This window comes from Atractosteus spatula, chromosome 3 (assembly GCF_055471065.1).
Source record: "Atractosteus spatula isolate fAtrSpa1 chromosome 3, fAtrSpa1.hap1, whole genome shotgun sequence".
In the NCBI taxonomy this organism is placed as follows: domain Eukaryota; kingdom Metazoa; phylum Chordata; class Actinopteri; order Semionotiformes; family Lepisosteidae; genus Atractosteus; species Atractosteus spatula.
In genome coordinates this window covers 66,704,079-66,846,400 of record NC_142708.1, presented here as the reverse complement: position 1 = coordinate 66,846,400, position 142,322 = coordinate 66,704,079, and the positions used below count along the sequence as shown (strand labels likewise).

The window sequence follows — 142,322 nt, the reverse complement described above, 5'->3', positions numbered from 1 at the left end:
TGTGGCCTAAGTACACACAGTCAGCTCCACTTCTGCTGCACCATACGCAGCCAGTTCACTGGGCCCTGCCTCTGCTGTAACTAGGGGGAGCCCCAACATAGAAACCCCACAGCCCTTTACTGGAGCACCTCCTGTGCCGGCAGTCCCACTAGGGAGCACTTGTACAAATCAAGTTCCTGGCCTAGAGGAATGTAGCACAGAGGGTAAAGGAACCGAGTATCTTCAGTCTTGAACAGAAGAAACCACAGGGGGACTTGATGTACTTGATGTAAGTGTTCGGGTTCTGAAAGGTTACAGAGAAATCCAACCCAGGTGGTTTCACGTCAGGGTCTCTTGTGAAACAACCTTGCTGGGACACAAGCAAAGACTGTACAAAGCACATTAGGCTGAGAGCAGTAGGCGTTTTACACAAAGGGTGGCGGGTGTCTGGAACGAGCTGCCCAGCTGCGTTAAAGAAGGAGCTTCTCTGGGCTCTTTCAAGAATCGGCTGAATGAAGAAATCCTCGTCAGTCGGAGAGGCAGCTGGGCTGACTGGAGCTCCTCTTGCCTGTGAGCGTTCCGAGACTCTGGTCCTGCTTCCGGCTCTATCCATTGTCGGACGATAAATCACAACGGTCAAAACTCCGGACCTCCCTTGTTCCGCCCTTCCTTCCCTGTGTTGGTTCTCTTCTTCCGGAGGGCTGTATCCGAAGTGTAGCGAGAGCTGCTGCCAACGCAGGCGGAGAGTGCCTATTGCACTTCTCTCCCTCTCTCTCCCTCTCTGATGTAACTGTTCTCACTGTTATTTAGAATTAAAGTGCGTTATTTAAAGATCCTGCTAATGAAGTGAGGGATCGGGAGTATAAATAGACGGCTCGCGCTGCCAGTTAGGGGGCCTGGTGAAGTGATCTGGGAAGTTTTTCTGCTGCGATGGGGTGCAGTGGGGGCGGAACCGGGCTGCACTGTGTAGAACTGGGCTGGACAGGACTGAGGTCGGCTGCTCTGACGGCCTGGGGGCCGGTGGTCCGGACTGGACAGGGCTGGCCTGCGATATTAAAATGCCGCGGCTCTGGGCTGGGCACTGGCGAGCCGCAGCACAGCCTCGCTGCGCAGCGGGGGCTGGAGTCGCAGAGTCAATGCGACAGCACCAGCGCCAACGGCAGGACAACCTCCAGCCAACACGTCAGCCACGCTGCGCTCCTCTACCGTACTCCATCTGCGGGGAGACGGAGGGAGGGGTGATGCCTAGCTCCTGGATGAGCGGGGCCCTAACGGACTGGGGGTCTCACGCGAGCGGCAGTGATGCGCTGCTGACGGAGGAGCCCTCTCAGGCTCTGCTATTTGGTGGCAACAAAGTTCCTGAAATGTGGCTGAAATATATAGAGTAACTGCAATTCAGAAACGAGTCAGGCTGCTGAGCCACAGATCAGACGGCATGAACACTTCAGCAAATAAAGGATGAGTCTCTCTCCTCCCTCACTCTGCTCCCTTCCCCTGTTCCTCAGTTTCCTCTCCTCTCTCCTCCCTCACTCTGCTCCCTTTCCCTGTTCCTCAGTTTCCTCTCCTCTCTCCTCCCTCACTCTGCTCCCTTTCCCTGTCTCCTCTCCTCTCTCCTCCCTCACTGCTCCCTTTCCCTGTCTCCTCTCCTCCCTCACTCTACTCCCTTTCCCTGTCTCCTCTCCTCCCTCACTCTGCTCCCTTTCCCTGTCTCCTCTCCTCTCTCCTCCCTCACTCTGCTCTCTTTCCATGTCTCCTCTCCTCTCTCCTCCCTCACTGCTCCCTTTCCCTGTCTCTGCTCCCTTTCCCTGTCTCCTCTCCTCACTCACTCTGCTGCCTTTCCCTGTCCCCTCTCCTCTCTCCTCCCTTACTCTGCTCCCTTTCCCTGTCTCCTCTCCTCTCTCCTCCCTCACTGCTCCCTTTCCCTGTCTCCTCTCCTCCCTCACTCTGCTCCCTTTCCCTGTCTCCTCTCCTCTCTCCTCCCTCACTCTGCTCCCTTTCCCTGTCTCCTCTCCTCTCTCCTCCCAAACTCTACTCCCTTTCCCTGTCTCCTCTCCTCTCTCCTCCCTCACTGCTCCCTTTCCCTGTCTCCTCTCCTCTCTCCTCCCTCACTGCTCCCTTTCCCTGTCTCCTCTCCTCTCTCCTCCCTCACTCTGCTCCCTTCCCCTGTCTTCTCTCCTCACTCACTCTGCTCCCTTTCCCTGTCTCTTCTCCTCTCTCCTCCCTCACTCTGCTCCCTTTCCCTGTCTCCTCTCCTCTCTCCTCCCAAACTCTACTCCCTTTCCCTGTCTCCTCTCCTCTCTCCTCCCTCACTCTACTCCCTTTCCCTGTCTCCTCTCCTCTCTCCTCCCTCACTGCTCCCTTTCCCTGTCTCCTCTCCTCTCTCCTCCCTCACTGCTCTCTTTCCATGTCTCCTCTCCTCTCTCCTCCCTCACTCTGCTCCCTTTCCCTGTCTCCTCTCCTCTCTCCTCCCTCACTCTGCTCCCTTTCCCTGTTCCTCTGTCTCCCTCTCCTGTTTACCTTGTTCCTTGTCTTTCCATCTCCCTGTTTCCTGTCTACCCCCCCCCCCATTCCCCTTGCCCTCTGTGTCCCCCCACCCCTCTCGTTTTCCAGGATTGCTACCTCCAGTATTCTCTCCACGATGCCCCTGTCACATCGTCATGGCAACAATCGGGACCTGATAGCTCAGTTGCTAGGCAACTGACATCATCGGTGAGAAGTATGGGAAGATAAAAAAAATGTCTGAACTGAAAAAACCTGCGGAGTTGGGAGGGGTGTGTGTTATGAATATGTGTGCATGCACATCTGCATGACAAGCTCACGTGTTTGTGTGTCACTCCATCGCGGGCATGCCTCTGTCTGTGGGGCCAGTGCACACCTCAACATGTGTGTCAGTGTGTACGCAGCTGCAGACTCAAGTGTTGTCCCCTGTGTCTGAAACAATATGTTTACACTGATTTACAGCATGTAATTAATATTGTTCCCTTAGCTGCAGTACCTCATTACTGAACACTCATTCATCCCAGCCAGAGGCTGTTAAGTTGCTGAATGAACTACTAAAGTTCAGGGGTTCTGATTTATCACAGACGCTTTGTAGACTTTTGCATTTTGTCTTAAGTAAGTCACTATACACTGCACAGACACAGTGGAGTTTAAATACTCTAGACAGAGTATCAGATATCCCACTATAGCACTGCAAGTACACCTGAGTGAGCACCTGCAACCAGTAAAACCTGGAGTGGAAGAGACTGCTGTGTAATGGGAGTCTGATTTACTGCACTCTTAAACCTGGAGCGGATCAAAGCCCAAGTGGAGACACTGCTGCTGAACCTGTGAAGTCCTTTAGATCCTCAAGGCTAGTGTGTGAGTCAGCTCACAAGTCAGTGTGCCAGTCTGCCATCATCTTTTCTGACCATCACAGATCGCCCCCGTGTAAGATTCACAATGTGACGAACAGACACGGAGTTCCGGACCCAGAGCTGATGTCCCTAAACCACCCCACCACCTTCCTCTGTTCCTGCTGTGCAGCCCTAGCAAGAAACGCAGCTGCCACAGTGCTGCTCTGTCTGTAGCTCTGAAGTGAAGGAGTCATGGAGAGACCCAGGGGGACAGGCTGACAGGAAGGACAGAGCAGAGCAGTCAGCCTGTGTGCTGTCCCAGGTGCTGAAGTGAAGGAGTCATGGAGAGACCCACTCTCACTCGCATCATCTCCCAGTCAGTACAGAGCACTCACTCTCACTCGCATCATCTCCCAGTCAGCACAGAGCACTCACTCTCACCATCTCCCAGTCAGCACAGAGCACTCACTCTCACTCGCATCATCTCCCAGTCAGCACAGAGCACACACTCTCACTCGCATCATCTCCCAGTCAGCACAGAGCACACACTCTCACTCGCATCATCTCCCAGTCAGCACAGAGCACTCACTCTCACCCGCATCATCTCCCAGTCAGCACAGAGCACTCACTCTCACCCGCATCATCTCCCAGTCAGCACAGAGCACACACTCTCACTCGCATCATCTCCCAGTCAGCACAGAGCACACACTCTCACTCGCATCATCTCCCAGTCAGCACAGAGCACACACTCTCACTCGCATCATCTCCCAGTCAGCACAGAGCACACACTCTCACTCGCATCATCTCCCAGTCAGCACAGAGCATACACTCTCACTCATATCATCTCCCAGTCAGCACAGAGCACTCACTCTCACTCGCATTATCTCCCAGTCAGCACAGAGCACACACTCTCACTCGCATCATCTTCCAGTCAGCACAGAGCACTCACTCTCACTCGCATCATCTTCCAGTCAGCACAGAGCACACAGTCTCACCAGCTCCTGTGCGGGAATGTGTGGGTGGGGAGACTTTACTACAGGGAGGTTATAGTTTTCTCCCATATTTACAACCAAGACCTCCAGGCTCCAGCAGAGTCACAAGCCAATACCCTCTTCCAGTCATCCTGTATAAGGAGCAGCAGGAGGTCACTCCCAAGCTGATTATGGACATGCAGATGACCGTAGGCCTGCCCATTACCAAAAAAAAGGAAATTTTGCAGAGCTGGACAGTCCCACAACAAACCAATGCAGAAACACAGTAATCATGTACTGCCAGCAGAAACACCATCCCATCTTTCTAAAACTAATTGTTAATGCGAAAAATGCATAAAATCTAGCGATTGTGTTGACAGCTTATCAACACAATCGCTAGTGCAAAAACAACAAAACCGCACAGCCAAGCAGGATTCTCCAGTTCCTCTGCAAAGCCAGCGAAACGCTTCTTTCACACTTTCACAGAGATCATGAAACCAGCCCAAACTTCAGCACTGAGCAGCAGTTACTTGTTTCACATCCCCTGACCCTTAGCAGCTCGAGGTCTCTGAAAAGAAATCAGACCCGTGCAACATACGCCCACTGCACCCAGGCCACTCTAGACCCTGGCTCCAGAGCAACAGCCCTCACCCAGGAGACCTCCTGAGCTGAAATTCACCTTCTAACATATTCACAAACCCTGGTTCTGAAGAACCCCAGGAGCGTTTATCGGTCACCATTCACTTTAATCGCCTGGTAAAATTAAGCAAGAGATTTGTTCATTTAACTCGTTTAAGGATCACTGGGTACACAGATCTGAATACCTTTCACCCCTTTAACTGACCTAACAGCCTATAAATAAACAGGTGACTCAGAATGACTGGACTGGGGCTCTCTAATACTAGCTATCAATATCTGGACACTGTTTGCAAATTGCATATTTTGTGTGTTTATCTGAGGATTCTTATTCAGGCCGTTTCCATGAAAAGTGGGGCCTAGGAGCCAGGAACAAGATGGTGAACCCCAAGTCAACAGCAGTCACGTATCAGCTACTGCTAACACAGAGCGCTGTTCTGATGAGCTCCTCTGCTCAGGACACGCCGTGCATAACACACACACTCAGATGGAAATGGAGATTACATCCGGTGCTCCAAGATGCCACTAGGTGTCAGTATGAGAGTTAGTTCTCCAGCTGCAGGTGGAGCAGAGACTGACGCTGCTGTGTGACGAAGAGAAGATCACCAGCGATCCGTCTGTTGTCAGGAAGGGCTTCCTGGTAAGGGTGTTAGTAACTCGGACCCATCCTGAAATCCCAGCGAAGCAGGGCACAAGGCCAGTGCACACCAGCATGCACACGCCTGACTACTCAGAGGGCGATTAACCAGGCAAGCGCGTCTGTGGAAGGTGGGTGGAGACCAGAGCACACACGTGGAGACAAAAAACATGTAGACTCCGCACAGAATGTTCCCCAGTCAAGAATCGAAGCCAGATCTCTTTGAAGCAGCAGTTCATTTCTTAGTGCCACTTGAAAATAATCAAGTACAACAAATATCAGTAATAATGTTCATTCAGACATATAATTACTCTTGTAAAAATTACCATTCAGAATGAACTATGCTGAGCAGATTAAAACTGCCTTTTTAAATTTAACACCTCTGACAAATGTCCTGCAACATTAACATCTGCTCAATGTACACAAGAGCAACCTGTCAGTCCACAGTAGGTATCCAAAATGCATATAGGGCATAAAAAAAGCACTGATGATGAAATGCGACTGATTACTCAGAGCAACAATACCTGTAGCCCTGGTCAAATTATCATTCTTACAGTAAAAAGCCAATAAAAACAAAAGGCAACAGACTGCAGAGCTGAAAACCAGATACCCAGGATCCCTACCACGTGCAGAGACACCCTGAAAATCCAACATTCTAATCAACTGGACCGGAATCCCACTGTCTAATCCACTCCAGGTTTTAGTGCTGTCACTCAGACTCCCATTGCACGGCAGTGATCCACTCCAGCTGCAGAAAACTCTAGGACAAACTGTACTGAAGCAGAAAGGCTGGGGGAGGGCTGGATCTTATTTTAACTCCACGTGTCTGCCTGTGCAAATTTATTCAACACAAGATAACATGCTTGAAATCTCTAGCATCTGGTGTTGCTTCTATACGAGATCTTCCTGCAGCAAGGAAAACCAGGAGCGGATACAGTAAGACTGCTGGGCTAGGATTCTGATTGGCCAGACTAACACCTGGAGTGAATCAGACTGCTAGGCAGGGGGAGTCTGACTGACCACACTAAAACCTGGACTGGATCAGACCGAGGGGGAGAGGGAGTAAGCTACTGAACCAAGATGGTGCCAGCAGTGCAAACTGGTACCAAAACTGAGGCATAAAAAGCTATAAAAGTTTTCTATAAGCTAAAACAACACAGCATCTCCATCAGCTACAATCCAACGGACTGAACTGAAGCCACCCTGGTGGGACAGAGCGGCCTCCACTATCCCAGCCTGTGGCGGGGGAAGACGCTGGCTCATCACGCATGCAAGTCAAAGTGTCTTTGCACAGTCACAACAGAATTCCCACTCGGATGATCACTTTCCCACCAGCACACGTCCCGAAGCTCGCAGTGCATGACGGCGCCGTCTCGAGTAACAGCTGCCTGGTGTCGCTCGGTCACGGAGCACGTGACCCTCCCGTCTCCTGTCTCCCGTCTGCCGTCTCCCATCTCCTGTCTGCCGTCTGCCATCTCCCATCTGCAGTCTCCTGTCTCCCATCTCCTGTCTGCAGTCTCCTGTCTCCTGTTTCCTATCTCCCATTTCCTGACTCCCATCTCCCACTCTGTTCCCCTTCAGCTGATTTCCTGGCTTCAAACGCAGCAACTTTTAGAAAAAAAATCCAACATTATATAAACGAACGCATGAATAAATTATATTTTCAAATCAATATGTAATTAATAGGCTCTGAAAAAAAGCACAAGCCACAACTGAGCAGATTACAGGGGGCTCACGACCCCCCGCTGTCCCCCAGGTCTGGGGCTCCACTCACGGCCCCCCGCTGTCCCCCAGGACTGGGGCTCCGCTCATGGCCCCCTGCTGTCCCCCAGGACTGGGGCTCCACTCACGGCCCCCCGCTGTCCCCCAGGACTGGGGCTCCACTCACAGCCCCCCCCCATCCCCCAGTACTGGGGCTCCGCTCACGGCCCCCCCCCATCCCCCAGGACTGGGGCTCCGCTCACGGCCCCCCCCCATCCCCCAGGACTGGGGCTCCGCTCACGGCCCCCCCCCATCCCCCAGGACTGGGGCTCCACTCACGGCCCCCCGCTGTCCCCCAGGACTGGGGCTCCGCTCACGGCCCCCCGCTGTCCCCCAGGACTGGGGCTCCGCTCACAGCCCTGAGACACTGGGGTCTGTCAGCTGTCCAGCAGAGGGGGCTCAGATCACCACCAGTCACACTGCAGATGGCCTCTCTGTCCCGACAGAGAGGAGAGTAAGGACAAGCCACAGGGAAAAGGGGCTCTAGGAGGCACGGCTCCTCTTCAGATAAGACATGGCACACTTCTTCACAGAGGATTGCTAAGCTCTTTCCACACATAGGTAGGGAGCCAACTGGTGACCCACAGCCGCCCCACTGCACACAGACCAGGGGCAGGAGGGAGGCACTGCTGCACCAGTGAATTAAGGGGGGACTTAAGGGAGCCCAAGCTATAGAGCCCAGCGCAGGGTTCAGCCAGGACACTGGGGTTAATAAAGTCCCCTGGGATCTTTACTGACCAAGTAGTCACTTCAGAAATGCGGCATCTCTTACAGCACAGTGACCCCTGTGCCCATACTGGGGTACTGAATTGGAAGATCGCCACCTACTGGTCCACCAACACCACTTACGGCGGCAGTGGTTTTTCTTTGTGGACTCCCATCCTGGTCCTGACCGGGCCCGGTCCCGCTGAGCTCGAGCCCGGATGAGATCAGGCCACAAGGGGGATGTCAGGATGCAGATCACTCGTGTCACTAGCAGAGGGTGCTTTGGCCAAGACTGAATCAAACCTCATGTGCCAAGATCATGTAGCATCCCCCAGCGGCACCCCAGTTTCTCTGCATTGAAGAGTACCCGATCGGAGTATCTGTGCCCGTCCCTGAGTAACAGAATGGAGTCCCTTTCTATGTTGAATGTTTTCTATTTGCTGTTTTCAAGCCCTTCTCTGTTTTTAACTCTTTCAGTACTGTAATCCAGACAGCGGGTGGGTACTGGCCAACACTGTCAAGCCCAGGCAGCAGATCCAGGTCTTTGTACCAGGAGGTTCCCAGACTGAACCTCCTCATGTGACTCGCCCCCTCCTTACTCCACACCAAGCCTGTTTCCACCCCCTCTCTGCGCCCCGTCGCTTCGGAACAGGGCGGCAGTGCGAGAGGCCTCTGGCGTCCCACGTCTGTGCGGGGGGCTCTGGATGCAGACAGAGGAGACCGCGACTGAGCCCCACACTCCTCCCGGTCTCAAACGCAGATCGATCTCATTCAGCCTGGTCTGCTTTGTGAGACAGTGGTTGATGATTGGTGGGGGGAGGGGCAGCAAAATTCTGCATCGCAGATCAATTTATAGCAATTAAGACTGAGCAATAACCTCTCTCTCTAATCAGAGTCAAACAGAAGACCACGCTGAGGGTAAAGACACTTGCCTGTAACTAATAAGATGGTCATTAAGAAATAAGGGATAATTAAAGCAAAGTTGTAAATGATACATTATGTAACAGAAAAAATATATACCACGATTACCAAGGATTTTCTGATACTCTGCAAAAAAAAACTGATATATTCTGCTTGTGAGCTGAAGAGCTCGAGAATTATTATTGTGAATTTGCATTGCATTGTGTTGTGGGCGGACCTGTTATCTGATCGCTTTTTTAGATGGGCAATCTAACCCAAGTCTGACAGTGGACCCTGTTCCTCCAAGGCACAGAACCAGTATCAGTCTTCTCCAGGGGCCCACCCAGGCTACCAGCACCAGTGTTACTGATATCATATCCTACTGTCCACTATGTCCTACTGCAGCTCACTCACTGATCTGTACTGTAACACACTCACTGTACTGCAGCTCACACACTGATCTATACTGTAACACGCTCACAGTACTGCAGCTCACACACTGATCTGTACTGTAACACACTCACTGTACTGCAACTCACACACTGATCTGTACTGTAACACACTCACTGTACTGCAACTCACACACTGACCTGTACTGTAACACACTCACTGTACTGCAGCTCACACACTGATCTGTACTGTAACACACTCACTGTACTGCAACTCACACACTGACCTGTACTGTAACACACTCACTGTACTGCAGCTCACACACTGATCTGTACTGTAACACACTCACAGTACTGCAGCTCACACACTGACCTGTACTGTAACGCTCACTACTGCAGCTCACTCACTGATCTGTACTGTAACACACTCACTGTACTGCAGCTCACACACTGACCTGTACTGTAACACACTCACTGTACTGCAGCTCACACACTGATCTGTACTGTAACACACTCACTGTACTGCAGCTCACTCACTGATCTGTACTGTAACACACTCACTGTACTGCAGCTCACACACTGACCTGTACTGTAACACACTCACTGTACTGCAGCTCACACACTGATCTGTACTGTAACACACTCACTGTACTGCAGCTCACACACTGACCTGTACTGTAACACACTCACTGTACTGCAGCTCACACACTGATCTGTACTGTAACACACTCACTGTACTGCAGCTCACACACTGATCTGTACTGTAACACACTCACAGTACTGCAGCTCACACACTGACCTGTACTGTAAAGCTCACTACTGCAGCTCACACACTGACCTGTACTGTAACGCTCACTACTGCAGCTCACACACTGATCTGTACTGTAACACACTCACTGTACTGCAGCTCACACACTGACCTGTACTGTAACGCTCACTACTGCAGCTCACTCACTGATCTGTACTGTAACACACTCACTGTACTGCAGCTCACACACTGATCTGTACTGTAACGCTCACTGTACTACAGCTTACACACAGATCTGCAAAGTAACACACTCACAGTACTGTATCTCACACACTGATCTGTACAACAGCACACTCACTGCACCACACATACCGTATTACAGCACACGCACTGTCCTGCACCGCCCATAGCAGTCCCTGAGTGCTGGACGGGAGGCTTATAGACTGTTACTGAGTCCCAGGAGGGAGGAAAAGATAGACAGGGAGAACAAGAGTACATGCTCCACAAAGGGTCTCTGCGGAGCTAAACCTGATCTCTCTCTACCTCTCCATGTCTCTCTGACTCTTGCATTCAAATTCCATCTCAAATTGGCTTTATCGGCAAGACAAGACCACTGCAGCATGACCAAAGCACACAGTCGCACTGAGCAACAGCACATAGACACAGCTCGCTTTCTCTTTGACCACTGGGTGGCATTGCAGAAGATAGCAAGCAATATTAAATAATTTATCTCCTTTACACTAAACAGACCCCCTCCTCTCTCCGTACTAAACACCCTCTTGTCTCTCAACTATGAATGGTGAGACAGCAGTGGCTCTAGCAGTGTCTACAGTACAGTCAGGTGTGACAGTGTGTGTGTGCTGGTGAATTCAGGGGGAGTGTGAGAGGAGAAGGACAGCAGTGGCTCTAGCAGTGTCTACAGTACAGTCAGGTGTGACAGTGTGTGTGTGTGCTAGTGAATTCAGGGTGAGTGTGAGAGGAGAGGGACAGCAGTGGCTCTAGCAGTGTCTACAGTACAGTCAGGTGTGACAGTGTGTGTGTGTGCTGGTGAATTCAGGGGGAGTGTGAGAGGAGAGGGACAGCAGTGGCTCTAGCAGTGTCTACAGTACAGTCAGGTGTGACAGTGTGTGTGTGTGCTGGTGAATTCAGGGGGAGTGTGAGAGGAGAGGGACAGCAGTGGCTCTAGCAGTGTCTGCAGTACAGTCAGGTGTGACAGTGTGTGTGTGCTGGTGAATTCAGGGGGAGTGTGAGAGGAGAGGGACAGCAGTGGCTCTAGCAGTGTCTACAGTACAGTCAGGTGTGACAGTGTGTGTGTGTGCTGGTGAATTCAGGGGGAGTGTGAGAGGAGAGGGACAGCAGTGGCTCTAGCAGTGTCTACAGTACAGTCAGGTGCGACAGTGTGTGTGCTGGTGAATTCAGGGTGAGTGAGAGAGGAGAGGGACATCTGCACCTATTAGATTGAGCACACAGTGAAGGATGGAGAGTGTGAGCTCTACGGTTTAGGCGTGGTTAAGAGAGCACTGAAGGAAAAGCAGAGGAGAGAGAGTGAGGGGGTAAAGTAGGGAAAGGAGGGTATATGATTCCAGGATGTATTTCCATGTCTGTGTTTGTCCTTTCCAATCCCTCCACATTTCCATTTTGATTTCCTTGTCTTGGAAAACCTTGGAAATGCTCTCTCCCATTCATCTGTGCAAGGACAATTAATAAGCGTTTGTACATTTACTGCATACGCTCTTCACCTCACTTCATGTCGTTTCAGCTCTCTACACTTCTGTTGCTCTCTCATTCCTACAGTGGGAAGTTTCCCTCAGTAATCTCTCCCTTCCTCTTCTCTTCTTTTCCTTCCCATCTCTCTCTACTGATATTCTCTCTGCAGCTCTCTCCCTCTTTCCTCCTCTCTCCTGCTCTATCCATCTTTCCTCCTCCCTCTTTCTATCTCTCTGTTAAACAATAAGAGCTGGGAATCTGCAGTGGAGGCTCTTACACATTATTATGACTCTGATTTCTTTTGTGTCTGTGTTAAATTCTACAGTGACTGTCAAATGTCCTTCCTGTCCTTTCAGAGAAACAGTTTTCTGAATGTCACCAGTTAACGTCACTGTGCTGAAAGGCATATGTGAAGATTTTAACTTGTTTTTTAATGCAACAGTGATTGTCTTTGTTTTTCTTGCTTGGAGAAACAAGTTAGTAAGAGAGTAAACCTTCTGGGAAAGACAAGGGCAGGGATTTCTGTCAGCAGGAGGAACAGAACAGAGCCAGGAAAGCCCAAGACACATAATGTGTTCAGATCCCTGATGAGAGTCAAGTACTCTGCTCTCTCCACTCTCTTTCTCCTCTCTCTCCCTTTTTTCCTTTTTTGTCTCTCCTACTCCTCCTCTCTCTTCCCCCTGATAACCCCCTGCTTCACCTATCTCCCTTCTCCCCTCTTTCTCCTCCTGCTCCTCTCAATTCAATTCAATTCAAGCTGCTTTATTAGCATGACCGATGGGTACAATTAGTGTTGCCAAAGCAAATAAAAATAAAATTAACGTGGAACAAAACATAAAATAAAAGTAAAATAAAATTTTCAGACATTTACAACAATACATATACTGTAAACATATTGAGCATTATTGGGAGACAGACTCACTGTTCCTCAGGCTGTGACAGGAGATCACATACTGGGCTCTCTCTCTCTCCTGTCACCCCCTGGTCTGTCTCCTTCACCCTTCTTCACCTGTCTCTCCTTCTGCTCCTCTCTCTCTCTCCTGTCACCCCCGGCTCTGTCTCCTTCACCCTTCTTCACCTGTCTCTCCTTCTGCTCCTCTCTCTCTCTCCTGTCACCTCCTGCTCTATCTCCTTCACCCTTCTCCCCTGTCTCTCCTCCTGCTCCTCTCTCTCTCCTGTCACCCCCCTTCCCCCCGCTCTCTCCCTTTTCTGTGAATCACCTGGCACTTCGTCACCACCAACTTTTCCACTGAACTTGTTCTCTAGGAGAGCAGTGCCACTTCAGCACACAAAGGCCCTTTGTCTCCAACTCTCTCTCCCTTTGTCTTTTCCTTTCCATAGGGAAGTGAAGAGGCAATGCGATCCTCCACAACTTTAGGCCCCACGCAGGGATGATGTCGAGGAGGAGAGGAGGCAAGGGAGGAGGGACCGACAAAGGGGGAGCACAGAGATGTCAGAGAGACATGTTAAAGACAAAGCCTGGTTCATGTTATACGAGTTGTTATAATAATTATTCAGTTAGACCAGCCTGTAGATCTGAACAGCCAAGACACAAACCAGACCAGCCTACATATGGATCACACTACAGACCAGCTTGTAGATCCTCATACAGACCACAGTATAGACCAGCTTGTAGATCCACATACAGACCACAGTATAGACCAGCTTGTAGATTCACATACAGACGACAGTAAAGACCAGCTTAGAAGAAGATCACTTTATTGGCCATATATAATTTCTTGCATTAGGAATTTGTCTTTTCGCATACCCCAACTTGCTCTCCATGAGACACACATACTGGGAGAGAAGCTTGGAGTCAGAGAGCAGGGTCAGCCATTTACACAGCACCCCTGGAGCAGCTGGGGTTAAGGGCCTTGCTCAGGGGCCCAATGCAGTAGGATTCCTCTGCCGGGCCGCAGCATATGAACCAGCAACCTTCCAGCCACAGGCACAGACCCTTAGCCACAGAGCCACTGCACCACCCCTATAGATCCACATACAGACCACAATATAGACCAGCTTGTAGATCCTCATACAGACCACAGTATAGACCAGCTTGTAGATCCACATACAGACCAAAGTACAGACCAGCTTGTAGATCCTCATACAGACCACAGTATAGACCAGCTTGTAGATCCACATACAGACCACAGTATAGACCAGCTTGTAGATCCACATACAGACCACAATATAGACCAGCTTGTAGATCCTCATACAGACCACAGTAAAGACCAGCTTGTAGATCCACATACAGAACACAGTATAGACCAGCTTGTAGATCCACATACAGACCACAGTATGGACCAGCTTGTAGATCCACATACAGACCACAATATAGACCAGCTTGTAGATCCACAGACCACAGTATAGACCAGCTTGTAGATCCACATACATACCACAGTATAGACCAGCTTCTAGATCCACAGAACACAGTATAGACCAGCTTGTAGATCCACATACAGACCACAGTATAGACCAGCTTGTAGATCCACATACAGACCACAGTATAGACCAGCTTGTAGATCCACAGACCACAGTATAGACCAGCTATACAGTAGGTCCACATTCAGACCACAGTATAGACCTGTAGTGACCTAGAGCCTGTAGATCCCTCCACTTCTTCCCATCTCACTCTGTTCCGTCCTTTCCCATGTGCCTCTCCATCTCTCCCTCTCTATTGGCTCCAGTGTCCACCAGTGGACAGGTGCAGGACACTGACCCAGTGCAAGGGAGGGGTAGTCCTGTTGCTCCATATTAGCAGTTACTCCATATAGACACACAATGGAGACACATGCAATGTCTGACTGCCTGTGCTTGTGCCAGACTGTCCCTGTCAATCAATCCGTCAGTGTGCATGTCAGTCCCTCCACGAGTCTGTCTGTCTCTCCTGCTGGAACCAGACGGGAGCCCTCAGCCAAAACCAGACTGTGTCAAGCTGGAGTGAGACAGTGGGACCATCTGCCACCCTGCCTGTCTGCACTGAGACAGAGAGAGAGGCACAGAGAAGGAGAAAGGGAGGGAGCAGAAAAGAGAGGGACAGACAGGAATGGAGAGAACGGGAGGGAGGGAGATTGGCAGTGAGAGAAGGATGGAGAAAGGGAGTGAGGAATGGAGAGATGGAGTAAGGAAAGAAGAGTGGATAGGATAGGAAGGGAGGGAGGCAGTGGAAGGCAGAGAATCCCATCAGGGTGCTATGTGGGTTCAGCGATCATGAGCCTCCTGAATTAATTAGTCTGTTACCTACAGAGTCACTCTGTGTGTCAGTCTGTGTGCACCAGTGTGCGTGTGTGTGTGAGTGAACCAGTATTAGTGTGTGTTTGCCCATGTCAGTGTGTGTGCTTCAGCAACTAAATCAGTGTGAGTGTGTAACTTGCATTACTGTGAGTGGATATACAATTCAATTCACTCCAATTCAAAACAGCAGTCTTGCCAAAACTGGGCTCTGGGCTGAAGGTCATTGTGTCAGTGTGGGGCTTGATAGTGTCTGCAGGATCTCATTAACACAGAGAGTGAAGAGAGAGGAAAGGAGAGAGAAAGGTGGAGAAGAGAAGAGCACAGTACTGTATTGGAACATTTTATACACACTGCAAAAGCTCTGTAATACAGGTCTATCTTTTGGAAATACTGTGGCAAAGCCTGTGGAACATGTCATGCCAATAAAGCTGTTTTTTAGTACAAGGGGGGAGAGGGAGAGAGGGCGGCTTCCTGTCTGAAAACTTTGCAGGTGTGTATTGTTATACAGTAACACCCGCCTCTACAGCCAGCCCTACTGAGAGGCTCCACTGGGGTGGCCCTGTTTCGGGGCACAGGCTGAGCCCCTATAGGCTGGGAACACTGAGTTAGTCCCACTGTGACCAGAGTGTCACCAGGCAGCCAGGCAAGAGCTGGCGCTTCTGGGTTTCGACTGTTGACAGTGATGAACATGGGCGCACAAGGAACAAGTATACTGTATGGTCCCATCACACTCCACACATTTGTGTGCTCCTGTCTGTTACTGACCCTTTACACTCCAATGGAACTCCTCACCAGAGGGACAGTATTTTCAGGAGCTCAGATTTAAAAGAAGATGCCGTCTGGTTTGTAAGAAAGTAACTTCCGCTGTAAAGACGCCCCAGCATCGTCTGTGTGCCAGGAGCTGCTGTCTCTGTGGCTCTCTGGGGATGCTTTCTCACATTTTGACAACACAAAGATAATTATACATGCCCATACACACACAACTTGCACACACACAGCACAGATACACCCCATACACACAGTACAAACACACATAGTACACTGAGCACAGAGACACACGTAGTACACACAGCCAAAACACTCTCTATTTAGATGGCAGAGACATACGTAGAGCAAACACACTCCAAACACACAGCACAAACACACATAGTAGACGCAGTGCAGACATACTCCAAACACACAGCACAAACACACTCCAAACACACAGCAAAAACACACATAGTAGACGCAGTGCAGACATACTCCAAACACACAGCACAAACACACTCCAAACACACAGCAAAAACACACATAGTAGATGCAGTGCAGACATACTCCAAACACACAGCACAAACACACACAGTACACATAGCACAGACACACTCCATATATACAGTACTGACACGTATAGCACACACACCACAGACACACTCCACACACACAGCACAAACAAACATAGTACACACAGCACAAGCACACATAGTAACACAGCACAGATACACCCCATGCACACAGCACAGACACTCAATACACACAGCACAAGCACACATAGTAACACAGAACAGACACACATAGTAACACAGCATAAACACACCCCATGCACACAGCACAGACACAGTACAGACACACAACACAGACACACTCCATATATACAGCACAAACACACCCCATGCACACAGTACAGACACAGTAAAGACACATCACAGACACACTCCATATATACATCACAAACACACATAATAACACAGCACAAACACACCCCGTGCACAAAGCACAGACACGGTTCAGACACACAACACAGACACACTCCATATATACATCACAAACACAAATAATAACACAGCACAAACACACCCCGTGCACAAAGCACAGACACGGTTCAGACACACAACACAGACACACTCCTTATATATAGCACAAACACACATAATAACACAGCACAAACACACCCCATGCACACAGCACAGACATGGTACAGACACACAACACAGACACACTCCATATATACAGCACAAACACACCCCATGCACACAGTACAGACACGGTAAAGACACACAACACAGACACACTCCATATATACACCACAAACACACATAATAACACAGCACAAACGCACCCCGTGCACAAAGCACAGACATGGTTCAGACACACAACACAGACACACTCCATATATACAACACAAACACACATAATAACACAGCAAAAACACACGCCATGCACACAGCACGGACACGGCACAGACACACCTTGTGCACACAGCACAAACACAGTACAGACACACAGCACAGACACACCTTGTGCACACAGCACAGACACGGTACAGACACACAACACAGACACACCTCGTGCACATAGCACAGACACGGTACAGACACACAGCACAGACACAGCTCGTGCACACAGCACACACAGTATAGACACACAGCACAGACACACCTCGTGCACACAGCACAGACACACTTGCACACGCAGGTCTGGTTAGCAGCCAGCCTGCGATCAGTGAGCTGCAGGGCAGAGCATCTCCAGCACTGAGCCCCTTACTGCTGTAACTGCTCTTCTACTGTGTATTAAATTAAAGATAATTATCTCTTTCTGAGAGGATGCTAAACTCGTTTCAACAGCAGCAGATAATTAACAAACGCCCAAACCCATAATAATCCAATCCTCCTGCTTACACTTTTTCACAGAACAGAGTGGAACATATATACAGTATATATGTGTGATTTTTTAAACCAAGTTTCAATTTTTCAGTTTACTTGAAGCTTCTACAGTATATTGAACCGGCTTTACTGCAAAACAGCTGTGCAGTGTGGAACGATGTGACAGGGTCCACCAGGAAGTGGGACCACAGTGATGAATACGGTCTTCAGAAACCTGTTCAGACTGCATTAACACCACAAATTATGATAAGAAAAAATAATTTCATTTCTATAGCTCTTTTCATCTTACAGGATTCCAAAGAGTTTTCCACATACAGGAGGGGCCCACTTCAGCCCCCACTGAAGCTCCGGCCTACCTGTGTGACACACAGTGTAGAGGAGCTGGATGCAGCGCGGTGACGTCACCGCCCTCCCCGCACACAACAGGGAGCTCAGCTGCCCAGGCTGGCGGAGGTCTCCTTTAGCGCAGCCGGCTGGGTCCCAGGTTCCCGCCCAGGTAGTGAGGGGCGAACCGGCAGGGCGAAGCGGCGAGAGCACGAGCCCGCGCAGAATCACGACGCTCACAACATCACCCATTCCACACCTGCAGATCAGGGGGAGGAGTGAGCAACCGGAGCAACTGCTGCACCAGTGAATTAAGGGAGGCCAGACTGTTCAAGCCCAGAGCTCGGTTTAGCCAGGACACGGGGGATAACAGTCCTACTCTTGTCAACAGCCCTGGGATCTTTAAGGGCGTCGGCTTAAAATCTCATCTGAAGGACTACACAGGGCCAATGGATTAAACGTTTTGGTCCTAGAGAAGAGCACCACCTACTGGTCCATTAAGTCAACCCAGATAGTGGCTACGGATCTGTTAAAGCATAAAGATGCTATTGATCTGTGAAACACAAAATTGCTCATTCAATGAAGTTTTTTTAAAAAAAACTTAAACGTTTTTTCCTGCAACTGTAGAGACTTAGTGATGTGATGGTCTGTGTAAGTCTGCCTGTAATTGTGAGAGTGTAGCCTTACAGTGTCATACGAACTGAGTGGCTGTTTGCAACATCAGGACAAAGTCTGGGTCCCTTGATCGATGCAATGTTCTGTATGGCAGAAAGAGGCATTGCTGTTCTGCATCACTGGAACTGGTCAGTTAGAGCTCAAGCTCTCCAGGAAGACATCATCTGGAATGAGGCTTGTCCGGGAAGAGCAAGAAGAGTCACGTTTTATTTTTGTGAAGGGGAGATGGAATGAGACCGGAGCTTACGTTTCTATTTATAATATCCCGGCTGTGGTTGTGCGGCTCGGTGCCCTTGAGCAGAAATCAATATGGACTGGGATACCATATCAGCCCTGGGACAGGACTGCAAACAGCTAAGTACTACCAGTGTACTGTACACAGTACTAATCTCCAACGCATGCATCACACTATACTTCTCTCTCTATAGACCACACTCCCTCCCTCTCCACCCCTCTGTTTCTTCATCTCTCTCCCTCCTCTTTGTTCCTCTTACTCAATTCAATTCAATTCAAGGTGCTTTATTAGCATTTATTAGCATGACCGATGGGTACAATCAATGTTGCCAAAGCAAATAAAAATAATAAAATTAACATGGAACAAAACAACAAATAAAAGTAAAATAAAATCTACAGACATATTACAGACATTTACAACAGAGACATATCATAAAATATTTACATATACTGTAAACATATTGAGCGTTATTGGGAGACAGACTCACTGTTCCTCAGGCTGTGACAGGAGATCACATACTGGGCTGCCAGTTCAACTGAGTTCCCTCCTCCCTCTCCCAGTAGGATTGGGACCCGTTGTGATTCTGGCAGGTGTGGGAACTCTGGGACTAGATTTCTGAATTTAGGGAAGACTGTTTCTCTAATCCCAGAGTATCTGTCACAGTGCAGTAGGAAGTGCACCTCTGTCTCTAGTTCTCCCCGCTGGCAGTGGGAGCACAGCCTGTCCTCTCTGGGCAGCCAGGTCTGCCTGTGTCACCCAGTTTCTATGGCCAGTCACTGTACTTTGTCAGGATCTGTTTCTTTTTGCTATTTCTTACCCTGGTCAGATATTCGGCTAGTGTGTATTGTCTGTTTAGGATTCTGTAGCATTCCAGTTTATGTTGTGTTTGTGTGTGTGTGTCCCAGTCTCACTGTCTCTTTGCTCCTCTCCCTCACTCACTCTCTTTTCTCCTCTCCCTCACTCACTCTCTTTTCTCCTCTACCTCGTTCTCTCTCTGCCCCTCTCCTTTTCTCTCTGCTCCGCTCCGTTGCCCTCTCTTTGGTCATCTCCCCCTTTCTGTCTCTCTGCTCCTCTCCCTCCCTCCCTGCCCCTCTTCCTCACTTTCTTTTATCCTCTCCCTCTCTCTTTGCTCCTCTCCCTTGCTGTCTACTCCTCTCCCTCCCTCTCTGCTCCTCTCACTTGCTCTCTGTCCCTCTCCTTCCCTCTCTCTCTGCCCCTCTCCCTCACTCTCTCTGATCCTCTCCCTTGCTTTCTTTTATCCTCTCCCTGTCTCTCTTTGCTCCTCTCCCTTCCTCTCTCTCTCTGCTCCTCTCTCTCTCCAGCTCCTCTTCCCTACTGCTATCCATAATTAATTAGAGAGGAAATTAACAAGAGAGAAGGCGGGAGCGTCTGGAACTTCCGGCATTAATTTCTGCTCTCTCCGAGGAGGGAGGGAGAAAGAAAGCCATGCCAAAGGAGAAAGAGAGCTCTTCCATCCGGATCAGGCTGATGACGGCCAGGAGCAGGCTGCGGTAGCAGTCAGCACTGATGATACTTGGGATCTGTGCTTCCGGCCAACCCATGGTGATATTTAGAGGCCAAAGAATCGTGGTTTTAAGAAGCTACAGCTGGCGAATCAAGAGCTGTAGAGTGCAGAGTGAGAAATGATGAGGTGTGTGTGAGCTGCACTGAAACAGCTCGAATGTGAGAGCGGTCGAGGAGCCAGAGCAGCACCTCTCCTTCATACTCGGTGGCCACACTAAGAGGGAGGAGAAGATAGAGGGAGACAGAAGAAGGAGAAGGGGAGAGGGGGGGAGGGAAAGGGATAGAGCGAGAGAGAAAAGGGGAAAGAGAGAGGGAAAGAGTGCAAAAAGGGGATGAAGCTGCTGATGTCAGACTGCATTCACTACACCTCTCTCCCTCTCTAAGTCTTGTGCTCTTTCTCTGAAATTCAAATTCAAAGCATTCAGAGGGGACCAGTGCAATATATAATTAACCCAAAATGTGAGCTTAAAAAACAAACCTTCATATCCATCATCATAGAGCAGACTCTCTCGCTCTCTCCCCCTTTATCTTTCCTCTCTCTTTCTCACTGGTCCACACGTGCTCTTAGCATGACTACATGACCACACTGTCAAGAAACACATGGACAATGTAGGCCCTGCACTTAATAAAGACTCTTTCCTTCCTGTTCAGCCCGAGCTCTTCCACTCCCTCCCTCTCCTTCCACACTCCCCCCTTCTGCTCCATTCCCTCCATCGTTCGCTTTCCTATCCCTCCTCCCTCTATTTGTCTCTCCCTCTCAAGTTGCCACTAATGGCCTGGGAACCGAGCTTCTCTCAGGATGTCAAGAGCACGCAGGTCCTGACATACAGTATGTAACTGCATGACCCAATGTGTGTGCAGTGTGTGAGTATCAGTGCCCAGGGTGTATCAGTGCTCAGGGTGTATCAGAGCACAGTGTGTGATAATCAGTGCCCAGTCTGTATCAGTACTTAGTGTGTATCAGTGCGCAGTGTGAATCAGTGCTCAGTGTGTGAGTAGCAGAGCCCATTGTGTATAAGAGCGCAATGTGTGAATCAGCTCCGTGTGAGTATTAGTGCACAGTGTATATCACTGCCCAGGGTGTGTGTATCAGTGCCCATTGTGAATTGGTACGCAGTGTGTATCGGTGCTCAGTATGTGAGTATCAGTGTGCACTGGACTGATATACTGCTGTTTGGATTTTCTACAAGCCAAAGAGAAGAAGGAAGGTAAAATACAAGAATGAAAAAAAGGGAAGATATGATCTCTAAATTCCAAGGCTGTATCCAGTCACCAGACAGCAGGTTACCAGTTCAGAATCAGTCTGTCACTCTCGCTCTCCAGCACCACCCCACAACTCCGTCTCTCTGTTTTTATCCGTCCACCTTTATAAGTGTCTTTTCAACTTTAACGACTGAAGGTGTGATAGACAAGTGTCAGCTTACTGATCACTCACCCTACTTGTGGGAGATGTGATGTTCTAGCAAATGAGCTCGTTAAGGATACTGGGAGACCCAGTATTTAACTCTCTAAGCTAGCTGGAGTGTCAGAGGTCCACATTCACTGTTGCCAGGTTTTGTATCACTTTGTCTGGCAGCAGAACATCCTTATGCTGCAGGTGAGAGCCCTTCAGAAGCTTTGTTTCCCCTTGCTTGGCCATGCCTTGGCCTTACCCCTCACCACTCTTTCACAAGGACGTCCCAGCACTCTGCTGCACCTTACTCCACTCCATCACTGTGCAACAGGAGTCTAACTGGCAACACAGTAAAACCTGGAGTGGCTCAAACTGCTGTGCAACAGGAGTCTAATTGAAAACACAGTAAAACCTGGAGTGGATCAAACTGCTGTGCAACAGGAGTCTAACTGGCAACACAGTAAAACCAGGAGTGGATCAAACTGCTGTACAACAGGAGTCTAACGGGCAACACAGTAAAACCTGGAGTGGCTCAAACTGCTGTACAACAGGAGTCTAATTGAAAACACAGTAAAACCTGGAGTGGATCAAACTGCTGTGCAACAGGAGTCTAACTGGCAACACAGTAAAACCAGGAGTGGATCAAACTGCTGTACAACAGGAGTCTAATTGAAAACACAGTAAAACCTGGAGTGGCTAAAACTGCTGTGCAACAGGAGTCTAACTGGCAATACAGTAAAACCAGGAGTGGATCAAACTGCTGTACAATAGGAGTCTAATTGAAAACACAGTAAAACCTGGAATGGATCAAACTGCTGTGCAACAGGAGTCTAACTGGCAACACAGTAAAACCTGGAGTGGATCAAACTGCTGTGCAACAGGAGCCTAACTGGCAACACAGTAAAACCTGGAGTGGCTAAAACTGCTGTGCAACAGGAGTCTAACTGGCAACACAGTAAAACCTGAATTGGCTCAAACTGCTATACAACAGGAGTCTAACTGGCAACACAGTAAAACCTGGAGTGGATCAAACTGCTGTACAACAGGAGTCTAATTGAAAACACAGTAAAACCTGGAGTGGATCAAGCTGCTGTGCAACATGGGTCTAACTGGGAACACAGTAAAACCAGGAGTGGATCAAAATGCTGTACAAAAGGAGTCTAATTGAAAACACAGTAAAACCTGGAATGGATCAAACTGCTGTGCAACAGGAGTCTAACTGGCAACACAGTAAAACCAGGAGTGGATCAAACTGCTGTGCAACAGGAGTCTAATTGAAAACACAGTAAAACCTGGAGTGGATCAAACTGCTGTACAACAGGAGTCTAATCAATAACAGTGTTAAACCACGAGTGGATCAAACTGCTGTGCAACAGGAGCTTAATTGACAACACAGTAAAACCTGGAGCAAGTCAGAATCTTGCGCAACAGGAAAGGGAGAGTGAAAGAGGAAAAAGACAAAGAAAGTAACAGAGGAAGGAGAGGGAGGAGAGTGACAGAGGAAAGAAATCCTGGTGGGTCAAGTTTTTTCTGGTTCAGAGACACAGATGTCAAGGGGCATATTAACACACCTACAGTAGAAACATACACAGAAAACCAGGCAAAGCCTATAACCAGACAGGCAGCCAAAAACCAACAAATGACAACAGGTAATAAAACACCAGACACCTGAGCAAAGAGCCCAAGCTAAGCCACTGCGCCAGAGCTCTTGAAAGGGCCGGAAGTGAAGACAGGGAGTGATCCACATCTGGGCGCGCACACTGAGTCGTCACGCCTCCAGTGAATCACATTAAAGCGACTACAGACCGACAACTCACGCCTCAGCGCGTCTTACATGTCTAGGAATATCACAGAGTTCCGGGGAGAAAGCAAAGAAGCTGCTAATGAAGTCAGCCGAACAAGAGAAGGGCTTTCAGCCCATCTGGCCCATTTGGTAGTTGGTAGCTAATTGAACCAAACATCTCTTCCAGACGTTTCATGAAAGAAGCCAGGGTACCGGCTTCAAGAAGCCAGCTGGGTCACCTGTTCCACTCTCCACCACCCTATGTGTAAAGAAGTGTTTCCTGTCCCTGTTTTAATTGCACTCCATTGCAGACTCCAGGTCCTCCCTGGTCCATGTTTCACTGTTGATTCTGAGGAAGCCCGCTGGGTTTAAAGTGACAGTGTGCGGAAAGACACGATGCACAGCTACACAAAGATGCTAAGTGCCCACACTGGCCCACTGTCCAGGGAGCGAGTTCCCTAAGGGGACATTTACAGCTGCACTCAATCTCAGAACTCCACTGCACACAGATTTTACCACACGGCCGTGTGAATAGACCTGCTGACTTTATACTGTAAGTAACAATCGTGGTCAGCGCTGAGTTACACGGCCACAACCCCGCTGTCCCAGGGCAAGAGTCACTCCTCTCCATCAGGAGAGAGCCTTGCAGGCATCACCCTGTCACCCAGGTCAGAGCTCACACAGGATATTTAAAGAACATGTATTTACAGTATGAAGACGAAGTATAAGAATAAAACTTTACTGAGTGCTCCTGCCCAAATCAGAGTGGGGGAGAGCCTGTTGATTTGGAGGAAAGGTCACACTGGGTGACATCAGAGTCACAGGAGAATAACTTCATTTTCCTCTACTCTTCCCCATAGCTTCTCCCTCTCCTGTACATCCACATACAATAACTGGGTCCAGGTTCTGGTTCCGAACCTCAATATAATCCCCAGTCAGCCACTTTCTCCGAGCACTCCTCCTCCTGGGCTAAAACCATATTCCATGGTTAAGTGCAGCCACAAGACATTCTACTCTGACGCTACTGGTCACACACCGGTCACAGGCTCCACTAACACTTGTGATCAAAGGCTGCACTAATGGTCCTGGTCACACACTCCACTAACACTCCTGGTCTCAGGCTCCTTTAATGCTCCCAATGACAGGATCCTATAACACTCATGGTTACAGGCTCCTCTAACGCTCCTGATCACAGGATCCTATAATGCTCTCGGTTACAGGCTCCTCTAACACTACTCGTCACAGGCTCCACTAGCACTTCTGGTCAAAGGCTCCTCTAATGCTACATGGTTACAGGCTCCTGGTTACACGTTTTTCTCATGATCCCTGCTCACAGGCTCCTCCAACATTCCTGGTCACAGGCTCCTCTAATGCTCCTGGTCACACATTCCTCTAACACTCCTGGTAAAAGATTCTTCTAACATTCCTGGTCTCAAGCTCCTCTTATGCTCTTAGTCACATGTTCCTCTAATGTTCCTGTTCACGCATTCCTCTAACGCTCTTCATGGGCTCCTCTAGTGTTCCTGTTCACATGCTCCTCATGGGCTCCTCTACTGCTCCTGTTCACATGCTCCTCTAACGCTCCTCATGGGCTCCTCTACTGCTCCTGTTCACATGCTCCTCTAACGCTCGTCATGGGCTCCTCTACTGCTCCTGTTCACATGCTCCTCTAACGCTCCTCATGGGCTCCTCTACTGCTCCTGTTCACATGCTCGTCATGGGCTCCTCTACTGCTCCTGTTCACATGCTCCTCTAACGCTCCTCATGGGCTCCTCTAGTGCTCCTGTTCACATGCTCCTCTAACGCTCCTCATGGGCTCCTCTACTGCTCCTGTTCACATGCTCCTCTAACGCTCCTCATGGGCTTCTTCAATGCTCCTGTTCACATGCTTCTCTAATGCTATTCATGGGCTCCTCTAATGCTCCTCTAACGCTCATGGACACATTTTCCCCTAATGCTCCCTGTCACAGGCTCTTCTAACGCTCCAGGTCACTCATTCCTCCAACGCTCCTGGTCACAGGCTCCTTTACTACTTGTGGTCAGAGGATCTTCAATCTCTCCTGTTCACAGGCTCCTGTTCATGTGCTCTTCCAGTACTCCTAGTCACATGTTCCTGCACCGCTCTTGTTCACACACTCCTCGAACACACCTGGTCACAGGCTCTAGGAGCAATTAAGGAGTTTTATGAGCTCCTTTATTGCTCCTGGTTACACATGCCTCACGTGCTCCTCTAACGCTTCTGTTCAGATCTCTTGTCACATGCTCTAAAGCACCTACAGTATGACACTTCTGTGGCTCCTCTAACGCTCCTGGTCACAGGCTCCTCTAATGCTCCTGGTCACAGACTCCTCTAACGCTCCTGGTCACAGGCTGTTCTAACGCTCCTGGTCACAGACTCCTCTAACACTCATGGTCACAGACTCCTCTAACGCTCCTGGTCACAGGCTCCTCTAATGCTCCTGGTCACAGACTCCTCTAACGCTCATGGTCACAGACTCCTCTAACGCTCCTGGTCACAGGCTCCTCTAACGCTCCTGGTCACAGGCTGTTCTAACGCTCCTGGTCACAGACTCCTCTAACGCTCCTGGTCACAGGCTCCTCTAACGCTCCTGGTCACAGACTCCTCTAACGCTCCTGGTCACAGACTCCTCTAACGCTCCTGGTCACAGGCTCCTCTAGCGCTCCTGGTCACAGACTCCTCTAACGCTCCTGGTCACAGGCTCCTCTAACGCTCCTGGTCACAGGCTCCTCTAGCGCTCCTGGTCACAGGCTCCTCTAACGCTCCTGGTCACAGACTCCTCTAACGCTCCTGGTCACAGGCTGTTCTAACGCTCCTGGTCACAGACTCCTCTAGCGCTCCTGGTCACAGACTCCTCTAACACTCATGGTCACAGACTCCTCTAACGCTCCTGGTCACAAGCTGTTCCAACGCTCCTGGTCACAAGCTGTTCCAACGCTCCTGGTCACAAGCTGTTCCAACGCTCCTGGTCACAAGCTGTTCCAACGCTCCTGGTCACAGGCTCCTCTAACGCTCCTGGTCACAGGCTCCTCTAACGCTCCTGGTCACAGGCTCCTCTAGCGCTCCTGGTCATAGACTCCTCTAACGCTCATGGTCACAGGCTCCTCTAATGCTCCTGGTCACAGGCTCCTCTAACGCTCATGGTCACAGGCTCCTCTAACGCTCCTGGTCACAGGCTCCTCTAACGCTCCTGGTCACAGGCTCCTCCAACGCTCCTGGTCACAGACTCCTCTAATGCTCCTGGTCACAAGCTGTTCCAACGCTCCTGGTCACAGACTCCTCTAACGCTCCTGGTCACAGACTCCTCTAACGCTCCTGGTCACAGGCTCCTCTAACGCTCCTGGTCACAGACTCCTCTAACGCTCCTGGTCACAGACTCCTCTAACGCTCCTGGTCACAGGCTGTTCCAACGCTCCTGGTCACAGACTCCTCTAACGCTCATGGTCACAGGCTCCTCTAACGCTCCTGGTCACAGGCTCCTCTAGCGCTCCTGGTCACAGGCTCCTCTAACGCTCCTGGTCACAGGCTCCTCTAATGCTCCTGGTCACAGACTCCTCTAACGCTCCTGGTCACAGGCTCCTCTAGCGCTCCTGGTCACAGGCTCCTCTAACGCTCCTGGTCACAGGCTCCTCTAACGCTCCTGGTCACAGACTCCTCTAACGCTCCTGGTCACAGGCTGTTCTAACGCTCCTGGTCACAGACTCCTCTAACGCTGCTGGTCACAGACTCCTCTAACGCTCCTGGTCACAGACTCCTCTAACGCTCCTGGTCACAGGCTCCTCTAACGCTCCTGGTCACAGACTCCTCTAACGCTCCTGGTCACAGACTCCTCTAACGCTCCTGGTCACAGGCTGTTCCAACGCTCCTGGTCACAGACTCCTCTAACGCTCATGGTCACAGGCTCCTCTAACGCTCCTGGTCACAGGCTCCTCTAGCGCTCCTGGTCACAGGCTCCTCTAACGCTCCTGGTCACAGGCTCCTCTAACGCTCCTGGTCACAGACTCCTCTAACGCTCCTGGTCACAGGCTCCTCTAACGCTCCTGGTCACAGGCTCCTCTAACGCTCCTGGTCACAGACTCCTCTAACGCTCCTGGTCACAGACTCCTCTAACGCTCCTGGTCACAGACTCCTCTAACGCTCATGGTCACAGGCTGTTCTAACGCTCCTGGTCACAGACTCCTCTAACGCTCATGGTCACAGGCTCCTCTAACGCTCCTGGTCACAGGCTCCTCTAACGCTCCTGGTCACAGGCTCCTCTAGCGCTCCTGGTCACAGGCTCCTCTAGCGCTCCTGGTCACAGGCTCCTCTAGCGCTCCTGGTCACAGGCTCCTCTAGCGCTCCTGGTCACAGGCTCCTCTAACGCTCCTGGTCACAGGCTCCTCTAGCGCTCCTGGTCACAGACTCCTCTAACGTTCCTGCATACACTTTCCAGAACATTGACCAAGGGCAGGAACTTTTTTCAATTTTGTCCTTGGGTGCAAAGGAGCAGAGAACTGACACTTTCAAAATTGGAATAAAAGTCAAAGACAAGAAAGCCGCGAGTGAATGAGAGACACAGAGACAGGGCATCTGTGCACTTACTGTGCCCATACCCCATTTCCCCTTTCTCCACCACCCCTACTCCCCGTCCCGGGAAGACAGATGATCGCACACACGTGTGGAGGACAAGGCTGCAAGGAAGAGAAGCAGGAAGGCTTCCAAAAAACCAAACAAAAGACAGGAGGTGGAGCAGAACGCGGCGAGAGAAACGAGAGGGAGCAGCGAGAGACGGAGCGTGACGGTGCGCTCCAAGAGGGGAAAGACACCGAGCACGAGAGGGACGCAGGAGCGGAGAAGGAGGGGAGCAGGAGGGGATCCCCTCTCCCGAAAGAAAAAAACAAACGTTAAACACGCTGCTGTCTCTCTCGCTCCCCCCAGTCCTGCTCCCTCCGTTTCTCTCACAGACCCACGGAGGCGCGCGGCTCCCTCCCTCTCTCTCTGTACCACCACGGCGGCAGACGGGATACCCAGAGAGCCGAGCTGCCTTACCTTGGTGGTGACGATACACAGGCAGTCCATTGTTTCCGAAAGAAACAGGTGGTTCTCACAGCCGACCCCCGAACATGCCCGGCCAGCCGCGCCGGCACTCCGTCTCCGTCGGCGCTATCCCTGTCTTTCCGATTCTTGTGGTCTTTTTTGGATTGAACCGGGAAGAAAGGAGAAGAGGGAGAGAGGGAGAGGAGGGAGAGGACTGGGGGGGTGGGGGGGTACGTGGAAGTAGGAGAGAGAGAGGAAGTGCAGAGGAGGTGCTGGGGTAGGTGTGTGGGGGGGTAAAGGGAGAGAGAGGGGGCTGGGGTTCAGCGTTAGTATGTATGACAGAGCGTGAGAGAGGAGAGGGGGAGAGCGCGTGCTGCTCTGTTTGTGTGTATGACAGAGACGGAGAGGGAATGAAGGGAGGACAGGGAGGTTGCGAGAGAGAGGGATGGAGGGAGGGAAGGAAAGAAGGAAGGAAGGAAGGAGGGAGAGGGAAAAAGGGAAGAGGGGGGGGAGACAGGTCCGAGCCGGGGAGAATGGAAGGGTCAGTGCTGCTGGGGGGAGGGGGAAAGAGGAGAAAAGAGAGGAAGAGAGGGGGAGGAGAGAATGAACCGAGGAGAGAGGAGAGGAGGAGAGAGAGAGAGAGGGAATGTGCGGGCGACGGCAGACGAAGAAATGGAAGCAGGGGAAGAATGAAGAGAACCACAGGGAGGGGAGGAAGGGCTTGAGAGCAAGAGAGAAAGAGAGAGAACAGGGAGGGAGGGGGGAGGCAGACGGAGCGCGTGTGTGCGTGTGTGAGAGAGAGAGAGGGAAGCCAAACGCAGAGCGTGTTCAGCGTGCGAGCAGCGCAGTCATCCTTGATCCAGGAACTGATTAACATCATAAAAGAGAAGATGAAAGAGAATGAGGGATACGGGAAGAGTGGGGTCGCAGTTTGGGGGTTGGCCTTGCGAGACGTTTGTTTTCCTTGGTAGCGTGACGGTGGTGGTGGTGGGGGGGTCCTGCTGCTGTTGCCGTGGCAATGTTATAGTTGTTGCTGTGGCGATGGGGCAGCTGCTGTTGCCGTGGCGCCGAGCGGGTGTTGTTGCTCTCGTTGCCTTGGTTATCGCCCGCTCAGCCGTGACTCAGCCGGACTTCGCCACGACTCAGCCATGCCTCGGCACCACGCACCGGGCCCCACGCATGTACTAGCACACTCACGCACTCCTACCCCCTCTCTCTCCTTCACGATTCCACCCGAGATCCTGAACTGTCCGCCCCGGCGCCAGCCACCAGCTGTTCCAATGCACAGGCGCCCAGGGTCAAAGGGCATGGCCTCACTGACAAGGGGGTCAGAGGTCAGTCTCACCCGTCCTGAAGACAGACTGGGTGCAGAGGGAGGGACAGAGGGTGACAGTGGGAAAGGAAAGCGAGGGAGAGGGAGCAGTGGGAGAAATAAGGGACAAAGCAAGAGGAAAGGGGCTGGGAGGGAGCGGAAGATGGAAGAACAACAGGAGGAGAAAAAGGGAGAGGATAAGAGCGAACAGCTGCGCCCCCTGACGATGGTGAAGAATGGAGCAAGCCCACAGCACCACTCTCCCTTCCACACCCCACTCTCCCCATTCCCAGCTCGGGCCCTCACTTTGTCCACCCGGGCTCCTCCATCACCACTCCAGCTCCTGGTCCAGGCTGGGACTTTTTATTCCATTCATTCAGAATCACAGGACATCGTTCCCTAGAAATCCAGTAAAATACCTCCTCTGACTTGTCTTGAAGAATTCTTGAAGTTTCCTCTCTGTGCTCTGGCCTGCCTTTTATAATTACTACGGTACCTTAAAACGCTTACTATATGCCCGCAACTACACCAAGTCAAGACACCGGTGAGCAGAAATAGGGGTTCAGCTTTCACAGACTTGTCAGTTCGACTCCTCCTGTATAACAATGTGACTGTACAGCTGCAGGTTTTATAGCGGGGGGGGCCATCTCCAGTCCTGGAGAGCCAGAACACTCCTGGTCGTCATTCCACCTAAGTCCCTAATAAACTAAACCCATTACTGGCAACACGAAGCCTGTCTGAGTCTGAGATGGGCGTCTGATTGTAGACACTGTAAAACGGGAGCCCACTGCATTGCAGTTGAATGCACTTTAGGTTTCACGGTGTTGAATAAATCATTCAAACTTGCCCCTACAGCTGCATAGAGGCTGCTTAGGAAGTTAGTTGGCATGTTCATAACACATACAGTATGGTTTGTTGGTGATTTTAGACCCCGAATATGCCAAGCGCCCTCTGGTGGACACTGGTGATGTCGCACTGTGTCTATGAGAGTCCCGTGGTCCCATCTGAATTTGAACTCAATCGCAGTGATTCACCGTTTGGCGTTTTAAACACCTTATAAGCATCCTGTATAACTTCTGCTTCATCAGTGCAGTCTGATAGTCCAAGCAGTTTATTAGTTTCTGCAGGAGATAAAACCTAGAATGGACTAGTTGCTGCTCAGTGGTAAGTGTCATGTGTGTCCCACTGGACGCAGGTCAGTGACAGAGAGCAATGAGTGCGGTGTACCTTTAAGGCACAGGGCTGTACCAAGGCATGGAGATCCGCAGGGGAGCCTGCATGTATGTGCGTTCCCAGAGGAGCAGGCTCTGCTCAGGAGACTGAACATCACTCCCCCCCCCCCCCCCCAGAGGCTGGGCAGTGGTGCAGCACTAAAGCAGTTGAGAATGATAAAGACACCTGTCCTTTGGGGTGAGACAGTCAGTGAGCCGACCGCACTCAGTACAGAGCAAAATGACACACAGGCTCTTCACATACAGACCCACAATCACACTACAGACACACAGGCTCTTCACATAGGCCTACAATCACACTACAGACACACAGCCTCTTCACATACAGACCCACAGTCACACTACAGACACATAGCCTCATCACATACAGACCCACAATCACACTACAGCGTGCAACTGCTAAGCCAAACTGCACAGCCAATATAAATTAGAGGAAAACGCTAGACACAGAGCAGCTGTTGATCCTTCTTAACAGCAACCTACCCAGGACAAAGGAGAGGGAGGTCAGAGGCACGCTAACTTGTACCAATTAGGCTACCAGGCAATTAGAGGGCTAGCAAATTAATTTTCACTTGCATCAAGGGAGGTAATCACACCACTTTCTGGCAAGACCTTTTCAGCGTGGTCTTGTTCCAGTCTCCTCACTGCAGTATATTGGTGGTCCAGGGGTACAGTTCACATATCAGAGCAGCTGAAATGAGTCCTGGTCTCAGTGGAGACCTGCCAGGTTAAAGTGGTCCCAGGGTCAGAGATGAGGGTAGGGGGTGGGGAGAGTAACAGCTTTCAGTGGAAACTGAGTGGAAGTCTATAAAGAAACGAGAACAGGAGGCACATCTTTACACAAAGGGTGGTGGGAGTCTGGAACAAGCTCCTTGTTGGACCCGATACCCAGTCGTTTTACTACCAGAGGTCAGGGTGAGATCCTTAGAATAATTACAAACTGCCAGAGGGGATGGGGAGGCTGCAAGGCCTCCTCTCGTTTTGTGACCCTTGTGAAACATTTTCTCCAAAAAAAAACTATATACGGTCTACCTGAAGTTGTTGTCGTTTTTGTTTTTAAAAACCCAGCACTGCAGGTCTGGACACTCTTGAAAATCCTCACGCATGAGCCAGTGTGGCCTGCCTGCAGGGGGCAGGGAGCAGGAGAATGTCAGTGTGTTAAGAGACCTGGGGAACGCGCTCCTTTCTGCTCATTAAAGAAACTGCTCAGCTGGTTAATTAAGCCAATGAAAGCTCAGCGGGACCCCTGCGCGCCACCCTCCGGGAAGGGGAACAGACCGGGGAGAGAGAGAGAGAAAAGGAGATGTCTCAGTCTGAAGAGTGGGAGAGCGTGACTGAGACAGAGAGGCAGCAGCAGGAACAGAGGGAAAGGAGGCGGCAATCTCTGGGGTGCTCAGTGCGGCTCTGGCTCCAGGTATTCCCCTGCCAGGGCTGGACCCCACAGGTCTGAAGCACTGGCAGACATGGAGGGAGGGTACACGTACAGATCTGCTGTCATGGAGGGGGAGACAGCTCCTCTGGTAGTGCTGGGTCTGTTCCAGATTAGAGGAGCTCCATTCAGTCCATCAGACGCGTTCGGTAGCTCATTAGGTAGCTGAGTTCAGTAGCTCATTAGTAGCTCACCGGGACCCCATTACCTAACCACTTCTCGAAGGATACCACAGAGTCGGCTTCAACAGCACAGCTGGGCCCCTTGCTTCACAGTTCACCCTACGTCTACAGAGCTGAGTTTGTCTTGAACCCTTCGGTATCTTGTCTCATGCCCCCACCTACCGCCCTCTGCGTGGAGCTAAAGAGACTTACTGTATTTCCTTTACCCTGCACACGGAGGACACTTTCTATTTATACTTTACATCGTGTGCACTTCTGATACACTGTCACTCCCACGTGTGTCTGCTCATCATCAGATGACCAACCGGTAACCATGGCAAGTAGAGGCTGTGTGAAGATCTCAGTGCAGGATGGGCTGAAAACCTGAAGTTGTCTATTTTTCACAATCGGGACTGGCTGAAGAAACCGGTAAAATAAAGTCTAAACTGATCAAGCAGATCAAATAGCGCTGGAGGTGTAGAGCACAGACAGAGTGAAGACCAGCAGACACAGTGCTCCTGCAGGGGTGGGGCTGGGAACCAGTGCCCGAGACACTGTGCCAGCTGTGGACATCTCCTGCCCTCTAGTGGAAGAGGTGTGAAACTGCAGGGCAGAAAGGCACTTCAGGATGAAAGAACCATTGGGCAGTCTGGGATAGTGTTTTCCCCAGCGCACACACACACACATCCCTGTGGGGCTGTAAAACCCAAGTCCTACCAGCACGGGAGTCCGAGGTCGACCCACCAGCCGACTCTCACACACAGTCAGCTCATAGAACTCCTGGATATCTGGGGAGAGAGAACCAGAGAGAGGGGAGTGAGCGAGAGAAGGGAGGGAGATTGGGAGAGTGTGAGGGGCAGGAGGAGAGACAGAGGGAGCCACCAAGGAACAGAGACCCCCGCCGCACCGCTGCCGAATCCACCCCAGGTTTTGCAGAGCGGGCAGTCTGTCAGTCGGGGATCAGCCAGCCTGCCTGACCTGCTGGCTGTCTGAGTACTGTATGTCTGTGGTTCATCCCACAGCCCAAGCACCCCATCCCATCCACACAGTGGGTGCAGAGCAGAAAACAGCAGCTCTCAGCCCCTTTCCTCCCTCTTCCTCTCTTCCTCCTCTCTTTCTCGGCCTGCCTGCTGTGCCTCCGTGACGAGCTTCCTGGATGATCTGCTCTTAATCGGGCAGTGCTGCAAGAGCCTCTCAGCTCTAATCCCTCCGCCTCAGCTAAACCAGCAGATTACGTCCCCACTAAATATAGACAGAGAGGCAGAGGGAGAGAGAGAGGCTGGGAGAGACAGAGTGTGAAATCTAAAAGAGGGGGTGGAAAGCGAGAGACGGGCGACAGGGGAAGACACAGAGGTAGAGGGGACCCCCCCCCCCCCATCCCCGTACGGTTTTACAGACCCCAGACAGTTAAGACCCCTGTGTCTCATCCTCGCCCCCTGTGTTCATACTGCTCCTCTGGTCAGGCTGCAGGGGGCAGAGTGGAGTTGCTACTAGGGCTGTACAACGAAGAGGCCCCCTGTCTGTGCTCCCCAGGAGGCCCACGTCTAGAAGGTTTCCAAAATCTCTCAGAAACGACTAAGCCTGGGGGCTCCCTGATGGGGCTCAGCCAGTGATGGCGCTCGATCGGGGAGCAGGCTGAGCCCCTACAGTCCAGACAGTGCGGGTTCTGCTCTGTGCCCTCATTCGCCCCACTGTGACTGCTGTTCCCACAAACGTGGGTACAGTTGGCCTGGGGCCTTCAGAGTTGGGTGGCCTTAAACAGGCCTGGGCGTCCTTTTGGCCGTGCAACAGCCTGGGGTGTTGATTCGTAGGTCAGTGGGGCCAACTGGACGGTTACCTCGGGCACAACAGGTGCTGGACAGGATATCCACAGCTTGCCCACAGAAGCTCCTTCAGGGAGACCGGGGCACAGCTCTGTGAGGGGCGGGAGGAGGAGGTGGGGTTCGAAACGGGAACCTCCTAATGAAACATGGCCTGTAGCCTAACCCAACCTGCAGCCTCACCCAGCAGGGCCTGGAAGAGGTCGCTCTGGAAGATGTTCAGGAGCTTCTCCGCCCGAGCCCGGAACCCCTCGTCGCCGGCCTCCGACTGACACTCCTCCATCAAGCGCAGGGCTTTCTCCGTGTCTGGGCCGGGGGGACAGAGACGGACAGGCAGGCGGTTACAGAAGCGAGAGATGCTGGGAGAGGGGGGGAGACCTGGAGAGGACATCGCCGCGTGCTGTAAGAGAGCCGCTCGCCCCTCTCTGGGCAGGCAAGGACTGCCTTCTTACAGTATACAGAAATAACAGTGTCTCGGGGTCTTCTTTGCCCACCTGAAACCAGTTAGCAATCTACTTTGAAACGGCTAAAAAGATCAGGACTTCCACTCTCTGCTCCACTACCGTCTGTTAAAGTAAAACAGTTTAGTTGAACGGGTCATTTCTTTTTTATTTTGAAATATGCCCACCCTGCCATGAAAATAATAATTGGGACAGTTTCTGAATTTCTCTTCCTTCTGGTGACTTTTTTTTCTGTCTGGTAGATAGTAGCTAACCAGTCCCAGGATCTCATCACCCAGCCACTTCTTGAACTAACTCAACAACAACACTTGTTCAACACTCCCACCACTCTTTGGGTAAAGATGTAACTCCCCCCCCCCCCACAAATTCTGAGTTTCAAATGCAATTCTTGGAAAGAAGGCAGGGTATCAGCCTCAGTGTGCTTGAGCAGCTTATCCCACACTCCCACCACTCTTTGTGTAAAGAAGTGCCTCCTGTTTGCAGTTTTAAATGCTGTACTTTGAAAGAAGCCTGGTTATCGGCTTCAACTTGTCTGGACTGCTTGTTCCATGCCCCCACAACCCTTTCTGTAAAGAAGTGCTGCCTGTTCGCGGTTTTAAATGTCACTCCTCGAAAGGCAGTGACGGGTTTTCAGCGGACAGCCGGCGTACAGGTGACTCCGGTCTCCGGCCGCTCTCCTTCACACGACTTCTGTCGGTTAAACACACAAAATACACCTCCACACAAAAGTCTCCTGTCTCGCCACGGAAAGTTCTGGGTCTGTGTCCCACGGAGCCGTGGGACCCCGAAGCGCCGACTCGCAGACAGCGCGCGCTCCAGACACGCACGCAGACCCGTGTTTCTCGCTCGAGACGGGCGTTTGGGCGGGAACTCTGGGTACCGAACCCCCTACCCGACCCGTAACGGAGACGAACCGGGACTGAGGCCGAGACCGGCTCCGACACTCACCCTGTTTCCTCAGCGGCATTCTCCCTCTCTCTCGACTTTCTCCTGTCCCTTAATCCCCCCGTCCCTCCAGAGCAACTGCTTCTAACCCTCTTTAGAAATCCTCGGAGGGGGGGACCGCGGGGGGCCTCTGGGAAATGCAGTTCTGACTCCTGCTCTCGACCACGATATTGTTTTATTAAGTTCAGGTGGGTAGCTGCGTCAGCATGCGTAGGCTGCAAAGGAACAAGTAATAGGTGTATTCCATGCTGAAAAAAAGAAGAAAGAAAACAACGTCTTTTTGTGTTTTCTTTCTTATTTTTTTCCAGCATGGAATAAACCTATTTGTTCAACCTAATTGTTTTATTAAGACAGTATTTAGTCGAAAGGGGACTTGCGTTAAAGGATGCTACTTGAGCTATAAAATAACCTCATGTTTAAACTTCTCGCATGCCGTATTACAGAATGAAAGCATGCTATACAAGACAAGATTTACGGTGCCGCTTAATACTGACGTGGACGAGAGTGGACGTTCTGTGCTGTAGTTCACTTGGATAATATTCTCCGGACCGTGTATTTATAAACGACTGCATAAATAAATGTATTTATTGAAAAACAGTGTGTCTCGATACAAATAATAATTATAGCTTTCGATTTAACCCTTTAAACGGCTCTTAAACTAATATTTTAAGTTTCCAAAACATAATGTTGAGTTTAATTGCTTTAAACGCCACTTGAAATAAAACGCGTTTTATTTTGTTTTCAGGTGCTTTCACTGGGCTGGCGCTGAGTATACTGAGTGATGAAAGCAGGGGGAAACCGCGCTCTTTGCTGGGGCCCGACAGACTATTTTGTTAAACAGGAATATGATGTCATCCACGCGTCATAACCACAATCTGTGACGTAGAAGATGACTAGGGGGGGTGCCCGCCTTTCCCCGGAGGCTTTAAAAAGGGCACAGCGCCGCCTTCCGGACAGACCGCAGACATGGCCAAGAGGCGAAGACGAGCGTCCCGTCCAGTGCGCAGGAGGAGGCGAGTCAGGAGGTCCAGTGTGAAGCGCCACAGGAGGAGGAGGAGGACCAGGAAGCACCATTAATACAGCTGGAGCACTTCTGGCAGGAGCTGCCAGCTCAGCTGCACTGCCCCCTGCTGGCCGCTGGCCTAGCTGCCCTCAATAAAACTGCGTTATAGAACTGAAACATTGCCTTGACTGAATTATTGACTTGACTGTGCTGTAAGATAGCGTCATGTGTGTCCATGGCGACTTGCCGTAGTTAGTTTTGAAGGTACTCGGGAAAATTCGGATAACATCCGAGCTGAGATGTGCGTGCCCATATATATATGGATATATATATATAGCCTGCACGGAGTCTGTATGTTCTCCCTGTGTTCACATGGGTTTTTTTCTCTGGGTGCTCCAGTTTCTTCTCATAGTCCAAGACAGACTGGAAGCTTAACTGGCTTCAGGGGAAACTGGCCCTGGCGGAAGTGTGTCTGTGTGTGCCCTGCGATGGATCGGCGTCCCATCCAGGGTGTACCCTGCCTTGAGCCCACTGCTTGCCAGGATAGACTCCTGCTCCCCCGAGACCCTGAACTGGAAGAAGTGGCTGGGAAAAGAAATTTGGATGGGGATATACCGTCTTCACCCTGTAACTGTAATACAGCGGATCGGCCACTAGATGTCACAATAAACACAATAATGGCAACAATTCCGTTCTTAGTGAGCGTCTGCATCAGACCAATAAGGGCACCCGACATCAGATCCTGTGCAATAATGCTGATGTCTTGTTGTTCTCCCATGTGAAATGACAACCCTCTAGCTAGTGTGTGTTAAATATTGCTGGAACATCACGCAGGAACATTTCAGTCATACCAGACAGCACTTTTAATTTAAATATTTTATTTAAAATATATATTGACAAAATACATTAAATTAAATTTCTTGTGAATAAAACTACAACAGACAAGAGACAATAAGCCTGTTGCTGTCTGTCTTTCTCACCTGCTAAATCACTACTGATGAATTAGCTTTGAGCTGAGCAAGCAGGTGCTGTGTAGGACCAGGATGTGTTTTTTACACAGAGAGTGGTGGGGGTCTGGAACAAGCTGCCAGCCATGCTGTAGAAGCTCAACTTTTGAAGTGTGTCAGCGAGTGTCAGTGTATCTCAGTCCCTCAGTGTGCCAGTGTGTCTCGGTGTGTCAGTGAGGGTCTCTCATTTCCTCAGTGTGTCTCAGTCTCTGAGTGTCTCACTGTGTCTCAGTCCCTCAGTATGTCAACATGTCTCAGTGTGTCTCAGTCCCTCAGTGTGTAAGCATGTCTCAGTGTGTGTGAGGGTCTCTCAGTCTCTCAGTGTGTCAGTGTGTCTCAGTCCCTCAGTGTGTCTCAGTCATCTCTCGGTGTGTCAGCATGTCTCAGTATGTCGGTGAGGGTCCCTTAGTCATCCCTAAGCGTGTCTCATGCCCTGACTGTGTCAGTGTGCATTTCCAGTTCTCAGTGGGTCCAGTCAGATCCGATATAGCCCCAGATAGGTGTAGTAGGGCTCCAGTTTGAGTCTGGCATCCTTGCGCAGCACAGAGAGCTCCACGACCGACCCCGACTCCAGGTAGAAAACACCTGACAGAGCGAGACACAGACAGGCACGGTCAGAGAGCTCCACGACCGACCCCGACTCCAGGTAGAAAACACCTGACAGAGCGAGACACAGACAGGCACGGTCAGAGAGCTCCACGACCGACCCCGACTCCAGGCACTGAATACCTCAAAAATTGAGACACAGACAGACACAGACAGACACAGACAAGCACAGACAGGCACAGACAGGCACAGACAGGCACGGTCAGAGAGCTTCAGGACCGACCCCGACTCCAGGCACTGAATACCTCAAAAACTGAGACACAGACAGACACAGTCAGACACAGACAAGCACAGACAGGCACAGACAGGCACAGACAGGCACGGTCAGAGAGCTTCAGGACCGACCCCAACTCCAGGCACTGAATACCTCAAAAACTGAGACACAGACAGACACAGACAGACACAGACACAGACAGGCACGGTCAGAGAGCTTCAGGACCGACCCCAACTCCAGGCACTGAATACCTCAAAATCTGAGACACAGACAGACACAGTCAGAGAGCTTCAGGACTCCACACACTGAATACCTCACACACTAAGACACACTGAATCACAGTCAGACACACTGAGACGCAGACACTGACTGACACAGGCAGAGAGCTTCAGGACTGACTGGAGTCCAGAAACTGAATAAATCACACACTGAGACACAATGTCCTTTCTTTAACACAGCTCCCAAAACCATCTCCTGAATGTGGTCTAGCTGGTTTCTCTACAGTCCAACGTTATACTCTCATGTTTATACTGTCCATCCTTCTGCAGGAACAGTGATCTGATGCGAGACACAGACAGGCACGGTCAGAGAGCTCCACGACCGACCCCGACTCCAGGCACTGAATACCTCAAAAACTGAGACACAGACAGGCACAGACAGGCACAGACAGGCACAGACAGGCACGGTCAGAGAGCTTCAGGACCGACCCCAACTCCAGGCACTGAATACCTCAAAAACTGAGACACAGACAGGCACGGTCAGAGAGCTTCAGGACCGACCCCAACTCCAGGCACTGAATACCTCAAAAACTGAGACACAGACAGACACAGACAGACACAGACACAGACACAGACAGGCACGGTCAGAGAGCTTCAGGACCAACCCCAACTCCAGGCACTGAATACCTCAAAATCTGAGACACAGACAGACACAGTCAGAGAGCTTCAGGACTCCACACACTGAATACCTCACACACTAAGACACACTGAATCACAGTCAGACACACTGAGACGCAGACACTGACTGACACAGGCTTCAGGACTGACTGGAGTCCAGAAACTGAATAAATCACACACTGAGACACAATGTCCTTTCTTTAACACAGCTCCCAAAAACCATCTCCTGAATGTGGTCTAGCTGGTTTCTCTACAGTCCAACGTTATACTCTCATGTTTATACTGTCCATCCTTCCGCAGGAACAATGATCTGATGGCATCATTCTGCCCTTTTCTTCTAACCTGCATGCAATCGAATCTACACACATTTCCCCCACTCACTCGCATACACAGGTTTCACAAAGACACACACAGGATTTCACACACACATTCACAGGTTTCACAAACATACACACAGGATTTCACACACTCACTCGCATACACAGATTTCACAAAGATGCACACAGGGTTTTACAAGCACACACAGATGTCATACACACACAGGTGTCACACACACCTGCGCTGTAGCAGCTGCTGAAGGCCTTGTCCTCACTGTCCGGCATGTTCTTGGAGCATTTCATCAAGATCGTCTCATTGCCGTGGAGATTCTTCTTGATCACATGACCCATGGCAAAGGTGTGGTCCCCATACAGGACCTGTCAAGCACGCACACCGGCTGGTAAGAATCGGCACGGTGCTAGTGAACCCAGGCACGAGCTTTCACACCCTCCACAGAACAGAGCACTTGTTGAGTCTGCAGTCAGAAACTCGAGCAAATACACACCTAGAACTTCCATTGAACTTCCAGCAAAAAACTTTATATTTAGATTATTATATTTGTTTCATTTCTAATCGAATGACAGTGTGGCATAGAGGCAGCAGCAGAGAGTTGTGGTCAGAGCCCTGAACCCCAGGCTGGGGGGCTGTGGGTTCAAACCCAGGTGTGGCACAGCAGCCAGTTCCCCTCCTTCAGACAGCTCCAGTCAGTGCCCACCTGTACACATGGGGTTCCAGGCTGCTGTGGGAACTGAGATTCTCTTGTTCCACACACCCACCTCTTTTAGAGTAAAGACACCCTAGTCCCAGGTCTCAAGATACGCAAGCACAACATCCGAGTTGGTTTGCCCTGCCCATTTCATGGTTGGGACTGAAGCAATCCCTCAGTGCTTGCCTTCATCAATAATGTCTGAGGAACTGCCTCCAAATCGCCACTGTTCAAGACCCAAGACATTCAGCTCCTGCAGGCTGCCTGAGCAAGACACGACTTCACACGGCTTTCACTGCAGCTACCTGGCTGTAGATGTGGTAGAGGCCTCCGGTTTTCACTGTCACTGTCTCCCCCGACACCTGCAACCCCCTCCCCTGCCGATACCCCTCCCCCCAGGAGATAGAGGTGCTGTCATCTTCATCTGAAACATGAGAGAGGGGTTAATACAGACACACTGGACACTACAGTACATTAACACTGCACTGAGAGAGGGGAGTTAATACAGACAGACTGGACACTACAGTACATTAACACTGCACCGAGAGAGAGGGGTTAATACAGACACACTGGACACTACAGTACATTAACACTGCACTGAGAGAGAGGGGTTAATACAGACACACTGGACACTACAGTCCATTAACACTGCACTGAGAGAGAGGGGTTAATACAGACACACTGGACACTACAGTACATTAACACTGCACTGAGAGAGGGGAGTTAATACAGACAGACTGGACACTACAGTACATTAACACTGCACTGAGAGAGAGGGGTTAATACAGACACACTGGACACTACAGTACATTAACACTGCACCGAGAGAGAGGGGTTAATACAGACACACTGGACACTACAGTACATTAACACTGCACTGAGAGAGGGGAGTTAATACAGACAGACTGGACACTACAGTACATTAACACTGCACCGAGAGAGAGGGGTTAATACAGACACACTGGACACTACAGTACATTAACACTGCACTGAGAGAGAGGGGTTAATACAGACACACTGGACACTACAGTACATTAACACTGCACTGAGAGAGAGGGGTTAATACAGACACACTGGACACTACAGTACATTAACACTGCACTGAGAGAGAGGGGTTAATACAGACACACTGGACACTACAGTCCATTAACACTGCACTGAGAGAGAGAGGGGTTAATACAGACACACTGGACACTACAGTCCATTAACACTGCACTGAGAGAGAGGGGTTAATACAGACACACTGGACACTACAGTCCATTAACACTGCACTGAGAGAGAGAGGGGGGTTCATATAGACACACTGGACACTACAGTACATTAACACTGCACTAAGAGAGAGGGGTTAATACAGACACACTGGCCACTACAGTCCATTAACACTGCACTGAGAGAGAGAGAGAGAGAGAGGGGGGTTAATACAGACACACTGGCCACTACAGTCCATTAACACTGCACTGAGAGAGAGGGGTTAATACAGACACACTGGACACTACAGTACATTAACACTGCACTGAGAGAGAGGGGTTAATACAGACACACTGGACACTACAGTCCATTAACACTGCACTGAGAGAGGGGTTAATACAGACACACTGGACACTACAGTCCATTAGCACAGAAGAATGAAAAATACATCATTATGTAAAACCAGTAAAGTTATATTTTCTGACTTTTAGTTTGCAAATTCGGTTGGGATATAGAGGTACTAATGGGCAAAGGACTGCACTGGGATAAATACAAGCAACAGGGTGAGAGAGGGATGCAGAGGAGACAACGGGAGGGAAAGAGACTAAGGGAGAGACTATTCAAAAAGAAAGAGAAAGCAAATGAGAAGCGTACATAAAGAGACAAAATAATTATAATACCAATAATCCTCCAGAACGTTACGCACCGTAGGAGTGTGTGGAGAGGGGCAGCAAGTGAAGAAAAGAGCGCCGCCCTGTGGGATGACAAAAGAACAACCACCTGAGGAAGGCTGAACCTCAGAGTCCTGCTCCTCTCTGTACAAATGTGATGGACCTGCATCTGGTGTTGATCCTGACATTTCAATGGTATTTCAACACAGAACCTAGTTCTAAACTAAAAGACGTCAATGAGTCAGTTAAACAGTGCAGCTTTGCAATCTTAGTCTACAGTCAGGTGCGACAGTGTGTGTGTGTGCTGGTGAATTCAGGGTGAGTGTGAGAGGAGAGGGACAGCAGTGGCTCTAGCAGTGTCTACAGTACAGTCAGGTGTGACAGTGCATGTGTGTGCTGGTGAATTCAGGGTGAGTGTGAGAGGAGAGGGACTGTAATGGCTCTAGCACTGTCTGCAGTACAGTCAGGTGTGACAGTGTGTGTGTGCTGGTGAATTCAGGGTGAGTGTGAGAGGAGAGGGACAGCAGTTGCTCTAGCAGTGTCTACAGTACAGTCAGGTGTGACAGTGCGTGTGTGCTGGTGAATTCAGGGGGAGTGTGAGAGGAGAGGGACAGCAGTGGCTCTAGCAGTGTCTACAGTACAGTCAGGTGTGACAGTGCGTGTGTGTGCTGGTGAATTCAGGGTGAGTGTGAGAGGAGAGGGACAGCAGTGGCTCTAGCAGTGTCTCCAGTACAGTCAGGTGTGACAGTGTGTGTGTGTGCTGGTGAATTCAGGGTGAGTGTGAGAGGAGAGGGACAGCAGTGGCTCTAGCAGTGTCTACAGTACAGTCAGGTGCGACAGTGTGTGTGTGCTGGTGAATTCAGGGTGAGTGTGAGAGGAGAGGGACAGCAGTGGCTCTAGCACTGTCTACAGTACAGTCAGGTGTGACAGTGCATGTGTGTGCTGGTGAATTCAGGGTGAGTGTGAGAGGAGAGGGACTGTAATGGCTCTAGCACTGTCTGCAGTACAGTCAGGTGTGACAGTGTGTGTGTGCTGGTGAATTCAGGGTGAGTGTGAGAGGAGAGGGACAGCAGTTGCTCTAGCAGTGTCTACAGTACAGTCAGGTGTGACAGTGCGTGTGTGCTGGTGAATTCAGGGGGAGTGTGAGAGGAGAGGGACAGCAGTGGCTCTAGCAGTGTCTACAGTACAGTCAGGTGTGACAGTGCGTGTGTGTGCTGGTGAATTCAGGGTGAGTGTGAGAGGAGAGGGACAGCAGTGGCTCTAGCAGTGTCTACAGTACAGTCAGGTGCGACAGTGTGTGTGTGCTGGTGAATTCAGGGTGAGTGTGAGAGGAGAGGGACAGCAGTGGCTCTAGCAGTGTCTACAGTATAGCCAGTGTGACAAATTCTATGCAGCAGGTGAAGAGAGAGTGGATAGAAGCAGAGAGATGAGAAAGAGCGAAGGAGGAAGAAGTGAGAGCATGCAGGACAGAGAACGCCCTTTAAGACTGGCATAGGAAAAGTACAGGAGAGAGAGAGAGAGGGAGGGAGGTCACTCACTCTGGCTGCAGTCCAGTCCTGTTTGCCTCCTGTCTCGCTCCAGTAGGATCCCCTTTCTCTCTGTACCCCAAGAGCCTGGGGATGAGGGGTGGCGCCCTGGCTTTCAAAGCAGAGCACCCAGGTCAGTAAGCAGAGCAATACCTCACCCCGTACCTCCAATACTGCACCCCATTACTCCTATACCTCACCCCGTACCTCCAATACTGCACCCCATTACTCCTATACCTCACCCCGTACCTCCAATACTGCACCCCATTACTCCTATACCTCACCCCGTACCTCCAATACCGCACCCCATTACTCCTATACCTCACCCCGTACCTCCAATACTGCACCCCATTACTCCTATACCTCACCCCGTACCTCCAATACCGCACCCCATTACTCCTATACCTCACCCCGTACCTCCAATACTGCACCCCATTACTCCTATACCGCACCCCATTACTCCTATACCTCACCCCGTACCTCCAATACTGCACCCCATTACTCCTATACCACACCCCATTACTCCTATACCTCACCCCGTACCTCCAATACCACACCCCATTACTCCTATACCTCACCCCGTACCTCCAATACCGCACCCCATTACTCCTATACCTCACCCCGTACCTCCAATACCGCACCCCATTACTCCTATACTCCACCCCATACCTTCAATATTGCACCCCATTACTCCTGGGCGATTCCCCTGCACACAGGTCAGGGGGAGGAGGGAGACACTGCTGCACCAGCTGAGTTAAAGGCCAGTCTGGGGTTCAGCCTGGACACTGGGGTGAAGACCCCTGCTCTTACCAACAGTGCCCTGGGATCTTTGCTGACCGAGCTGTCAGGACCTCTGTTTATCACATCACCTGAAGGACAGCACCACAGCAGTGCCTCTGGTCACCATACTACAGTAGGTATCGCTTAATTGACCAATTAAAGGAATTCATAGAAATCAGCTTTCAGGAAGGTTCACAGCACTGCAATCGCATATATCCCAGGCACCAAAGCCAACCAGACCCACTCTAAAGATTTTGGGGTGCAGAACCAGCAGGAGGATGGAAAAGGGGACCCGAGGTCACTCTACACGGCCACGTCCGCCGTCCTTCTCTCCTGACTAGAGCTTTCCTCTTCCTACTGTCAGCCCGGCCGTGTTAACCAGACAGTGGACAGCGGAAACATTCACTTTTTCGGCACCCGCGGCTCAGGTGTCGGTCAAAGTACGCACGGGAGCAATATTCAAATATATTTATGTGGATGAACAAAGCCTTTCCTGTGCTGTAAAATGTGTATTATTTGAATGAGATATTTGAAGCTGGGAGGAAAAAAAAAAAAGAATTCCGAACCAAAACCCCAAAAGGAGACCCGTTCGCTGCGAAGAACATCGCGTCCGTTAATACCGCTGCAGCTGTAAACTCGCGAAGACAGAGAGAGTTACAGTTCTGGGCCCGTCATCACTTCCACAACTCGACGCTTTCCCTTCCCCTCCTCCTTTATGGGTCTCCCTTTCTCTCTCTCTCTCTTTTTTTCCCTCCTGCTAGCTTCTTCATTTTTTCTTCCCCTTTTTCCCCGTCCGCCCTCCTTCCCTCCACGTTTCTCGGTCTTCCCCCCCCCCCCCCCCGCCCCGCCAGCGTATCGGCCCCGCTCCTCGAGCCACGAGCGACCCCCGCCGCCGCCCTCCCACCTGCCTCGCTCGCGCTCCCGCTCCTTACCTCGCTCGCCCCCGCCACGCCGGGCCCGGCGCCGGCCCGCCGCCTGAGCTCGGCGAGTTCGGCGCGCAGGTGCCGGATCTGCAGGGACTGGCCGAGCAGAACCGAGAAGACGCAGGCCAGGGCCAGCGACACGGCGCAGCTCCACAGAACCGAGCCCCGCCACCAGGACGGCGCGGGCGTGGGCGCTCTCCCGGCGGGCGCAGTCGACATCGCCTCCCGCTTCTTGCGCAAAACAAAAACCCTCCACAGGAGTTTAATTGAATGTTAAGCGTGTGCGTCCAAACCGGGAACAAGTTTCGTTTTCGAAACCTCCGTGTTTAAGAGCGAGCGAGAGAGGCGGAGGGCGAGGTTCGGGTCGGGTCGCCGGAGTGTGGCGGAGCTTGTGGCTTTCAGCGGTTTGGAACAGGAAAGGAAGCGCCGTTAAACCCTCGGCCACACGACTGATTCATTATCAAAACACACACACACACCCCCACGCAGCCCGAGAGAGCATTAGCACACAGGCCGGGTACAGGCGCCCCCTGCTCGCACAGACACACCGCCGCTCCGGCCGGCTGGCAGCTGTAACTTCCTATCGATCGTCACCAACCCGCCTGGCAGCAGGAACGCAATACCGGCACTGGCGCTCCCAGCAGCGGACTCTCCACGCCCCCACAGCACGGCCCCAGCGGCGGAGGGTCAGCCCCAGCAGGTAGCACCCGGGCCCCCCACGCACTCGCGCCGAGAGGCAATAGGGTGCACCCCTGCCCCAGGGGGGGGGCCCCTGACAGAGCATGGACTGGTGTGGAGGGGGGGGGCACCTGGCTCCCCAAACACCCTTCTTTTAAAGAAGAAAAAGAAACGTGTAGTTTGACAAATTGTTCTGGCTGGGTAACCTGGCGGCCAAGGGCAGACACCCCCTCCCTGCGAGGGGTAGAGGAGTTTGATAGCACTGGCACCAGTTTCCTCCCCACCCCCTTGAAACCACAATTTCTAACCCCAGAACCAGGAACGAACAAAAAATAAATAAAGACAACACGAGAATATCTGCCAGATGGGATTTTAATCGCTACTCCTTACAGTATGCAACAATCTTGAACTTGTTCAAAGGACATTGAGTAACACTTGCTCTGGACAGGCTCAGTTCATTTAAGCGTTAACGGCAGACAAGGCAGCACGAACACCCTTAGATTGGGAGTTAGGCATTCACACTTCTGCCCCACCCCAACATCTGGATACCCCCCTCCCTCACCCTGAGCTCCAGGGGTGGCCCAAGGCCTACAGAGCACTCTCACGCCCCCTGCCCTTTTTAAATGCATAATTAAAAAAAAAGAAAACATTGAGCAAGGACTCTAGACCCAGGAGAGAGAGGGAGTGTGGGTATGAGAGACTGAAGCCAGATAAAAGACATTAAACACACAGCTGTTTAGTCTTCTCCACGCAGAGAGACTCCTTCTCCCCTTTGAAAATCCAGGTCTGTCCAGCCCGGACTGACCATTCCACCATCCGGTCCGGCGTCGGATCTGCTGAACCTGCTCAAGCTCCGCTCCTCAGGAGCTCAGCGTCACGACCCGGAAGAGATCGGACAGTTATGGACTGTTCCTGCCCAGTGTGCACTTGGGGTGCAGCAGTACTTTGACAAGGAGCGAGGAGCTCAAGCCGGAGTGTTTTTCTGGAGCACCTGCAGTCCAGCCAAGGAAGGACTCGAACCCGAGACGCCTCAAGAAAGTGGCACAAGCCAGTTAACCTACCAGCTTGTCTTGGGTCTACGAGAGGAAAGACGTGCAAACCGGGGGAGACCATACAAACCTCACACGGACAGCACCCCAGGAGTTGAGCCCAGGGGCCCAGCACTGTGAGACAGCATTCCTAAACTCTGCACCACCACACAGGACAACCTCAAGAAAACCACTGAAGCTGGACCCTTAATTATAACATCCGGCAGATTAAAGCAGACAGCAGCCCTCCAGGAGATTGGGGTCAGAGCACCCCAATGGGGTAGCCCCCAAATCCTCAGAGGGCTCCCGGGGATATCAGGCTTGTACCAGAAACTTCCTCCCTCATTAGACCAACCACTGCATGAACAAACATTAAGATCACTTTTAAAACTTTTTAAAAAAAGTTAAAAAGGTCATTCTAGTTAAAAGCCAAGCTTGCCTCGTCCACTATAGTTAGAAGCATTTACTGTACATGATCGTCACACACACACCACCAGTCGATTCTGAAAACTGGCCTGGCCTCGGCAAGACTATTCCCAGTACCAACAAGTCAGCTTCGTCCACCGATCCCAGACCTTCCACCAAGCGCAGGCGTCCGTCAAGCGGTAAGCAAGGGAGAGCGATAAGGAAGAAATGTTTTAGAGAAGAGCCTCTACAACCCCCAGCATGCACCCGGGCACGACGCAGGTCCCCACGCGCCGCTACTGGCAGCGGACTCGAGTCCGTCCCTCCGGCCCCCCAGGCTGGCTGACGTCCGCGATCCGTCACGAGGCGCGCCCGATGACTCACGCAGGACGAGCCAGAACAAAGGCCCTTTGGCACCGACGGGAGTGTTCGGAAGCACACGATGGCAGCCCAGTCCGAACGGCGCTGGAGGAATTGTGGGGGGGTAGAACTGAGATCTGGGCAGGGGGATCGATCCACCTGCCCCCCTCCCTGTCCGCACTCCAGTTACCAGGAGAAAGAGGAGTAGGGACACCTACCTTCCCCCCCTCCTCCTCCGCGCTCTTGGAGTCTTCCCAGAACACCTCGCCTGAGCCACCAGCTGTGTGTACACTTCCTCCCAGACCGCGCACAGCTGCCGTTACCGCTCTCCAGATCCCATCCCCGACCCAGGCAGGACCGCCACCAGAATCCCACAGAGGCTCAAGAGCGAGAACCACACAAGAACTCGGAGAAACATCCGACGCTTCCCGGAATCCCTTGAGCGGGAGCCAGCAGGCATCCTGCCACGGATTTCTCTCAAGTGACGCCTGCTGGGCTCGGACCTTGACGCGAGAGGGAGTAAGCCAGTAGGGGGGATGGGGAAGACATGAGCACTCGGGGTCTTCAACTCAGACAGCAAGCCTGTGAAGCTCTCTGCGCCATGGGGTCAGGCCCCCAGCCCCGAGACGCCACAAGCAGGGGTCAGAGGTCACACTGCCCAAGCTCCTCCGGGGTGGTGGGTGTTAGGAAGGCCGGTGCTGGGGGTGGGGGATTGGTTGTTGACAGCAGGCCTCTCTCTCTCTGCGTGTCAGCTGCATGCTCATGCAAGGACAATCACAGGCTCCACCTTCCTGTAGGTCAGCAGGAAGTACGGGTAGCACTGGTCGCTGTCGAACAGGATGTAGATGCTGGGGTCGGCCACCCTGTCCACGCAGGAGTCGTAGAGGTCGCTGGCGGGGTTGTCGGGCTGCAGGGCAGGCGGGCGGCGCAGGCTGGCCTTTCCTTGGGCCCAGCGGCCCACCAGCACCTTGGAGAGGAAGAGGTAGTGCACCCCCTGGGGGTCAGGCAGGGCGTAGCGGTTGGCCAGGCTGGCGCTGCGGGTGAAGTAGGTGCCCAGGCCAAAGACGGCGGCGTGCTTGCCCGACAGGCGCGGGTCGAACCCGTGCTTGCAGATGCCCCGGACAGCCTCGCCCGCCGTCCCGTGGAACAGGTGGCGCTCGTGGCCACGCTGCTCCTCCTCCACCGGGTTGCGGCACATGTACTCCTTCTTCCTGCAGGGGGCGGCAGAGGACAGGGCAGCGTCAGGCAGACCGGCGGGGCTGCAGGGAAGCCACGCGCGCCACACGCGCCACACGCAGCACCCTCACCGCTTGTACTTGTCCCAGAGGAAGCGGTTCTGCACGCGGGACACCGACAGCAGCTGATACTTGAGCTCGGGCAGCGTGCGGTGGAACAGCTGGTGGACGATCAAGTATGTCCGGTCGTCCAGAGACAGGTTCACCTGCACGCAGACACGCACCAGCACAGTCCATGATGCGTCCGGTGGTCCTTCTGTACACTGAGCCAGTCTAGTGCCCCCTGATGTTGAGTCATGTGGTACAGTCAGACAGTGGCCACATGACAACGCCAGGGGGCGCTAGACTGGCTCAGTGTACAGAAGGACCACCGGACACAGCACGGACGCCACCATGTGGCCAAACGTAGCAGCTCTCTTCCCCACTGCTGAGTGAAGGAGCATACTGTCTAATAAAGCCAGCGGAAAACTGTAACCTACAGCAGTGCTGATGAAGCTGGTCTCCAGGGATAAAACTCGGGAATCCTGGGATTCCTTCAGATAAGCACGGAGGACTCCTCTCATGCCCAGGAACCCCTCCAGTGCCCTCGCCAGCCCCATCGTGAGCCAATGGGAACGGTCTCGAACCTCTGGCAGCTCACCTGGATGAAGTCCATGGACGGGTCCATGCTGGCCCAAGTCGTGGGGTACTGGCTATCCTGCATGGGCGGCAGGCCAGTCGGGGACCCCCAGAAGCAGGTCTCGGGGAACGAGCTGCGGAGAGACGGGGGGGGGCGGGGAGGATGAACAGGGGCACACAGGTGAGGACGAGCACACAGAGGGGGCGTGGCGCTGACCGGAGGTGTGGGAGCATCGTGACGAGCGCCCGGAAGATGGGGCGCAGCTTCCTGGGCTTCTGCCGCATGCCCTGGGACTCCTGCACTGCGGGCTGCTGGGAGGCCGCGGCCTCCGACTTCGCCTCCTTGCCCCCCTGGCTCGGGGCGTCGCCCGCCGTCCTCCCCGCTCCCTGGGGAGGGACCAGAACACCCATCACTGCTAGCCCACCGACCCACACGGCGAGACCGCGGGAGGGCCTCTAGCGCCCCATGCTGAGGGCACAGCTGCCATTCCCATGGTGCAGTTAACCGCAGCGGAGCCTCACGGGCGCCCCGTTTACCGAGTTGGATTCAAACCCGTGGAGCCCGTGGCACAGCGGTGCTCGACCAGTCCTGCTCATCACCTGGTACTCCCTCCAGCACGGGTCATCCCACCAGTAGAAGGTGTAGGGGATGTGCAGGGGGCCCCCGAGGACGCCCCTGGTGGAGAGGCGGCGCAGGGTGGTGAAGGGCAGTGGGGGCTGGACGGTCATGCTCTCCATGTCCACGGTCATCAGCACATTCCTGCAGGCACACGAGATCACACACTGGGCAGCAGCTCCCCTGGTGGGATTCTGGGATTAGATTTGTTTTAGGGAAGGAGCGTTTCTCTGGGAAAAGTACTGTACTCGAGAATTAGACACCTTACTGTACCATTTCCCCCGCTGGCAGTGGGAGCACAGCCAGGTCTGCCTGTGTCCAGTTCCTATAGCTGGGCTGTGGTCTCTGAGCCCTAGAAACAATACTGACAGGACATCCCACACCAACAGGCTGGAGAAACCAAGCCAGTCAAACACTATAGGGACCCAAAACACCTTTTTCCTAGGGGACTACAGAACACAAAGACAAGCCCGAGGACTAAAAGTCACAACAGGAGGTGCATCTTTACACAAAGGGTGGGGGGAGTGGGGAACAAACCGCACAGCCATGTTGAAACCAATATCGCAGTTTAAGAAAGAGATGACATCCTGGAAATCAATTAACTGCAACGGCCCAACAGGCCAGGTGGGCCCGACGGGCTCAGTCCTAGGCGCCGGAGAAGCGACTCACTGGTGCAGCAGCATGACGTGGTGGTGCTCCGGGTTGCAGTACAGCCTCTCCAGCAGCTCCTGCAGCAGGGGCGGCAGGCTCTCCCAGCGGCCCGACTCGGCCCAGCGCAGCTGCCAGTGGTAGGGCAGCAGGGTGTGGTGCCGGGGGCAGCCGGCGGTGAACTGGCAGGTGCCGTGCAGGAAGGCCACGCAGATGGGCGTGTCGGGCTCGGGGTGGGTGTGGTAGCGCTGGGGGTCCAGCTGCTCCATGGCCCAGGGGCCCAGCAGCGCGCCCAGGCAGGACAGGCCGCCCGGGACGCCCTCGGCCTCGCGCAGCCGCTGCTCCAGCTCGGCCTCGGCGCGCCGGGGCCGGCGGCGGGCCTGGGGCCGGTACAGCCGCTGCCGCCGGTGGAAGGAGCACAGCTGCGCCAGCTGCCGCCGCGCCTCGGCGCCGCCGTCCCCCAGCAGCTGCGGGGGCAGTGGCCAGCCGGCTGGCTGCACCGGCCTGCCGCCCCCTGCTGGCGGGGGCAGCACCTGCATGCCATCCCCACCAGGCGGGGGCACCTGCTGCCCCGGGAACTGGCCCCCACCACCCCACTGCTGCTGCGGCGGCGGCGGCGCCTGGTCCCAGGGCTGGGAGGGAGGACACACCAGCCGGCAGCTGGCGCTCGTGTAGCCCTGCGGGGGACCCGGCGCAGGGAGACCCTGTGGGGGCACGGGGCTGTCCAGGAGGGGGTGCAGGGCGCCAGTCGTCAGGTTCAGGCCGCCCCCAGGGGGGCCAGGAAGACTCCCATCACTCACAGACATCATCCAGCAGTGCTGCGAGGAAGAGGGGGCAGATCAGGCACAGACACTTAATACCCCCAAAAAATCTATGAATTGGCTTCATCACTCTGCTCTCCTCCCCACTGATAGCTGATGTGTGGTGAGTGTACTGGTGTACTATGGCTGCTGTCACATCATCCAGGTGGGGCTGCACATTGGTGGTGGTGGAGGGGATCCCCATTACCTGTAAAGCACTTTGAGTGGAGTGTCCAGAAAAGTGCTATATAAGTGTAAGCAATTATAAAACCAGGGGTATCAACTGACACGGGGGACACCCCACACCAACAGGCTGGGGTGAACCAAGTCTCCAGTGTCATAGGGGACCCAAAACACAAAGACAAGCCAAACCTTCTTTACACAAAGAGAGGTGGTGGTGTGAAACAAGCTGCCCAGCCATGCTGGTGAAGTCAACAGCCCCGTCTCTTTCATTGAAAGGACTGGATGAGATCCTGGGATCAATTACCTACCAAACCCCAGCCAAGGTGAGACAAAGGGCCTCCTTACTCACCCATTCCACTGGTCCAGAGGGACAAAGCTACCCGACTTCAACAGCATCGTCATGCGTGCAGAAGAGTGGAAAAGTTACAGGTACGATTGGGGCAGCGGTGAGGAGCCAGGGAAGGGCAGTTACCGCATCACAAGAGTGCCCCCTTGTGGGGTTGGGGGGGGGGGAATTCACACACTATTGTAGAAGAGCTTAATTAACCCACAGACCAGTTCCAGCCACTGGAGTAAGAAGCTGGACACAGAGGATGAGCGACCCCTTCAATAAGCATAATACACTAAATGACACGATGAGCGTGTTTAAGTTTCATCTAACAATACTGAGTAACTCTGTTCTTAGAATTACAAATAATTCCTTCCACTTCTCCCCTCCACCCCTACCAGTGTGCAACAGCAGCTACAGTGCACCAGTACACTCCCCACACACCAGCTCTCAGCAGGGACAAGAACAGAGCAGTGCAGATTAGGAGGACTGAGTGATAAAGGCCCATAACAGGAAATTTGGCCAGGACACCAGAGTCACACCCCTGCTCTTTTCCAGAGAGTCAGGACCCTGGGTCTCCATCTCATCTGAAGGATGGGACCTTTTTTTACAGTATCATATCCCCGTCACTGTACTGGGGCATTAGGACCCACACAGACTGCAGGGTGAGCACCCCTGCTGGCCCCACTAACACCTCTTCCAGCAGCAACCTTAGCTTTCCCAGGAGGTCTCCCATCCACCTGTTGGCAAATCCTCCTTTTGGCGCTAGGTGTTGCCCCACCTCCATCACCGGAGAGCCCCGCCCATACCACACACTGTACAAGCTGTAGACAGGCCAGGGCTGCGCCACACGTCAGGAGCTCACCCCACTCGCGTCCCGCACTGGTCGCCGCCGCCAACGGAGACAAGTCACGGGATTTCCACCGAGTGGAGCCGAGCAAAACAGCCCGTAAAAACACAAAATGTCACACTTTAAAAAAATCCTCTAACACTTCTCTGAGTTTTTTTTTAACAAAACAAAAAGAGTTGCTGTTTCACTAAGGAAAACCACAGCTGAGGCAGGGGCGGCTCCAGCAGCAGCGAACCGCGCACAGCGCACCCCAGCTCGGCTAGCGTCCTGTCGTCTCTCTCTGCGTCCCTCCGTGCCCGTGCGGCTCACGTGTAGCCGCCCTCCCCTGCTCGCTCTTTTATTGAGCCGGCTGGCGGCTGGGCGGGAGTTTCAATCTCTTCCCGGAGGTCTCGCGTCCCCGCCCTCGCAGACCTCTCGTGATCCCTTCTGAATGTGCGCACTTGGAGGCTCACGGAGGATCTGATTCAACGTCACAGCGACAAGGAGGGCGGCTGATTCCGGACACCCACCACTCTTTGCGTACAGACCCCCTTCCATCGCTCTCCCCCCAGATACCATTTCTGCAGACTGTGTCCCAGCCGGCCACAGGATCACAGTGCTGCACAATGTCTTTTTCTGTCATGTCTGGTTTTTCTCAGATCCTCGCACGCAAACCCAATGTCAGTTCGTTTATTTTTTCGGAAAACTGGGACTCGCATCCTTAGGTGTCTTCTGATGAGGTACCGGCGAACCGAATGAACTGCACTGCCGTCTTTTCCGAAATTAATATGGGCTTAGTTTGGACGTTTTACGGTAATGAGAAACTGGGCGGAGGCGTGGCTGCAGGACCCCAGAGGGGCAAAGGGGCTGAAACCAGGAAGCGACTGTTCAGCCCGGAGTGTTCACACTGTTCAGGCACGTGGTGCTTACTGTACATCAGTGTGGATATATTTCTGCTTTAAAAAGGTGGTTACTGAAGATCGGGGATCAGTGATTGTTTGCGTAAATCACATATTAAATAAGGTAAATGTTTAACACCTGGGTTACTACTGCTTAATACAACACAGCTGTCATACCTGGGCTACGACCTGGCTGAAGTGTGTAGCACATTTTTGCTGTGTTTACAAGTATTATTGCTGGAGGAAGTGCTGCCGCCTCTGTCTTTACCAGGCTTGATTACTGCAGTGCAGATGGGTGGATACTGAAAGACACTGGGACACTCTGGGAGACACTGGGACAATCAGAATGGCCTGGGAGACTCTGGGTCACTCTGGGAGACACTGGGACACTCAGAATGACCTGGGACAGTCTGGGACACTGGGAGACACAAGGACACTCAGAATGGCCTGGGAACAACAAGGACACTCAGATTGACCTGGGAGACACTGGGACACTCTGGGAGACACAAGGACACTCAGAATGGCCTGGGAGACACTGGGACACTCTGGGAGACACAAGGACACTCAGAATGGCCTGGGAGACACTGGGACACTCTGGGAGACACTGGGACAATCAGAATGGCCTGGGAGACTCTGGGTCACTCTGGGAGACACTGGGACACTCAGAATGACCTGGGACACTCTGGGACACTCTGGGAGACACAAGGACACTCAGAATGGCCTGGGAGACACTGGGACACTCTGGGAGACACAAGGACACTCAGAATGACCTGGGAGACAGAAGGACACTCAGAATGGCCTGGGAGACACTGGGACACTCTGGGAGACACAAGGACAATCAGAATGGCCTGGGAGACACTGGGACACTCAGAATGACCTGGGACACTCTGGGAGACACTGGGATACTCAGAATGACCTGGGAGGCACTGGGACACTCTGGGAGACACTGACCTGGGAGACTGGGGAGACTGGGAGACACTGGGACAATCAGAATGGCCTGGGAGACTCTGGGTCACTCTGGGAGACACTGGGACACTCAGAATGACCTGGGACACTCTGGGAGACACAAGGGCACTCAGAATGGCCTGGGAGACACTGGGACACTCTGGGAGACACAAGGACACTCAGAATGACCTGGGAAACACTGGGACACATAGAGGCACATGCACTCACAACAGTTCCCAGAAGCCAATGAACCTACTGACCTACTGTCTTTAGACTGTGGGAAGAATAGTGAAAACCATTCAGACACGAAACAATTACATGTACCTATGTCAAGAAACATGATGAACCCTTGGATGATGATGAAAAAAAGAGTTTTGAGGCTGCTAGAGCACCAGCAGGCAGCACTGTGACGACAGGCTCCTGCAGTCAGAGTCTCCAGTCAGGGAGCAGAGACAGCGGACAGGACTCAAGCCGCAGACTGGAGAGAGAAACTGCTCGCACTGTGTTGAGCTAGGGTGCCGGTTGGTTAATTCAGGTTAGCTCTAGAGATGTGGTGGGCCGTCGGTTTAGATGCAGGATCAATGTACTGTAGAAAGAAGCAGCACACTCTTGACACAGACAGTGTGTTTCTTACGGAAGACTTTATTCAGAATCTTTAGTTTACTGCAGAGAATTCTGTTACACAGACACATCGCTGTCTGTGCACCTGCTGTCGACTCAGCCAGCTCTCTGGCGCCACCCACTGTCCTCGCAGTGAGCAACCTCGTGTTTCTGTGTTTGTCTGTTCTGTCGCTTGGTTTATTTCTGCTTGTTTCACCTGGCGTAGAATCTCTGTCTGTTCATTGTATTACTCAGTACCTGTCTGTTGTCTGTCACTCTGTCTGTTGTCCATCATTGTCTATCTGTCTGTCCATCACTGTCTACCTGTCTGTCCTTCATTGTCTACCTGTCTGTCCATCACTGTCTACCTGTCTGTCCATCGTTGTTTACCTGTCCGTCCATCATTCTGTACCTGTCTGTCCATCATTCTGTACCTGTCTGTCCATCACTGTCTACCTGTCTGTCCTTCATTGTCTACCTGTCTGTCCATCACTGTCTACCTGTCTGTCCATCGTTGTTTACCTGTCCGTCCATCATTCTGTACCTGTCTGTCCATCATTCTGTACCTGTCTGTCCATCACTGTCTACCTGTCTGTCCATCATTCTGTACCTGTCTGTCCATCACTGTCTACCTGTCTGTCCATCATTCTGTACCTGTCTGTCCATCGTTGTGTACCTGTCCGTCCATCGTTCTGTACCTGTCAATGTCCGTCACCATCTACCTGTCTGTCCGTGTCTCTCTGTTAACAGCATCTCTGTGCTGAGCAGGAGTGTTTCTACAGCTACCTACAGCGAACAGGCTGGGTGCTTATATTAATGAAGTTCAGTTTCTATTTGTAAAGCAGGCAGGTACATTCAATAGAGGGCTGTAGTTTTCTCTTTTTTTTGCAAGACAGTAGAATAAGAATACAGGCAAAGTTGCAGGAAGTGCAATAGAGTCTATATACACGGTTCTGACCGCGGCACCAGCCGCACAGCCACTCCTGCGGCAGCTCTCCGGGGAGCGGACCCCTCGGGGGGTCTGGAGAGGGGCAGCCGCCCGGTCTGAGGGTCCCTGTCGCCCCGGCTCTCCTGCGCCTCTGCCACCCGGCCAGCGTGAGGAATCCCGACCCAGGCAGGGGAGGCAGGTCACCGAGATCGCAATCGGGACCCCCCCCCCCGTGCCCCCAGATATTACCCCAGCACAGTAAAGCCCCCCCCAGCCTGCTGCGATGACATTGGCATATGAGTCCGATCAGGAGGCGTTCCTCGTGCGCTCCGGCCAGTTTGGCTCAAGACTTTTCTTATTCACCCTCTCACGGGCCCAGTCCTCCTGCTCCCGAGCTACGAGCTACTCCTGAGAAGATAAATCACACGCCCGCCAGGACAGGAGACGCTGAAGGAGAGGGCAACACAGGGAACTTCAGACACGCCTCAGAGGAACAACACTGCACTACCACATACTGGAGAGTATGGCATGCACAGGACACAGTATGGTTAGTATAGGATGGCCTATTGAAACTGTACAATGGTGAAAATGTCACAAGGTGGCACAATGGGATTTGGTGAGATTCCAGCCTCGTGCAGCCTTGGACTGTCTGTCCACACATCTGAGCCAGCACGGACATGTAAGGTGGTCAAGCGGAGCTGCTGTAGCGCCCCCTGGTGGGCTCCGACGATGGTAACGCCCTGTGGTGTCCGTGGAATTGCCTTCCCCCTGGTCCCGCTTGCTCTGTTCTCCAGATCCCACTGCTCCAGGGGGCTCCGTTCGGAAAAGACGGCCGACGGCACAGCAGGAATGAGTCCAAACGGGACTGGGACCTGCGTGGTCTGGTCTCCCCGCCCCCCACACCCCCTACATGGGGATGGAGACAAGGTCAAGCCGGATTGATTCTCCTGTTGCAAAGGCATTAAGAGACCGCATCCGCACTGCGCACATGTCCAGCAGGAAACCGGTCTCACACCAGATTAAGGATGTCGGTGTGCGCCGTCTCATTCGGATCGAGCCAGGACCGTGTGCGCCATGGGATTCTGCACCGCGACTGACGCAATCGCTGGATTGACTGCATTGCCGCCCAGCGGAGAAGGAACGTGGGCTGCTGGTGCCCTAAAGTGGCCATTTCCACACACAGGGGTCCCAGATGAAGCAGCAGATACTGCCCCCCCAGAATCTGAAACGTTCAGCTCTTGATTTGAGCATTTTGTTCATCCTTCAAAAGCCTGCTGACGAAGGCAACCACAGGAGACTGCCAGGAGATGCAAGTGGATGCCAAGAGTGGTAGGGGTCTGCAACAAGTTACCGCAGACGCATGGGCAAGCCTCATTCCCTGGGGTCCTTTAAGAAAGGACTGGTTGAAGAGGTCTACAATCCACTGAGACACCAAACGAACCGGACGGATCTCTTCTTGTTTGTGATGTTCCTGAAAGTCTTACATAATTCATGAATTTATTCTCCTGTGTCTCCCGAGCAAGTGACAATAGATGAGATGTCTGTTGTGCGTGAAATTAAGATACAGAGGGACAATACTCTATCCAGTTACAGACATAAGCAGAGGTCTTCTACTCTCCTACCTTGATTATGTCTGTACGCGTAATTCTGTCTGGAGGAATAAAAGGATCGTTGTAGTAAATGCTAAAAAGTACTAAAAGGTTAAAAGAGGCCACCACTCTGCTGTGGTCCACCCACTTACCATCCAAAATCTGAACCACACTGATTCTGGAATTGAACAGTAACAATGATACTTACAATCTTTTACTCCTGCTGCTCCTCGGTAGGATATACACCGCACATGTGCAGTATGTGCTGATAGAAATGAACGTCTCATTCTTGAGACGCTGTCCCTTTAAAGAGTGGGAGAAGGGAAGAGGTGTTGGTCTCAAAGTCAAGGCCACACCCATTACAGGCTGACAGTCCACGCCCCCTCCTCAACCACGCCCTCCTCCTTAAAGGGAAACGCACAAGCAAATTAAGGAAGACTGAGCTGAGAATCCATCATTTTTTTTATGTCAGTCCTGGGATCAGGATGCTGTGGAATAGGTGTGGGGGCTAAAATGACCCCAAATCCCCTTCCTCTCTCTTGTTCATGTTAGCAGTTTCCTGTTCCACCATGTTCCCCTGATTCCCAAACCTATCTTCTCAACGACAAATGAATGTTTCTCTTTCGTTCTTGTTGTCCGAGAGGAAAAGTTTCCCCAGTGTACACTTTGTCATTTACAGTTTCTTGTGTCGGTAATTGTTTCATTTTTCTTATATTCTTATAAATATGTATATATCTTAGTACTGGAAGCGCAATGCTTAAAGACATGCTTAGGTTATAGAAGAGCTGAAGAGCTGATGGCCTCTCATCTGCCTCGTGGCCCCCTGCTCCATTCTCCTCTGTCTCTTCCGGTCCCTTCTCCCACACTCTTGCTGCTCCTCCTCCCTGCCCGCCTCCTGCTCTCTCCTCACGCGCGGGCCTCCTTCTTGGAGTGGGGCTTGTTCCCAAGAAGAGAGTCGATTTCGCTCACGGTCTGCGGAGACAGCTGAGACAGGACCTGAAGCAGACAGAGACAGAGGCTGCTCGTTCACCTTGAGTGCGTGAGAACGGACGTTACCTCACAAGCTCACAAGTGCTGGGGGGTCTGAGCTGCTCCTGCCCGTGCCCGTGCCCGTGCCCACTGCCAGGCGGTGAACCAGAGACACTGCTGCGACACTGCTGAGGGTGAGGTGCCCCAAGACCACGCCCGGCTCTTACCCGTATGGAGCCCAGATTCTCGATGAGTTGCTCAGTGTTGGAGACCCCCAGCAGGACAGAGCTGACCCCCTCACTGCGCAGACACCAGGCTGAGGGAGACAACGAGAGCACTGAGCACACAGCTCTGCAGCAGCTACACACAACACTGCAGCATCTACACACACAGCACTGCAGCACCTACACACACAGCACTGCAGCATCTACACACACAGCACTGCAGCAGCTACACACAGCACTGCAGCACCTATACGCACAGCACTGCAGCACCTACACACAGCACTGCAGCATCTACACACAGCACTGCAGCACCTACACACAGCACTGCAGCATCTACACACAGCACTGCAGCACCTACACACACAGCACTGCAGCATCTACACACAGCACTGCAGCACCTACACACAGCACTGCAGCATCTACACACAGCACTGCAACATCTACACACACAGCACTGCAGCACCTATACGCACATCACTGCAGCACCTACACACACAGCACTGCAGCATCTACACACAGCACTGCAGCATCTACACACACAGCACTACAGCACCTACACACAGCACTGCAGCATCTACACACAGTTCTGCAGCATCTACACACACAGCACTGCAGCACCTACACACACAGCACTGCAGCATCTACACACACAGCACTGCAGCACCTACACACAGCACTGCAGCATCTACACAGACAACACTGCAGCACCTACACACACAGCACTGCAGCATCTACACACACAGCAGTGCAGCATCTACACACAGCACTGCAGCACCTACACACAGCACTGCAGCATCTACACACACAGCACTGCAGCACCTACACACAGCACTGCAGCATCTACACAGACAACACTGCAGCACCTACACACACAGCACTGCAGCATCTACACACAGCACTGCAGCATCTACACACACAACACTGCAGCACCTACACACACAGCACTGCAGCATCTACACACACAGCACTGCAGCACCTACACACACAGCACTGCAGCATCTACACACAGCACTGCAGCATCTACACACACAGCACTGCAGCACCTACACACACAGCACTGCAGCATCTACACACAGCACTGCAGCACCTACACACACAGCACTGCAGCATCTACACACACAGCACTGCAGCATCTACACAGACAACACTGCAGCATCTACACACAGCACTGCAGCATCTACACACAGTTCTGCAGCATCTACACACAGCAGTGCAGCATCTACACACACAACACTGCAGCACCTACACACACAGCACTGCAGCATCTACACACACAGCACTGCAGCACCTACACACAGCACTGCAGCATCGACACACACAGCACTGCAGCACCTACACACACAGCACTGCAGCATCTACACACACAGCACTGCAGCACCTACACACACAGCACTGCAGCATCTACACACAGCACTGCAGCATCTACACACACAGCACTGCAATATCTACACACAGCACTGCAGCATCTACACACACAGCACTGCAGCATCTAAATACACAGCACTGCAGCATCTACACACAAAACTGCAGCATCTAAATACACAGCACTGCAGCATCTACACACAGCACTGCAGCATCTAAATACACAGCACTGCAGCACCTACAAATAGCACTGCAGCACCTACACACAAAGCTCTGCAGCATCTACACACACAGCACTACAGCATGTACACACACAGCCACACACATCACTGCAGCACCTACACACAGCACTGCAGCATCTACACACACAACACTGCAGCACCTACACACACAGCACTACAGCACCTACACACACAGCACTGCAGAACCTACACACACAGCACTACAGCACCTACACACACAGCACTGCAATATCTACACACAGCACTGCAGCACCTACACACACAGCACTGCAGCATCTACACACAGCACTGCAGCATCTAAATACACAGTACTGCAGCACTTACACACAAAGCTCTGCAGCATCTACACACACAGCACTGCAGCATGTACACACACAGCACTGCAGCACGTACACACACAGCACTGCAGCACCTACACACAAAGCTCTGCAGCATCTACACACACAGCACTGCAGCATCTACACACACAGCACTGCAGCACCTACACACAGCACTGCAGCATCTACACACAGCAGTGCAGCACCTACAGTACAAACAAAGCTCTGCAGCATCTACACACACAGCACTGCAGCATCTACACACACAGCACTGCAGCACCTACACACAGCTCTGCAGCATCTACACACACAGCACTGCAGCACCTACACACAGCACTGCAGCATCTACACACACAGCACTGCAGCAACTACACACACAGCACTGCAGCACCTACACACACAGCACTGCAGCACCTATACACAACTCTGCAGCACCTACACACAGCACTGCAGCATCTACACACACAGCACTGCAGCATCTACACACACAGCACTGCAGCCTTAGAGCCACTGAGATTGTTCAGAGTCACACTCTCATTGTCACTGAGGGTCACTTTGAGGCCCTACCAATGGCCAGCTGTGCAGCTGTACAGCCCAGCCGATCCGCCAGCAGGTGCAGCTCCTTGATCTTGGCCAGCTGCCGGCGCCCCTCCTCACTGGTCACCTTCTCCTTCAGCCACTGATAGCCCTACACAGAGGAGAGTCAGGGAGGAGGCAGCGCTGGAGTCTCAGTGTCGGGGTCTCAGTATGTGTCAGTGTGTTGGGGTCTCAGTTTGTGTCGGGGTCTCAGTCTGTGTCGGTGTGTCGGGGTCTCAGTCTGCGTCAGTGTGTTGGGGTCTCAGTCTGTGTCGGTGTGTTGGGGTCTCAGTCTGTGTCGGTGTGTCGGGGTCTCAGTCTGTGTCGGTGTGTCGGGGTCTCAGTCTGCGTCAGTGTGTCGGGGTCTCAGTCTGTGTCGGTGTGTCGGGGTCTCAGTCTGCGTCAGTGTGTTGGGGTCTCAGTCTGCGTCAGTGTGTTGGGGTCTCAGTCTGTGTCGGTTTGTCGGGCTCTCAGTCAGTGTTGGTGTGTTGGGGTCTCAGTCTGTGTCGGTGTGTCGGGGTCTCAGTCTGCGTCAGTGTGTTGGGGTCTCAGTCTGTGTCGGTTTGTCGGGCTCTCAGTCAGTGTTGGTGTGTTGGGGTCTCAGTCTGTGTCGGTGTGTTGGGGTCTCAGTCTGTGTCGGTTTGTCGGGCTCTCAGTCAGTGTTGGTGTGTTGGGGTCTCAGTCTGTGTCGGTGTGTCGGGGTCTCAGTCTGCGTCAGTGTGTTGGGGTCTCAGTCTGCGTCAGTGTGTTGGGGTCTCAGTCTGTGTCGGTTTGTCGGGCTCTCAGTCAGTGTTGGTGTGTTGGGGTCTCAGTCTGTGTCGGTGTGTCGGGGTCTCAGTCTGCGTCAGTGTGTTGGGGTCTCAGTCTGTGTCGGTTTGTCGGGCTCTCAGTCAGTGTTGGTGTGTTGGGGTCTCAGTCTGTGTCGGTGTGTTGGGGTCTCAGTCTGTGTCGGTTTGTCGGGCTCTCAGTCAGTGTTGGTGTGTTGGGGTCTCAGTCTGTGTCGGTGTGTTGGGGTCTCAGTCTGTGTCGGTTTGTCGGGCTCTCAGTCAGTGTTGGTGTGTTGGGGTCTCAGTCTGTGTCGGTGTGTTGGGGTCTCAGTCTGTGTCGGTTTGTCGGGGTCTCAGTCAGTGTTGGTGTGTTGGGGTCTCAGTCTGTGTCTGTATATCGGGGTCTCACCTTCATGGCGGCTCGAGAGCAGTCTGGGACGCCCTCACTGTACTTTCCCGTGATCAGGCCGCAGGCCAGTGGAGACCAGGTCATCGCGCCCACCCCTGGCAGCCAGACAGACAGACAGACACACAGGATGACATGGCCGTCCGGAGCCTCCCACAGCGCCCGCGCCCTCGCCCACGGCACAGCCACCCACCGATCTTATGGTAGAGCTCAGGCAGCTGCACCTCCACCTTGTCCCTCTGGAAGTAGTGATACTCCGCCTGCTCACAGACCGGAGGGATCAGATTGAACTGCCGCGCCACAGAGTACGCCTCCTGGTGGTCGGAGGGAGAAACACAGTTTAGCACAGCCAGCTGTGGCAGTGGTGGCAAAATTACATCGAAAGAGAGATTACAGATGAGATCAGAAGATAAGACAAGACTCTGGTTCCCTTGTAAGACAAGACTGTTATTGCTTATAAGACCCTGATCATCCTGTATAAGACAAGATCCAGTGCTTATAAGGCTCTTATTTTCTTCTAAGAAAATTATAAGACTATTATAAGGCTGTTGCTTACAAGTCTGATCATCTTATAAGACGAGACTACTATTGCTTAAAAGACTCTGATCATCTTATATGACAAGACTCCCCAGGATACGTACAGCAAGGCATCTTGCATCCTGTTAAACACGAAGTGTTCGACTGACGACAGCACGCAGCGATCTCACTCTGGGCGAACAATGATTGGATATTATTATTGAGCAACGTATCTGTTCAGCTATAAATTGTAACTAATTGTTTTATTAATCACAGTTCTACTGTCTAAGTTGTTTTGAAAGTGATGAATTAATGATGATCTATAATCCCTGCAGCAGTGGCACTGGAATCCTCTGGTATGTAAAACAATACAATAGTACAGCGAAACCTTTCTGATATCCTCCTGCCTTTCCGCCCAGACCCTGACTCCTCAGTCACACTAGATTGCAGGTCCTCAGGGGCCAGGAGGGGTCCCTGCAGAATTCGGAATGAAAGACCAATACAGTGGCACCCCCTTGTGGCCAGAGACTGCATATGCACTCTTTGCAGCTGTTGTCAGATTTGGATCACTCAGCAACACTGGTCCAGATTCAACTGGCTTATCGTTCGGCTGGACCAGATCAAAGCACAGATCACAAAAAGCTCAAGCTCCTCCCAGTAAACCCAGTGTGGCGCTATGGTCTCACCATGATCTCCATGGCACTCCAACGGGAGGTGCCCCAGTACATGGCCATGCCCTGGTTGATCACGAAGGTCATGGCCCGCACCACCTCTGAAACAGACATTCACACGACACTCTTACCACAGGGGTATAGCATACAGCAGTACCATCTGTGCGTTAACACCAATATTTACTCCTTCGATAACTGACTGCAAGAAACACAGTATGGCTGATTAATTGACACAATTAATAATACACACTGACTGACCTTCCATCGGGCTGTTGGCATCAGTACGGTTGGCAAACACAATGTCCACATACTCCAGCTGCAGCCTGGACAGTGATCCCTTCAGCCCTGTAGACAGCAGTTCTGTGTCAGTTCACACTCCCAACACAAACACTCACCCCACTGGTGTACAAGAGAACATGTGCCCATTACAGTCTCTCTCCTCTCACACTCACCCTGAATTCACCAGCACACACACACTGTCACACCTGACTGTACTGTAGACACTGCTAGAGCCACTGCTGTCCCTCTCCTCTCACACTCACCCTGAATTCACCAGCACACACACACACTGTCACACCTGACTGTACTGTAGACACTGCTAGAGCCACTGCTGTCCCTCTCCTCTCACACTCCCCCTGAATTTACCAGCACACACACACTGTCACACCTGACTGTACTGAATACACTGCTAGAGCCACTGCTGTCCCTCTCCTCTCACACTCCCCCTGAATTCACCAGCACACACACACACTGTCACACCTGACTGTACTGTAGACACTGCTAGAGCCACTGCTGTCCCTCTCCTCTCACACTCACCCTGAATTCACCAGCACACACACACACTGTCACACCTGACTGTACTGTAGACACTGCTAGAGCCACTGCTACTGCTGTCCCTCTCTTTACACAGTTTTACTGTTTAAGATGTAATGTAGGTGGAGACTTGTTACCTTCAATGATGTGCTTCCTGGACAGTCCTCTCTCTGTCTCCGCCCTGGTGGACAAAAGAAGATATGTTAACAATTTGTATTCACATATTTTGTTGTTAGTGAACTTCATAGCAATAATGATATTCACGTCATATCCACATATGTATCATTGCAAATGTATATTTGGATACAGCAACAGTATACTAGCCTAACAAGTTCTTCATTAATGCTTTGTCTCTTGTTTGAGCACCTACATGGATACTTAAAATAACATTTTATAATTAAAACAAATGTTTTGTCCTTGTTTTTTTGAGATCCACGTTGCTAATGAACAAACATTGCTTTTTCTGAAGTGTTTATGAAGTTATTCACAGATGCTGACAGCTGAACAAAGAGCTAATGTTTCAATAGATTGGCTGTTGTATTAATCAGAGACACTCATGACCACTGTCTATTCACCCTGGGACTCTGCACAGAGCCTGACAGGAGAGTGAGGACTGTGCACACCCTCCTCTGACACCCCCTGTCAGATCACTCACCCTGGGACTCTGCACAGAGCCTGACAGGAAAACAGGTGCTGACTTCACCAAATTATCCCTGGTCATCACCTGCAGAATCCTAGTCACAGTTAGCAAATGACTGGCCTGGAACCCACAACCTCTGGATCAAAGGCCTAAACCTGGACGGACCTGAGGCCTTACAGGTTGAGCCATGTTCCTGAATACAGCAGCAGAAAGGTGGGTTAGGAAAGGGGTGATTTCCTAATCTCGGTTTTCAGTAAGTACAACAGTGACGGACTTACTGTCCTCCCCAGTAAATCTTGGTGGTGACCACGAAACTGGAGCGCCTGCAAAAGGGAGAGAGAGATTCACACATGGGACAGCGGTGCTGTGAACTGGGACACAGACACAGAGAGCCAGACTGTGGGAGTGGGGCCCTGGGCCCAGATGAGTCCAGCTGTGTTCATGTGTGCCAACATGTGCATGATTAAAAATCACAGATACCCCTGTAGCTTGTTAGGGTAGAATCAGGCGTTATACACTAATAATAGTAATAAAGCAGGGAAAGGTCCATCGTTTCAAGTGATTCTGTGTGTCAGTCTGTACCTTGAGCTCCAACAGTGAATGTCCCAGGCACACAGCCTCTCCCTGGGCCATGGAGAGTCAGATATTCTGATGGCTTCAATCATTTTCTTTAGGGCAGGAAAGTGCTGTGTCTGTTAGAATGACAGTTTCTCAGCCCCTAGTCCTAGGCTTGAGGCTGGACTGGGGTACCTTCTGTGAGGAGTGTGCATGTTCCCTGCATGTCTGTGTAGGTTTTCTCCAAGTGCTACCATTCCTTCTCACAGTCCGGAGACAGGATGGCCAAGAGGCTGTGTGTGTGTGTGCGTGTGAGTATATGTCTGCATGCGTGCGTGTGTCTGCGTGCACGCCTTGCGACGTAGTGGCGTCTGATCTTCCCACCTCGCTCCCAGTGTTTTCGGGATGTGCCATGAACCTCAGTGGGAATAATCGGCTTTCCGATAAGGAATGGACGGATCAGTCGGTTTTATTACCTCCATCCTTTCTTCTTGATTATATTCCCCAGGGTGACTTCAGCTCTGGAGAGAGAGAGGAGGGAGTGAGGGAGAGAGATGGACAGGGAGGAGAGAGAGAGTGGGTGAGAAAACGGGAGAGCAGAGAGAGGGAGAAAGACTGTGAAGCCACCACTCTGTCTGACGCTTCACACACTCTGACACCACAGGGCTACGGATGTTGCTTTGTCTTTCGCCAACAGTAAATCCTACAGTTCCACCTCCCAGCACTAGATGGCAGTATAGTATAACCTGTCCCCTATTCCCCCTGGAAGCAAGCTTACAGCCGCTCAGATAGGATACTGAATTAATCATGCAGTTAACTGAGACTGTGTCGGGGGCAGACTCACCTCCCAGAGGCGTACACCTCCGCCGTGTCAAAAAGATTCACGCCGCTCTCGTACGCGATTGTCATCAGGCTCTCCGCCATCTGCACAACAGACAGGGCGGACTGTCAGAGAGTCGGTGTTTCTGTCAGTATGTCAGTCAGACAGTGTCGATGTGTCAGTCAGAGAGACAGTCAGAGTTAGTATGTCTGTCAGAGTGTCGGACAGAGTGACAGTCAGTGAGTTTGTCAGTGTCGGTGTGTCTGTTAGAGTTTCAGTCAGACAGTGTCAATGTGTCAGTCATTGACAGTCGGAGTGTCAGTGTATCAGTCAATCAATATGCCAGGGTGTCAGTGAGTCAATCAGATTTTCAGTGTGTCTTAGTATATCTGTCAGTGTTTCTGTCAGTATGTCAGTCAGACAGGGTGTCATTGTGTCAGTCAGACTGTCAGACAGAGAGTCAGTGTGTCCATCAGTGTCAGTCAGACAGAGTGTCATTGTGTCAGTCAGAGTGTCAGACAGAGTCAGTGTGTCTGTCAGTGTCAGTCAGAGTGTCATTGTGTCACTCAGAGTGTCAGACAGAGTCAGTGTGTCTGTCAGTGTCAGTCAGACAGAGTGTCATTGTGTCAGTCAGAGTGTCAGACAGAGTGTCATCGTGTCAGTCAGAGTGTCAGACAGAGTCAGTGTGTCTGTCAGTGTCAATCAGAGTGTCAGAGTCAGTGTGTCTGTCAGTGTCAGTCAGAGTGTCATTGTGTCAGTCAGAGTGTCAGACAGAGTCAGTGTCTGTCAGTGTCAGTCAGAGTGTCATTGTGTCAGTCAGACTGCCAGACAGAGAGTCAGTGTGTCAGTCAGAGTGTCATTGTGTCACTCAGAGTGTCAGACAATCAGTGTGTCTGTCAGTGTCAGTCAGACAGAGTGTCATTGTGTCAGTCAGAGTGTCAGACAGAGTGTCATCGTGTCAGTCAGAGTGTCAGACAGAGTCAGTGTGTCTGTCAGTGTCAGTCAGAGTGTCATTGTGTCAGTCAGAATGTCAGACAGAGAGTCAGTGTGTCTGTCAGTGTCAGTCAGACAGAGTGTCATTATGTCAGTCAGAGTGTCAGAGTGTCAGTTTCTTAGTGTGTCAGAGTGTCAGCTGATATGTCAGTCTACTCACTCACCTCGTCAGAGATCTGGGAGCCGAAGGTGACCCAGGTGCCTGGACATGAACAGGAAACACAGTGGGGTGAGTGAGGAGTGGAGAGGGTGGCACAGCTGGAAAACTAACGACACTGGTGTCTCAGAGCAGCTGGAGCAGAGGCTGCAGCCTGTCAGGTGTCACCAGCAGCCACAGGTCTGATGGAGGAGAGCCAACACATCTCCAACTATATTACTATGTTATAGACTATTCCTTTATCTCCACCTTACCCCACAGAAGGAAACAGGTCTTTTAATCTCCTGCAGCTGGTAAAACCTGGAGTGGATCGAACTGCTGTGGAACAGGAATCGGATCTTTCTTCGTGAAGTGAGTATGATTGTGATTATTAGAGACATCTGAATAAGGCAGCACTGTCCCCAGCCACACCCCTTCTCTGGCTGTTCCAGTCTCCATCCACACTCCCTCCCTGGCTGTTTGAGTCCCCAGCCACACCCCCTCCCTGGATGTTCAAGTCCACAGCCACACTCCCTCCCTGGCTGTTCCAGTCTCTAGATGCCCCATCCCTGGCTATTCCAGTCTCCAGCCACACCCCCTCCCTCATTATTCCAGTCCCCAGCCACACCCCTTCCTTCGCTGTTCCAGTCCCCAGTCACACCCCTTCCTTCGCTATTCCAGTCCCCAGTCACACCCCTTCCTTCGCTATTCCGCTCCCCAGTCACACCCCTTCCTTCGCTGTTCCAGTCCCCAGCCACACTCCCTCCTTCGCTTTTCCAGTCTCCAGTCACACCTCCTACAACTCTCCTGGTGTTGCCTTTACAATACCAGTGCATCAGTTGCTGTGGGCAGTGGGAGTCTGTGCAGAAACTCACCCAGTCCCAGGCAGGATACTCTTAAGCCAGATTTCCCCAGGTTCCTGCAAACAAGGGCAGAGACAGGAGGTGAGGGGGGCAGCTCATACGGTGTTCTGTAGGGGTCTCCAGCCTCAGTCTCGCAAGTTTGATGTCCTGGGATAACTCACATGGGAGCGGTCGACAGATCTCTGTCCCTGCTTTGCAGGTGTTGCTGTTTTTTTAGAAACAGGATATTCATGGAGACCGGATTGGGTTGGATCTTCAGGAACAGGGCTGGAGACCCTGCCTAGTGATCCTGATACTTATTTGTATCAGTAGCCAGTTTTCATGAGATGAAAAATCCATTTTGCATGATATCAGCGGTTTTCTTTTTGTGACTGCAGAATGAGTGGACAGTGTGAGTCTGACACCTTTTCTGAGGTAGGAAGTGGTTGAGTGTGGATGGGGCTGGATATCTTCTGCCTGTCACACAGCAGCTGGAGGGGATCAGACTTGTTTCCCAGAGAAATTAAGACTGTCAAGTCTCCAACAGAAAGGGCAGATAGATCAAAGTCCATCCTTACAACAAAATGATTTAAAAACAAATTTACATTAAGAAATCAACATGACATCAATCCATGCATCTCTATTCATCCATAACTTCACCTTCACACTCATCACCATCAGGTCTGTAGAGACTGTAAAGACAGTCAGTCCAGCTCATCTGTATCTTCACACTCACACTCATCACCATCAGATCTGTAGAGACTGTAAAGACACTCAGTCCAGCTCATCTGTATCTTCACATTCACACTCATCACCATCAGATCTGTAGAGACTGTAAAGACACTCAGTCCAGCTCATCTGTAACTTCACATTCACACTCATCCCCATCAGATCTGTAGAGACTGTAAAGACACTCAGTCCAGCTCATCTGTATCTTCACATTCACACTCATCACCATCAGATCTGTAGAGACTGTAAAGACACTCAGTCCAGCTCATCTGTATCTTCACATTCACACTCATCCCCATCAGATCTGTAGAGACTGTAAAGACACTCAGTCTGATCATCTGTATCTTCACATTCACACTCATCACCATCAGATCTGTAGAGACTGTAAAGACACTCAGAACAGCTCATCAGTAACTTCACATTCACACTCATCACCATCAGATCCGTAGAGACTGTAAAGACACTCAGTCCAGCTCATCTGTATCTTCACATTCACACTCATCACCATCAGATCTGTAGAGACTGTAAAGACACTCAGTCTGATCATCTGTATCTTCACATTCACACTCATCACCATCAGAGCTGTAGAGACTGTAAAGACACTCAGTCCAGCTCCTCTGTATCTTCACATTCACACTCATCACCATCAGATCTGTAGAGACTGTAAAGACACTCAGTCCAGCTCATCTGGAACTTCACAGTATCACTGAATATGACAGCAAAGTGAACACACAATAACGGAAGCTCTCTACACAATCCAGACAAGTGTCTCTTCATCTCAAACTCTTCAGAGCTCCAAACATCCCCCCGCATCTCGGAGTAATTCACTGCGATTTGCCGTTTTCCAAAAATAGATAAAAGGGATACAGATAGTTTGCCAAGTTGACTTTCTAACACACGGGTGCTTAAATCCCAACCAATTTCATTCTTAACTGCTGTGTTTTGCACATGCACCTCTGTAATTCTGCGATATAGTACAGTATATTTACAGTATATGCTGTTTGGTGTATGTACAGCCTTCACAATGAATAAATTATATTGGCATATAGAGACTGTACATAGTGTATAGCTGCTATATACATTTTACATATGGTATATATTTACTGCATATATAGTAATGTAAACCTGCTATGTATGTGGACAGTAGATGGAGCACATTCAGTGTAAAAGACTGTTTATAGTTGCTGTATATAGATGTACGTGGTGTATGTAGACTGTATGTATTGTACATGTGGTGTGTAGTTACAGTACATACTGTTCCCATGGTGTGTGTGTATACTGTAGTGGACTGCTGGCATGTTTAAACTGCAGATTCTATCCCAGATGGATGAACGATTGCTGGGCCTGGCAGTTTTCCTCACCCCATACCCACCCCCCCAACTTCTCTCTTCCTCTCCCATCACTCTCTTCCCATCTCTCCCTCTGATCCCCGTCTCTGCCTTCCCCTCTTTCTCGCTCTCCCTCCTGCCCTCTTCTCCTCTCTTTCCATCCTTCTCTCTCGAAGTCTCTCCAGCTACCATGTGATGAGTCACCTTGTGAGCCTCCCCACACACAGGCTCAGACACCATGACACAGAAGAGGCACAGTAAGAGTGAGAGTGAGATGGGCAGACACAGTGGACACCAGGGGGTGCCATTACCATCCATGTGCATGCTCCAGTGCAGGGGATCCTATCATCTCCTATCCCCTTTTTAAAGACATCATCTTCCGTGAGGACCCCCGCACAAACACGAAAGAATCTGCCAGAATTGTGAAATTATGATCCATGACCAAACCATCCATTTTCTATCTGCTTCATCCAATCCAGAGCCTACCCTGGCAAGAAAAGGGCACAAGGCAGGGTGCCCCTCAGACAGGACACTGGTGCATCCCAGGACAAACACCGACAGACATGCACACGCTGAATCCTGCTGGGACCTGTTGGAGCAGATCTGTGTGTAGGACTGGTGTAGGGAATCGTCCCTCGATCTCCGGGCACCGCCGGGACAACCTCTGAGGACACCCAGGGGTCCCAGCACGCACGCCGCTGTGGACCGGGTCCGGAGGTGCGCTGGCATGTGCAAGGAGTGGTCCTGTCCGAGGCCCCGGCGCGCAGCTGGGACGTCCTCAGCCACAGGCGCGAGCCGCTGGGACGCTGCGACTGCACGAGTCAGCAGAAACGCCAGCCTGAGTCAGCAGCTGTTAAACTAGGAAGTGGCACGTTTCTCTGGGCCCGCCCCCTCCCGAAAAAACAGCAGGGCATCAGTCAGCCTCTCCCAGCTGCAGGGGAATTTAGGTTAGGCCATGCTGACGCCAGCGCCCTTCCCAGGGGATCAGCAGGCCTTAGCTCCCCGCGGAGGGGCGTCCACTTTGGCCATTCGAAGAGGAACATTGTAGCCTTCTTTAGTTCGAGAGACAAAAGTTACTGAACTGCATTATGACACTCATTATAATGTCACCCCACTCAGCTACATCACTCTCGTCTGCACTACATTATAACTTCACCCTCACTCGGTTACAACACTCTCACCTGTACCACATTATAACATCACCCCCACTCGATTACATCACTTTCGCTTGTACCACATTATGACATCATCCCTGCTCAGTTACATCATTCTGGCTTGCACTACGTTATGACATCATCACTGCTCAGTTACATCACTCTAACTCCTTCATCACATTATGACATCATCACTGCTCACTTACATCACTCTAGCCCCTTCATCACATTATGACATCATCCCCACTCAGTTACATCGCTCTGGCCTGCACCTCATAATGACATCACTCACAGAGTGATTTAGAGAGCACACATGATTTAAGATCAACAAGAGAACAATGTATCATGGGCGATATACTTACTCACTTGCTCACTGGGTGCTCTGAACTTTGTGAACGGCACTGTAAATATGGAAAAATGTGTGTCTAACTATCCAGAGAGAGAGGGGAATACAGAAGAATTTTACATGGGGTGAGACAAGATATCTCATTCCGTCTTTCAGATGAGACGTAAAACCGAGGTCCTGACTCTCTGTGGTCATAAAAAATCCCAGGGTGTTTCTCAAAAAGAGTAGGGGTGTAACCCGGCGTCCTGGCCACATTTCCCATGCCTCCTAATATTCCCCCTCTATGGATTGGCTACATTACTTTGTTCTCCCCACACCCCCCCCCCGACGGCAGGCGGAGCGACGCACCGGTTGGAGTAAATCAAAGATTTGGTTCAAACCACCAAATGGAGATGGGCGTAGCGACAAGTGTGGGATTAATGCTAGGATGAGAGAGAGAGACAAGATATCTCATTCCCAGGCTTTGCGATTGTTCATCCAATTGTAACTGAAGCAGTTTCAGTAAGCAAATGATAGCATCAGTGTACAGAGTCTGTATATACACCAGCTGTACCCTATATATAGACTATATTAAGCACTTGCACAAAATATACATTATCTACATAGCAGGAGCACAATCTGTACAGAATATATAAAAAACAATACATACATATACAGCAGGTGTACAGTGTCTATAGTGTATATATACAGCAAGTGTACAGTGTGTATAGTGTATGTATACAGCAGGTGTAGAGTGTCTGCACTGTATGTATACAGCAGGTGTACAATGTGTACAGTGCATATACAGCAGTGTACAGCGTGGCAGTGTATATTCAACAGGTGTACAGTATATACAGTATATAAACCAAGTGTACAGTGTATATACACCAGGTTTACAGTGTGTATAGTGTGTACAGTATAGATACAGCAGGTGTACAGTGTGTACAGGGTATATATATACAGTACAGCAGGTGTACAGTGTGTGCAGTGTAGATACAGCAGGTGTACACTATGTAGTGTAGAGACTGCAGGTACAGTATATGGTACCTACACATTAGGAGGTAATACAGGATATACAGTATCTAGTCATCCAGTCATCTATGTAACAGGATGGTGGTGTTTACAGCTTTGAGCAATTGTTAAACAGCGAGCAGTTATTTCAGCATGCCAGTATGCTCAGTGTGTGTGGGGGGGTGGGATTGGTCTGTGTTGCTTTTGCATGAAGAGGTCATTTTGGGGGGTAATTCTTCTCATGTGCTGATTGTTTTGGAGTGAAAGTGCCTCCCGAACGCTGCACTGCACTGCGACGGCACTATCGCTAGCGCAGGGTCCCCATATGGAGGTGAGGACCAGGCCCTGCGAGATTGCCCATCGCCTGGTTAATGGAGGGTGGCTCTGATTAATGCTTTTGTCTAATTGGTTATTTCTGGCATTTAAAGCAGGCCAGCGGGGATTTGGGGGGTCTTATTTAGCTCCCCTGCAGACAGATATAACGCTGTGTCTGTGGAAGCTTTGAAGAGGGGAATCAGTTTCGGTCCATAGGAGAAACTTCTACATATTTCTACTGTGAAGTAACATCAACCCTTGTACTCCAGCTGCACCCCGTTGCTGAAGAGGGTGAGAAATGCACAATGACTTTCACTGGAATCGTTCCTCCCCTCCTGTCAGAGCCGCCAGCCATTTTTCTATGAGCCCCTGCAGTGCCTACAGTAGAGTGAGCACCAAACTATAGGAATAATACAGCTCTCACCGACAGCACTGAGAGACCACAGCAGAGTGAGCACTGACTGGAGGAGAGACACAGCTCTCACTGACAGCACTGAGAGACCACAGCAGAGTGAGCACTGACTGGAGGAGAGACAGCTCTCACTGACAGCACTGAGAGATCACAGCAGAGTGAGCACTGACTGGAGGAGACACAGCTCTCACTGACAGCACTGAGAGATCACAGCAGAGTGAGCACTGACTGGAGGAGACACAGCTCTCACTGACAGCACTGAGAGATCACAGCAGAGTGAGCACTGACTGGAGGAGACACAGCTCTCACTGACAGCACTGAGAGATCACAGCAGAGTGAGCACTGACTGGAGGAGAGACACAGCTCTCACTGACAGCACTGAGAGATCACAGCAGAGTGAGCACTGACTGGAGGAGACACAGCTCTCACTGACAGCACTGAGAGATCACAGCAGAGTGAGCACTGACTGGAGGAGAGACAGCTCTCACCGACAGCACTGAGAGACCACAGCAGAGTGAGCACTGACTGGAGGAGAGACGCAGCTCTCACTGACAGCACTGAGAGACCACAGCAGAGTGAGCACTGACTGGAGGAGACACAGCTCTCACTGACAGCACTGAGAGATCACAGCAGAATGAGCACTGACTGGAGGAGAGACAGCTCTCACCGACAGCACTGAGAGATCACAGCAGAGTGAGCACTGAGTGGAGGAGAGACACAGCTCTCACTGACAGCACTGAGAGATCACAGCAGAGTGAGCACTGACTGGAGTAGAGACACAGCTCTCACTGACAGCACTGAGAGATCACAGCAGAGTGAGCACTGACTGGAGTGAGCTCTCACTGACAGCACTGAGAGATCACAGCAGAGTGAGCACTGACTGGAGGAGAGACACAGCTCTCACTGACAGCACTGAGAGATCACAGCAGAGTGAGCACTGACTGGAGGAGAGACGCAGCTCTCACTGACAGCACTGAGTGATCACAGCAGAGTGAACATTGACTGGAGTGAGCTCTCACTGACAGCACTGAGAGATCACAGCAGAGTGAGCACTGACTGGAGGAGACAGCTCTCACTGACAGCACTGATAGACCACAGCAGAGTGAGCACTGACTGGAGGAGACACAGCTCTCACTGACAGCACTGAGAGATCACAGCAGAGTGAGCACTGACTGGAGGAGACACAGCTCTCACTGACAGCACTGAGAGATCACAGCAGAGTGAGCACTGACTGGAGGAGAGACGCAGCTCTCACCGACAGCACTGAGAGATCACAGCAGAGTGAGCATTGACTGGAGGAGAGACACAGCTTTCACTGACAGCACTGAGAGATCACAGCAGAGTGAGCACTGACTGGAGGAGAGACAGCTCTCACTGACAGCACTGAGAGATCAAAGCAGAATGAGCACTGACTGGAGGAGAGACAGCTCTTACTGACAGCACTGAGAGATCACAGCAGAGTGAGCACTGACTGGAGGAGAGACAGCTCTTACTGACATTTGCCCTAAACTTTTACCCACAAGCAAAGCAAGGCTTTTAAAAGCCCCAGAAAGAAATCCCTCACCTGTCCTCACAGCAACCTTTTCACATTCCACCCATCACATTCCTTTAAAGTCAAGACTGTTTCAGCTAAGCAAACAAAAGAAAAGGCCTTCCACCCCCTTGCAGAACACTGCTTTTACTTTAGCCCAAAAATGACATCCCTTAAAATGTCCTGACAGGAGCCCAACACCCACTATAATGCCCAGTGACTGCTTAAAGTGCAGGCCAGCTGAGGTCAATCTAAAAGAAAAAAATAAAACTTCCAAACAGGAAAGAGGCGCAAACCTGATCTCCTGTCAGCATCACAGCCTCCGGGGAGGCTGAGAAATACAGCAGAACACTTCCAAGCAAGTGTCACTCTATCTTGCACACTCACTCACATCTTGTTAGTGCACAAAGACACACATTGTGTTAGTGCACACTCACATCATGTTAGTGCACGCAGACACATACCATTTTAGTGCACACTCACATCATATTAGTGCACGCAGACACATACCGTGTTAGTGCACACAGACACACACCGTTAGAGCACACTCACTCACACCATGTTAGTGCACGTAGACACATACCATGTTAGTGCAAACTCACACACACGTTAGTGCACATACACACCGTGATAGTGCACACTCACATCATATTAGTGTGATAGACTCACATCACGTTAGTGCACACAGACACACAACGTTAGTGCACACTCACTAAAATCATGTTAGTGTGACACATTACACATCACACACATTCATCCCTGCGCCTCAACTTCATAAAACACAGGGAAGAGAGGAGAGAGTGTGCCAGTGAGCAGCTGTGAGAGGAAGAGGAGGCTCACCTGTACTTCATGCTGCTGGAGCGGCTGCCCGACTCCTTCAGGTGCACGGGCAGCTGAGCAGAGCTCTGGACCACACTCCGGGTCATCACGGCGACAGTGCGGCCCTTACTTGGCGCGGGGGCGAGGTTGTGGTGGTGCCCCATCCCGTTGCCCCCCTGCCCTCCGCCGGGGCAGCTGCCCAGGGGCGTGGAACGGAGCCCGCAGAGCCGGTCCTCGCTGCTGCGGCTCTTCAGATTGTGCTCGGTGCACGCAAAGGACACCTGCATCCTGCCGGCGCACCCAAGACGTGCCGACGCGTACCGGGCAGCCCGCTTGCTGGAGGTGCTGAGTGTGGGGTCGGCTGCCGCCCCGTTTTCTTGACTGGCACAGTCAAACACACACGATGGCCGGTCTCCGGACTGGTACTGCACAACCTGAGCTCTAGGCTGCACTGGAACTTCCAAATGCACGTAATGTCAAGCCAGCTTGACGGGCTTGACGGGTACAAGACGGGCCTTGCACACAGCTGCCAACCGACGCTTTCACAATGCCAAGCGTGCCCTGACCTGGCACAGCAAGCCAATCCAGACTGGCCCTGCACAACCCAACCCACTGCACTGGCACTAACACACCAACGCCATACCAGGCCTAGCACTGCACTGCACTGGCACTACCTTTCAAGTCCTGACTAGCATGCAGAAACAGCAAACCAGTGCTGGCAAAACCTCCCGGCACCAGTCGAGCACAACACCAACCTGCCCACACAGATGCTGGCACCAAAAGGGCAATCAGATGACAAGCTGGCAGGCCCGGCTAAACATCCCTGAATTGCGCTGACCTGCCAACAGCACTGCCAGGCCCACACGCCAGCCGTTAACAAGGCAGCCACAGCAGGACCAGGGCCCTGACCTACGCCAACCGGGTCTCTCACAGAACAGGCCCTTCTTACCAGAAACGCCAACTGGCGAAGGACCCGAGAGCCTGAGAGGACCAGAGAGGATCTCAGAGGATCTCAGAGGATCTCAGAGGACCTGAGAGATCCAGAGAGGACCTCAGAGGACCTGATTACAGCTGCTGACCCAACGAGGCCGTCAGAAGTCTCCCTGTCTATAGTAACGGCAGCAGGAGCAGCAGCTGCAGGGCTAATTGATTAATTGAGAAAGGGCCTGGATTAGCTGGAGAGCGCTCTCTTCCCATTGCTCTGCCCTCTCCGTCGCGGGTCCGGGCTCCGATGTGACCTGTGCTCCAGCCCAGCTCCTCGCCGACACACACACACACTCCACGCCACTCCGAGGAGCACCTGCCCGCTCGCTCCTCCCCCCCCGCTCTGCGTCTCTCCCTGGCTCCCCTTGCCGCTGACTGACTGATCCGAAAGGAGCCGATCTGTTGGCAGATCCCTCCAGCGGCGAGCTGCGCTGAGCGCAGAGAGAGAGGCGGAGCGCGTCCCGGCCCGGGCTCTGTCCGAATGCTGCTGCTCCTCTGCTCCTCCGCGACGACAGCCCCGGCACGCTCCTCCTGTCCCGCACACACACACAGTGAGAGATGGTAGAGCCGGCTGTCCACACTGCCTCTCGCTCGCCGGCTCGCTGGCTCGCTGGTGCACTCGCTCACACACGCTGCCACCACGGACAGAATGCAACAAAAATAAAATTTCATTTGAATACAAACCACTCCCTTCCCTACACACTCATCCTCCTGCAGCTCTCCCTCCCCTCCTCCTCCCCCCATCTCTCTCCCTCTCTCTGTCACTCTCTCTCCCTCCCCCTCCCTCTCCCTGCATCACAGCCAGGGACTGCTGCTGCTGCACAGGCTGTTAACCCCTCGCGGCCCGCTGCCGAGTCTGCCGCAAAGCTTCAGCAACTCCAAGGCGTTGCTAATGTTCCCCGGCTGAGAGGGTGGGGGAGCAGGACAGGGCTGGACAGGGGATTAACCATCTCCTCCCCCCCTCCCCCTACACACACACACAAAACCACCACCAGAAAAAACACGGTGAACTCAGCAGAAAAAGACAGCAAACTACAGAAGAAGAAAGAGATAGATAAAACACAAAAAACAGGAGGCACAGACAGCCTACCCCTGAGCTGTACACCAGCCCTACAGACACTGACACTGTACACCAGCCCTACAGACACTGACGCTGCACACCGGTCCTACAGAGACACTGACACTGTACACCAGTCCTGGAGAGACACTGACGCTGTACACCAGTCCTACAGTGACACTGACGCTGTACACCGGCCCTACAGAGACACTGACGCTGTACACCAGTCCTACAGACACTGACACTGTACACCAGCCCTACAGAGACACTGACGCTGTACACCAGTCCTACAGAGACACTGACGCTGTACACCAGTCCTACAGAGACAACGACGCTGTACACCGGCCCTACAGAGACACTGACGCTGTACACCAGCCCTACAGAGACACTGATGCTGTACACCAGCCCTACAGAGACACTGACACTGTACACTGGCCCTACAGAGACACTGACGCTGTACACCGGCCCTACAGAGACACTGACGCTGTACACCAGTCCTACAGACACTGACACTGTACACCGGCCCTACAGACACTGACACTGTACACCAGCCCTACAGACACTGACACTGTACACCAGCCCTACAGAGACAACGACGCTGTACACCAGTCCTGCAGAGACACTGACACTGTACACCAGCCCGACAGAGATACTGATGCTGTATACCAGTCCTACAGACACTGACACTGTACACCGGCCCTACAGAGACACTGACGCTGTACACCAGCCCTACAGAGATACTGATGCTGTACACCGGCCCTACAGAGACACTAACACTGTACACCAGCCCTACAGACACTGACACTGTACACCAGCCCTACAGACACTGACGCTGTACACCAGCCCTACAGACACTGACGCTGTACACCGGTCCTACAGAGACTCTGACACTGTACACCAGTCCTACAGACACTGAAACTGTACACCAGCCCTACAGAGACACTGACACTGTACACCAGTCCTACAGAGACACTAACACTGTACACCAGCCCTACAGACACTGACACTGTACACCAGTCCTACAGACACTGACACTGTACACCAGCCCTACAGACACTGAAACTGTACACCAGCCCTACAGACACTGACACTGTACACCAGTCCTACAGACACTGAAACTGTACACCAGCCCTACAGAGACACTGACACTGTACACCAGTCCTACAGAGACACTAACACTGTACACCAGCCCTACAGACACTGACGCTGTACACCAGCCCTACAGACACTGAAACTATGCACCAGCCCTACAGAGACACTGACGCTGTACACCGGCCCTACAGAGACACTGACGCTGTACACCAGTCCTACAGACACTGACACTGTACACCAGCCCTACAGACACTGACACTGTACACCAGTCCTACAGAGACACTGACACTGTACACCAGCCCTACAGACACTGACGCTGTACACCAGCCCTACAGACACTGACGCTGTACACCGGTCCTACAGAGACTCTGACGCTGTACACCAGTCCTGGAGAGACACTGACACTGTACACCAGTCCTACAGAGACACTGACGCTGTACACCGGCCCTACAGAGACACTGACACTATTCTACAGAGAGAATTCTTACACAAAACCTGTAGTGAACTGACACTAACAGCGGTAAGAGACTTTTCCCAGTGCTGTGAGTTGTGGTGCCAGTATGAAGTGGTGATGTTTTATTGATTGTGAATGCTGCCCTCCACTCTCCTGCAAGGTCATCTGTCTGTAGAGCGAAGAATGAGCATCTGTCTCTCGCTGCCAGGCTCGGGCACACAAAGACACACACAGGCACACAAAGACACTCACATGCTCATATAGACACACACAGGCACACAGGCTCAGAAAGACCCACAGAGGCACACAAAGACACACACAGACACACATGCTCACATAGACACACACCGGCACACACACTCAGAAAGACACACACAGGCACACATGCTCAGAAAGACCCACAGAGGCACACAAAGACCCACACAGGCACACACGCTCACAAAGATACACACACAGGCACACAAAGACACACACACAGGCACACAAAGACCCACACAGGCACACACGCTCACAAAGACACACACACAGGCACACAAAGACACACACACTCACAAAGGCACACAGGCAGGACCTGTGGTCATACAGGCACACTATCTCACACCTTGCCTCAGGCAGAGAGCCCCCATGCACTACACACAGATACACAAAGAGAGGACAGAGCGCACACACAGCACAGACCTTGCAATCAGCTTTTTCGGTGCTCAGTTTCTGTGCTGTCTTTAAATGTCAGGTGACACTGCTGTGTTTAAGGCTTAGGGCCCTTAAGGGGAGGGGTAACTAGAACTGCCCTTAAATTACAGTCTGCCACTCCTCACTACCCGAAGCTGAGCTAGAAAACACTCTACAGCTCACCTGCTCAAAATGAGCCAGCACAAAGTTCCTGGCAATTTAACATCCAGTTGATTCGCTGGCCAGTACCTAGAGGGGGGAAGACCCTTTCCACTTATTAAACCAGAGATGTTTCTGGGGGATCTGCACTATGCTCCAAGCCACTGCCTTTACTGGGAACCTTCTTCCAGCTGATCCCTAAGTATAGGATCCCTTCTGATAACTGACTCCAGGATCCTTACTGATCCTCAAATCAGTATCCCTGCTGATCCCTGAGTTCAAATCTGAAGCAGAAAAAAAAATCTTTTACCCATCTAGAGCTGTGGACACAACCATTGAGGTGATCACCGGCCACTGTGGCAGCCAGCCACATGGTGCAAGGGTCAGAAACCCACCAGCAGCAGTCTAGAGCCACTCCTCAGCCACCGGCACGGCCACAGCCCAGCAGAGATCCCTGCTGAAGCACACCAGCTCTTTTACACTGGAGCTGGCCTCTCTTCTCAAGGCGCAGAGCAGCAGTTATCGTATCTCCACGTCCTCTCACCTTTATCGGAGAGAGTCCTGAAAGTGCGCTCTTCCAGCTCCGATCGGGCGTGCGCCCCCTGCTGGGTTTCGAAGGCGTGTCAGAGGTGCAGGAGTGAAAGCAGGAGGCGCTCTATAGAGGCAGAAGCTGTCCTGTGCTGTCTGTGGGCACGGCACAGGAGCTATTTTTACACACAGCTACCTGTCTGCTGTGATGCTGGAGGAGGGGGGTGGAGGGTGCTGAGTCAGGAGAAGGACTGGGAGAGGAAAGAGACAGATTGCACAGACACAGCCAGTTCCCTCCGGAGAGGCAGCACGTAAATCTGCCAGCGCCCTCGCAGCAGGCGTCCTAGACCGAACCCCCCCTCCCTGCTCGAGCCCGAGCTCACCCCACTGTCTGCCACATCGCCCGGGCTGAGCCCCTGCCACTACACCCTCCATGTTTTAAGTACCGATTTGAGAGAACACCCCATTGCACAGCTTGCAAGAAATCCCTTTCTGTTTTTAAGGGCTGCTGGGGATATGGCCTGCAGGGGTCTGAGATATCGTCCGAGCTGAGCCCCAGCTGATATGTTTGGTTTGTTGGTAAACCTCGATTCAGAAATAAAAAGCCACCTAGCTATTTTGATCCATTTCACGTCGGACCAGCTGCAGGGGGATTCTCCGAACTGTCCCGACGAAGCCGGGAAGCTAAGGTGCTTCGTTCTGCCGCAGCCTCACTTGTCTGTCTGTCCTGACGTACCTTAAATTAAGATCGCAAAGCTCGAAATCTCCTGCCCCTGTGCAAGGGCTTTCTGCAGCTGGTAAAACGTGGAGTGGCTCAGACTGCTGTACAATGGGAGTGTGACTGGCAACCCGGAAGAACCCTGAGTGAACCCTAACCACGTGGTGCAACATGAGTCTGGTTAACAGAACTGTAAAACCCGGAGAGCATCAGACTGCTCAGCGGGAGTCTGATTTGTCTGCTTGTGGCTGTTGCTCAGAAACCATTTATCCCCAGCCTTGCTAGCTTTGGTTCAATTAAGCTGCGTATTAGACACACGCCTAGCGATTGCTGTGCACAGCGCTATGAGGCTGGGCTGCCCCGCACTGCCCTCGTGTGGAGGCACTCTGGTATGACAGCCACACGAGGCCGCTGCAAAACTCGGGGCACTTTACTTTTACAACCAGATGCAGAAAAACCAGCATCAGCAATTTCAGACAACAGGGACACGCAAGCTTACAAACTGTTTTGACGAGGACGATAAGGAGCACATTTTGTCTGCTTGGCCTTTGGGTGTGCGATGACAATAAAGAAGCCCGAGTGACAGTAAGAAACCCTCGATATCCTCAGGCTCCCAGATATCTCGATGCTTCCAGATATTCCATCCGTCCATTTTCTAACCACTTTATCCAGCGAAAGAGATGCAGGGGAACCTGAGCCTAACCCAGCGAGCAACAGGCGCAGGGCAGGTACACACCGACACAGATACACACGCTTCTCTACCAGTACATCCCTGGACTGTGGGAGGAAACGCGTGGAAACACACAGGGAGAACAGCACCCCGGGTCTGGAATTGAACCCGGGTCCCCAGAGCTGCGAGGCCGCGATGCATACCTCTGTGCCACCGTGCTGCCCTGCTGGCGCCTGCGATGAATGAAATCCGGTAGAAACCCGAAGGCAGGAAGAACGAGGAACAGAATGAGCTCTGGACAGAGGCACTCCAGTTTGTCCATCGGAGTGTTAATCTGGAGTCTGGTCAGTCCAGCCCACATTCAAAACGGCTCCACTGCTATGACGTCCATGCAGGTGGTGCCAGAGGATTGAGCATGAAGTCAACAAATGTCTCATAAGGGACAAGCAATCGCTCTCTCTCCCTCTCCTCACTTCTCCATCTCTCTTCCCCTTGGGCTGTTCTAATGAGCCTGCTCACCAGGACTGATTCTGTTCCTCTCTCCCAAACACACGTTCCAAGAGCTTTACTGGCAACCGATGAATTGCAGCACAGTTCGAGCAGTAATAATTAGTAAAGGTCCAGAACAATGGCTTATTACCCGTATCTCTCTCTGTTCCCCAGCACACTGAGTTTCTAACCCCCAGCAGAATTGGAAGTGTTTTGTTTTTATTGGAAGCTGCCTGGGAATTCTGGTCTTAGATTTTTTTTGGAAAGAATTTCTGTCAAATCCTGGAGTACTTCTCACAGTTCAACAGAAGTGCATCTGATTCTGCTTCTCCCCGCTGGCAGTGGGAGCACAGCCTGTCCTCTCTGGACAGCCAGGTCTGCCTGTGTCCAGTTTCTATGTCCAGGCTGTGGTCACTGAGCCTGTCCTCTCTGGACAGCCACATCTGCCTGTGTCCAGTGTCTGTGTCCAGGCTGTGGTCACTGAGCCTGTCCTCTCTGGACAGCCAGGTCTGCTTGTGTCCAGGCTGTTGTCGCTCTGGACAGACAGACCCCACTCTCTCTATTTCTTCCTCCCTCTCTCCCCTGTTGTAAAAGTCACCCTCACGCCTCCTCCCATGATGCTGAAGAAGAGGAGGAGGAGTTAAAGCCCCACAAAGTCTGCAGTTGCTTTCGGCTCTTTCTTGCATTAAGCGCCTGATTTTTGAACCCTGCTCTTGCTTTGTGACCTATATTCCTTCTGTTGTATTCATATTATTTTGTTGCTCTATTCTCCCTCCTGCCTGTCTTTTCTTTGTGAGCTGTTTCCTTTTAGGGAAAAGGCAGAAGTCTCCAAGCAATAAAAACACAAAATAAATCTCAATGTTCCCTCCTCCAACAGCAGACAAGCACTTCTGCATATTGGAAACAAGGCACTTGAGTGCTAATTCCTTCATATTGGACTGATGAAGAAGGGGATTATAATGAATAATGGGACGATTAACAGGAAAATCAGAAACCTGTACATCACTCCTACACTGCAGACTCACCTGTACATCATCGCTCCTACACTGCAGACTCACCTGTACATCATCACTCCTACACTGCTGACTCACCTATACATCATCACTCCTACACTGCTGACTCACCTGTACATCATCACTCCTACACTGCTGACTCACCTGTACATCATCGCTCCTACACTGCAGACTCACCTGTACATCATCGCTCCTACACTGCTGACTCACCTGTACATCATCGCTCCTACACTGCTGACTCACCTGTACATCATCACTCCTACACTGCTGACTCACCTGTACATCATCACTCCTACACTGCTGACTCACCTGTACGTCACTCCTGCACTGCTGACTCACCTGTACATCATCACTCCTACACTGCTGACTCACCTGTACATCATCACTCCTACACTGCTGACTCACCTGTACGTCACTCCTGCACTGCTGACTCACCTGTACATCATCACTCCTACACTGCTGACTCACCTGTACGTCACTCCTGCACTGCTGGCTCACCTGTACATCATCGCTCCTACACTGCAGACTCACCTGTACATCATCACTCCTACACTGCTGACTCACCTGTACGTCACTCCTGCACTGCAGACTCACCTGTACATCACTCCTGCACTGCTGGCTCACCTGTACATCATCGCTCCTACACTGCAGACTCACCTGTACATCATCACTCCTACACTGCTGACTCACCTGTACGTCACTCCTGCACTGCAGACTCACCTGTACATCACTCCTGCACTGCTGGCTCACCTGTACATCATCGCTCCTACACTGCAGACTCACCTGTACATCATCACTCCTACACTGCAGACTCACCTGTACATCATCACTCCTACACTGCAGACTCAACTGTACATCATCACTCCTACCTGCTGACTCAGGAGCGCCCCCTCACCTGTAGATCATGCCGGTGCGGTCCGCCACGCTGTCCACCAGAGAGACGCTGCACTCCCGCAGGAAGAGCTCCAGCCGCCGGCGCTCCATCAGCCTCCGCGCCGCCTCCAGGATCTGCGAGGCCAGCGTGCCGTTCTCGGCCCTGCCTCTGCCGCCAGCGCCGCCGCCGCGCCCGCGCCCGCCTGGCCCCGCCCGCGGCCCCAGGGCCGTGCCCACTGCCTTGGCCCGCTTGCCGCTGGAGATCCCGTACAGCTCCTCCACCGTCAGCCTGCCCCCCTTGCCGGCCCCGGCCACCCCCACCGAGCCCCGGGACGAGCCGGCAAACATGGCTCCCCCTGTGGGCTCTCAGCTGCGGCTCCGCATTCGAGGGCAGATCTGCTCTGCTGAAGGGCTGCCTTCTGATCTCAATGTCTCCGACAGCAGGAGGCGAAGTCCCTAAGACACACGAGCACGCGGGGGCAGCACTTTGGGGTCGAGGGGAGAAGAGCAGGAAAAGCTGCTCTAAACGCGCCTGGTGTTTTCAAACACGGGCCGCCAGGCCTCAGGGTAATTAACAAGAGACGATCCCCTGGACTGGCCAAAGAGCCCCGATCTGCACTTGCAGTCGTCTTACAAGATCCCACTTATCTGGTCTCCCCAAATTCCCGACTTGACCCAGCTGGTGCAGCAGTGTCTCCCTGCACCCCTGATCCGCGTGCAGGGGGACTGCTGTGTCACTGCCGCTGGGTCCCTCTTGTTTGTGCAAGGAGCTCTGGGATTCTTTGGCGTGGAAGACGCTATATAAAAACAAGGAATCGGAGCAGTTCGGACCATCTGGTGCCAATACGGAAGCTCACCTCCCAGAGTTCCATCAAGGTAGCTTCTAAAATCAGTAGTTGGACAGCCGGCTCTTGTATTTCCATCCGGAAGTTTTTAAACGCAGCTTATCAGTATCAAATTCCCATCGCCACTCTCCGCTCCTCTGTTTCACAAGTGTAGCCAGTGGTCCGGTTCTGGCTCGTTGGCTCGGCGGGTTCAGCCGTTCTGCGGCGCTGGTCCGAGAGGGTTCTGGCTGCACGTCTGGTTCTGGTTCAGAAACGGCCAAAAAAACAAATTCTCACTCCTTTCAGGAGAGCAAAAAACATCTTTCAAGACACCTTGAAATGGGATACAGAGACCACACCTCTTTCAGGACTGATACTAATACGGTAAATCAGTTAAATTAAAATCAAGTTCTAAATCAGTGAGCATTGAAGAGGAACAAGAGCAGAGCTGTTCAGGGATGAAAGATTTCCAGCAATGCGAGAGAGAAATGAAGAAAGTTATTTTCTTTCCCCAGAGGTCACATCGTAGGTCAGTCCATTTTCCTAGGAAAGACCCTGGGACCTCACGTTTCTCTCTCTCCCTTCACTGTCTTTCGGTCCTCTACCTCCTCTAAAAGAGACAAAATGGTGCACCGTGTCCGGTGTCAGTCCAGGATGTCCACTACCGTCCTCGGGGAGAGATCGGGAGGTGCAGGCTAGATCCTATCTCTCCTCTCTCTCTTTACACAGCTGACAGAGTGGGATTTGCACTTGATGCCCTTCAGAGTGGGCAAAAACACACACATCCCCAGTAATTCCCCCAGCATTCCCCAGTCCAGATTAGTGACAGGCTTTAAAAAACACACACAGCTCCTTATCTGGGTAATAGAGCTCAGAGAGCTGCTTCCCATAGTCATATTTAAATGTGCAGAAGTACAGAAAGGGGCTTACAGTGTAAAATATACATACAACAGGTGTACAGTGTACACAATATATTTTCTGCAGGTGTGCAGTGTGTACAGTTTAGATACACCAAGAGTACAGTGTATATAGTGCAGGTGTACACTGGACAGTGTATACAGTTTAGACACACCTGGAGTACAGTGTATACAATGTATATAGTGCAGGTGTACACTGTATACAGTTTTGATACACCAGAAGTACAGCGTATACAGTGTACTGTACATACTGCAAGTGTACACTGTATAGTTTCGATACACCAGAAGTACAGTGTATACAATGCATATATAACAGGTGTAGAGGGTGTGCAATGCATATACAGAGAGTATAAATTGTGTACAGTGTCTATATTATAAATTGTACATATGCTGGGTGTTCAGTGCGTATAGTGTAAATACACCAGGCCTACAGTGTGGACAGTGTGTTCAGTGTTTATATATACACCAGGTGTACAGTAAATATATAGGAGGTATACATTTTGTACCGTATATATACAGCAGGGGTACTGTATATAGACACAGTTTTTTATATTCACTGTTCACTGTGCTGTTGTCAGCCAGCCCACAGTCAGAGCTGAGGCTCAAAGCCTCTTATCTGTTTTCCCAGCAGCCCGCTAACTGTGAAGCAGGAGCTGACAGTGAACATCTGTCTGCTGCTGTGAGTGGGGTCTGAGTACAGTCTCACAAAGCCAGCACATGCACCCTCACAGAGCCAACACACACACACACACACACACACACACACACACACACACACAAATACACATAGCTTCTGCTGTGAGTGGGGTCTGGGTACAATCTCACAAAGCCAGCACACAATCACAATCAGCGCCACACTCCTGTAGAGCGCACTCGCTGATACAGTTCACCAGTCAGCCCATCTACAGTGAACAATATCCGGCAAAAGGAATTGTGAGAGCTATACAAATTAAATTATGACCACTTCACCAGGTTTTCACAAAGCTAAGCCAGGTTTGAGCAATTTAATTGCATCTGTCCCATAATTCATAGTGGCCTGTCTATTAATTCATTTCTACCGCTCCCTTCTTTCACTATCTCACTCTGTCGCTCTCCATAGGTTTGAAAGTAGGGATCTATTTTGCCTCCAGATTGGCATGAACAGCCAGCCATCCTGGTGCCGGCACATAACGTGTTCTAAAGCTCCTGCCAGCTGTCGTTAACGAGCTGCTCTAATCGCCGGCTTTCACTGACACCATGGCGTCAGTGTGACAGCTGGCAGTGGAGCTGTGCCCAGACAGAGGGCGGGCAAACCGGCCCCCGACCCCCGATCCCTCACCTCCACCTCGCGCCCGAGCTGCGTGCTAGGAACAACGGGGCGCCCAGTGGTTGGGGTGTGGGGGTGCGGGTGTGCGGGGCAGAGCGCCCGAGCCGCCCTCCTGGAGCGCCTCTCCCGTGGGACCTGCGTGATGTCTCACAGCCCGTGACAAGCCAGAGTGTGTGTGTGGGGAGCAGGACTGCAGAAGGCCCCTGAGCTGGGAGCTGCCAACACAGGGGAGGCGTGAGCTGTTCCAGATCAGGGGGCTTTCTGCAGTCCAGTGAACGCTCATGCAGGGGTGGACAACCACTGGTAGCTTCTAGAACACCTGCAGGACCAGTGGGAGAGGAGGAGGGTTGCTTCTAGAACACCTGTAGGACCAGTGGGAGAGGAGGACGGTTGCTTCTAGAACACCTGTAGGACCAGTGGGAGAGGAGGACGGTTGCTTCTAGAACACCTGTAGGACCAGTGGGAGAGGAGTAGGATGTATTCTACTAAACTCTAATCTAGAACACTTGTACAACAGGATGGGAAGACACAGGTAGAAAAGAAACACAAACGTACTGGGCAAATCCACACTGAAGAAGGGCCACAGGGAGGTCGCTGAATCAAAGCAGAGAATCATCCCAGAGCTGTCAGCGCTCATTTGCTCCACGGCAGTATGTTTTGTGCCAGATTAAGAGCCGCAGGGATTATATTAGAGATTTCCTAATCTGGGATAATCTCATATATCATACGCTGCAACTAGGTTGTTGTGGGGACAAGTAGGTTAAAGCAGCAAAAACAACAACAGCATCCTAAAAATGTATAAGATCCAGGATGGAAACACACATTTTCATTAACATTTTCACGTTAACACTCATCATCATGAGATCTGTAGATACTGTAAAGACACACAGTCCAAGCTCTCGGTCATATAACTGGTGTTTGATCAGATGGCCACAGTGCGGACAATGACAGAGCCCAGACTGGAACCTGTGCTTGACTGGCTGCAATTCCACCAGTCATCCGGATTTCTGGGAGAAGGTCCATTAAAAAACCTGGAAACCTGGAACAACATTTCTCCCAAAAGAAAGCGGAACAGGGTCCCTGCGCATGTCGCTCACTGTGAGAGACCTCCTTACAACAGGCAGGCTGTGGACGAGAATTAAAATACTGGCTAACCGCTCCGGCCTCTGTTGCTCTGGGAATGTAATTAACTCGAGGTTTAAAATGAGATGTCCAGGTTGCCGCTGGCTCTAATCACTGTGATGGATATTGTGTAACACAACTGTTCCCCGCTGCCCAGTGCCAAGGGCACAGAACGAACGGAGAACTGGATTATCCCAAACTGCAGGCATCTCCTTGGAGCAGAGGAAAAGCCTTTCCCACCATTTACCGAAATTTAACTCAGTTTTTGGTAGGGTAGGACTTTAGTTACTATAACATCTCAAGCCATGCTATTGTAGAGATGCAAGCGGACACAGAATAGTTCAGCCAAGGGTTTTAAATGGGCTTTGTGACAAAGAGGCTATTTCTAAAGGACCCCAAAGAAGAGTTCCCCCAGAGTGCTCTGAATCCAATAAGTTCTGCAGGAGGCTTTCCAGTCTGAGTACAGCTCCAGTCTCTCTTTCATAACCAGGAATAGGTGTTTAGAAGTCACCTCTGTATGTGTATTTGAACAATATAAAATATTTCCACACATGGCACAATGGTTATTTCTGAGAGTGTTATCCCCACCTTCTCGTCATTTCTGAAATGGCACATACAACAGGTTTCTGCTTCTTTAAAATGCACCCAGGTCAGATTCTACTCTTTAGTTTGCTGCACCACACTGTACTGACTGTTTCATTTTTAATTTATGTCAGGTGGTGTCCCTGTCAATTTGCCTGAGCTGAGCGTTTACAGGTGACTCTGATCACTGACCTCAGAGCTCTTTCTGTCACAGGCCAGTCCTGCAGTTCACTGACATGTTTGTGGTATTTTCAACCGATGTTGAATGAGATGTATTGTCACCACAATATTCCTTTAAACAGGGTAGACATCAATGTACTGTACACTAATAATTGCTATCATATTGCAAATAATTATTGGTAATGATAAAAACACCCTACACTCTGAGGGCAATGAATAAGTTTGGCTATTTTGGGATCTAGCAAAGATTTTATAATAAATCATTTTAAACTGTAATTGTACTGTGATTACACTGCATTGGACTATACTTTATTAAACAATATTGCACTATACTGTACTGTATGCAGTGTGCAGTATTATACTGGAATAAGATGTACTATGCTATAGAGTAGTTTACTACATTACTGGACTATGCAGTATTATACTATATTGTGAGTTATACTAAACTGTAAACACTGTTCTACTATAAAATGCTACACTATGTTATAGAGCACTATACTACACTGTAGTGGATTGTGCAGTATTAACCTATATTGTGTTTTACTGTGCTCTACTATACCATACGGTAAACAGTATGCAGTATTCAACTGCAATATGCTACACTATGCAATAGAGTACTATACTACACTGTACTGGACTACACGTTATTATACTATATTGTGCTGTACTGTGCTCTACTATACTGTACTGCATGCAGTGTGCAGTACTATACTGGAATATGCTACATTATGCTATTATGTAGTATAATACACTATAGTTGACTATACAGCATTACACTAAACTGTACTGTGTTCTACTATACTCAGGAACTGTTCCCTCCTGCAGTGGTACTGCAGGCCTCAGCACTCAAGAGTGATTATTGGGTTTATTGAACTTTAATGTGAACGAAAGTGAGTAACAGCGACTGCCAGTTCTCTAGTGTTTTATTAGCAATGGCAAGGTGCTCTCTGGTGCCCTCCTGTGGCCCAGCGTGGGAACCCCCCCACATGCCCCAAGTCTGAGGAGAGTTTTTACAGCAGAAATGAATAACAAATACCGTAACAGCCATTGGCTACAACTCTGAAATTACTTTGTTTCTAAGCAGACAGCAGTCACAATGGAATATATTGTCACAATGCGTTTTCATGACGATGACAACAATAATAATGATGATATTTACAAAAATCATCATCATCACCAATGCAAATCAGGCACCTGCAACCATAATAACAATAAAGGCTTCACCATTTCCACAGTTTTCAAGGACAACATTATTCTGCCCTTTAAGATTGATTCTCTGTGTGTCTGCTAAGTTCTTTCTTTTAAATCTAAGAGACTTTAAGAAGCTACAATCAGCCCTACTGTAGCTGCTGGTTTTATAGGCAGGTTCTTGGAAAAGTGTGGATTTCGGGGAAAAAATTATAAGTAAATTAAATATCATGTTGAGAGTGAACCTCGGTGAGCTCTGTGTTGACGCGTGGTCTCATCAGCCAGCCCGGACACTGAAGAAGGGTAGCGTTCTGATGAAGGTGTCCAGCCTGGAGCTGAACAGCTCACTCTGCAACGTCTCGCTCATCGAACACAGAGGATTCTTCACCACATACTCCACATAAATCTGGACAGAGACACAGAGAGAGAGAGAGCTCAGACACACTGCTACTGGACACACACACACACACACACACACACACACACACACACACACACACTATAACAGCCATTCATCTGTCATTTAACATCATTCATCACTCTTACTTTCAATGGACTCTGAATTTTTAAGGCGACCTGGTTGCAGGGAGTTACTCACGGTGCTGTAGATCTGGTGTAGAATGTCCCGGCAGCTGGGGACCCCCAGATCCGTGTTCATGATGATTTTCACCCCTGTGGGGGTCTCATAGTAGTGCAGCTTGTACCTGCTGGTCTGAAAGGACAGGAACCCATCTTTCCTGGGGTGCAGGAGCAGAGTTAAGGAAGAATGAGAGAGAGGCAGAGGAACAGGATTGTACAAAATACAAATCAGAAATAAGGAGGGGCTCCGCCCAGCCCATCTTTATCATATGGGTACTATAGCTCAGATCTAATTTTTCAGAGCATCCCAGGATAAAATCTCCTCAACACTGCAGACAAGCATCCTATTTCCAGTTCTAAATGTACTTGCTCTTAAGCTCTCTAGTGGTTTGGCCCAAATAATGTTTTCTTAGAGTGTAAACGACTGTTCTGAATTTGCATTGCAGCCAGCTGGATGGTTGGAATTTTTTGGCAGAGTGCATTTTTATTTCTGTCCACCAGATGGCAGCCTTGTACAGGTAAAGAAAAAGGTTTCAAGAGTTCGTGCAGCCTGAACTGTTACCCCTTCTTTTCATTCTCAGCCATACAAACCTGAGCTACTGCTATTGAGGATCACTTCCATGTTCATTATTTTACTGCAGATCCTAGATGGTCCCACTGCATTGGACATGAGTAAATCCTCATGTGGAAACAGGACTTATCCTGCTTGTTTTTAAGTAAACACTTCTCTGGCCAGTAAAGACATAGACAAAACGCGCACTCCCCCGTCTCCTCAGCATGGGAAAGGATACATGTCTATGGGAGACATCTTGCTGACAAAGGAGCGAATAGAGAAGAGCATTCCATACATCAGCTTGAACTCCTGGGAAAAATGAAAAGACTTATGAACTTAAGAAAGAAAGGAGGCACACGTATCGAATATCTGACCAGGCTGATGCAGGACAGGCACAGTGACCACACGCTGGACACAGAAACTGGACACAGGCAGACCTGGCTGTCCAGAGCAGACGGGCTCAGTGACCACAAACTGGACACAGGCAGACCTGGCTGTCCAGAGCAGACAGGCTCAGTGACCACAAACTGGACACAGGCAGACCTGGCTGTCCAGAGCAGACAGGCTCAGTGACCACAAACTGGACACAGGCAGACCTGGCTGTCCAGAGCAGACAGGCTCAGTGACCACAAACTGGACACAGGCAGACCTGGCTGTCCAAAGCAGACAGGCTCAGTGACCACAGCCTGGACGTAGAAACTGGACATAGACAGGTCTGGAGAGAGATATCTCACACACTGGGACACACACACACAAACACAACATAAACTAGAATGCTACAGAACCCTAAACAGACAATACACACCAGCCAAATATTTGACCAAGATAAGAAACAGCAAAAAGAAACAGACGCTGACGAAGTACAGGCTCAGTGACCACAGCCTGGCCATAGAAACCGGGCGACACAGGCAGACCTGGCTGCCCAGAGAGGACAGGCTGTGCTCTCACTGCCAGCAGGGAGAAAGAGACAGAGGTGCGCTTCCTACTGCACTGTGACAGATACTCTGGGATTAGAGAAACATCCTTCCCTAAATTCAGAAATCTTATCCCAGAGTTCCCACACCTGCCAGAATCACAACAGGTCCCAATCCTACTGGGAGAGGGAGGAGGGAACTCAGTTGAACTGGCAGCCCAGTATGTGATCTCCTGTCACAGCCTGAGGAACAGTAAATCTGTCTCCCAATAATGCTCCATCTGGCTACCGTATATGTAAATATTTTATAATATCTTTGTTGTAAATGTCTGTAGATTTTATTTTACTTTTATTTGTTGTTTTGTTCCATGTGAATTTCATTATTTTATTTGATTTGGCAACACTGATTGTACCCATCGGTCATGCTAATAAAGCACCTTGAATTGAATTGAATTGAGAGATGACAGACAGAGAGAGGGGTAGAGAGAGAGAGAGATGGCAGACAGAGAGAGGGGTAGAGAGAGAGACGACGGGGAGAGAGAGGGATAGAAAGAGAGACGACAGAGAGAGAGAGGGGTAGAAAGAGAGACAACAGACAGAGAGAGGGGTTGCACCTCATCCTTGGAGATGCCTGCCTGCTTCTTCCTGTTCCACTCGCTGTAGTGCAGGCAGGTGCCGTTGCGGTCGAAGATGTACAGGTTGTGGACGGTCATCTTCTGACAGGGGGCCAGACGTCACGCAGGTCCCGCTGTCTGCCTCTGACAATCATTGATCATCACAACACTGAGTCACCTTACCGGGGGCTTGTTGGAGACATTAACTTATTTTCATGGGTCACCACAGAAAATGTAAAATCCCGCAGGTAACTTTGCACAAATCAGAAAAGCTGATTTCAAATAAGAAGGCACTTAAATTGTAATAAAAACAACGTTATCACCCAGCCAGAGGATACCAATAACGTAACAATAATACAATATGAATGAACAACTCCACAAAAGTATATTTCAGCGCTCTGACTCTTCCAACTTGTGTACTTGAGCCAAGTATCGATTTCATAGAAGTGTGCTCGTTAATGTCTTCCGTTCGGTCATTTTGGATATTTGTGGTTCCTCAAATATCTTGAAGTTACATGACTCGTCTACACAAGTTTGTTTACCGCCAGCCTTATAACAACACTGCAGATAGTATTTACGTTTAGACGCCCGTGTCATTTAACATAAATGTGTATATAATGTATATACACTCTACAGGTCTCGGGATAGACGGGTTTGCCGTCGCTGGTAGTGTCCTGGCTAGATAATGAGGCACTGTGTGTACGTTTCTCTCAGAAATTAACTATTAAATGCACGTTTCCAAAAATTAAGATATATTTCACGTATTCTGTGTGAATTAAAAAAAAATAATTCAGGTAAAAAGCTGTTCACCTCAGATTTCCCGATGCCCCGTCTTCTCAGGACCCCCGGCCTTGCTGCCCTCTCTTCTGCCTGAATAGAATGAGGGTGAACTGTCAAAAATATACTTATTATTCGTTCTTAGCATTCGTTATTATTAAAATTTAGCTTCGTTCTTAACCGGAATAAAATTTAAAAATGTTCAGCGTGTCAAGATAAAAACGGTTTAAAAACATTTCTCAAAAACAAGCAGGGCAGATGCCAGTGAAACGGACTCTATCACGCGTCCTGCAACGCAGGCATCCCTACAGTCTTCACGGAGGGAATCGCCCCGACTCAGAGCCAAGATGGCGACCTCAGAGTGCTAGTTTCCCTGCTGTTCTAGTACCGCAGTAAAATTGGATAGAAAATCTTCGCGCATATAAGATGCAGTATATATGATTCTATGTTGTGTGGATTGTAGCTGCAGTTGTATTGTAACTATAACTATATGACCTATAGCCAGCAGCTATTTTATCCTGCAACTCACAACTGGCAGCCCAGTGAAGCTCAGCAATGTGTGAGCCTGGTCAGTACCTGGATGGGAGACCTCCTGGGAAAAACGAAGGTTGCTGCTGGAACAGGCGTTAGTGGGACTTGTAGGGGGCGCTCGTTCTTGCTCGCTCATGCAGTCTGTGTGGGTCCTAATTCCCCAGTATAATGACGGAGACACTATACTGTAAGAAGACACCGTTCTTCGGGTGAGACGTAAAACTAAGGTCCTGACTCGCCGTGGTCATGAAAAATCCCAGGGTATTTCTTGTAAAGAGTGTTACCCCAGTGTCCTGGCCAGAATTCCCCCTGACCTTTACCAGTCATGGCCTCCTAATAACCCCCCTCTCTGAACTGGCTTCATCACTTTGCTCTCCTCCCCACTGAGAACTGGTGTATGGTGAGTGTACTGGCATAACAGGTGGGTGCTGCGCAGTGGTGGTGGTGGAGGGGATCCCCATTACCTGTAAAGCACTTTGAGTGGAGTGTCCAGAAAAGTGCTATAGAAGTGGTAGCAATTATTACTGAACTACTTTTAAAACTGAGAACCGGAGGCATTTCTTTGCATAAAGTGTTACGGTGATTGGGAACACGCTGCCCACTCACACTGAAGCCGATACCTCGGAATCATTCAAGAAATGACCGAATGAGATGTAATTAGCAATATTTTGCAAATTTTTATTGCCTGGGTGACAATGTAGTTAATCGACCTAGCCGAACAATTTCCCTTCGGGATCAATAAAGTGTTATCTATCTATCAAAGTCATTGAATTTGAGATTCTATGAACTACACGCAACCAAATGTGATAAATGGCGATAATGATCTCCTCTCATACCTAATCCTCTCATATTTTTATGTACAATTGGTCGCCATAACTGCCCTGTTGCGCATCTGCTGCAGAAGAATCTCTTTTCAACCTGGCTTTACCTATACGGTGTACTCTCCTGGTGTCTTCTTATGAGTCTTATTTGTTAATAATAATAATAATAATAATGATAATAATAATTGCTTACACTTATATAGCGCTTTTCTGGACACTCCACTCAAAGTGCTTTACAGGTAATGAGGACTCCCCTCCACCACCACCAGTGTGCAGCCCCACCTGGATAATGCAATGGCAGCCATAGTGCGCCAGTACACCCACCACACATCAGCTATCAGTGTGGAGGAGAGCACAGTAATGCAGCCAGTTCATAGATGGGGATTATTAGGAGGCCATGATTGGTAAGGGCCAATGGGAAATTTGTTCATACTGTCTTCTCCGTACGTGGCGTTACTCATTAAATAGTTTCGTTTTGTAGGGCTAATAGTTATTTCACTATGTTGTTTAGTTAAAGTTACACAGAAAGTTTCACAACACTGTTATAAAAAGAGTAATTATTATGAAACCTCCCGTACACCCAGTAAGCTTTAAGTGCGAAAGTAACCTGCGCATGCTCAATCAGCTTCTTGCCCGCACGCCTTTTGCGTGTGTTGAGCACGTGACTCTCGGAGCCCTCCCTCTTTTTCCTGCGCTATTTGCGTACGCGGAACACCTTCAAACGGAGCAGAGTTACGGCCTGTTTCACCGCGAGCCGGTAATTCACAAAGCGCGGAGCTGCGCGAGTCGGAGCAAAATGGCGGCGACTGTAGCAACGATCGGAGCTCAGCGGCTTTCTTACAGAAATGACCTGGTACCGGATTGGGCCTCGCGGGAAGTCAGCACCGGGGTGAGAGACGGGGAACGGGATGGGCGTCCGAGACGAGGCGGATATTTTGATTTGTATTTTAAACTCAGGGTAATTGTCGGGGAAGCCGTCTCCCTTGGCTAGTGTCATTATGAGACAGCAAATCCATAGTCTCGCGTCACATTCCCACTTCTTGGATAAAACACAGGGACCAAAGGAATATTGTGGTCGTGGTTAAAACAAACTTCCGGGAATATCAGAAATAACATAATAATGATTTTGAAGTATTCCAGTAATACCATGGTAGCAGGAGTAACATTATAGCATTTATTGATGCACTTGTAAAGAACCTTTAAGTTACTTGGCCACTGTCACCGGCACTAAAATCAACCAACAATACCTGTTTCAAGTACAAAGCCATCGTCTATAATGAAGTTAACAGTGAAAGACAAAACATATGAGTTATGGATTGTTAATTCGGGTGTCACAGATTATCGCCCACTGTATCGTCTGTTTTACACTGTACGTTTGGGATGCTCTCTGTACCAGTTTTGGAGTTTCATCTGATTTCCCTATCAGGAGGGAAATACGACGTTTCTTCTTTATCGAAGTGTCCTGGAATTGGCGTTGTTGAATGCATCCCTCTGTCTAGCCAGTTTGAGGAACACACTACTGTGTGTACAGTGAAGATCTGGGGTCCCTTGTTTACACCCGGGCGTTTACTGGAGCCCAGCTCCAGTCTGAGGGAGGGGTACCTACTGCAGCCCCCGGGTCACACTGCTGTCCTGTTGACAAGGAAGTGTCCCCCAACTCCCCATCCCCACAGAGTGGTCCTTTATCCTGCCACTGTCCCCACCTGCTTGTCTCTGGGAGGCCGGAGGAAAGTTAAATCAGTAACCTGTTTTACCATGACCAGATTTACAGCTTCCCTGAAACCATGCAGATATACTGATCCACACGGACTGGGACTGGACACCCCTGCCTGCACACTGACCCTCCAGGACCAAGACTGGACATCCCTGCAGGCACACTGACCCCCTCCCCAAACAAGACCTAGACTGGACACCCTGCACACACACTGTCCCTGCAGGACCAGGCCTGGACACCCTGCAGGCACACTGACCCCCCAAGACCTAGACTGGACACCCTGCACACACACTGTCCTACAGGACCAGGACTGGACACCCTGCAGGCACACTGACCCCCCAAGACCTAGACTGGACACCCTGCACACACACTGACCCCCCAGGACCAGGGCTGGACACCCTGCACACACACTGACCCTACAGGACCAGGACTGGACAGCCCTATTTTAAGCATGTTTAGCAGTTTGCAGTGGATGTGAAGTGTTTTGCAGATTGTTAGAGAGGTGTGGCTGACCGGTCACTCCATGACTCTGCATTGCTGTAATTTAGTCCTGTAATACAGTCGCTTTTCCTCTTCCAGACCACGATCATGGCGGTGGAGTTTGACGGGGGCGTGGTCATCGGCGCGGACTCCCGGACGACTACGGGGTGAGCTGGCGGCCATATAGGAGGTCGGGTTGGGGGGTGGGGCGGTGACTAGACAGAAGGTGCTCAGATCAGCTTGTTAGCTAACTGGTCCCAGATTCTCATCTGTCCTCTTCTTGAAGGATCAGTGGGGCTGCTGGCCAGATGTGTTCCAGACACCTGCCACTCTCTGGGCACTGGTCCACTTGCAGTGACTTAAATCACACTTCCCCAGCAGACTGAGCTTCTGCCCCCCTCCCTACACTTCACACCTGGAAAATCTGGTCAGACCCATTCAGTTTTGATTGACCTCTTAACTCAGCTAGGGCATTCATTTAAGTCATGTAGAGCCCTGAGCTTGAGATCAATGAGAAAAGGGCACTAAGTCCCACTCTGTATTCTACAGTATCCACAGATCTGATGGTGATGAGTGTGAATGTGGAGATACAGATGAGCTGGACTGAGTGTCTTTACAGTCTCTACAGATCTGATGGGGATGAGTGTGAATGTGGAGATACAGATGAGCTGGACTGAGTGTCTTTACAGTCTCTACAGATCTGATGGGGATGAGTGTGAATGTGGAGATACAGATGAGCTGGACTGAGTGTCTTTACAGTCTCTACAGATCTGATGGGGATGAGTGTGAATGTGAAGATACAGATGAGCTGGACTGAGTGTCTTTACAGTCTCTACAGATCTGATGGTGAAGATGAGGATGATGATGGTGTTCATGTGCAGGTATTACTGTCTTTGTGTGCAGGGCGTACATTGCCAACAGGGTGACTGATAAGCTGACCCCTGTCCACGACCGGATCTTCTGTTGTCGCTCAGGCTCGGCAGCCGACACCCAGGCCATTGCTGATGCTGTCACATACCAGCTGGGCTTCCACAGGTGAGTGTGTGGATAAACAGGCTCTGTGCAGAGTCCCAGGGTGAGTGATCTGACAGGGGGTGTCAGAGGAGGGTGTGCACAGTCCTCACTCTCCTGTCAGGCTCTGTGCAGAGTCCCAGGGTGAGTGATCTGACAGGGGGTGTCAGAGGAGGGTGTGCACAGTCCTCACTCTCCTGTCAGGCTCTGTGCAGAGTCCCAGGGTGAGTGATCTGACAGGGGGTGTCAGAGGAGGGTGTGCACAGTCCTCACTCTCCTGTCAGGCTCTGTGCAGAGTCCCAGGGTGAGTGATCTGACAGGGGGTGTCAGAGGAGGGTGTGCACAGTCCTCACTCCACTCTCCTGTCAGACAGTGTGTGGAGTCTGAAGATCATTGTTCTCCTTGCGTGCTTACAGGGGACTTGCATCGTAAAAAAATCCCATAATGGGAAGGTATGCAATACACAATGGTCAGTAACTTTGAAATGAATACAACAGAAGAACAGAAATATCACAATATCCTTGGTGTCTTCCCAGTACTGAGTAGAATTTGAAGTCTGTGCGTTTCCTTCCCTGTATGCCTCGTTGATTGCCTGCTCGTGTAGAGACACGCACCCATTCCCCTAGGGGGTGTCTGAACACCGCGGTCCTGCCTGCCGGTTTCTGTGAGTTTCCCCTCTCTCTCTCAGCATCGAGCTGGACGAGCTGCCCCTGGTGCAGACCGCTGCCAACCTCTTCAAAGACATGTGCTACCGGTACCGCGAGGAGCTGATGGCTGGCATCATCGTCGCTGGCTGGGACAAGAGGCGGGGAGGACAGGTAATCGGGGCGCCTGCCACCCCCACACATCACACCCACTCGCTTCCTCCCCACCCCTCCCTCTGAGCCTCTGTCACTCACTCTCTCTATCTCTCTGTCACCATCTTCCCCTGCTTCTCCCAATCTCTCTCCCCTGCTCTATCATCTGTGTTCCTCACTTCCTCTCGCCTTCTCTGCCCTTTCCTCCCCCTCTTTCACTCTCTCTGTCCCTCCCTCTTTTCCACTTGTTCACAGTCTCTATCCCTCTCTTCCACTCATTCACACACTTTTTCTCTATCCCACCCTCTGTTGCACTTTCAGTCTCTCTGTCTCCCTGTCTCTGGTCCCCTCCCTCACACAGTCTCTCTGTCTCCCTGTCTCTGGTCCCCTCCCTCACACAGTCCATCTGTCTCCCTGTCTCTGGTCCCCTCCCTCACACAGTCCATCTGTCTCCCTGTCTCTGGTCCCCTCCCTCACACAGTCTCTCTGTCTCCCTGTCTCTGGTCCCCTCCCTCACACAGTCCCTTTGTCTCCCTGTCTCTAGTCCCCTCCCTCACACAGTCCCTCTGTCTCCCTTTCTCTCTCTAGTCCCCTCCCTCACACAGCCTCTCTCTCGCAGGTGTACACAGTGCCCATGGGGGGGATGATGGTGAGGCAGCCAGTATCAGTTGGTGGTTCTGGCAGCTCCTACATCTATGGCTTCATTGACTCCAACTACAGACCCGGAATGAACCAGGAGGAGTGTCTGCGCTTCACCGCTGAGGGTGAGAGAGGGGAGCAATACCGGGCAGGACCTGAATGGGACTAGACTCTTGAAGTGTCCAGTGTGTCTGTATTAACCCCTCTCTCTCAGTGCAGTGTTAATGTACTGTAGTGTCCAGTGTGTCTATATGAACCCCCCTCTCTCTCTCAGTGCAGTGTTAATGGACTGTAGTGTCCAGTGTGTCTGTATTAACCCCTCTCTCTCAGTGCAGTGTTAATGGACTGTAGTGTCCACTGTGTCTGTATTAACCCCTCTCTCTCTGTGCAGTGTTAATGTACTGTAGTGTCCAGTGTGTCTGTATTAACCCCTCTCTCTCAGTGCAGTGTTAATGTGCTGTAGTGTCCAGTGTGTCTGTATTAACCCCTCTCTCTCAGTGCAGTGTTAATGTGCTGTAGTGTCCAGTGTGTCTATATGAACCGCCCTCTCTCTCTCAGTGCAGTGTTAATGGACTGTAGTGTCCAGTGTGTCTGTATTAACCCCTCTCTCTCAGTGCAGTGTTAATGTACTGTAGTGTCCAGTGTGTCTATATGAACCCCCCTCTCTCTCAGTGCAGTGTTAATGGACTGTAGTGTCCAGTGTGTCTGTATTAACCCCTCTCTCTCAGTGCAGTGTTAATGGACTGTAGTGTCCACTGTGTCTGTATTAACCCCTCTCTCTCTGTGCAGTGTTAATGTACTGTAGTGTCCAGTGTGTCTGTATTAACCCCTCTCTCTCTGTGCAGTGTTAATGTACTGTAGTGGCCAGTGTATCTGTATTAACCCCTTGCTCTCTCAGTGCAGTGTTAATGGACTGTAGTGTCCAGTGTGTCTGTATTAACCCCTCTCTCTCTCTGTGCAGTGTTAATGTACTGTAGTGTCCAGTGTGTCTGTATTAACCCCTCTCTCTCAGTGCAGTGTTAATGGACTGTAGTGTCCACTGTGTCTGTATTAACCCCTCTCTCTCAGTGCAGTGTTAATGTGCTGTAGTGGCCAGTGTATCTGTATTAACCCCTCTCTCTCAGTGCAGTGTTAATGGACTGTAGTGTCCAGTGTGTCTGTATTAACCCCTCTCTCTCTCAGTGCAGTGTTAATGGACTGTAGTGGCCAGTGTATCTGTATTAACCCCTCTCTCTCAGTGCAGTGTTAATGTACTGTAGTGTCCAGTGTGTCTGTATTAACCCCTCTCTCTCTGTGCAGTGTTCATGTACTGTAGTGTCCAGTGTATCTGTATTAACCCCTCTCTCTATCTCTCAGCTCTCTCCCTGGCAATGGAGAGAGATGGTTCCAGTGGAGGAGTTGTGCGTCTGGCTGCCATCACTGAGGGGGGTGTGGAGAGACGCGTCATTCTCGGGAATCAGCTCCCCAAGTTCTCCAGCGCCTGAGTTGAGTTGGAGCCTCCAAACATGGGCTCCACCATCTAGGATTGGTTAACCTAGTCCATAACCACAATCTAGTTATCAAGCCAATAAATTGTATTTATAATGCATTTTTCTTGGTTTATTGAAAGAAATGTTACATTTTGATTAAATAAAGCTGTGAAAAGTTAAAATTACAGGTATGTCCTTTTTTCCCCCATATATGTGAATTAGTGCTCACGGTGGGAACAATTCATGACAATAATATAGCGCTGACACAATTACTGCTGCCTGCATCAAGACAGAGGTGTATGAGCCAATGCAAAGCATGACCTCTTGCTGAGCCAGAAATGCACATCTGTTATTTCATTACAATGAGAAACAAGGCATGTGAATAAGTACAGATTAAGCAGAAAATGCAAATAGTTCATGCTGATCTTACGAGATGCAATATGTTTAAATTCAACTGCTTAAAATAATTTAATCCTGGTATCATCTACCACTGTTACCACCCTGATTTCATCAAGGTTAGGTCCCATCACTGCTTGGGTGGGGTACCTCTGCTGATATTATCTAAAGCGCTGAACTTGAGCAAGAATTTTAAATTGGTTGAATCAAGTCTTCATGCACAAGTCTGAAACTTGATTTCTCAGGACCTGCAAACCCTGCCGGACTAACTCAATGGGTTTCCTACACATCCAGATCAAGGGTCACTGAGACACCTTCACTGGATGCAGTTGGCATGTTGCTATCTGATTCCTCACCTCCCGTTTCTGAGGCAATAGGTACCGCTACCCACCTCTCCTGCTTTTCCTCCTCCTCCTCCTCCTCCTTCTTGGCCACCTCCCAGCTGACCCTCTGGTCCTCCATCTCACTCCCCTCCTGCTCTCCTCCTGTTCTCTCCTCCTGCTGCCTGTCCTTGCCCCATCCCCTCTTCTTCGTCAGCACCAGCAGCGGCCCCTCCTCCGCCCCCTCTCTCAGGAACAGGCTGTACTTCACCGGCTGCCTGCCCTCTTCTCCCGGACTGTCCCACATCCTCTCCTGCCCCCTCTCTTCCTCTTCGCCTGGCATATCCCTCCCCTCTGCTCCTCTCCTCTCTTTCTTCAGTCTCTGTATCTTCACGGCCACTCCCTCTGTGTGCCAGGTCTCCTCTCCCTGCCTCCATCGTGGGTCCCACCCACCTTCCCAAACCCAGGGCCTTGCCTCTCTGTCTCTCTGCCAGAGTGCTTCTGCCCTCTGCTCTCTACCTCCTCTCCCTGGCCTGATCCCCTCCTCCCCTTCCTCGCACTCCTCTTCTCCAGCCTCCCTCCTTCCTGCCCCCTGCTCCAGTTCCCCCTCTCCTCCTCCACTCCAGGTCACGTGTATCCTCACCCCCCTCCTCTCCTCCCACCCCCGCCACTGCCTGCCTCTCGACATGTCCCAGCTCTCGCCCCGGATCACGCACTCCCCCTCTCCCCCTCTCCTCTGCTGCGGATCGGCGGTGTGCGCTCCCACTATCTCCTCTCCTGCCAATCCAATGCTCCTCCTTCTCTGCCTCTCCCGCTCCCTCGCTCCCTTCTCCTCTGCTCTCCGGTTGATGCCAAAATGTATCAAGTACGCGCCCTGCGGTGCCTCCCTCTCTCCGATCCCCGTCCCTAGCTCCCTTCTTCCTCGCTCCGCCTCTCCTTGACCACCCGTCAAGACGAACAGCACCGAGCGGAACACGGCAGCCTCTCCTGGCTGTGAGCCGGACACCACCGCTCCTGTCGCTGCCCCTGTCCCCAGGAGCGCCAAGCGCTCTGGACGGATGCTTCCAGGACCCCCGCGTCTCCTATCCTCCTCCTCCTCCTCCCCTGCTTCGTCCGCCCCCTCCACCCTAACTCCCTGTCCGTCTCTCGGCAGCAGGCTATAGCGGACGAGCTGTAGGCTGTCAGATCTCCAGCCCAGTTTCCAGTAGCGCCGCTGCACTCGGATGTAGCTGCAGATCAGCCACAGGAGAGCGCAACAGAGAAGCAGGAAGAGGATGCAGAGGACAAGGTTCAGCACGAAGAACCAGAAGCAGAAGAAGCGGACCGCATTCTCCTTCTGACCATCCCAGACCGCCCTGTCCCTGCTAGCCCTCTCCCAGCCCCCCACGGAGTGGCTCATCATGGGAATGCTACTCGTGGTGTCCAGCCGAGTGACCAGGGACTTCCACGTCCCTCCTGCGGATGTGCCGTCTGTCGCCTGGTCTGTCCCGACCCTGAAGGGTGTTGAGAGCTTTGTTGGAGTGGCAGACGAAGCAGGAGAGCTGGTGGTTGTTTGTGCGGTTGTGATGATTGTTTCCCGCTCCATCGTGCTGAGAGACGTCCGGTGCACCCTGGGCGCAGAGGTGGTTATCATCTCCGTCTGCTCGAGCGCAGTTGAGCGGGAGAGAAGCTCGGTCGTGGTGGGGAGAATTGTGGCCAGGCGGTGTTCTGTCGCCAGGTTCGGTGAAACGCTCCTCGGTTTGAGAGCCGGGCCCTCTGTGGGTACTCTCTGGGTGGTCAAGAGTACTCTGTCGGTTAATGTCGTGAGGTCACCACGCATTTTGGAAGTCGTGAATGGGTAGGTGATAATTTCGGACGTTGTGGTTACCGTTTCTGTTTCCTGTGGGCAAATCTGGTCTTTGTCCAAATCGATGATGGAACCTTGAGAATACTGGGAAGGAGAGTCGCACACCACGCTGTCTGGCAAGTTCTCGATGTCGTTTTGGCTTTTCCTCAGGTAGACATTGTGGCTCTGCTCATCCAGCCACCATTGCAGATACAACACCTGGCAGCCGCAGATCCAGGGGTTATGGGACAGGAAGACGTACGGGATCTCTCCTCCGCCGTTGGCGTTGGCGAAAAACTTGTCTGGCAGCCTCGTGATCAGGTTCCCCTGCACAGCGAAGGTCTTCAGCTTCGTGGTGGCCATCTGGGCCATCAAATCGGCCGGGAGGGACTGGATCTTGTTGTTGGACAGCTCCACCACCTCCAGGTCGGGGAGCTTGGCGAAGAGCTGGGGGCTCAGCTGGGAGATCAGATTGCTCTGCAGGTAGATCTCCATGATGTTGGGCACGGGCCGGAAGGCGTCGGGCGGCAGGGAGGCAATCCGGTTGTTGTTAAGACGCAGCTTTTTCAGCGCAGGCAGCACCACGCCGGCCGGGCCCAGCCCGTCTCCCAAGCCCTTCTTCCCCAACTCCAGGCCCTCGATCTTGTTCTCGGACAGGTCCAGCTCGTGAAGGGCAGGGAAGGTGGTGTAGGCTGCCCAGGAGAGGATCTTGAACTCGTTCCTGGTCAGCACCAGGACCTGGGTCTGGAGGGCCAGGTTCTGCGGCACAGCGGTGAGCCCCATGTCTGTGCAGCTGATTCGTGGCTTGTGGTCAGCATCCTTGTCGCTGTGGCAACCGTGGGTCTGCGCCTGGCAACAGAGTGGGAGGAGGGGGAGCAGCAGTGGCAGGAGGAGTGCACAAGTCATCCTGCTGGGAGCTGGGGATGGAACAATGAATTCATCATGAATGCACACAAGGCACTGTCAATAACAATAACGGATGACATGCATTATCTCTGCGTTTGCATATCGTGCCGTTCATCCAAGTGGATGCCTGGATGCCCCCTCTGGGGTTGATCTTTACCAGTGTGAGGGAACCACTTCACCCCCACCTGCAGTGCTAGGCGACACACGCCCCACGGCACTCAGACCAGGGAGAAGAGAGAGACACTGCTGCACCAGCTGCACTGAGTAGATAAGTGAGACAGGCTACTTTGTATAGCCCTGAATACACCAGAGTTCACACCCTTCATCTTCTGAACGGTCTGCAATGTCCAAGTAGTCAGTATTCTCTCATCTGAAGGACAGTGCTTCCTACAACACCTGTCCCCAGTCACCATACTGAATCCACCACTGTAATGCCCAGCAGTAACAGTTTTACTTCCAGTAAGGTCCCAGTTGGCTCAGAGTGGCCCAGACTGCTCTGCAGTGGGACTCACTGTCAGTAAAGCCTGGAGTGGATCAGACTGCTCTGCAGTGGGACTCACAGTCAGTAAAACCTGGAGTGGATCAGACTGCTCTGCAGTGGGACTCACAGTCAGTAAAGCCTGGAGTGGATTAGACTGCTCTGCAGTGGGACTCACAGTCAGTAAGCCTGGAGTGGATCAGTCCAGTGCTTAGTGCACTAAGCTAATTTTCCTTACAGGTTCCCTTGTATGAATCTATAGCTCATTACACCCATATCCTATATCCTATAGCCCCTTTTGTGTCCATTGTTCAGATGTTGGGGGTTCTTTTGCAAACCATTTTTAATAGTTTTCTTACAGGTAACTAAGAAATATCCCTAGGACAATATGTACTGTATCTATCCTCAACTTCCAAGTAATCAAAAGTAAAATTATTTCTTTGCATGACATTTTTTATCAGTCCTAAAATTCAAGGCAGAAAATCACAATCTTGGAGGTTATGTGGAGAACAAGTCGCAACTCATTTACACATATTCTGGTCATGCCCGAAAATACAACATTGGAAATTCATACATTTAGCCCTTAATAACATGGTAAACTTAGACATACCATTCGAATTCTCCATTATGTTTTTGTATAACACTATGTCTGATTGCTTGGAAGTAAAGAAGAGATATAAACTGATTTTTTAAAAGAAGAAACCTCATCACAAGAAAATACTCTTTACTAAACAACCGCCAACATCTGAGCAATGGATCAATGTTGTGAGGGGGAGTCATGTAATGGAGAAGTTCGCCTTTTCTGCTAGATTACAGGCAGAGGGGTTTAGTAAATACTGGCAAGACTGGATTGGATTTGTGGTCCCATTGAGACCCGATTTCTTTCTGTGAAACAGGATGGAGTAATTTATCTTGTGGGGATTATTGGTTGTTTCTGTATGCTACCTCCCATCTATGCCGACAACGTAAATGGTTATTTACAAAGAAACAACAGAATTGTAAAATGAGAGATGAAGGCAGTCAGTTGATTGATTTAGTATATGTGCCATCGTTGAATAAAGGGTTAGAAAAAGACCAGCAAAAAGGAACAGGTGGCGAAGGAAACAGGCGGCAACAGAAGAGAGACAACGGAGAGAAAAGGGAAAAATCAAAATTCTGACCAGAAGCCCGGATGGGCGGGGCAGGGCCCTGTCCTACCTGGGATGAGCTCGGGATGGCCAGTCTGCGTCTCCGAGGAGCTGGCGCTGCAGGACGAGCCCCAGTCCGAGCCCCAGTCCGAGCCCCAGTCCGCACTGCCTCGGCTGGGTGTGGAGTGGGAGGTCGCTCTCACCCGCTTGTTTCCGAACGTCGTCTCTCTGTCGCTGTCCCCGAGCCCTTATCTGAGGAAATCCTGCCCCATCCTTATCGCCCCTGCCGCCTTAAACACCAAATACAGCTCCTCCATTTCCTCTGCAAGCCAATCTAAAACGCCAAAATGCGCAAGAGGCCGATCTTGTCCGTGGTGCTGTTTCACTGTTCCTGCAGCAACATCCTGCTCATCTCGCTCTAGTTACCCCAGGGGGAACTGCAGCGATGAAGGCTGACTGCCACCTTTTAACTTGACGGGACTCTCCATGGCTTTTTAACACGCTGTGTGCTCTCACTGAGAAGCACCGGAGGAGCTGGAGGGTTTCACTTCAGGACCAAACCCAGTTCCAAAGCGGCCCGGGTTTGATTCCGGCCTGAGGTAACTGTCCGTGTGGAGTCTGCACGTTCTCCATATTCAGATGTACTTCCTCCAGGCGCTCCAGTTTCCTCCTACCTCTGACCTCCCCACCCCCTACGCAGGACAGCAGCGACTGCTGATTGGATAACTGCGCCACAGTGTGGGGATCCTTGGTCACTGTGGGGCTCACAACAGAGCCCAGACTGGGATCCATCTTGTCTGGACTGCATGGGCGATCTGCAGAACTGCTACCACGGCTTAGCTGTGACTCTTAGAATTCAGGTTAACTACATCTCACAATATTATACAGTTTAACTCAAGTTACATAGTTCACTTGAATTGAACAGATAGTTCAGTTCAAGCCCCCCTTTAATTAGAGCATCCCTAGGACATTCACCTGGAATTAAAATGAGCATGGGGGTCACCAGGTCACCCCAACTCCCAACCTCATTCACAGGGCCCTGCACACTGCTTCCAAAAGAGCCCCCAGTGACCCCCTGAACGAGAAAGAAACAAACACTGAGCCAAAACTCATATGAGGGTTCTTTAATGTTCGTCTCTTCAAAGTTCGTTTCAAGCTCTCATGTTACCACAAAATCTTTACAGCTGTGCATTTCCAAGTCTTAAAAAAAGACAAAAAACAAGAAAAAACACTCAAGAGACCAGGTGTGCTGAAGGTTGGTGGGGTGCCCCACACCGACACCCCAAACCCAGGGCTGGGTCGCCCTTGGAAGAATAAGGAGGAGAGGGTACAGTAAGGGTCTCCCCCCTGACGGATTTCTGTCTGCGTCCAGGAGCCTAGCAAGAGGGACCCCTAGTGAACTCCGAAGGAGCGCCACACTGGAGAGGGGTCCGGGGTGTCCCCTCCTCCGCTCTCGAGAACGGACGCCCACTTTCAAGCCTTCTTTTAAAAAAAAAAAACAACACAAAACCGCTTCAAGATTTCGCTCAAGTCTTTGGCGGACGTTATTTGAGTTTTCACCCTTCCCCGTGAAAATCTCTTCTCGCCCCTTGAACGCACAACCCCCCCCCCCCCTCCCCCATCCCGGGAAAAATGGTAAGGAAATCCCACTTCTGTAGCAGCTTCCCGAGGGGGGAATCGGCCTGCGCAGTGGCAGCAGATTACATCTCAGGATAATAATTAGAATATACTTAACGAGCATAAAAGATAAAAGACACTATATTAATGAAGGAAAAAGTAAAGATACACCACTGAAAGAAATAAAATCCCATATGATATGCGGTGTTCATGAAGAAAAACACACCCCACAGACTATATGCAAAAACACACTGCAATAGATTGTCCTAAAAATGAAATTAAAACCTTCCACAAGCAGACAAGTGAACTGATAGCGCATCATCGACCTCACTCTCTTGAATCCTTTAATCAAGTTGAATATTTCTATAGGACCTAATTTCATTCCCCGCTGGCAGACGCGCGCAGGGTGTCGATGTCCTGTTTTTCTCACGGCGAGCAGCAGGTCCCAGCTGTCCGCACCGCGTTGCGCCCTCTCTGGTTCCGACCCGGCCTCCCTCCGTTTCTCTAGCGGATCCAGGGACTGACGGGGCTTCTTTCTTCTCGGACCAGCTCCTGTTTTCCAGCTCGAGGCCAGGGGGCTCCGGTCTCGTCTCGGACGCGTCCGCAGGGTTCCGAGTAAGAGGAACTCTGTGCGGCCCGGCCCGCTGCTCAGAACCGGGCCCAGGCGTGTCTCCTTGTGTTACTTCCAGACGGGCGCGCACCGGCTGCGTTAGGGGCTTGTGGCCTCCTGCTGTAACCTGTGTGTGGCCCCACGCCCTGGTGTCCAGAGGACACTGCAGACTGGGCAAGCGAAGGTTGGGGAGACTCAGGCCGACTGATTTAAGAGCATGCAACCCCTCTTCAAAAAGAAAGACGCAGTCCCTGCCAGCCAGATGGAGGGCCCGTAATCAGCACGAGACCTCGATGCAGACGAGGAAAAAGCCTTCCTGTTATTGACCCTGTTCACGAATGCTCCTTGTGAAAAACACAGGGATCTGTCGGTGCACAGCGCCCTGCCTCCATGTTTAAAACCATCTTCAACCTGCTTCCTCTAAACCAGTCTCGGCTCCGCTTCACATGCTCCAACATGTCACCAACATGCTCCTGCGATGAACCCTGCCCCCCCCACCAACGCCCCACACTTCCTCTCTCTCCTCAACCCCTCCCAACCTCCAGCCTGCCGCCTCCTTGAAGACGGACGCAGTAAAAGCCAATCCAAAGCCTTTCCGATCTGCTTCCCGAGACCTGAGCGTCTCTGGATCCTCAGATAATTAAACTCTTAGTTAGACACGTCTCAACAGGCGTCTGCATGCCACACAGAAGGACATCTTCTGATCCCAAGCTCAAGGTCTAGGGTGGTGCTAGGCCAGGCTAAGTGACCCCAAACATCCATCCCTAACAATACACCAGGGCCCCCCAAAACTGTAAAAACTCCCGGTTGTCGGACTTCTTGGGAAAGATCAGACTCAGACCACAGGTGAAGAACCCCAGTTGCTACACGGGCCAAAACCCTGATCGCTGTCTCTTCTGGCTTTCAGTGTAAACTCTTAAACTCTTCACACCCACAACCTATCAACTACTTGCTCTAAAAGACCATCTTTATTCCAAGAACGTCAGCTTTTAACAAGTTAATCTGGGGTTAGTAACACACAGCACTAGTCGAAACCTGGGTTCCCCATGCAGTGCTGCGCAGATTTGGGTGTCATGTTGAAACAGTTACTCCTGCAACTAGCCTTGCCCCAGTAGAAGTGTCACTGGGTTTACACAGTCCTCACTCTCCTGTCAGGCTCTGTGCAGAGTCCCAGGGTGAGTGATCTGACAGTGGGTGTCAGAGGAGGGTGTGCACAGTCCTCACTCTCCTGTCAGGCTCTGTGCAGAGTCCCAGGGTGAGTGATCTGACAGGGGGTGTCAGAGGAGGGTGTGCACAGTCCTCACTCTCCTGTCAGGCTCTGTGCAGAGTCCCAGGGTGAGTGATCTAACAGGGGGTGTCAGAGGAGGGTGTGCATAGTCCTCACTCTCCTGTCAGGCTCTGTGGACAAGAACCAAAAATGAGTCAATGACACTGGCAGAGGATGGGGTGTGAGAGCAGGGACTCGGGGTAATGGGTGGTCACTTGCAGTACTTGTACCAAGCCAGGTGAGGCCTGCTGTCCTGTCCCTTCAGCTTTGGGTTACTGGACTTGTATCAAGTCCAGAAATCACCAGTCATTACTCCTGGCTTGACGCTGTACTCCTTTGCTGCACAGGAGAGGATGAGGTGTCTCTGCCCTGCCCTGGGCTTCTCAATATGACTGATCCACCTAGCGTCTTTACTTGCCTCCCTGCTAATTAGAAGAATAGTTCTTACTGGACCACGCCCACATTTACCCAAGACTCATCCTCAAACCCAACTCCTCATCCTCGGCCTCCAGCTCTCACCAGCGACACTCTCCCACAGAGACCAGACTGGTACAGTAAGCCCCTGCAGGGCGTCCTCTTCACTTCTCACAACAGTCTCACGTTAGCAGCCTTAAGAATAAAACAAACCTTAAAATGATTTGATCATCATCGTTAAAAAGCAAACCAGGGGTCACTGCAGGCCCCACTTTCAGCCCACTCGGGTGAAAGTGCTGTTGTCCTCACTGTTTCGGCTGTGGCGGGATTTATCGATGTGAATCCAGGCAAAAAAACCTCCCCCTCACCATGTGTGGGGTACCTCATCTGCCAGCCTCCCTTCCTACCCACCTAGTGTCCCCAACAGGCCCCACTGCAGTCCGACCAAGTAAAAGCAGTGTAAAGATTCACAAAACCCAGACCGTGTTGCTAGAGTACAAGAAAGCCTCCCTCTGCGCACACCCGGAGGAAAACTCAACTCGCACTGCTCGTCACACAAACTGCCACAAGGGGGAATCTGCACCCCCCCCCATAAAATGTGCTTTAAAATCAGGGCTGTGGAAAGTTACTTTAAAAAGCAATCCAATACAGTTCCTCATGTAAGGGATTAATTTTTAAAATGAGAATTGAAGGGAAGCATAACTTTAAAAGTCAGCAGGGTGTCAAGTAATCTGTGTAGTGTACAAAGAATTATTTTATATATTACTGCTTCAAAGCATCCACTTAACTATAATACACACTATGTAAATGTCATGAATTACTTTTGAAAAGTAACTTTCTGCAACACTGTTCAAAACCTAGGGCAGTGATCCAAAACAAAAAAAAACAAACAAAAAAAAGTCAATTTCCCTCAGAATTGTTCGGAAAAAGACCAAGTCCCCCCCCTCCCCCCTGTAGTGTTCCTTACGACATGGGAAAACACAGTAAAACACAATTACACCCCCTTTAAATGAAAAAAACCTAGTGTTTGAGCACTGAATGTATTTTGTCTCAGTGTGAGTGGCACGTCTTCCAACCCCCAGCCCCCAGCCCCCCCAGAAATAAGTCCTCTGCCTGTAAAGTGCTTCCGCAGTGGAGCTTTGGTACATCAAGCGTGTGAAGGGCCTGCAGCCGGTCTCAGCCGAAGGGGCTGGAGAGCGTTAGTGGGCGTGTTCAGTGGTAAAGATCCTGGTCTTGGTCTGTCGGGAGGCTCCTGGTCTGAGCCCCCCCAGCTCTCCCCCCCAGAAAGCCAGCTCCCCGGACCTCCCCAGCGACAGTCCCGGACACTGCTACCGGCACACTCCTGGATCTCTGGGACACAGATTACTGGCAGCTTCCGAAGCTCGGGAACGGTGCAGCGTCCTGGAGAGGAAGGGGAAACCGGAATCCCGGGTTCGAGCCCGTCCCGGACACCTAGTGGCTGCAGCCCACGATGCGGGGTCCGATGGGGATCTGGGTGAAGCCGCTGGCGGTCCGGACTGCCTCTAAACCCGAGCGACCTGGAGGGTTGGGAAGCAAAACCACCCCAGCAGGCCAGCGGTCCCCAACACCAGGACATCGACCCAGAGACAAAACCGGAGGAACCGCAGGCAGCAAGGGAGGAGAGGGAGCAGGAGGAGGCGACAGGGGAAGGAGAGGAGAGGGAAAACCGTTCAGGACCGCAACACCGGCAGGCGAGCCTGGAGGACCCCAGAGCGGCGTGTCAGACTGGCGTCTCCCGGTTCTTGAGATCGGGGGCGCTGAACTGGCGCCGCATTCTTGGGGGGGTGGTGTAACCCTGAAACTTGGGGCTCCCCCCGCCCTGTCTCTCCTGCGGGCTGTGCTGGCGGCCGTAGCCGGGGAACTCGCCGTCGGGGGCGCCCCGGGGAGGGTGGCAGAGCTGGGCGAAGGGCTGGGCGTGGCTGTGATAGGGGTGGTGGTGGTAGCCGGACTTGCGCTGGTGCTGCTGGTGCCGGTGCTGTTGGTAGTAGCCGTCCCGGTTCTGGTGGTACCCAGAGGGCTCCCGCTCTTGGCTGGGGTTGGAGGACTGGCGCCGGTACCTGGGCCGGTGGTTGTGGTTGGCGTGGGAGTTTGGGGAGGGCACCAAGCCAGAGCTGGGACTGGGCACGCCGGAGCTGTCCAGGGAGTTCCTCCGGTAATGGGCGGGATGGTGGTACTGGTGGTTACCGTGGTGACCGCCATTGCCAGGGTATCTTTGGTGCTGCTGCCAGGCTCTCTGGGGGCTGGGTGTCCGCATCCTGGGGCTGCTGTTGCCGCCCGGCTGCATGATGATGGGCAGGGACATCGGCAAGGGCATCTGGAGGGGCAGCGGCAAGGGCAGGGTCAGGAGGGGCATCTGCGTGGGGACACTGCCCAGCGCGGGCCCCGGGGCAGGGGGTGCCAGCCCCTCGCCAGCCTGGCTCTCGCTCTGGCTCTGCGTCTCGTTCTCGGCCTGCCTGTCAGCCGGCGGGCCCTCCTCGCCCCCCAGCATGAAGGCCGTGTTGGGGTCCCAGGAGTAGCGGTGCTGGGGGTTGCTCTTGAAGGGGAAGCGCAGCTTGCAGTCCTGCGGGGGGATGAAGCGGCCTGTGCCGGGGAGGCAGGGCCCGCTGCCCGCGCCGGCGCCCTTGCGGAGGCGCTTGGCGATCTGCTGCTGCTGCAGGTTCTGGAGCCGCGCCTGCTCCTGCTTCAGCCAGCGCAGCCGCCCGCGCCGGAACACCGGGTCCTCCTCCATCAGCCGGGACACGCGCTCGTCCTTCGACAGGTCGTCCAGAGAGGACGCGCTGCCCCTGTCCCCATCCTCCTCCTCCCCGCTGCGCCCTTCGCCCTCGCCCTCGCCCTCGCCCTCGTAGTGCAGGAAGTCCTCCTCGCCTTCCTCATCCTGCAAAACAGGTCAAGACAGGGTCACGGGCACAGTGAGCACACAGAGACGGCTGGGAGCAGAGAATCCTCTAGGGGGTGCAATCCTGGAAGGCCACTGCCACTGACCGGACATCTGTATCTGCAGAGCAACACAGACTCAATGTAAGCTCAATCCAGATGCACAAGCCTTTACACAGAGGGCTGTGGGTGTCTGGAACAAACCATCCAGCCGCTCAAGAACGACCAGCTTGTCTGGCTTCCCCAAGGATCATATCATCCCAAGACCAGTTTGAAAAATCAGATCTGGGGCAGCTCATTCCAGACCCCCACCCCTCTGTGTGCAAAATTAGCATGCATCCTTTCCAATTTCAGCCCCTTGAAAATGCATTGGAAATCTGTTTCACTTGCATGAGAGGGGCATTGACTTTTCCGTCTACAGAATCACCCAAAAACAGAGCTTGTTAAACTTCAAACTAAACTGCGAAGCCTCTGCACAGCACCCTGCAGTACCACAGCAGAGCTCAGGCGTCAGAGGGGGGACTGACGCAGCTCTCTCCGACAGCACTGCGCGTCTGCAGGCACACAGGCTGGCCAGAGGGGGCCGCTTCAGCGCAGCCCAGCCTGGCGCAAGCGCTGCGTGGAGTTTTGGGGTTCAACTTGAGCCCCATTTGAGCATCTCTACTGGCCGCTCTGATTAAACTCATCTGTACCACAGTCGGGGTCCCCCACCTGCCCTCCGATGCTCGGAATGACGCTCTCCATCTTGACCATGCGGTCCCGCAGCGACCGGATCTCTTCGTCCTTCATGTTGTTCTGCAGCTTGACCTCCTGCAGGATGTCGGTCAGCTTGTCGATGTGCGCCTTCAGGTCGTCCACGTCCGCCTTGCCGCCTCCCTCCCCTCCGCCTCCCTCCTCGCCGCCGCCGCCCCCCCGGTCCTCGCCGATGCCCACGGTGTCCCAGACGTCCCGCGCCACCCCCCGCCAGGTCTCCTTCTCCTGCGGGTCCTTCTTGGCATACATGCGGCACAGCTCCTTCATCTTGACGATGGCCAGGGCCTCGATCTCCTGCCGCGAGTGTCTGAAGTCGCCCAGCGCCACCTCGTAGCAGATCTCCTTCACCGCCTGCATCTTCAGGTCGGCCAGCGTCACCCACTTGGGGTCTTTGCTGATGCGGCGGCGCTGGGGGATCTGGTAAACGCGCAGGGGCTCCCGTTTCTTACCGCTGCTGGGCAGCCCACAGCGCTTCACGATGGACTGGACCTGGAGAGAGAGGGGACACAGTCTGAGACACACGGCGGAATTCTCACACCGTCCCCACAGCACAGTGTCACAGAGTGGACACATAACACCGTCTCCACAGCACAGTGACAGACTGGACACGTTACACTTCCCCCACAGCACAGTGTCACAGAGTGGACACATAACACCGTCTCCACAGCACAGTGACAGAGAGTGGACACATCACACCGTTTCCAACGCACAGTGATACAGAGTGGACACATTACACTGTCTCCACAGCACAGTGACAGAGAGTGGACACATCACACCGTTTCCACCGCACAGTGATACAGAGTGGACACATTACACTTCCGCCACAGTACAGTGACAGAGAGTGGACACATCACACTGTCCCCACAGCACAGTGACACAGAGTTGACACATCACACTGTCCCCACATCAAAGTGACAGAGGGGACACGTTACATTTCACCCACAGCACAGTGACACAGAGTGGACATATCACACTGTCCCCACATCACAGGGCTGAGACGCATAGAGTGGACAAGTCACACTGTCCCCACAGCACAGTGACACAGAGTTGACACATCACACTGTCCCCACATCAAAGTGACAGAGTGGACATATCACACTGTCCCCACATCACAGGGCTGAGACACATAGAGTGGACACATCACACTGCCCCCACAGCACAGGGCTGAGACACATAGAGTGGACACATCACACTACCCCCACAACACAGTGACACAGAGTGGACATCTCACACTGCTCCTTACTTTCTCATCTAAAAATTAAAAGAGCAGAATAATACCTGTTAAGCATAACTATGGGCTTGCTGGGTGTGTTTGCTTTTAACATCTCAAAGAATATTTAAGGAACTGTGGATTTTGCGGTTAGTGCATAGGTTGTGTGAATGCTGATTATTTCTATTGATTCTAGGGGACAGACAGAGCAAAGACTGCTGAAAGGAGAAAAAGAGAAAGGAGGACAGGACGAGTTGGGTGGGGGGGGGAGTGGGAGTGGGAGTGGGAGTGGGATCTCTGTTCTCACCTTATTGGCAGGAAGTTTCTCCCTGAGCGAAGAGATAAGCCTCCAGCTCTCCTCACAGGAGCGTTTGTCTGAGTCATCGCCACTGTCCGAGTCTGCATACTGAGAGAGAGAGGGAGCGCTGCTCAGAGACAGGGAACAGGTCCTTCTACATGACAAAGGGGCCATAACGCAGCCAGCTGAGCAACCCGACCGTGCTCCCCCTCCATGGGCTTGGCGGCGGGACTTTTTCTTACCAGTCTCTGCTGCTCCAGGAGCAGGTCAGCCTCCTCTTTCTCTCGACGGTACTGACTCTCCAAGTCCTGCAGTCTGGACACACAAGGAACACAATTCTCAACAGGATAAATGACAAAAGAAAAGTCACACAACTAAGGGTACAGCATGATCTCTCTCTCCCGGATAACCCTGCGCCTTCATTCTCTCCGTTACCCTCAGAGCTCCTCTCTTCCCCCCCCCCTCCCCTCCTCACCTCTTCTCCATCTCCAGTTTGATGTCAATGCCCTGTTTCTCCAGCAGCTCCTTCTGGGCATAGTTCCAGTCCACTGGCTCCCCCTGCTGGTCCTGGCTGGCGTTGCGCTCCCTCTCCAGGCGGGCCTGCTCAGGGTGGTTGAAGCGGAACACATGGTTCTTGCCCATCACGATGCGGTTCCCTGGGAGGCAGGAAAACAACTCCAATTAATTATCAACTGGATTGCAACAAACTGTTGATAGTTGTCATACTTCTTAATGCTTTAATTCAAGGGGGTCTAACCCTGTGCTACAAGCCTGCAGCTATGACTGGCTGCGCAAAGCAGAGGTCTGAAGCTCACTCGGTTGTCCTAAATGACTAAGCAGACGATCCTAAAGTTATACAGATCTCAGCTGGGGCCATTCTAATCTTCTCTGCATCGTTCCAATTTTAGTACATGTGTGTACGAAGCTGGGATACCCAGAAAAGACTGTTGAACCAGGGCAGATCCCCTGTACGTTTCCCAAGCTGCAGGAAAAGAAAGAACGAGATGGGTAAAGAGACAGAGAGAGCAGAGCGCATGCGTGTACCTTGTTTCAGGATCAGGGGCTCAGTGATCTGCTTCCCGTTGACGTATGTCTCCGCTCCGTCCAGCGGCTCCAGCGTGACTGCCACTGCGGGCGACACCGACATGACACGGTGAGAGAGACAAGAGGGACAAGTGCTCTCCCAGCATGCACACAGACAACAGGAGGAACTTGCCACAGAGCAGGAGAAGGGGAAAGGAAAGAGAAGCTGCACCAGAGCGAGGGGAGGGGAAGGTTTTTTAAGTTGCACAGTACCTGACACACTTCCTGGGAAGCTTTAGAGAAATGGAGACAGAGAAGTTCAGATACTGCAGTCTTTGTTCTACTTCTGTTATCAGCACTTAGTATATAGAGGAAGCCTGCAATGGGGTAGCTAATTAGCTGGTCAGGTTACATGTTGATTCGGCTAAAAGTCCATCACAGCAGAGCCCAGTGAGAAATGGACCACAGCGGCGCTGCCTACGTTTGGAACAAGCGCCTCTACGCTCTGAGCCACACAAGAGACCAAGACCTTGTTTTCTTGCAAAACGACAAGGGGTCGTTACCTGTAAAGCTAACAACTTCTGAAAAAAAAGCTGACAACAGCTCTTTTCACAACCTCATTTTGGAGCAGAGCAAAGTAAAGCCCAGAAAACTCAGCATACACCCAGATAAATCTCCAATGATCAGCCCTGCTAGTGTCCACTCTCAGCAGACACAGTTCTTTAACCGGTCTGCTTCAGCGACTGGAATATCACACAGCACAGCTGACCGCGACCTACTGCCTGTGTGGCCTCATCACTGGAGGCAGGAGCTGCCACCTGACCACTGACCCCTGACCCCTCTACTCTCACCTTCCCCGCTGTCGTTGACGCGGCTGTAGAAGATGCAGTGCTGCTCCTTAATGAACTGGCCGCTCAGGCGGATGTCCACATCCTTCTGTCCCACCCTGCACAGACAGAGGACACTGGTCAGACACTGACCACATTGACATCTTTGTAACATCACAGTACACCGAGCAGCAGCGGTGTCGTCCTGCAGAGAGGAGAGGGCGATGAAGCCTCCACTGGACCTGGCAGCAAAGTTCTGAAGAAGGCGGCAGCTCTACACTGTCAAAAATTGGGCTGCAAGAATCTGAACATATAACCGAACTCATTCACCTGGTCACCCCTTCCTTGATATAGTACAGCAGACACTCCGACATCAGGGGGTCCTCGTTCAGGTTGACGAGGTGTGGGGTCTGGAAGGGAGAGAGGAAAAGGAGCGATGTCAGTCACAGCGGCCCCAGACGCAGCTCCCCCACAGCCCTGAGCAGATCTCCGATTCCTTTCCCTCTCCAGTAAGTAATGCCCAAAGAGCGCGCCACGTCTGCCCTGCAGCGGCTCCGCCTGCTTGCAGCCTGTCGCTCACCCCTTTCGGAGAGAACACTCCCAGGGTCCCTCCGTCTTCCCTGATAGACACGCCCATCTCCGCCAGGAGGGACTCCCTGCAGACAGAGAGAGACAGAAACCGAGGACATTCAGAGAGGCGGGCCTGGAGAGAGGAGGACAGGGAGGACAGCTGGGAAGGGACCGGAGTAGTAGTAGTAGTAATAATAATAATAATTGCTTGCATTTCTATAGCGCTTTTCTGGACACTAAACTCAAAGCACTTTACAGGTAATGGGGACTCTCCTCCACCACCACCAGTGTGCAGCTCCACCTGGATGATGCGACAGCAGCCACAGTGCACCAGTACACTCACCACACACCAGGTTTCAGTGGGGAGGAGAACAAAGTGATGAAGCTTATTCATAGATGGGGATTATTAGGAGGCCATGATTAGTAAGGGCCAATGGGAGATTTGGCCAGGATGCCGGGGTCACACCCCTACTCATTTCGAGAAACGCCCTGGGATTTTTAACAAACACATAGAGTCAGGACCTCAGTTTTACGTCTTATCTGAAGGATGGCGCCTTTTTACAGTATAGTATCCCTGTCACTATACTGAGGCATTAGGACCCACACAGACTGCAGGGTGAGCGCCCCCTGCTGGTCCCACTAACACCTCTTCCAGCAGCAACCTTAGTTTTTCCCAGGAGGTCTCCCATTCAGGTACTGACCAGGCTCACGCCTGCTTAAGTTCAGTGGGTTGCCAGTTGTGAGTTGCAGGGTGACATAGCTGCTGGCTCTAGCGGAATGATGTGGGAAGAAAAGACTGAAGGAGAAAATGATTCTACTGCATGGCTCATCACCGGATGTCATTACCTCTTGCTCAGTTTTGGCGATACTAGTGTTATGCTTGTGCTAACAAGCAGCTTTACTGCTCTATTCAGACTTGCTTCAATACAGAGGCAGGAAAGAGCGACAGAGACACACTTGTCTCTCCAAGCTGAAGGGTAAAGACAGCCGTAACCTCCCATGAAGGCTGAAAGGTACAGGGAATGGGACACACACCTCTCCAGCCTGATGGATTCCGTTTTCCTCAGCTTCTCCTCCCACGTCTCATTCAGCTCAGCAATGATCTTCTCTGTTTCCTGGGGAGACGCAATTTAAAGGACACATTAGGTCCCACAGGAGAACAGGACACACAGTAAATGACAAGAGGGCAAGAATACAGAGAACAAAAGAGTTGAAGACAGGAAAACATTAAGAGAGAATGACAGAAACAGGGGCATGGGGCTCCACTTTATTCAAAGAATGAAACTGAGAGAAGAACAGTCAATGAAGGAGACAGAGACAGCACCTTCAGTCTCTCCACAGCCTCCTCCTTGGTGATTGGCTCATCGATGCCAGAGAAGGTCTCCGAATGTCCATTGTCAGCACTGAGGTCACCAGTGGGGGGGTCAGAGTTGAGGCCCTGCTGCTGCGGGTGGCACAGACTGTCATCGATCACCTCGCTGGAGTTGAAGGGGGCACCACTCACACCCACCGGCATCAGACGATTGTTATTTGCTTCAGTCCCTGAGGATGGTGCAGCGAGAGGGTGACATGAGTGATTTTGATCTCGGATGCCCTCCCCCAAAGATTCAGACAAAGTGGCAAAAGCAGTGAAAGTCTTACCAAAGCAGTGACAGCACGTATAAACTACAACATATATAATATGTATATTACAAATGTAAAACTATTACACAACAGAACAGAAATGACAAATGTGCATTTACAAGCATCCTAAACACTGATAATATTTACCCCTCCTCCCCCCCAAGTCAAGCAAATGGGCAATGTGATTTACTCTCTAAACAGGTGCCACATTTCTCTCTCCCCATTAATAATGCTCTGCCTGTACCTCTTTCCATCCCCAAGATCCCACCATGTCCATTAAAGTCCTGAGCTTTTCAGATCTGGCAGCATGTGTTATAACCTGTCTGTTTTATTGGTGTCAGTATGGGGATAGTGATCTGGCCATTCAGTCATAGGTACACAGTGACTGGGTATATTTCCCCCTTGCAAAGGGTTCTGGACCTTTTTGGGCTATGAAGTAGAGTGCTAGCTACACTGCTCTTCACCGTGTGTACAGCACTGTGTCAGAATTCAGTACTGACCAGCCGCAGTGATGAGCTCAGTACTCAGCCCCTGGGAGAACAGCAGCTCCCTCAGTCGGTTGACCTCCTCCTTCAGCTCCCGAATCAGCCGTGCGTTGGGGTCCTCGTTGATCACAGCGTTACAGCGGATCTGTTTGGCACGGTCAGCGTACCTGGGAGAGAATGAGGTGGATGGTGAGAGACAGCCTTGAGATATGACAGGTTAACAGTGCAATACTGAGTGTTTCAGGGAGAGAGAGGGAGAGTTTTGACAGGTAAACCATACCTTAGAGTGCTGAGCGTCTCCTCATAGTTGATGTCCGCTGGACTGAGGGCGGCGATCATGGCCGTGCGCGAGTTCCCTCCTGACAGACACAGAGCCACACACAGACAAAGGCCATCAAACACACATCACTGGTCAGGACACAGACTTGAGAGACTGAGAGACAAAGAAATGGCAACTGACACAGACACAGAGCAACACAGCTGGACTCTCAGAAACACATAGAGGTCTCCACAATTATCTATTCCATCTTCCTAAAATCTGTTTCCCTGGCCCACTCCCGCCTCCCATCTCACCCAGGTTCTCCTTCAGCAGCCAGGTCAGAACAGAGTCTCTGTAAGGGATGAAGTCTGATTTCTTCTTCTTGGAGCTTTGCTGGAAACGGAGACGAAGAGAACAACAGAAACACCGCTAAGTCAAAAAACTTCAAAAGTGGTGCAGTGAAGGGCAGAGTGTGATGCCAGCTTTCACGGCACAGCAGCCGGAGCTCAAAACATGTTTAAAAGAATTGGATTTGCTGCCTCAGGTCTTGGGTCCTGAGATCTTTCATCTGTTTGGGTTTCTTCTCATCTCCTAAAGACATGCTGGACTGCAGCTGGAGACCCCTGTATTAACTGGATGGGTTTCTCTAGGAGCAGGGCTGAAGGCTCCTGTACTAACTGGACTGTATTTATAACTTTTCTAGGTGTGTGTGAGTGTACTGCCAGTTTTGTCAGTGTGCGTCCCCCTGTCTGTGCTGCACGGCTGTGCTCCGGGGCTCCAGGGGTCTCTCACCATTTCCGCCAGCGCAGAGATGACCTTGCCCAGAGTGGTCAGGGATTTGTTGATGTTGGCTCCTTCCTGTCGGACGATATACCCAGAAATTGTCATACTTTCAATGCATGCATAATCATATTCTGTACTGAACACATCAACGCTTGAACTTTCTGCAGATATATTGCAGTAAAGCTACTGCAAGGAGTTTCCCTTCCCTCTCACCTTTAACCTCATGCCCTTTGCCCCTGAAGAGTCAGCTCTTTCACTTCCTGCCAGGTCAACCAGGCTGATTTTGCTGACCTGAGGGAAAAAAATAATTTCAACTAAATGACTCACCCCAATACAAAAGATGAAAGCAATCAGATCAGTCAAAGTCATGACTGATAAAAACTGTCAAACATTATATTAGTACTTAAGACACTTAAAAAAGAAATGTCAGCAGAAAAAACTTTGCATGTCTGTGAAACAAATCAACATACAAGAACCCTGAAAAGTCATTTGCTAAATCTTAAAAAACCTTTGTAAAACACTGGTGGAGATGAAGCCCAAGAATGCAGTTTTTACATTAAGCCACAAGATGGAGACACCTGAGACACTGACTGCAGGTCTGTTTTACTGAATAGTACATTTCACAGTTCATAACCACATTACGGGCTTTTTTGGAAAAAATAAACACCCAGAAGCCTAAATCGGAGTATCAGTGACCTTAGTGGTTTAATGACTGCATTCATGAGGTTGAGAGGTTAATAATATGGATGATTTCTGAAATAAAACGACACAATAATAATTATTGATGACGTGTCAAGAGCTTGCAGCACAAGATAGACTGGAGCTGGAGCTGAAAGACTGACTCCAGTCTCTAGGTTCCCAACACCTGTAGGTGGTGCCACATTGACTTGTGATAACTATCCAACTACACCTGACCCCAGTGTGTGTGTTCACTGACTGCAGCATGAGCACTGCCTGACTTTTGTCTCAGACCCCAGTGTGATCCCTATCTGACCCGTCTGAGTACTGTCTAACCCCAGTGTGAACCCTATCCGACCCCTGTCTGAGCCCTTTTTGACCCTCAGTACTATCTGACCCCAGCTTGCACCCAGTGTGAGTGCAATCTCACTCCCGAGTGAGTGACCCCAGTGCAAGCGCTATCAGACCCCAGCGCAAGCGCTGACCCCAGCCTCTGCCCCTGCATAGAGAACAAGGACCTCCTGGCCATTACCTTCTCAGTGTCCAGGCTGGTCATCTGGTCGTGGCGCCGCTGTGTGAAGACGATGGTAAAGACCGCGTGAGAGCGGCTGCTCGTCTCATTCATGTTGGTGGCAGCCACGGTCCTGGAGGAGACAAGCGAGGACAGAGCGGGTCAGTAGCAATAATTACCGGGCACTGCTTGTACCTCAGGACTAGAAGACTGACTGGTCACTTTTCACTCATCAGGTTATAAAGACACACATCAGACCCCTACTGACCTAATCTCATCTGACCGCTACTGTCCTGAGACCAATTACTAGCTGACCGTTGTCTAACAATTATCAGTTCCCTTATTGCAATCTGGCCCCTATCTGTTCCAAACCTAATATCTATCGGAACTTATGGATGACTACTATCTGCCCTGGCCCTAGCCCCCGTCTGTCCCCAGCCTGACCTGACCTTGTCGCTCTCTGACCCCAGCCTGACCTGGCCTTGTCGCTCTCTGACCCCAGCCTGACCCCAGCCTGACCTGGCCTTGTCGCTCTCTAACCCCAGTCTGACCCCAGCCTGACCTGGCCTTGTCGCTCTCTAACCCCAGTCTGACCCCAGCCTGACTTGGCCTTGTCGCTCTCTAACCCCAGTCTGACCCCAGCCTGACCTGGCCTTGTTGCTCTCTAACCCCCGTCTGACCCCAGCCTGACCTGGCCTTGTCGCTCTCTAACCCCAGTCTGACCCCAGCCTGACCTGGCCTTGTCGCTCTCTAACCCCAGTCTGACCCCAGCCTAACCTGGCCTTGTCGCTCTCTAACCCCAGTCTGACCCCAGCCTGACCTGGCCTTGTTGCTCTCTAACCCCAGTCTGACCCCAGCCTGACCTGGCCTTGTTGCTCTCTAACCCCAGTCTGACCCCAGTCTGACCTGGCCTTGTTTCCGCAGTCCATGAGGTCAGCAATGTCGGAGAAGCTGGTGACGGCCAGCTTGGACAGGTCTTCCACATAGGGACCCATGATGGGGTGCTCCCGAACACGTAGGTTCCCACGACTCTTGGGGTTCAGCAGGTCACGCACGCGCTCGCAGTAAATCTCCATGTATGACACCTGGGTCAAGAGACAGAGGGCGCTGAGGAGCAGGCTCTCAAAACCAGCGAAGGGAGGATAATCGCTGATCCAAGCGCCCTCTTCAGGAACTGGGCATTGCAGAGCAGGGAGCAAATAGGACCATGGGAAATGAGATCAGCAGGGGTTGCTATGTCACTCTGGCTCTTATATGGAGGACACCAGCTGGAGGATGAGAACACAAACCCAAACGCATCATGCCGCAGTGCCCAGTTTTTCCATACTGCTGCTTGAACAGGCCAGCTGGTTTGGGAAGCACCTTGCTCATCTTTGAGGGACACAGAGTGCATGAAAATCAGCCTTTGCTTGAACCCCCGACCTTCACTGCTCCCCCAAATCTAGCTTCCGGAAGGTCAGGATAGGGGAACAAAGCTCTTTCTCCCAGATTTTCTCTAAGAAGGGACCATCTGGGACAAGGAGTGCTGCACTCTCCTTCCAATGACTGAAACCCTCCCAGTTTATTTTCTGATGTTCAGGCCTTGTGGAAAGGTAGTGTCAAGTCTTTTGATCCACTCCATGTCCTTTCTCTTTCTTTCCGTCTCTGTGCAGCTGGGGTTTCTCTCCAGTCCTGTGGCCTCCAGCGCCTCCAGCCCGTGCTGTAGGAAGTGTGCCACCAGGTGAGTCCTCCTTTCCTGCTGGTTCCGGATGTTGTACCTGTGTTGTGCCAGTCGGGTTCGGATGGAGTTACCTGTTTCCCCCACATACCTGTAGGTCACCCCGCACTTTTTGCACTGGATGCCATAGACAGCGTTATTGATGTTTTCTGAGAGCGCCCTTTGCAACTGGAAGATTTCTTTGGTTTTGTTGTTTTGGATCGTTGTTTTCTGTTTGAAGTGTTTGGCTCTTGGTGTATGTGATCTGTTTTGTACAGGTTTTAGTTTGCTTTGGACTAAATAATCCTGTAGGTTTTTGTTTTTTCTATATGCAGATATGATTTTGTGTTCCCTCAGTAGGTTTGTGTTTTCGAATATCGTGGTGAATGCAGACTTTAGTTTTTGGTTGGTTATTATGCTGAGTTGGGAATATGTTGTGATGAGGGGTATTATTTTTCTGTCATCAGGTGTTTTTCTGTTTAGAAATGTGTGTGCCACATTTCTGAGGAAACTTTGTGTGTATCCTCTCGGGTGTAGAGCTTGGAAGAGTGTGTGTTTGGCTTCCTCAAAGTCTTGTTGTTGTGTGCAGATTTTGTGGAAGCGTAGGAGTTGTGATTTTACCAGTCCTTTGAAAGTATGTTTTGGGTGGAAGCTGTCTTCATGCAGTAAGCCGTGTGTGTCCGTGTCTTTTAAATATACTTTGATGTCCAGTTTGCCTGTGTTGTTGAAGGAGGAACCCTTGTATGTGGTGGTGTCTAGGAAGTCTATCTTCCGGAAGGTCAGGGTGATGACTGGAGGCATCACTGCTCTTTTCCGAGGTCACATCTGCTAAGCGGTCAAATCAGGGGGCACTACTTCACACAAAAAGCTGCCCATTTGAAGGGTTCCTGGGATCTATGAGCCAGTGAAAATGCCAACATGCCAGATCGGTTGAATGGAGCTCTCATTTGTGAGGTTTTTATGTTTTAATATTTAAGGCAAAAACATTATGGATCCTCCGTTGTCAAGTGCTACTTAAGTGCGTTTAAATATATAAGCAAGCTGATCTTACCTCCACGGAATATGACAGGTCTGGGCTGATGTTCTCGATTGTGCGTTTGAATAAATCCTCACAGAGCTGCGGAATAGAAGAGAGGAAGACCATTAACGCAATTGTGAGAGGAGCAGGACAGCAGTGGCTCTAGCAGTGTCTACAGTCCAGTCAGGTGTGACAGTGCGTGTGTGTGCTGGTGAATTCAGGGGGAGTGTGAGAGGAGAGGGACAGCAGTGGCTCTAGCAGTGTCTACAGTACAGTCAGGTGTGACAGTGTGTGTGTGTGCTGGTGAATTCAGGGTGAGTGTGAGAGGAGAGGGACAGCAGTGGCTCTAGCAGTGTCTACAGTACAGTCAGGTGTGACAGTGTGTGTGTGCTGGTGAATTCAGGGGGAGTGTGAGAGGAGCAGGACAGCAGTGGCTCTAGCAGTGTCTACAGTCCAGTCAGGTGTGACAGTGCGTGTGTGTGCTGGTGAATTCAGGGGGAGTGTGAGAGGAGAGGGACAGCAGTGGCTCTAGCAGTGTCTACAGTACAGTCAGGTGTGACAGTGTGTGTGTGTGCTGGTGAATTCAGGGTGAGTGTGAGAGGAGAGGGACAGCAGTGGCTCTAGCAGTGTCTACAGTCCAGTCAGGTGTGACAGTGTGTGTGAGTGCTGGTGAATTCAGGGGGAGTGTGAGAGGAGAGGGACAGCAGTGGCTCTAGCAGTGTCTGCAGTACAGTCAGGTGTGACAGTGTGTGTGTGCTGGTGAATTCAGGGGGAGTGTGAGAGGAGAGGGACAGCAGTGGCTCTAGCAGTGTCTACAGTACAGTCAGGGGTGACAGTGTGTGTGTGCTGGTGAATTCAGGGGGAGTGTGAGAGGAGAGGGACAGCAGTGGCTCTAGCAGTGTCTACAGTACAGTCAGGTGTGACAGTGTGTGTGTGCTGGTGAATTCAGGGGGAGTGTGAGAGGAGCAGGACAGCAGTGGCTCTAGCAGTGTCTGCAGTCCAGTCAGGGGTGACAGTGTGTGTGTGCTGGTGAATTCAGGGGGAGTGTGAGAGGAGAGGGACAGCAGTGGCTCTAGCAGTGTCTGCAGTCCAGTCAGGGGTGACAGTGTGTGTGTGTGCTGGTGAATTCAGGGTGAGTGTGAGAGGAGAGGGACAGCAGTGGCTCTAGCAGTGTCTGGAGTCCAGTCAGGGGTGACAGTGTGTGTGTGCTGGTGAATTCAGGGGGAGTGTGAGAGGAGCAGGACAGCAGTGGCTCTAGCAGTGTCTACAGTCCAGTCAGGTGTGACAGTGCGTGTGTGCTGGTGAATTCAGGGTGAGTGTGAGAGGAGAGGGACAGCAGTGGCTCTAGCAGTGTCTACAGTCCAGTCAGGTGTGACAGTGTGTGTGAGTGCTGGTGAATTCAGGGGGAGTGTGAGAGGAGAGGGACAGCAGTGGCTCTAGCAGTGTCTGCAGTACAGTCAGGTGTGACAGTGTGTGTGTGCTGTTGAATTCAGGGGAATGTGAGAGGAGAGGGACAGCAGTGGCTCTAGCAGTGTCTACAGTACAGTCAGGTGTGACAGTGTGTGTGTGCTGGTGAATTCAGGGGGAGTGTGAGAGGAGAGGGACAGCAGTGGCTCTAGCAGTGTCTACAGTACAGTCAGGTGTGACAGTGTGTGTGTGCTGGTGAATTCAGGGGGAGTGTGAGAGGAGCAGGACAGCAGTGGCTCTAGCAGTGTCTGCAGTCCAGTCAGGGGTGACAGTGTGTGTGTGCTGGTGAATTCAGGGGGAGTGTGAGAGGAGAGGGACAGCAGTGGCTCTAGCAGTGTCTACAGTACAGTCAGGGGTGACAGTGTGTGTGTGCTGGTGAATTCAGGGGGAGTGTGAGAGGAGAGGGACAGCAGTGGCTCTAGCAGTGTCTACAGTACAGTCAGGTGTGACAGTGTGTGTGTGCTGGTGAATTCAGGGGGAGTGTGAGAGGAGCAGGACAGCAGTGGCTCTAGCAGTGTCTGCAGTCCAGTCAGGGGTGACAGTGTGTGTGTGCTGGTGAATTCAGGGGGAGTGTGAGAGGAGAGGGACAGCAGTGGCTCTAGCAGTGTCTGCAGTCCAGTCAGGGGTGACAGTGTGTGTGTGCTGGTGAATTCAGGGTGAGTGTGAGAGGAGAGGGACAGCAGTGGCTCTAGCAGTGTCTGCAGTCCAGTCAGGGGTGACAGTGTGTGTGTGCTGGTGAATTCAGGGTGAGTGTGAGAGGAGAGGGACAGCAGTGGCTCTAGCAGTGTCTGCAGTACAGTCAGGTGTGACAGTGCGTGTGTGTGCTGGTGAATTCAGGGTGAGTGTGAGAGGAGAGGGACAGCAGTGGCTCTAGCAGTGTCTACAGTACAGTCAGGTGTGACAGTGTGTGTGCGCTGGTGAATTCAGGGTGAGTGTGAGAGGAGAGGGACAGCAGTGGCTCTAGCAGTGTCTACAGTACAGTCAGGTGTGACAGTGTGTGTGCGCTGGTGAATTCAGGGTGAGTGTGAGAGGAGAGGGACAGCAGTGGCTCTAGCAGTGTCTGCAGTCCAGTCAGGGGTGACAGTGTGTGTGTGCTGGTGAATTCAGGGCGAGTGTGAGAGGAGAGGGACAGCAGTGGCTCTAGCAGTGTCTGCAGTCCAGTTAGGGGTGACAGTGTGTGTGTGCTGGTGAATTCAGGGCGAGTGTGAGAGGAGAGGGACAGCAGTGGCTCTAGCAGTGTCTGCAGTCCAGTCAGGGGTGACAGTGTGTGTGTGCTGGTGAATTCAGGGTGAGTGTGAGAGGAGAGGGACAGCAGTGGCTCTAGCAGTGTCTGCAGTACAGTCAGGTGTGACAGTGCGTGTGTGTGCTGGTGAATTCAGGGTGAGTGTGAGAGGAGAGGGACAGCAGTGGCTCTAGCAGTGTCTGCAGTCCAGTCAGGGGTGACAGTGTGTGTGTGCTGGTGAATTCAGGGTGAGTGTGAGAGGAGAGGGACAGCAGTGGCTCTAGCAGTGTCTACAGTACAGTCAGGTGTGACAGTGTGTGTGTGTGCTGGTGAATTCAGGGCGAGTGTGAGAGGAGAGGGACAGCAGTGGCTCTAGCAGTGTCTGCAGTCCAGTCAGGTGTGACAGTGTGTGTGTGTGCTGGTGAATTCAGGGGGAGTGTGAGAGGAGAGGGACAGCAGTGGCTCTAGCAGTGTCTGCAGTCCAGTCAGGGGTGACAGTGTGTGTGCGCTGGTGAATTCAGGGGGAGTGTGAGAGGAGAGGGACAGCAGTGGCTCTAGCAGTGTCTACAGTACAGTCAGGTGTGACAGTGTGTGTGTGCTGGTGAATTCAGGGGGAGTGTGAGAGGAGAGGGACAGCAGTGGCTCTAGCAGTGTCTGCAGTACAGTCAGGTGTGACAGTGTGTGTGCTGGTGAATTCAGGGCGAGTGTGAGAGGAGAGGGACAGCAGTGGCTCTAGCAGTGTCTACAGTACAGTCAGGTGTGACAGTGTGTGTGCTGGTGAATTCAGGGTGAGTGTGAGAGGAGAGGGACAGCAGTGGCTCTAGCAGTGTCTACAGTACAGTCAGGTGTGACAGTGTGTGTGTGTGCTGGTGAATTCAGGGTGAGTGTGAGAGGAGAGGGACAGCAGTGGCTCTAGCAGTGTCTACAGTACAGTCAGGTGTGACAGTGTGTGTGTGTGCTGGTGAATTCAGGGCGAGTGTGAGAGGAGAGGGACAGCAGTGGCTCTAGCAGTGTCTGCAGTCCAGTCAGGTGTGACAGTGTGTGTGTGTGCTGGTGAATTCAGGGGGAGTGTGAGAGGAGAGGGACAGCAGTGGCTCTAGCAGTGTCTGCAGTCCAGTCAGGGGTGACAGTGTGTGTGCGCTGGTGAATTCAGGGGGAGTGTGAGAGGAGAGGGACAGCAGTGGCTCTAGCAGTGTCTACAGTACAGTCAGGTGTGACAGTGTGTGTGTGCTGGTGAATTCAGGGGGAGTGTGAGAGGAGAGGGACAGCAGTGGCTCTAGCAGTGTCTGCAGTACAGTCAGGTGTGACAGTGTGTGTGCTGGTGAATTCAGGGCGAGTGTGAGAGGAGAGGGACAGCAGTGGCTCTAGCAGTGTCTACAGTACAGTCAGGTGTGACAGTGTGTGTGCTGGTGAATTCAGGGTGAGTGTGAGAGGAGAGGGACAGCAGTGGCTCTAGCAGTGTCTACAGTACAGTCAGGTGTGACAGTGTGTGTGTGTGCTGGTGAATTCAGGGTGAGTGTGAGAGGAGAGGGACAGCAGTGGCTCTAGCACTGTCTACAGTACAGTCAGGTGTGACAGTGTGTGTGCGCTGGTGAATTCAGGGTGAGTGTGTTGTGTGAATTGAATGTGAGAGGACAGGGACAGCAGTGGAAGAAACCTAGAGCAGAATTCTAGTTATTCTAACTCAGGTAAAAAACAATCAATCAATAAACAAGCTGGAGAAAGTGGGGATCTCAATGAACCTGTGACACTGTGATCTTTGTGCTGGAGATCATTTGACAAGTGACCGAAAGGGATACTTAAGCTGCTGAAACTGCAGACAGGTTGGCCAGAGGAGTTTCAGGAGTCTCCCTGATCCTGGTCCTGGAGGGGCCAGTGTGTGTCTGGAGGTGTTCTAGGGCTCTTTAAAGCACCAACACTAGAAGAGTCTGGTCATAATTATCCAATTAAGTCATTAATGAGCAGAAATTAAATGAAAATTTGCTGACATACAGCAGTCCCACCTGTGCTCCCTAAATTTCCAGGAATCAGTGGTATCTAATGGAGAGACCAAGTCTCCCCTGTCCGAGTGGGGTACCTGAGGGATGATGCCCTGCTGGCCTGGCTCCTGTTTGCCCATCATGGTGTAGGACTTCCCAGCGCCCGTTTGCCCGTAGGCAAAGATACAGACATTGTAGCCCTCAAAGGCGTGCAGCAGCATCTCCTCGCCAATGTCCTTGTACACCTGCTGCTGGGAGGCAAACTGGGGGTCTTCTGGCTGCAGAGAGAGGAAAGAGGGTCAGTGGGACACAGGGGGACAGGAGCACTGAGACTGAGGAAGAGGAAGGGCAGAGAGATGAGTGAGAGAGAGGAAGGACAGTCAGACACAGGGGGACAGGAGCACTGAGACTGAGGAAGAGGAAGGGCAGAGAGATGAGTGAGAGAGAGGAAGGGCAGTCTGACACAGGGGGACAGGAGCTGTGAGATCAAGACAGAAGAAGACTGGGGCAGTTGGAAGAAGGGAAGACTGGGGAAGAGAGGGAGAGATGAATGTGAGAAAGAGGAAGGAAACAAGACAGGTGAGGTAGCGGCCCAGGACAGGATGGAACTCACCGTGGTGTGGGACCAGTAAGAGTAGTCAAAAGTGAAGTTTTTGGGTGCATCTTTGGGCTGCTTGGGGTTTGTGATGCCTGGAAGAGAACAAAGATGGGTTCACAGACCTGCTCCCCCAGTATTTAAGCGAGACCCTATAGAACTGGCAGCCCCCACCCAGCCAAACCAAGAGCACTCTGCATAGAGCGCCCACTGGAAGAGCTCAGATCACAGGACCTATGTGCCTTTTAGGTTTCTTAAAACACCTAAAATAACCAGCTGAGGTTTCAGAAGTGAGACCAAACCCATCTGAGCTGAAATGTCCAACATATCTCCAGTTCCAGATGTGCTTCTCATTAACTGAAGCCTTAATTGAGCCAATTACCTCACTTAAAATGTTAATCTCAGATGCTATTAAGCTCTTGATTTAAATGACTGCACCTTAAAATGAAATGGTTAATGCTGAACCTCCAGCAGTTCAAGAGATGTTTTTCAATTTCATCTAATTTAACTGAATTAAAGCTCCAATTACAACCTGAGAGCCACTCAAAGAATTCCCAGCAGACACTGTTAAAGACATTGTGTGTTGACTGTGTTCAGCACAGTGACAGGTACGCAGTGAAGCAGTTCTCATATACAGTACACCTACCAACCCAGAGAGACTTTGCTGTGGTGGCACTGGGGAGGATGGGTGAAGAGGGAATGAGTACACCGTCTATCAAACTGTCTGTTACTGACCCTTCACACTCCACACACACGTGTGCTTCTGTCTGTTACTGACCCTTCACACTCCACACACACACGTGTGCTCCTGTCAGTTACCGACCCTTCACACTCCACACGCACACACGTGTGCTCCTGTCTGTTACTGACCCTTCACACTCCACACGCACACACACGTGTGCTCCTGTCTGTTACTGACCCTTTACACTCCACACACACGTGTGCTCCTGTCTGTTACTGACCCTTTACACTCCACACACACACACACGTGTGCTCCTGTCTGTTACTGACCCTTCACACTCCACACACACGTGTGCTCCTGTCTGTTACTGACCCTTCACACTCCACACACACACACACACACACACGCGTGCTCCTGTCTGTTACTGACCCTTCACACACACACACACACACACACACACACACACACACGTGTGCTCCTGTCTGTTAATGACCCTTCATACTCCAGTAGAACTCCAAATCAGGGGGGACAAGTATTTGCACAAGGTCAGGTGTAAAAGAAGATGCTGTCTGGTTTGCAAGAAAGTCACTTCCTTTGTGGGAATGTCCCAGCATTGTCTGTATGCCAGGAGCTGCAGACTAGATGATGCAATTAGAAAGAAGGAGTCACTTTCTTATAGGTGCAATTTCTATCTCAGATTTAATACGTCCACAGACCCACACAAGCAGGCACACCCAGCCGCATGCACAAGCAGACACCTTCAAAGGCGATTTGAAATGAGAGGGTGGTACAGGAATGGCGCATTTGCTAGGACATGTGTGAGTGCTGTGTTGTGGCCTGTTTTCGTGGAGACAGGACAGCAGCATGCAATCGCCCTCCCTCCCCTCTCCCCCTCAAGTCTCTATTTTTAGACAGTGGGGTGTGTGTAGCACACAGGACTACCAACTTCCCTGGGGGCAGGGCTGCAGCAGGGCCTGGCAAAGATACCCACCGATACCCACCGTCACCCTGCCTGCACCCTCGCAGCACAGACGAGGACCCAAGAGGCCCAGCTCAGAGCGCACACGTTAAAAATAGACAAAGGCCCTGGCCAGGCCTCAGCTGGAATAAAGACGGACAGGCCTATTCTAAGGGTGGGACAAAGGAGAGAGTCCAGGCTAATCCCTAGTATGAAGGCCACGGTGATCCACGGATGAAGCAAAGATCCCAAGTCTTGATATGTTAGATCCAGTCTATTGTGTTGTCTAAGTGTTGAAAGGATCTTGCTTGAGCAAGTCAATCTTGGGGGCATCTTAGAAAAAACAGGAGACTCTCCTTTACACTGAGAGAGGTGGGGGTCTGAAAATCAGTCACCCAGCCACACAAGGATTGAGGGACAGGAAAGGAGCACAGAATGAAACTTGGGGAAGAGAAGTGGCATAGATGGAGTGAGAAAGGGTGGGAGCACTGGCCTGCATTCGGGGAATGTCAGCTCATTATCAGGAACACATGAAAGAGTGTTGGGTTTCACTGGTCTGTACGGCCCAGAGGAGTAGGAGGGGGCAGTTAAGGAAAACATTCTGCAATACCAGCTGCACCATCTGTGCTTCTACTGCTCAGAGTGGGGGGAGGGAGTTCTGAGCCACTTGGAGTCTGTAAACAGATTCACAGCGTTAGTGTCTCTGTAGGCCTGGTGTGCAGCGTCAGTGTCTCTGTAGGCCTGGTGTACAGCGTCAGTGTCTCTGAAGGGTTCTGTCTGCTGCACTTGGAATCAGGCATCTCCCGGAGGCAAAGGGTTTAACAGGGTAATTATCTGTCATTCGGATCTGGATTCTGACAGGGAAGAATGTCGTTTCACAGGCTCACATACTCTGCCCCGCAGCGCAGAAGGTCTGTTTTCATAGCTAGGCTAATTTATACAGAACCCCAGGCACCATGTCACTCAATACCTGAAATACTTGTAGGAAAACAAGCATCTGGCTTGCCTTGAACTTCAGCTACTCCAAACACAAACATGCCCTTCCGTCTACGCTGGGGCTAGCCACTCACTCCCATTCCATTTCTATTCAAGACTGCACTGGGTTAATGGAGACCTGAAACAAGGTCTAGAACCAAAAAAGATGCCATCAGATTTATGGAAGATGCCACACTGACCCCTGGAGATCTACAGTCTACTGATCACCTCCTCCACACTCCCCTGATCACACTGACCCCTGGAGATCTACAGTCTACTGATCACCTCCTCCAGACTCCCCTGATCACACTGACACCTGGAGATCTACAGTCTACTGATCACCTCCTCCACACTCCCCTGATCACACTGACACCTGGAGATCTACAGTCTACTGATCACCTCCTCCACACTCCCCTGATCACACTGACCCCTGGAGATCTACAGTCTACTGATCACCTCCTCCACACTCCCCTGATCACACTGACCCCTGGAGATCTACAGTCTACTGATCACCTCCTCCACACTCCCCTGATCACACTGACCCCTGGAGATCTACAGTACCGATCTCTTTCTCCTCAACACTCCCCTGGTCACACTGACACCTGGGATCTAGTCTTTTATGCAGCAAGGTCCAACATTAGTGCAGAAGACTTCGAAAGTACTGCACTTACAGTACATTGCATGTCTTTTCTCATGTTAAACCTACTCGCAGTAATCACAGCAAATAGGCTTACGCCAATGGGTAGTAGCCAGTGGGGAAGCTGGTTACTCACAGGTGGAGTTGCCCTGCATTTGGATGACGCACTTGGCGTCGCGGCTCGTCTCACGGGAGTTGAAAGGTCGCACCCTCACTGCCACCTTCACCGAGGCCGATGCCATCCTGAGTTGGGGGGGAGGGTCTCCGGATCGGTGCAAAATAAGAGAAAAAAAAATCTGAAACAACAAAAAGACAACAGAGGAGGCATATAGGTGACTCAGTCTGACAGGCAAGACTGCTTTTACCTTCTTTCACAGAACTCTCACAGGAAGAGTGGTGTCTCACTGACAGCACTGAGAGACCACAGCAGAGTGAGCACTGACTGGAGGAGACACAGCTCTCACTGACAGCACTGAGAGATCACAGCAGAGTGAGCACTGACTGGAGGAGAGACAGCTCTCACTGACAGCACTGAGAGATCACAGCAGAGTGAGCACTGACTGGAGGAGAGACACAGCTCTCACTGACAGCACTGAGAGATCACAGCAGAGTGAGCACTGACTGGAGGAGACACAGCTCTCACTGACAGCACTGAGAGACTACAGCAGAGTGAGCACTGACTGGAGGAGAGACACAGCTCTCACTGACAGAAGAGCACTGATATCTGTTCAACCTCCAACAGATGAGATGGCAAAAGGGTTCGAGTATTCAAAATCCTTAAAGTTCACTCCCAAAGGCCAGAGGATTGAATTTGAGGACCTCAAGTCTAACAAGGTCTCAAGGTCAATGTTAAAAAAGGGCACTCAAGGATGAATGTGGGGGTGGAGGGGGGGTCTAGAATAAGCTGCCCAGCCACACAGTTGAACCTGACTGCCTGCAGCTGGATGATCGATCAAGAAATCAGTAAACTAAAAAGCAACCAAACCACCCAGACGGGCTGAAAAGAGCTCCTCTCATTCCTCAAGTTTCCCGTCTTTTGCAACAGTGATAGTCTAGTCATGTAAAAGCGTGGCGAGAGCGCCGTCTCTTTAAGAGCACAGACGACACGCCCAGCCCTCTGCTAGAGGAGCCGGAGATCCTGTCGGCTGCGCTCGGGCTGCCCCTGGCGGGAGAGACAGGTGTTTCCGGATCTCTGAGGTGTTCTGCAGGTGAATTTGCTGGCTGGGCTCCAGGTGTAATTACAGTTCTGTGCTCTCTTGCTCGGTAAAAACACATGAAGCTGCAGCACATGAGCAGGTCACCATGAATGCACTGCCACCAGCCCAGGGTGAGCCCTGCTGCCCCTAACAGGAGGGGGATCCAACACTGGACCCATGCACCTCAAGTCCAGGGGAGGAGTGTGGGAGCTCAGTCGTTGTCTTAATTAAGGAGGAGAGAGATTAGTGGATCCCAGCCCGGGTCCTGGGGTACCTGGTGGTTCTCTATTCAAATGGATTCCTCAGCACAGGGACTCTTTAAATTAACCTTGCTTTTTTCTTTTGGCAAACAGCCCTTGGTTTCAAAAAGACCATGATTCAGAGGTACAGTTTCTACTCGCTGCTGAGTGGGTCTGTCTAAGCAGTTCTGAGGAACCGATCAGTTTCTGAGGAACTGATGCAGGTGGGAATGAAACTGTATCAACACTCCCAGGGTGCTCTTTCTATTCTTACTGTAAATGTCTGGGTGGTCACATTTCAGGTAATCCGCCCTAGGGGCAGTTCTGAAATTTAGAAACTGGTGCAGGTTTGATATCAATTACAAATCCCATTCAGTGTTTTTAATAATACCCTTAATATAGAAAACCAATACAAATGAGCCTGTGATGAAGAACACAGCGGGAGCAAAAAACAGAAAAGACAAGACCCCAGGACCAAGGCTAGGAAACGCTGAGCTAGAGCCCTGTGTTTCAGCAGGACAACTTGAAATTGGTTCAATACCTATTGGGCAGCCAGTGTAAGGATGCCAGCACATGTGTGATCAATAGATATGAATGGTATCCTGGCGTCAAAATTTGGAAATTTTTCCCCCACCCCTACCCTGTGTCATAGAGGGGGGACATAGAAAGAAAAAAGTGGTGAAGAAAGAGCAGTGTGCAGACGGAGAGAGAACCACCCCCTCCCACCCCACCCGCTTACCACATGGTGCTGATTCAGTGACCTTGGTGATGTTAGATGTTTCTGATAAGCACTGCTGTTTATGGACTAGATTACCAATCATGAAGCACACCCTAAGAACAAGCTAACTTCCGACTTCACTGACTTCAGAGTCTCAGCTCCCACTCGGTACCTTAAAGGACAGCCAACCTGCATGCACGCAGGCCATAGACACCCCTCCCAGGAGGAAGGAAAGAGGAGAGAGCTTGGAGCACTCCTGCACTCACTTGAGAAACCTGAACGCCTCCACTGTGCAGCTTCTCGCCTGGGGTGGGGGGGCCAGGGGCAGAGTGCAACAGGGCACAGTGCTGGTGGAATCAAACACTGATAACAAAGCTCCAACTAAACACAGCGCAGTGCTCAGTACAGCTCTGACACACAGCGTCACAGCGCAGTGCTCAGTACAGCTCTGACACACAGCGGCACAGCGCAGTGCTCAGTACAGCTCTGACACACAGCGTCACAGCGCAGTGCTCAGTACAGCTCTGACACACAATTACCCAGCACAGTGCTCAGTACAGCTCTGACACACAGTTACCCAGCACAGTGCTCAGTACAGCTCTGACACACAGTTACCCAGCACAGTGCTCAGTACAGCTCTGACACACAGTTACCCAGCACAGTGCTCAGTACAGCTCTGACACACAGTTACCCAGCACCGTGCTCAATACAGCCGTGACACACAGTTACCCAGCACAGTGCTCAGTACAGCTGAGACACACAGTTACACTGTGTAGCGCTCTGCTGAGCTCAGTATGGCTCTTCTTAAAATGGGATCAGGACTGCGGGTAAAAGACGACAAAACAGGAGAGTTAACTGCATCGGAATGCAGCTTCAAGGAGAGGTATGCGGATCCATTGCATCACCGAGAAGGAATTTCCAAGAGGAATACATCTCTCCATCTCTAGGGGAGTCAGGCAGGGCTGGCACAGGCTCTCCTGAAACAGTGCAGACTGGGACCTGGGACCTCCACCTCCCACCTGCAGCTTCGCTGTGTAAAAATACTGGGAATACCCCGAGTCACGAGGCCTGTTGGGAGGGTGAAAGTAGTTTTGGGAAAAAAGGGCCTCCTGGGGGCTCAGCCAGATTGAGCCCCTACAGTCCAAACACCGCTGGGTTCTGGTCCGGCTGTGTCCGGAGTCCACACAACCGGTGGAGCAGTAACCTGGATATGCTGGGGTGCCCGCAGGCTTGCAGCCATGTCTCAGGGGATCCGGGAGAGTCACTGTGGCTCTCCGTAACGCAGGGGGGTTGAAAAGCACCAGAGGTTCAAGACTGATCGGTACGCGTGACCTCCTGATCTGTCACTCTGTCACACCCCATTTCTGCGCTGGAACCGCTGACAAACACTCTGCCTTCCTGTCCACAGAACGCACACGACCCCCTGAATAACCCGAGAGCAACACACACAGGCAGCGGGCCGTCGCACACACCGAGAGCAACACACACAGGCAGCGGGCCGTCGCACACACCGAGAGCAACACACACAGGCAGCGGACCGTCGCACACACCGAGAGCAACACACACAGGCAGCGGACCGTCGTACACACCGAGAGCAACACACACAGGCAGCGGACCGTCGCACACACCGAGAGCAACACACACATGCAGCGGGGGCTCACACACACCGAGAGCAACACACACATGCAGCGGGGGCTCACACACACCGAGAGCAACACACACATGCAGCGGGGGCTCACACACACACACAGAGGGACGGACAGACACACACACGGGGAGGGTATACACACAGAAACACACAATGACAGAAACACACAGCATACACACAGAGAAGACAGGGACAAACACACTCACGCAGAGTCACAGAGACACACACACACACAGAGCTGCTGGCGCGCGGCAGGCCGGGGCAGGAATGCAGGATGAATGCTCGCTCAGTCCCAGCCAGCCACTGCTCCAGCTGTCACAATGCCGATCCCAGTGCGGACAGAACCCGCCCGCAGTCTGCGCACACTTCACAGCTCACCCCCGCGCTAAAGATAGCTGGCACGCCCCGCCCGTCTGCAAGCACCTCGGAATTACCCATTTCCCGAGAATCCCTGACCACAAACGCCAGCAAGGATAGGAAGCCTCTCAGCCCTCAGGCCACACAGATCCCCTTGCGTGACAAAAAACACTGCACTGCTTGCCGGCCTGTGAGGGCTCCCCATCTTTAAAACCAGGAGAGTCACTGCACACAGGGCAGCGGAGAGGACAAGGCTTTCCTCAATCACATCCTTAACCAATTTCTAGAACACGGTTCTTCAACATGCTTCCTGTTCCGAAACAATCAGAAGATCCATTATGGTCTTGTAATTGAGAGATCAGCAGGAACAAAAAAAACCGGTAAGTGTGGAGGTTCCCAGGACAAGGGCCTACTTGTCCTACTCGTCTGTCACCCTGTTTTGTTTCCCCTTCGTCTCCCTGCAGGCCCGCCCGCGGGAGAAAAGGATCCGACTCTCTCTCCAGCTCGCAGACTCTGCAGCAGCGGTCCGGACACAACCTCCGCGAGTCTCCAGGGGCACACGGGACACCCCCGGGGGCTTCTTTTCACTGTCGCTGGTTTGTTCCGGACATGCTTGGGAAACTGCTGACTGACGGCTCAGAGACACAGGGACCCCTCCCCCCAGGACTGCCATCGCTCTGCCTAGTGGGGTCTCCACTCCTGGTCCCAGACTCCTGTCAGTCCCCCAGATCTCCTCAGCAACTTGGGCAAGTCTGGCCACTGAAGGCTGAAGGGTCTCCAGGGGGGATTCGCATGATCTCTGACCCAGGCCTCTCTAATCCTGCATCACGAAGGGCCACACACCTCCGAGTTTTCATAGCATCCCAGCTCCCTCACCCAGCTGAAGCCTTAACTCAACACTCAAGCAACCCGTTAGGAAAATGGCAAAAGTTTCCTACTCGGCAGTTTGGTCATTTGATTTTACTTTCGAAATGCACCGGTCACAAGGCGACCTCTGACACGTTTCAGAGCTGAAAGAAACAGGATTCATCTGAACTGTTGGACAGTTAAATCAATTAAGGGGTGGGCTGTATCACTGAGAGCTGGGCTGGAACAAAAGCCAGGTGTGTGGACCTCCAGGACCAGCCCCTACACCTCTACAGCTGAGCACAGATCATTTACTCCCAGTAGCTACTGGTGACCCATAAATCCTGCTTTGCTCTGGCTGCCCAGGACTAGGGCTGGAGACACAGGGTCGATACAGTTTTATAGATCCATTTTAGATCCAGCCCTGTATATTCACACACAGGGTCGATATGGTTCTATAAATCCATATTAGATCCAGCCCTGTATATTCACACACAGGGTCGATATGATTCTATAGATCCATATTAGATCCAGCCCTGTATATTCACACACAGGGTCGATCTTGCTATACAGATCCAGTCTCGTATATTCACACACATATTCGCATTTGCACCGCCAGGATTAAGATTCGGGTTCTGTGTCAATCCCCGGTTCCTGATTTAAGATCCAGTGCAAGAATCCACGCCTGGTCCACTGGCAAGGCGGTGAAGTGTCTTTGATGCGTCACGCAGATCCACGGGCTGTCTGCCGCCTCGCCCACTGGCGTGCTCACTGCCGATCCCGTGGGAAGCTGGAGGGCACCACCGGGAATGACACGCCTGGCACGGGCACGTGACTGCTCAGGCGGCGGTCATCCCCGCGGACACCGTCCGACATGGACACGGGTGGACAGGGAGAGCCGAACGGATCCGGTGACGGTGACGGGGGAGACTCAACAGGTCTCCGGTACAGAAGTTTTTTTTCTTTTTAAGAGGATGTCCCCAGCTGGGAACCCACTCGCACCTTGCGGAAAAAAATAATGACAGACCAACCCTTTCACGACACGACCCCCCACGGAGTTACCACTTACCCTTTAAAATCACGAGAGAGAGGCGAGGCGAGGCGCAGCCACAGCCGGCTTCCCTCCTGTTCCTGCGTCTCGGAGGTTTACTCCACGCGTACCCTGCCCATGTCCGGCCGCTCGTTTCTCTTTTTACGTGTCGAGCTCCAGAAAACAGCCGAAACGGGAATTTAAAACTTTTCTGGTCCTCCCCCCTTTTCCGACCGTGGTACTGACCCCTCTCATCACACTCGGACGGGCCGGGCCGCGGCACTCGGGGCTGCGAGGGGGGGTTGTTCAATAACCCGCAGGAAAAGACTGGGTGGGGGCGCTGTGTCCTTTGACAACAGCAAAAAGATAAAAACAGTCCACAGACGCAGGAAAAGTACCAATCAGCAAAAAAAAAAGACCAACACGATATCAATTCAACAGGGGGAGGGCTCCAAGCGAAGTTTTCAAAACGGCTCCAGGAGTCCGGGACACGCGAGGAAAACCCACTCCGACAGGGGGCTCGGGCTCGTCTGTCGCGGACGGCAACTTTCTCTCGCTCCGAGTTTTTCTTTCCGGCTGGTCCGGGCAGGCTGGCGGAGGACCTCGGCTCCTGGGAAGCGTGGCGTGAAATGTTGGTGTTGGGGTGGTGGTGGTGGGGGGGAGTTCAAAAGCGACCTGGGGGTCGGCTGGGTGTTGGCGAAGGGGAAGGAGAAAGAGGATGATGAAGGAGAGAAGAGGTCGCGGGCCGGCCGAGTGCGCGTCTCCGTGCGGCCCCCCCTCCTCGCTCAGCGCCGCTGCTGCTGCCGCCGCTCCTGCCTCGAGCGGCTCGCCAGCTCCCGCCTGACGTCACCGCCGGGCCCGGCTGCTGGGGGGCGCGCCGGGCGGCATTCTTTAAAGAGACAGAAACACCGGCCGGGCCGAGCGCCTCGCCAGAGCGGCAGCCAGGAGAAACAGACCCTGCCGGAGGACAGGCTCAGTGACCACAGCCTGGACATCGGAACTGGACACAGGCAGACCTGACTGTCCGGAGAGTACAGGCTCAGTGACCACAGACTCTGGACACAGGCAGACCTGGGTTTCCAGAGAGGACAGGCTCAGTGAACACAGACAGACCTGGGTTTCCAGAGAGGACAGGCTCAGTGAACACAGACTCTGGACACAGGCAGACCTGGGTTTCCAGAGAGGACAGGCTCAGCGAACACAGACTCTGGGCACAGGCAGACCTGGGTTTCCAGAGAGGACAGGGTCAGTGACCACAGCCTCGACATCGGAACTGGACACGGGCAGACCTGGCTGTTCAGAGGGGGCAGGCTCAGTGACCATAGCCTGGACATTGGAACTGGACACAGGTAGACCTGGCTGTCCAGAGAGGACAGGCTCAGTGACCAAGGACTCTGGACACAGGCAGACCTGGGTTTCCAGAGAGGACAGGCTCAGTGACCACAGACTCTGGACACAAGCAGACCTGGGTGTCCAGAGAGGACAGGGCCA

General features: G+C 51.7%; 6 protein-coding genes across 8 annotated transcripts; 1 reads left to right on the top strand and 5 right to left on the bottom strand.

Moving 5' to 3' along the window:
• Positions 1-37,946: 37,946 nt before the first annotated feature.
• tnfsf13 (TNF superfamily member 13) lies at positions 37,947-46,081 on the bottom strand. 2 transcript variants are annotated; one of them, XM_088911971.1, is made up of 6 exons: positions 45,794-46,081; positions 44,118-44,217; positions 42,615-42,662; positions 41,026-41,144; positions 40,253-40,391; positions 37,947-38,565 (listed from the first exon to the last, which is right to left on the bottom strand). In XM_088911971.1, exons 1-6 carry the CDS (start codon positions 46,025-46,027, stop codon positions 38,456-38,458), a joined length of 750 nt encoding a protein of 249 aa, XP_088768097.1. In that variant the 5' UTR covers positions 46,028-46,081; the 3' UTR covers positions 37,947-38,455. The 2 variants fall into 2 exon arrangements, with proteins under 2 accessions (XP_088768097.1, XP_088768098.1); XM_088911972.1 differs by having other exon boundaries at positions 45,818-46,081.
• Positions 46,082-56,002: 9,921 nt separating this feature from the next.
• LOC148838287 (voltage-gated potassium channel subunit beta-3) lies at positions 56,003-86,092 on the bottom strand. Of its 2 annotated transcripts, none has more exons than XM_088910052.1 (14): positions 85,699-86,092; positions 69,380-69,423; positions 68,533-68,570; positions 67,400-67,479; positions 67,032-67,076; positions 66,279-66,323; positions 65,498-65,541; positions 64,806-64,892; positions 64,563-64,648; positions 63,554-63,674; positions 63,364-63,458; positions 62,179-62,299; positions 59,694-59,782; positions 56,003-59,493 (listed from the first exon to the last, which is right to left on the bottom strand). In XM_088910052.1, exons 1-14 carry the CDS (start codon positions 86,022-86,024, stop codon positions 59,404-59,406), a joined length of 1,311 nt encoding a protein of 436 aa, XP_088766178.1. In that variant the 5' UTR covers positions 86,025-86,092; the 3' UTR covers positions 56,003-59,403. The 2 variants fall into 2 exon arrangements, with proteins under 2 accessions (XP_088766178.1, XP_088766179.1); XM_088910053.1 differs by lacking the exon at positions 85,699-86,092 and adding an exon at positions 76,992-77,257 and having other exon boundaries at positions 56,008-59,493.
• A 5,420-nt stretch (positions 86,093-91,512) lies between these two features.
• On the bottom strand, positions 91,513-95,404 carry trappc1 (trafficking protein particle complex subunit 1). The gene is made up of 5 exons (XM_088910051.1): positions 95,265-95,404; positions 94,455-94,598; positions 93,166-93,236; positions 92,394-92,532; positions 91,513-92,201 (listed from the first exon to the last, which is right to left on the bottom strand). Exons 2-5 carry the CDS (start codon positions 94,551-94,553, stop codon positions 92,073-92,075), a joined length of 438 nt encoding a protein of 145 aa, XP_088766177.1. The 5' UTR covers positions 94,554-94,598; positions 95,265-95,404; the 3' UTR covers positions 91,513-92,072.
• A 1,907-nt stretch (positions 95,405-97,311) lies between these two features.
• On the top strand, positions 97,312-102,875 carry psmb6 (proteasome 20S subunit beta 6). Its single transcript, XM_088910050.1, has 6 exons — positions 97,312-97,472; positions 98,877-98,944; positions 99,681-99,812; positions 100,477-100,606; positions 101,205-101,349; positions 102,581-102,875. Exons 1-6 carry the CDS (start codon positions 97,380-97,382, stop codon positions 102,706-102,708), a joined length of 696 nt encoding a protein of 231 aa, XP_088766176.1. The 5' UTR covers positions 97,312-97,379; the 3' UTR covers positions 102,709-102,875.
• On the bottom strand, positions 102,813-107,911 carry gp1ba (glycoprotein Ib platelet subunit alpha). The gene is made up of 2 exons (XM_088910049.1): positions 107,816-107,911; positions 102,813-106,151 (listed from the first exon to the last, which is right to left on the bottom strand). Exon 2 carries the CDS (start codon positions 106,138-106,140, stop codon positions 103,372-103,374), a length of 2,769 nt encoding a protein of 922 aa, XP_088766175.1. The 5' UTR covers positions 106,141-106,151; positions 107,816-107,911; the 3' UTR covers positions 102,813-103,371.
• A 5,338-nt stretch (positions 107,912-113,249) lies between these two features.
• On the bottom strand, positions 113,250-141,645 carry LOC148838283 (kinesin-like protein KIF1C). Its single transcript, XM_088911848.1, has 23 exons — positions 140,871-141,645; positions 134,934-135,093; positions 131,564-131,640; positions 131,049-131,228; positions 126,316-126,381; positions 124,475-124,653; positions 123,590-123,701; positions 122,593-122,670; positions 122,389-122,454; positions 121,911-121,989; positions 121,618-121,696; positions 121,353-121,504; positions 120,554-120,771; positions 120,265-120,344; positions 119,240-119,315; positions 118,990-119,069; positions 118,684-118,778; positions 117,854-117,937; positions 117,285-117,465; positions 117,052-117,124; positions 116,819-116,917; positions 115,260-115,790; positions 113,250-114,549 (listed from the first exon to the last, which is right to left on the bottom strand). Exons 2-23 carry the CDS (start codon positions 135,037-135,039, stop codon positions 113,395-113,397), a joined length of 3,846 nt encoding a protein of 1,281 aa, XP_088767974.1. The 5' UTR covers positions 135,040-135,093; positions 140,871-141,645; the 3' UTR covers positions 113,250-113,394.
• Between the last annotated feature and the right edge of the window lie 677 nt (positions 141,646-142,322).

Bases quoted from the DNA above. Each gene is read 5' to 3' on its own strand.
- tnfsf13 (XM_088911971.1), bottom strand. From the start codon at position 46,027: ATGTCGACTGCGCCCGCCGGGAGAGCGCCCACGCCCGCGCCGTCCTGG. The intron at 44,218-45,793 runs GCAGGTGGGAGG...CTGCTTTGAAAG, and splicing joins GGAGCGGGAGCGCGAGCGAG to CCAGGGCGCCACCCCTCATC. The intron at 41,145-42,614 runs GTGCGTAACGTT...CTCATGTTTCAG, and splicing joins CCTCTCCACACACTCCTACG to ATGAAGATGACAGCACCTCT.
- LOC148838287 (XM_088910052.1), bottom strand. From the start codon at position 86,024: ATGTTTGCCGGCTCGTCCCGGGGCTCGGTGGGGGTGGCCGGGGCCGGC. The intron at 63,459-63,553 runs GTGGGTGGCTGT...TCTGGCTGCCAG, and splicing joins TGAGCTCTACCATAAGATCG to GGGTGGGCGCGATGACCTGG. The intron at 59,494-59,693 runs GTAAGAGCCGGG...TGTCTGCTTCAG, and splicing joins AGAATCTGGGCTCCATACGG to GTCCTGTCTCAGCTGTCTCC.
- trappc1 (XM_088910051.1), bottom strand. From the start codon at position 94,553: ATGACCGTCCACAACCTGTACATCTTCGACCGCAACGGCACCTGCCTG. The intron at 93,237-94,454 runs GTGCAACCCCTC...CATTTTTCCCAG, and splicing joins CAGGCATCTCCAAGGATGAG to GAGTTCAAGCTGATGTATGG. The intron at 92,202-92,393 runs GTGAGTAACTCC...GTCTCTGTCCAG, and splicing joins TACACCAGATCTACAGCACC to ATTTATGTGGAGTATGTGGT.
- psmb6 (XM_088910050.1), top strand. From the start codon at position 97,380: ATGGCGGCGACTGTAGCAACGATCGGAGCTCAGCGGCTTTCTTACAGA. The intron at 97,473-98,876 runs GTGAGAGACGGG...TTCCTCTTCCAG, and splicing joins CGCGGGAAGTCAGCACCGGG to ACCACGATCATGGCGGTGGA. The intron at 100,607-101,204 runs GTAATCGGGGCG...TCTCTCTCGCAG, and splicing joins ACAAGAGGCGGGGAGGACAG to GTGTACACAGTGCCCATGGG.
- gp1ba (XM_088910049.1), bottom strand. From the start codon at position 106,140: ATGACTTGTGCACTCCTCCTGCCACTGCTGCTCCCCCTCCTCCCACTC.
- LOC148838283 (XM_088911848.1), bottom strand. From the start codon at position 135,039: ATGGCATCGGCCTCGGTGAAGGTGGCAGTGAGGGTGCGACCTTTCAAC. The intron at 124,654-126,315 runs GTAAGATCAGCT...CTCTTGACCCAG, and splicing joins ACCTGTCATATTCCGTGGAG to GTGTCATACATGGAGATTTA. The intron at 116,918-117,051 runs GTAAGAAAAAGT...TCTCTCTCTCAG, and splicing joins TCCTGGAGCAGCAGAGACTG to TATGCAGACTCGGACAGTGG.